The 144,179-nt window shown below is 39.3% G+C and overlaps 2 protein-coding genes and 1 pseudogene across 7 annotated transcripts; 2 read left to right on the forward strand and 1 right to left on the reverse strand.

The window, feature by feature from the left end:
• Nucleotides 1-8,545: 8,545 nt before the first annotated feature.
• LOC123827413 lies at nucleotides 8,546-8,939 on the reverse strand (annotated as a pseudogene).
• A 39,156-nt stretch (nucleotides 8,940-48,095) lies between these two features.
• On the forward strand, nucleotides 48,096-67,666 carry CEP97 (centrosomal protein 97). Its single transcript, XM_045851822.1, has 11 exons — nucleotides 48,096-48,196; nucleotides 50,151-50,293; nucleotides 50,994-51,152; nucleotides 52,643-52,744; nucleotides 54,008-54,121; nucleotides 54,661-54,827; nucleotides 58,664-58,828; nucleotides 59,452-59,576; nucleotides 60,161-60,908; nucleotides 64,336-64,411; nucleotides 65,825-67,666. Exons 1-11 carry the CDS (start codon nucleotides 48,154-48,156, stop codon nucleotides 66,527-66,529), a joined length of 2,547 nt encoding a protein of 848 aa, XP_045707778.1. The 5' UTR covers nucleotides 48,096-48,153; the 3' UTR covers nucleotides 66,530-67,666.
• Nucleotides 67,667-79,271: 11,605 nt separating this feature from the next.
• Nucleotides 79,272-118,184, forward strand: NXPE3 (neurexophilin and PC-esterase domain family member 3). Of its 6 annotated transcripts, none has more exons than XM_045851569.1 (7): nucleotides 79,272-79,362; nucleotides 79,712-79,868; nucleotides 87,478-87,766; nucleotides 99,560-100,314; nucleotides 106,088-106,161; nucleotides 114,828-115,034; nucleotides 116,769-118,184. In XM_045851569.1, exons 3-7 carry the CDS (start codon nucleotides 87,671-87,673, stop codon nucleotides 117,317-117,319), a joined length of 1,683 nt encoding a protein of 560 aa, XP_045707525.1. In that variant the 5' UTR covers nucleotides 79,272-79,362; nucleotides 79,712-79,868; nucleotides 87,478-87,670; the 3' UTR covers nucleotides 117,320-118,184. The 6 variants fall into 6 exon arrangements, with proteins under 6 accessions (XP_045707525.1, XP_045707527.1, XP_045707526.1 ...); XM_045851570.1 differs by having other exon boundaries at nucleotides 79,289-79,362; nucleotides 79,715-79,868; XM_045851571.1 differs by lacking the exon at nucleotides 79,712-79,868.
• Nucleotides 118,185-144,179: the final 25,995 nt, after the last annotated feature.

Genomic DNA, 144,179 nt, shown 5'->3' on the forward strand with positions numbered 1-144,179 from the left:
TGTGATCCCAGAGGAACTGTTTTGCCCTTGTTTAATGCTGCAAACCTTTGGAATGTTAAAACAGGGCAAAATAACCTTTGGACTGACCCTAAAGCAATGGTGTACCCCAGAGGACTGTTTACCTAAAAAAGAAAAAGAAAACAGATATTAAGACTATGGGACTGATGACTACCATACTAAAAATTAAAAACATTGTTTAGAATAAGCATCACTATGTGAGCTTATCTGCACTGAAAGAAATGCCTTCCTTCTATTGATATAATTGGTCCCCTTTCCTTTCTCATAATTACTCCTTGCCAAGCCCTGTCTGGCATAGGTCAGTGGATTGAGTGTGGGCTGCGAACCAAAGTGTCGCAGGTTCGATTCACAGTCAGGGCATATGTCTGGGTTGCAGGCCACGGCCCCCAGCAACCACACATTGATGTTTCTCTCTCTCTCTCTTTCTCCCTCCCTTCCCTCTCTAAAAATAAATAAGTAAAATCTTAAAAAAAAAGGAATACAAGGACTTCCAGCAAGATGGAGGCATAGGTGGACACACCGTGCCTCCATGCACAACCAAGATTAGAACAACAACAATTTAGGGGCAGAATAACACCTAGAACTGATAGAGAATTTATCTAAATGGAAGTTGGACAGCCAAGAAGTTGAAGTAGGCCTGTTCCTCCAGACTGGTAGGAGGGGTGGAGAGGAGCAGCCGGGCGTGGGTCGTGGCTCAAGGAGAACAGGAAGAACTGGGCACATAGGGCAACCGGGAGCGCGTAAGGCATTTGGGGCATGCAGGATCGCAGCAGGTGGACCCTGAGTTTGCAAGCAGCAGCTGGCGGACCCAGTGAGGCGGCGATTGTGGACCAGGGCAGGGCTCGCAGCCCAGGATCCAAGGGAAGGGACTGAGGTCCCAGGAGAGTGGAGCTACCGCCATTGTTCCCTCCTGCCCCCACACCCGCCCCTGTGCCCGCCCCCACCTACAACGTCAAAATCTAGCGACTGGGGTGCCCAGCCCCAGCGAACACCTAAGGCTCTGCCCCTCACTGTAACTAAAGTGACCAGAAAAAAAAAAAGAGAGAGAGAGAGAGAGAGACACATGTCTCAAAAAGAAAAACAGATCAATGCCACAGGGCTCATTCTTTTGAGCGACCAAAAGATAGCTAACCTATCAGATGCACAGTTCAAAACACTGGTAATCAGGAAGCTTACAGAATTGGTTGATTTTGGGTTCAAATTAGATGAAAAAATGCAGGTTACCATAAAAGAGATGAAGGAAGATGCACAGAGAACCAATAGTGATGGGAAGGAAACTGGGACTCAAAACAATAGAGTGGACTAGAAGGAAGAAAAAAACAACCAAACAGGAAAGAATGAAGAAATAAGAATTCAAAAAAAATGAGGAGAAGCTGAGGAACCTCCAGGACATCTTTAAATATTCCAACATCTGAATTATAGGGGGTAAAAAGAAGGGGGAAGAGGAAAAGCAACAGATTGAGCACGTATTGGAACAAATAATAAAGGAGAACTTCCCCATTCTGGCAAAGGAAATAGACTTCCAGGAAATCCAGGAAGCTCAGAGAGTCCCAAAGAAGTTGGACCCAAGAAGAAACACACCAAGGCACATCATAATTACATTAGCCAAGGTAAAAATGAAGGAGAGAATCCTAGAAGCAGCAAGAGGTAAGGGGACAGTCACCTACAAAGGAGTTCCCATCAGACTGTCAGCTGATTTCTCAAAAGAGACCTCACAGTCAAGAAGGGGCTGGAAAGAAGTATTCCAAGTCATGAAAGACAAGGACCTACATCCATGATTACTCTATCCAGCAAAGCTTTCTTTTAGAATGGAAGGGCAGATCAAGTGCTTCTCAGATAAGGTCAAGTTAAAGGAGTTCATTATCAGCAAGCCCTTATTATATGAAATGTTAAAGGGACTTATCTAAGAAAAAAAGATAAAGAAAAAACATGTATAGTAAAAGGACAGCAAACTCACAATTATTAACAGCCACACCTAAAGCAAAACCAAAAGAAACTAAGCAAACAACTAGAACAGGAACAGAACCACAGAACTGGAGATCACATGGAGGGTTATCAACAGGGGAGTGGGAGGAGGAGAGAGGGGGAAAAGGTACAGAGAATAAGTAGCATAGATTGTAGGTTGAAAATAGATAGGGGGAGGGTAAGAATAGTATGGGAAATGTAGAAGCTAAAGAACTTATAAGTATGACACATGGACATGACTAAAGGGAGGGATATAGGTGGGAAAGGGTGTACAGATTGGAGGGGAGTGAAGGTGGGAAAATGGGACAACTATAATAGCATAATCAATAAAATATATTAAAAAAGAATACAAGAAATTAAAAGAAAAAGAAATGTCAGACTTAATTATAATTAAAAAAAATATTCCTTGCCCTTATCTCCTAATAGGAACACTATTTGGGCTTCTACCTAAATCAGTGCTTCCCAATAGCTATGATTTTTTAAAAAATCTCAAATCAATGCTTGTTGCCTCCCACATTGAAAGGGCTTTTATTTATTTATTTTTTGGTTGTCTTATTTTCCTTCATAATGGGCAAATTTGTGTCTATATAGTGAGCTATACTTAATGATGAAACCTGTGAAAAAAAAATGAGACAGATTTCTTTTCTTAAATGTACAACTCCACAGTGTCAGTATATTTATAGAGTTGTACAGCCATCACCACAATCTAATTTTAGAAAATTTTCATCTTCCCCCCAAAACCTCACACCTATAAACTGTCAAGACCCCCTCCTGCCTCACTCAGTCACAGTCAACCATTTACCTACTTCCTGTCTCTACAGATTTGCTCATTCTGGGCATTTCATAAATAGTATCACATAATGTGTGGTTTTACTGACTTCTTTCATTAGCATAAGGTTTTAAAGGTCTATTTGTATTGTCACATGTAACAGTACTTTATTCCTTTACATTGCTGAATAATATTTCATTGTATGGCTACACCACATTTCTTTATTTGTTCATCAGCTGATGGACATGGGTTGTTTACACATTTTTGTGCTTATGAATGAATCATGCTACTAAAACATTCATGTAAATGTTTTGTTTAGTTATGTTTTCATTTCTATTAATGCTATTACACAGATTTTTTTCTTAATTTTAATTGCTAGTATATAGAAATACAAGTGATTTGTGTAATGATTTTGTATTCTGTAACAGTGCTGAATTCCTTTGTAAATTCTATTTGTTCTTTATTAGATTTTTTAGAATGCTCTATATAACAGATTATGCCATCTGCAAATAGACTTTTATTTCTGTCTTTTCAATCTTGATGAATTTTATTTCTCTAGCTTGCATAATTCTAGAGTTATATATATTTTAGTTTTCTTGTGATGTGTTTGCTTTTGTTATCAGGATAATAATAGTTGTCATAATTGGTTTACATTGTTGTAACAAATACCATAGATTGGGTGAATTATAAACAACAGAAATTTAGTTCTTACATTTTTGAGAAGTCTAAGATCAAGGTACCAACACAGTTAAATTCTGATGAGAGCCCTCCTTTGGGTTTCAGACTTCCGACTTCTAGTTGTATCCTCACACAGTGAAGAGCAGAGAGGGGAATCAAGCTCTCCTGTGACTCTTAGAGGTACTAATCCCATTCATGAGGACTCCAGCTTCATAACCTAATAAATTCCCAATTACTTCCCAAATGCCCTATTTCCAAATAGTATCACCTTAGAGATTTGATTTCAGCACATGAATTTTGAGGGACAGAAATATTCAGTCTATAGTGGTGGCCCTAACAAATGAATTGAGAAATGTTCCCATGTCTTCTACAATAATCTTAGAAGACTTTGTGGGAATTTATATTGATTCTTCTTTAACTCTATGGTAGAATTCACCAGTGAAGCCACCTGAGTCAAGGCTTTTCTTTATACAAAGTTTTTAGGACTTCTGGCCAAGATGGAGGCATAGATAGACACACATAGGAGACACCATGTCTCCTCACACAACCAAAAGAAGGGCAACAACAAATTTAAAAACAAAAAAACAACCAGAACTGACAGAAAATCGAACTGTGTGTAAGTCCAACAATCAAGGAGTTAAAGGAGAAACACTCACCTAGACTGGTAGGAGGGGCGGAGATGGGCTGCCGGGTATACGGGACTCATGGCAAGGTACCTGGCTGGAGGGCTGGGGTAGGTAAGGAGGTGACTGGCAGACTGGGAAGTTCCACATCCATGTGCAGAAAAACCAGGAGGAACAACTGGGGAGCAAGAAAGACCCCACAATCCAGGGTTCTAGCAGGGGATATAAAGCTTCAAAACTTCTGACTGTAAAAACTTGTAGAGGGTTATGATGGTGGGAGAAACTCCCAGCCTCACAGGAGAGTTCATTAGAGAGACCCACAGGGTCCTAGAATGTACACAAGCGACCCACCCTGGAATCAGCACCAGAAGGGCCCAGTTTGCTTGTGGGTAGTGGAGGAAGTAACTGAAAACTGGTGGGGAGTGAAGCAAGCGGCACTATTCCCTCTCTGATGCCTCCCCAACATACAGCATCACAACACAGAAACATGGGTTGCCCTGCCCTGGTGAATACCTAAGGCTCCTGCCTCTTACTAGGTAACAGGTCTGCTGAGACAAAAAAAAAAAAAAATGACCCAAATGAAAGAACAGTTCAAAGCTCCAGAAAAAATACAACTAAACAATGACAAGATAGCCAACCTATGAGATGCACAGTTCAAAACACTGATAATCAGGATTCTCACAGAATTGATTGAATATGGTCACAAATTAGAGGAAAAAATGAAGGCTATGAAAAGTGAAATAAAGGAAAATGTATAGGGAACCACAGTGACAGGAAGGAAACCAGGATTCAAATCAATGGTTTGGAGCAAAAGGAAGAAATAAACATTCAACCAGAGCAGAATGAAGAAAAAGAATTCAAAAAAATGAGAAGAGGCTTAGGAACCTCCAGGACAACTTTAAACATTCCAATATCTGAATCATAGGGGTTCCAGAAGAAGAACAACAGCAAGAAATTGAAAACTTACATGAACAAATAATGAAGGAGAACTTCCCCAATCTGACATACAAAATAGACTTTCAGGAAGTCCAGGAAGCTCAGAGAGTCCCAAAGAAGTTGGACCCAAAGAAGCACACACCAAGGTACATCATAATTAAATTACCCAAGATAAGGAGAGAATCTTAAAAGCAGCAAGAGAAAAGGAGACAGTTATCTACAAAGGAGTTCCCATAAGACTGCCAACTGATTTCTCAAAAGAAACCTTGTCAGCCAGAAGGGGCTGGAAAGAAGTATTCCAAGTCATGAAAGGTAAGGACCTACATCCATGATTATTCTATCCAGAAAAGCTATCATTTAGAATGGAAGGACAAATAAAGTGCTTCCCAGATAAGATCAAGTTAAAGGAGTTCATCATCACCCAGCCCTTATTACATGAAATGTTAAAGAAACTTATCTAAGAAAAAGAAGATTAAAAATATGAACAGTAAAATGACAACAAACTCACACTTATTAACCAAACCTAAAAATAAACAAAAACAAAAACTAACTAAGCAAACAATTACAACAGGAACAATCACAGACATGGAGATCACATGGAGGGTTATCAGGAGGGAGTGGGAGGGGGACACAGGGTGGGTAGGTACAGGGAATAAAGAGCATAAATGGTAGGTAGAAAATAGACAATGGCAGGTTAAGAATAGTATAGGAAATGTAGAAGCCAAAGAACTTATATGTATGATCCTTGGACATGAACTAAAGGGAGGGAAAGAGGGTGGGAGGGAGTGTGCAGGGTGGAAGGGAATAAAGGGGGAAAAATGGGACAACTATAATAGCATAATCAAGAAAATATATTTAACAAAAGAAAACAAAGTTTTAAAGTTACCAATTCATTATTTTGTTATAGATTTATTCAGACTTTATTTTTCCTGGAGCTGGTTTTGGTATTTTGTTTCTTCCTAGGACTTTATCCAGTTCCTCTAAATTATTTAATTTATTGGTATATTGTTGTTCAAATTATTTTCCTATAATTCTTTTAATTTTTGTATAATGAACAGTAATGTCTCCTCCTTGCTTTCTGATTTTAGTTATTATAATTTGTCCTTAATTCTTAGTCTTACTAAAGGAAATTTTGGGGGCTGGTATTCTCCATTGTTTTTTCTAGTCTCTGTTTCATTAATGCTTGCTCTTCTCTCTGTTATATCTCTCCTTACACTTGCTTTGGATTTAGTTTGTTTTATTTTATTTTTTTATATTAGGTTGGCCCAAAAGTTCATTCAGTATTTAAATAAAAATAAAAAACACATTTTTCATTTTCACCAATAACTTTTTTGAACAACAAATTCACCATTTTATTCCACTGCCTTCTGCCATCTTTTGAACAACTTGATAATTCCGTCTTCCCAAAACTTTTTCTTTTTGAGCAAAAAACTGTTCCAAGTGCCTTTTACAGTCTTCAAGGGGATTGAAATTTTTTCCATTAAGAGGGCTTTATAAAGACTGAATTAAATGGGAATCCGCAGGTGTAATGTCTGGTGGATACAGCAGATGAATCAGAACTATCAGCCCAGCTGTAACAGTTTTTGCTCAGTCATCAAGGAAACATGTGGTCTCATGTTATCCTGATGGAAGATGATGCCTTTTCTGTTAATTAATTTCAGATGCTTTTTGCAGAGTGCTGCTGCTTTCAGTTAGTCTAATTGGGAGCAGTACTTGTTGGAATTAATCATCTGGTTTTCCAGAAGGAGCTTGTAATAGAGGACTCCCTTCCAATCCCACATACAGAACATAACTTTCTTTGGATGAAGACTGGCCTTTGGTGTGGTTGATGGTGGTTCATTTTACTTGCCCCACAATCTCTTCCATTCCACATTATTGTAAAGTATCCACTTTTCATCACCATTCACAATTTATTTTAAAAATGGAACATTTTCATTACATTTAAGTAGAGAATCACATGCAGAAATATAGTCAAGGTTGTTTTTTTTTCATTTAATTTATGTGGAACCTAAACATCAAAGCAATGAACATAACTGAGCTGGTACAAATGGTTTTCGACGCCTAACTTGGATATTTTTTAGTATGTCAGCTATTATTGTGTAGTATAACATTGATTGTTCTCAATTAATGTCTAATTTGATCACTATCAATTCCAACTGGTCTACTTGACCGTGGAGCATGGTTCTGCAAGAAATCTCCAGCATGAAACTTGGCAAACCACTTTAACACATTCGATCAGTCATATTACCTTCTCCATACACTGCACAAATCTTTTTTTTTTTGCATTTTAGTTGCATTTTTACCTTTCTTGAAATAAATCATAATACAAAAATGTTGCTCATTTTCTTCCACCTTCGATATTAAAATAGCTACGCAAAAATTTACCAATTTTGATTTTTTAATTCATGCTGATGTGACAGCTGTCGCAATACAATCTAATAAAATGGTTTTGAGTGAAGTTAAAGACAACTAAACGCTACCAGAGCCATCTTACGGGAAAAAAAAACAAATGAACTTTTTGGCCAACCCAATCATTTCTGAAGGTGGAAGCTTAGGCTGTTTATTTCAGATCTTTTTTTGTCTTTGATAAATTTCTCTTTAAGTACTGCTTTAGTTTTGTTGTGTTTCCCAGTAATCTCAAAGTATTTTTTAATCTACCTCTTGCCTTGAAGTCTATTTTGTCTGATGTTAGTATAGCCACTCCAGCTTTCTCACTGTTGATGTTTATATGGCATAAATGTTTCCATTTAGTGGAACAAAAGCCATTTGTATATTTGAATATAAAGTGTGTCTCCTGTAATCAGCATATGGTTGTATCTTATTTTATGATGATGATGATGTATGAAAATCTTTGCCTTTTGATCAGATTATTTAATCATATATATTTAATGTTATTGTTGATATAATTAGATTTACTTCTGTCATTTGCTTTTTGTTGTCTATGTCTCATCTTCTTTTTTCATTCTTTGTTGCCTTTTTTGATATTAAATAGATGCTTTCAGTGTGTATCATCTTAACACATTTAATGATTTTAAATGTGTTTTGAGTTATTTTCTTAGTGGTTGTTCTAGGGCTTATAATATCCATCTTTTATCATAATCTACTTCAGGTTTATCCTAACTGAAGAGCAGCAAGATATGTAAGGCTTATGCTGTTACATCTGTATGTGTTACAGACCCATTGTTTCAGTGGTTGCTTAATATAACCTAATGGTACTTACATTCGCTGAGAGATAAAAAAGAGAAAAAATATATTTATAGAATTTGTTATATTAACTTTTTAATTGCCATTTAATTACTATATGGTGTAATTTCTTTATTCTAATATAGCTTTTCACCCACATGCATCCTTTAGGCTCTTATTGTAAAATATATTATTAGATGTTTCTATATCAATATGCCAATAATTCACTTTTATATGTATATTTTGTGCAATTGCTTTTAAAAATTTTTTAAAGCTCTTACTTAGTTTATTAATCCTCATGAAAAATCTGCACAACCCCCTCCAGATAAAGTCACTGATGAATCTTTACTCTTTCTGTTGCCCCATCTCCAGCTCACTTTTTGCCAGCACCCACATGGGCATTTGCAGGCCCCCTGACTTTCTTTGCTCTGTTCTTGAGTTCCTTTCTCTGCTTTCCCAAGGTCTTCTCTTCTCACATGGGCCAGGTCTTGCAAGTCTATGTTTGGGTTCATTTTTGTTTGTGGAATCCAAGGAATCATAAGTCATGTCAAAGCCAGTTTTCTTGCCACCACCAAAATGGTTTCTGATCCACACACAAAGATGACATTTGGTGTAGTAGTATACATTTTGGCTAGATTTTCCAGAATGTCTGTCTTAGTTACTGTTGCCTTCCCAGGATTAAGGACATCAATGACTATTTGTTTCTGCTGAAGTAGTCTGATGAACATGAACTTTTTGACCCAGGCAGTTACTGTGCCATTTTGCATTTCTACCACCAGTGCACTAGGGTTCCCTTTTCTCCACAACCTCACCAGCACTTGTTTGTTGATTTGTTTATGATGGCTATAATCACTGGTGTGAAGTGGTATATCATTGTGGTTTTAATTTGCATCTCTCCGATGGGTAGTGATACTGAACATTTTTTCATATGTCTCTGGACCCTCTGTATGTCCTCCTTGGAGAAGTGCCTGTTCAAGTCCTTTGCCTATTTTTTTAATAGGGTTTCTTGTCTTCTTAGAGTGGAGTCGTGTAAGTTCTTTGTATATTTTGGAGATCAAACCCTTGTCTGAGGTATCATTGGTAAATATGTTTTCCCATACAGTTGGTTCTCTTTTCATTTTAATGCTGTTTTCTTTAGGTGTGAAGAAGCTTTTATTTTGATGAGATCCCATTTATTTATTCTTTATGTCCCTTGCTCTAGGGGACATATCAGCGAAAATATTGCTGCATGGAATATCTGAGATTTTCCTGTCTATGTTCTCCTCTAGGACTTTAATGGTGTCATGCCTTATATTTAAATCTTTTATCCACCTTGAATTTATTTTTGTGTATGGAGTAAGTTGTTGCTCAAGTTTCATTTTTTGCATGTAGCTATCTAAGCTCTCCCAACACCATTTGTTGAAGAGGCTATTGTTATCCCATTTTATGTTCTGCCCCCTTTGTCAAATATTAATTGACCATAGGGACTTGGGTTGATTTCTGGACTCTCTATTCTGTTTCATTGATCTATGTGTTCTAATTCCAGTACCTGACTGTTTTGATTAGAGTTGCCTTGATATATGGTGTGATATCAGGTATTGTGATCCCTCCTACTTTGTTCTTCTTTCTCAAAATTGCCAAGGCTACTTGGTGTCATTTATGGCTTCATATTAATTTTTCAAATAATTGTTTTATATCTGTGAAATATGTCATTGGTATTTTTTTTATTTTTTAATTTTTTAAAATATTTTATTTATTTATTTTTAGAGAGGGAAAGGAGGGAGATAGAGAGAGAGAGAAACATCAATGTGCAGTTGCGGGGGGTTATGGCCTGCAACCCAGGAATGTACCCTGGCTGGGAATCGAACCTGGGACACTTTGGTTCCCAGCCCGCGCTCAATCCGCTGAGCTACGCCAGCCAGGGCGTCATTGGTATTTTAATAGGGATTGCTTTGAATCTATAAATTGCTTTGGGTAGTATGGACATTTTAATGATGTTAATTCTTCCAATCCATGAACACAGCATATGCTTCTATTTATTTGTGTCTTCCTTAATTTCTTTCTTCAGTGTTCTGTTATCATAACTAATTTTTATAAGATAAGCTGGCTGGATATAGGAGTCTTGACTGATAGGGTATTTTCTTAGCACCTTGAATATTTCATCCTACACATTCTGGTCCCCATTGTTTCTGATGAGTAGTCAGCTATTAATTTTATTGTCATTCTCTTGTACACGATGAGGTATTTTTCTCTTACTAGTTTAAATGTTTTCATTTAATCTATGGCCTTCAACACCTTGATAATGATGTGTCTAGAGTTGAATCTCTGCATTTATTTTACTTGGAATTTGTTGAGTTTCCTGGTTATGTATGTTGATGTTTTCTATCAAATTTGGAAATTGTGCCAGGCTTTAAGACTTTCTTCCACATCCTGAAGGCAGAATCTCTGTAGTATGGAACTGAAACTAGAATAGGGTAGGATAGAGAAGTCACTCTTCGCCAGTTTTTACTCATATTCTCCCTGCAGAGAGGGAATTGTAAGGGTTTGGATGGGGTGGCAAGAACTGTTGCTGACAGTCAGCTGCCACCAGGGCCCCATATGATCTTCTGGAGCACAGAGCTGGGGCAGATGGAATCTTCCAACATTTTCTGGATGCCAGATCCCCTTAGAATAGCTCCATGGGTCTGGGAGAAATGGAAGTTGCCACTCAGCTGCTGTGCCTGCTGGAAAAGCTCTTCTGCAGCATATACCTGAATGCAAGAATGGATGCAGTACCTAGCTCGTGTTATGGCCTCCCAGAGTGCTTACCAAATTTCCATGTATTTTGTTAAATAAATACTTCTTACTTTATTGTAAGTCATTTGGTTATCTCCAGAGATTTTGAATGATTGTCCTGCTAATTTAACCAAGTTATTCACATTATTCTAGAAGTCTCACTCCAAGAAAAAACATTTTTATCATACACATCACAACACATAGATATAGGAATTAAGCATTTTCCCAATTTAACTGACATGAAATAATGTTTTTATTCCTTGTAGCCATGTGAGTAAAAACTTAGCTGAAACCGCTATGATCTACAAATTCTCTGGAATTTAATGTGTATCTTCATCTAAGACTCAGGAAAAAATAAAAACACCAGATTTTACAACTTAAATCTGTTATTCTTTCTACTACAGCATGCTGCCTTATCTATGTGTAGAATAAATACAAGATGCCTTCCCTTATTTTGAAGACTGATTAATTGATCAATTTAAGTTCCACTTAATATTATTTAAATATGATTTAAGGAATAAATATTCATGTTTTAAGTTATCCTCAGGACTGCTTAAATAATTTATAGTAGAGTATTTCTCAAAGCATTGTCAAAAGCCTATGAGAGTCATAATCACTTGGACATTTATTACAATATATAACCTCTGACCCTATCAAATATCTGATGAATCAAATATTATGAGCATGTGCATACTCATGAGTACAAAAACTGCAGGTGAATAAACTATCATTGGCATTTTCCCTTAAGTGGATGGTTTCTAGTGTTACATAAAATAATTGTGAATGTTACATAGGTGTATACAGGCAGAGTAGATATTAGGCACATTTTAAGAGCTCATTTGATACTCAATGAATTAATTATATTGTACTGTAATGCACACAAAAATGGACAACTATCTAACATAAATGAAAACACCTACTATAGTATCAACTCTGAGAAGGCGTAACAAGTAATCATTCCAGAAAGAACTATACTCACTTTATATGAGTAATCTGTGATTATCAATGATTGTTGAACAGAAGTTTTCAGCCTTTTTTACGGATGTGTCACCAGTTTGTGTAAATTTTCTCTGTCAACAACCATTTGAAGATTTTTACCTCTTCTCAGATAAATGAATATTCTAGATTTTGTTAGTTATAAAAATGCAGAACAATAAGAAGAAGAGATACCATATAGGAACTTAAATAAACTCTAAGTGAAATTCCAATTTTAGGTAGCACCACTTTGGTCATCAAACAGGAAATGTTCTGACTTAATCACCTCATCTTCAACAGGTGGTCTGTTAAACTTTAAGATAATTATTGTCAAGAACTGGGGTTAGCCTGCTACAGCTTTGTGGGGCTGCCAGAAAATATGACAAATTTTACAGGGTCAGAAACAAAGGGCTTTATTACTCACAGCAGTAGCAGTATCCAAATTGTTAGCCTTTGCACCAGTTCCTCCAGACTCAGTTCTCATGAGGTGATGTTAGGTGGCCCAGGTACATCTGTACCTAGAGTATGTTGTAATGTAGGAGAGAAATTCTGTGTTTAAGGAAACTGAATTCTTTTTTAAGAGAAACAAGGGGAAAGGGAAGGAATAAGATAGGGAGAGAAACATTAACGTGCAAGAGAAGCACTGGTTGGTTGCCTCTCACACACCCCCAACTAGGGACCTGGCTCACAAGCCAGGCATGTCCCATGACTGGGAATTGAACCAGCAAACCTTTCAGTTTGCAGGATGATGCCTTACCAGTCAGGGTAAGTCTACTTCTTTTTAGTGCCCTGGGGTTCATAATTTCTGAGGGAGAGAGCTTAAATTGATGGGAATCAGCAGACCCTAAAAAAATATTTACTGAGGATTTCTGGATTAGTAAATGGAACAGGAAGCCATTGTGATCGTATATGCTACTTGAAGAAATTTAACATTAATGTGAAGTACAAAGAAAAGTAACATGTGTAGAATGATGTTCATCTGAATGGAAAAAATTGCAAAATGTTGTATAAAGGCTAAAATTTTACAAAAAGAAAAAAGAAAGAACATTATAGAAAACAAAAAAAAATAGATTGGCAAATGAAAGGATTAAGACAGCAATATTTATGTGGAATGGTAGGAAGCCACTAGAAGATAATAAGGAGAATTTTATGGCAGAATAAATTAGACAAACATCTCTGGAGGCAGGAGGGTGGATGTAGGTCCTTTATGAAGGAAACGACATAACTATTCAGCTAAACAGGAGGTAAGAAGTTTGGGGAATAAATATTTTGCCTTTTCCTTAGGCATATATGGGAGTTATATGAACTGAAAGTAATAGAGAACAAGCAATATATAGAGAGCAAAGAAGATCAAATAAAACAACACTGCATGGATTGTTGTTAATGTACAACAGTCTAGAATGTGTGATATATTTTATTGTTGTTTTATCACCTTAGTTCTCATTGAAAGTTGCAGAAATTAAGATAAACACATTACAATAATTTCTCCCTGAACCTGACAGACCAAACCATAGCTATATCCATTTTATTTTAATTTTATTAATTGTTGTTCAAGCACAGTTGTCTCCATTTTTACCCCACCTTAGCCACCTGCCCTACCCACCCCCGAACCTACCCCCTTTGGCTTTGTCCATGTGTTCTGTATAAATGTTCTTGATGGACCTTCCCCTACTTCCCCCCTTGTCCCTCTCCCCCTTCCCCTCTGGTAACTGTCAGTTTGTTCTTTAATTCAATGTTTCTGGTTATGTTTTGCATGCTTTTTTTGTTTTGCTGTTTAAACATAGTCTTGCTTTCTTACTTCCAAAGTTAACTTCTGAAGAGGTTCATTTCAAAACTTTAGAGGAAGTTATACTGATGGTTTAAAGGACTGAGAAAGTTTCTGAAGTCAATAACAAGAATTCAATAATATGTATATGTACAGATTGAAAACTGGTCTTTTCCAAATATATTTTAGAAGTTAGTCAACTACTTTCCTCAATTCATAGCATAATTGAATTGCAAAGACCCAGAGATCCTGACAATGATAGAGTTCAAGAAGGAATAAATAAATGAGAATCCCCAGCTGACAAAAACCTGATTTAAATCAGGATTAATAAGGGTTGCAATTAATAAGTGTTCTATTAATAAACACCCTATATAATTTGAATCTTGACTTAAAGTCTCTCATTATCAGCCCAGAATTCATTTAGAGATGTTTTGGGGACTGATGGAAATAGCAACTAATAATGCTCATATGAGAATTGGAAAGTTACTTAGTGAAACTATTATCTACTATTCTGCACCAAACTTTTACGAATTTCCCTTGGGTAGTTTCTCATTATGTCAAATGATTATCATTCTCATGGCACCTTGTTAATTTTTTTTTCCATAAGAGTAAAGATGATCACTCTCAAGCTGGTATAACGGGCTTGAATACAATCTGTATTTCAGTCATTGCAGTTGGTTTCATCCTTGGTCTCTAACAGTCCTGCATGAATTAAGATGGCAAAAAATAGCACCTCAATGCCAACACCTCCGCAAGTCAAGAACCAAGTGACTTTTTCCTGGGCTAGTCTCTTCTCACTCAATTATCCACCTGGTTATTGACCTAATAAGCCTTCATCTTCATCAGGAGCTAACTATCCCAAAAGGCTTGCACCAACATTTCTGAGACATTTAAAAATATGCTTAAAAATTCAGCTTTGTAGCTCACCAAACTAGGAGACAGAAGGTTTTTAACTTTTAAAATTTTTCCCAGTTTACTTTGATTCCCTTTATTGGGTACATGATAATTTATAATCTTCAATGCTTGAAAAATGTATTGATAAAAATAAAAATACATACACTATTGACCACTGAACTATGGTAACTATGGTAACTAAGGTAACTATGAAATCCATAGTAATTTGCCCTAAGGAAGTGTTTACTTTGCAAACTTTCAAATGTTTTATCTGTCTTCCCTGACTTTGTTTAACACCCTCTTCAGGTTATCCTATGTAGGATGCTAGTTTATTCTTTTATGTTGACCAGCCCTCTGGTTGCCAAGTGATAATCAACATAAACAGGTTGGCAGGCTAGTGATATCTTTGTGTTGTTCAGTGTAAATAAATATTTATAGAATGTATATAGATAACATAGATTAACCTTTCTGTAGAATCCAAGCATTACATTGTATAAAGATTCAACTTTTATTGTCATAGAGAAAATTATCTAGTTCTACTTCTTAGGCCTTAGCTTAAACTTTAATATTATATTGACACCAGGTTTGGTTGATTTACCTTTACCCACTCTAATAAGAGCTTGATCACATATTGATTTATTTCTCTGATTTTTTGTTAACAGTGCCTGAGGTATTACACACTATTATACTATCTAAGTGTAATTTCTGTAAAATTTAAAGATAGATTCACAAATAGTTGAGAAATGTATAGAATTCTCTAAAGATAGCAGCAAATTTTAACATCTTCTTAATCCAGCTTCCAATAATGAAAAGTCCTATAAAGATTAGACTAAATGTTCAGATGCTATAGCCTAACCACTACCTTCACTAATAGTATATCACATCTGGCCCAGTTGCAAGAAATTATAAACATAATTTTGTTCCAATAATCAAGCATGTAGGGAGACCCTTATATTGCAATAAAGGATATTTATTAAAATATAGAGGTATATGAAGTTCACAATGTCCCAAATATTATCTTTAAGAGGAATATAGTAGCTTCTATCTTCCACCCTTAAAATGCATCTGACTTACCTCTAATAGAGGTAAGATATAAGATATATAAGATAGAAGGTACTATATATATATGTACACACACATATATGCAAATACACATATACATAAACTGACAAATGAACAAAGAGAACAAAAATATCCATGAAACACACTTTAGTATAAGATATAGTGAATACACAGTATGAAGTTTAATTTACAGATAAGCAATAAATTATAGCCAAATACCCACTCTGAAGACTGCACCAGACTAATGACTAGATGGAGACTCTACTAAAAAAGAGAGAAGAAGGAGGAAGAGAAAAAAGAGGAGGAGGAGGAAGACAGAGAAATGAAGAATAAAAAAGAAGAACTAAGGCCTCAGAGTAGCAGAACATGAATAACATCAATCCTCTGGGATTGTTCCATCAAGAAAGTTCCATCCAGAGTAGGGAGATACTGAGATCCAGCCTGAAATTTGATAGGTAAGAGCAAAGGCTATAAGGATTCAAAAGGAAGGGACCTTAACTACAGAATTAAAGAAACCACATCCATCCAGACTGGTAAAAGAGGCAGAAATGCAGAACAGTCTGGTCCTGAATCCATGTGTGGTGGATAAAAATTCAGGAGGAATATCTCAGGAGCAAGGAGTACCAGCACCACATCAGGCTCCCCAGACCAGGGTACTGCCAGGAAGATAAGTGCCCATAATTTCTGGAACTAGCAGGGATTAAGTTGAGAATGAAACTGTTAGACTCCAAGCAGTTTTCCTTAAAGAACCTACACAAGGACTTACTCAGACTCACTTTCTCTGAGTACTGGGGTAGCAACTTGAAAGGCATCAGTGGTGTACAGGGAGAAACAAGTGTCTGGCATTAAGGTGAGAGATAGGGGACAGGATTCTTCGAGACAGAAAGGTAGGCAGAGGCCACTGTCCTGCTTGTGAACCCTCCCCACACAAAGCCACAGAGCTACAGGTGGGTGCCATGTTTGATACTCCATCAACCTGGCTAACACTGTTTACCCTACCCTAGAGATTCCCTAATTTACTGGCCCACCTGAGCTGTTAACTGTGACTTTTCCATATGAATGGCTAGTCTTGACTCATGCTTCACAACCTCATAAATCCTCTCAAGCCACACCAGCCTCAGAAAGGCCCCTGGTCCCCACACCTATGCTAAGTGGCCCCAGGCATGGCACTAGCAGCAATCAGCCTAGAGTCACAGCTTAGTTTCCCCTGGGAATCTCCAAATCCAGCACAAGGAGCAACCATCTCAGATTGCTTTATAGCTCATACAGGGTGGCCCTGGGAAGGACACAGGTGGGGACTAACCTTGGCCTACATCTGGGAGACCCAAGAGCCTGTGCACCCAGTGGGCAGCTATAGACCATGTCAGAGCACCTATACCTGATCCTCCATGGATGGCATAGGTTGGAGGTCAGTGGTCATAGGTTGGAGGTCAGTGATTGCAGCTGTCTGGCCTGGGTAAATCCCTCCCATTGACCTCCCAACAGCAAGCAAGGTGTAACTAAAGAGGAGGGTGTACTCAGCTTTCATGGAGGGCAAACCTACAGTATCCAGCTTGTGTGACAGAGGAGGCTTTACTGCTGGACCCTACAGAACACCTACTACATTAGGCCACACTACCAAGACAGGGAGTCACAGCAGCTCTACTTAATACATAGAAACAAATGCACAGAGGCTGCCAAAATGAGGAGACAAGGAAATATGACCCAAATGAAAGAACAGAACAAAACACAAGGGGAAAAAAATTGAACAAAAGGGGGACACATGGAAGGTATAAACAGCCTCTGGGACAACTTCAAGCATTCCACCATTCACATCATAGGGGAGCCAGAAGGAGAAGAGAAAGAGCAATTGGAATTGGAGAAAAAAAATTGGAAAACTATTTGAAAAAATAATGAAACAGCACTGACCGGTGTGGCTCAGTGGACTGAGTGCTGACTTGCAAACTGAAAGGTTGTCGTTTCGATTCTCAGTCAGGGCACATGTCTGGGTTTCAGGCCAGATCTACAGTAGGGGGTGTATGAGAGGCAACTGATTAATGCATCTCTTGCACATCAATATTTCTCTCCCTCTATTTCTCTCTCCCTTCATCTCTTTAAAGATGAATAAATAAATTTTTTAATAAAAAATAATAATGAAAGAAAACTTCCCTAGTTTGGTGAAAAAAATAGACATGCAAATCTGGGAAATACAGAGAGTCCCAAACAAGATGAACACAAAGAGTCCCACTCTAAGATACGTCATAATTTCAATTAAAATGCCAAAGTTTAAATGTAAAGAGAGAATCTTAAAACCAGCAAGAGAAAAGAAGTTAATTACCTACAGGGGAGTTCCCATAAGACTGTCAGCTGATTTTTCAAAAGAGACTTTGTAGGCTAGAAGGGACTGTCTAGAAATATTCAAAGTCATGAAAAGTATGAAAATATTCAAAGTCTACAGCCAAGATTGCTTTACCCAGCATAGATACATACCATTTAGAATGAAGGGCAGATGAAGAGCTTCCCAGACAATAAAAAACTAAAGGAGTTCATCATCACCAAATCATCATTATATGAAATGTTAAGGGTACTTATTTAAGAAAAAGATCAAAACTATGAGCATTTAAATGATAATAAATACATATCTATCAACAATTGAATCTAAAAAAAACTAAGCAAACAATAAGAACAGAGACAGAATCATGGATATGGAGAGCATTTGGATGGTTGCCAGATGGGAAGGAGGGTGTCAGAGAATGGATGAAGAGGTGAGGGGATTAAGAAGTACAAATAGGTAGTTACAGAATAGCCATGGGTATGTAAAGTACAGTATAGGAAATGGTGTAACCAAAGAACTTACAAACATGACCCATGGGCATGAACAATGGCAGGGAGATTGCCTGAGGGAGTGGAGGGTGCTGGGTGGAGGGGACCAAAAGGGTAAAAATTGGGACAACTGTAATAGCATAATCAATAAAATATAATTTAAAAAAGAAAAACACTAGGCAGAAGATACTGAAAATGAAAAAATAAAAAGATATTAGAAAATGATCAGAGAAAAAATGATTAGTGTACCTAATAGGCAAATAAAATCCCATATGTATATAATAAACCCCCAAAGAAAAATAATCAATGAATTAGAATTTTTTAAATTATAGCCTGACAAAATTTTCCAAAAATAAAATAATATCTGAATATGTATATTAATAAATCCACTATATACCTTGGAAATTTTAGAGAAATAATCAACTTGGGACACAGCACATTAAAACTATGAAATTTTTTAAAAATTATTTTTTGTCACAATACAATGATATTACAATTTATTTTCTATTTCCCTTTGCTGTACATTATATGTCTGTGACTTTTTTATAACTGGAAGTTTGTGCCTCTCATTCATCTTCATCTTTTTATCCCATCTCCCTACCACCTCCTCTCTGGCTGTCATCAGTTATTCTCTCATTCTGTTTTCTTTTGTTTGCTCATTTTTTAAAATATCCTCATATAAATGAAATCACTCATTTTACTCACCACCAACCCCCAGCTCTGGCAATCACCAATCTATTTTCTGTATCTGTAGAGTTTCTTTTAAAAAAAAAGATACGGAGAGCATATAGTATTTGTCTTTCTATTTCTGACCTTTATCATTTAGTGTAATACCCTCTTAGTTCATCTTCTTTGTCCAGTCATCAATTGATGGACACCCATGTTGCTTCCATATCTTAGCTATTACAAATAATGCTGCAATGAACATAGAGGTACATGTACCTTTTGAATTATTGTTTTGTTTTGTTTTCTTCAGGTAAATGCCCAGAATGGAATTTCTGGGCCACAGAGTAGTTCTGTTCTTTAATTTTTTTTGAGGAATCCCATCAATAACACACAATGTTGCTCTTTTCTACACCTCCTTGACAACATTTGTTATTTGTTCACTTTTAGATAATAATCATTCTTACAATTATGAAGAGATACTTTATTTTGATCTGCATTTTCCTGATGATTAAGCCAATGTTTCCTTGCTGATTTTCTGTCTAGAATCTACCCATTGGTGTAAGTGAAGTGTTAAAGTTTCCTACAATTATTGCATTACTGTCACTCTCTCCTGTTATGCCTGTTAATATGTGCTTCATGTATTTAGGTGCTTCTATGTTGGGTATATAGATTTTTACAAGTGCCTTGTCCTCTTGTTGGATTGATCTTCTTATAATTATAAGAAATGCCCTTTTGACTCTTCTTACAGTCCTTGTTTCAAAGTCTATTTTGTCTGATGTAGGTATTACTATCAGTTTTTCTGTTTTCATTTGCAAGAAATACATTTTTCCATCCCTTCAGTTTCAGTCTGTATTTTTATCTATGAAGAAAGGCTTGTAGGAGGTGTATATGTATGGGTCTTGTTTATTTTTTTATCCTTTCATCCATCCCATGTCTTTTGATTGGTAAATTTACTCCATTTACATTTAAAGTAATTATTGATAGATATGTATTGCCATTTTATTTACTGTTTTCTGGTTGTTTTGGTAGTGTTTTCTATTTCTTTTTTCTCTTTCTCATATTTTGATGACTTTCTTTAGTGTTACATTTTGATTATTTTCTCTTTATTTTTGTGTATCTGTTACTATAAGTTTTTGATTTGTGGTTACCATCAGCTTCATGTATAACAACCTATATTCATAGCAGTATATTTTAAGTTGATGGTCACTTAAGTATGAATGCATTCTAAAAGCACTAAACTTTTAACTCACCCCCACCATGTTTATGTTTCTGATACCATATCTTACATCATAAAGCTGTGTGTGATTATTCTAAATACAGGTGATTTTTAAAATTTAATCTTTATTGTATTTTTTCCATTACCATTTACTTCCCTTATATCCTCTCCACCAGCAATCACCACACTATAGTCCATGTCCACGGGTTCCTTTTCCTTTTTTGCTCAATTCCTCCATCCCATCACCTCCACAACCCAACCAGCTTTCATCCTGCTCTCTATCTATGAGTCTGTACCAATTTTCCTTGTTAATTCAGTTTGTTCATTAGATTCCACAGATGAGTGAAATTATATGGTATTTTTTCTTTCTCTGACTAGCTTTATTCACTTAGCATAATTTTCTCCAAGTCCATCCATGCTGTCACAAAGAGTAAAATTTTCTTTTTTATGGCTGAGTACTATTCCATTGTGCAAACATCCCAAGTTGTTTTATCCACTCATCTACTGATGGACACTTGGACTGCTCCCATATCTTGAAGATTATAAATGACACTGCAATGAACATAGGGGTGCTAATGTTCTTTTGAATTAAGTGTTTGTGGTTCCTTTGGATAATTCTGAGAATATATCTAAAAGCATATCCATTTTTAATTTTTTGAGGTATCTCCATACTGCTTTGCACAGTGGCTGCACTAGTCTACATTTCTACCAATGGTACAAAAGGATTCCCCTTTCCCTACATACTTGCCAGCACTTGTTTGTTGATTTATTGATGATAGCCATTCCAACAGGTGTGAAGTGATAGCTCATTGTGGATTTAATTTGCATTTCTCTGATAATTAGTGACATTGAGCGCCTTTTCATATGTCTATTGACGATATGTATGACCTCTTTGGAGAGTGTCCATTGAGGCTCTGTGTCCATTCTTTAATTGGGTTGTTTTTGGGGATTTTTTTTTAGTGTTGAGTTTTGTAAGTTCTTTATAAAGTTTGGATATTAACTCCTTATCAGATGTATTGGCAAATATGTTCTCCCATTCTGTGGGTTATATTTTTATTTTGTTGATGGTTTCCTTTGCTGTGCAAAACTTTTTGTTTGATGTAGTCCCATTTGTTTATTTTTTTGTTGTTGTTCCCCTTGCCTGGGAGATATATCTGATAAAATATTGCTGCAAGCAATGTCTGATATTTTGCCGCCTGTGTTTTCTTACAGGATTTTTATGGTTTCAAGTCAAATATTTAAGTATTTGATGAGTTTTGAATTTATTCTTGTGTGTGGTATAAGAAGGTGGCCTAGTTTCATTTTTCTGCATGTATTTGTCTAATTTTCCCAACACTATTTACTGAATAAACTATCTGCAGCACATCATATGTGCTTGCTTCCTCTGTCGAATATTGATTGACTATAAATGTGTGGGTTTATTTTGAGGTTCTCTATTCTATTCCATTGATCTATGCATCTGTTTTATGCTAGTACCATGCTATTTTGATTATGATGGCATTATAGTGTAGTTTGATTGGCAGTGTTATTCCTCCAATTATGTTCTTTTTTTTCCCTCAGGATCACTGTTGCTATGTGGGGCCTTTTGTGGTTCCACATAAAATTTTGAAATATTTTCTCTGTTCTAGTTCTGTGAAATACATCATTGGAATCTGGATAGGAATTGCATTGAGTCTGTAGATTGCTTTGGGTAAGACAGACATTTTAAAGATGTTAATTCTTCCTATCCATGAACATGGCATGTGCTTCCACTTATTTGTATCTTCTTCAATTTCTTTCTTCAGTCACTTATAAATTTCCAAGTACAGGTCCTTTACATCCTTGGTTAGATTTACTCCTAGGTATTTTATTCTTTTTGAAGCAATAGTAAATGGGATTGTTTTCTTAATTTCCCTCTTTGTGAGTTCATTATTGGCATATAAAAATGCAATTGATTTCTGTATATCAATTTTGTATTCTGCTACTTTACTGAATTCAGTGAAGTAGTAGTATCAGTTCTAGGAGTTTCTTGGTGGAATTTTTAGGGTTCTTTATGTATAGTATCATGTCATCTTCAAATAAAGACAGTTATACTTTTCCCTTTCCAGTTTGGATGTCTTTTATTTCTTCTTGTCTGATTGCTGTGGCTAGGTCTTCCAGGACTATGTTGAATAAGAGAGGTGAAGGCAGACATCACTGTCTTATTTCCAATTTTTAAGGGAATGCGTGTAATTTTTTTCCCCATTGAGTATGATGCTTAGAGTGGATTTGTCATGTATGGCCCTTACTATGTTCAGATATGTTCCCTTTATTCCCATCTTGCTGAGACTTTTTATCATAAATGGGTGCTGCATTTTATCAAATGCTTTTTCTGCATTTATTGATATGATCATGTGGTTTTTTAAACCTTATGTTGTTTATGAAGTGAATCACAATTTTCAATTTACAAATGTTGTACCAACCTTGCATTCTCAGAATAAATCCCACTTGATCATGGTGTATTATCTTTTTGATGCATCACTGTATTCCATTTGCTAATATTCTGTTGAAGATTTTAGTGTCTATATTCATCAGGGATGTTGGCCTTTAATTTTCTTTTTTTTTTTTTTTGTAGTGTCTTTCTCTGGTTTGGGGATTAGGATAATGCTGGACTCATAAGTTGAGTTTCAGAGCCTTCCCTCCTCTTGAATTATATGAATTAGTTTAAGAGGGAGAGGTGTTCTCAGAATGTTTGGTAAAAATCACCTGTGAAGCCATCTATTCCAGGACTTTTGCTCCTTGGGAGTTTTTTGATTACTGCTTCAGTTTCATTAGGTGTATTCATTAGTTTATTCAGATTCTCTGGTTCTTCCTGATTTGATTTTGGAAGACTGTATGTTTCTAGGAATTTATCCATTTTGTCCAGTTCATTGTTATATAATTGTTCATAATATTTTCTTACAATCCTTTGTATTTCTTTGGTGTCAGTTGTTATTTCTCCTCTTTCATTTCTGATTTTATTTATTTGGATACTTTCTTTTTTGGAATGAATCTGGCTAGAGGTTTGTCAATCTTGTTTATCTTTTCAAAGAACAAGCTTTCGGATTCATGAATCGTTTGTATCATTTTTTTTTAGACTCTATTTCACTCATTTCTGCTCTGATCTTTATTATTTTCTTCCTTCTACTCACTTTGGGCTTTGCTTGTTATTCTTTTTCAAGTTTCTTTAAGTGTGAAGTTAAATTGTTTATTCGAGCTTTTTCTTGTTGTTTTTTTTTGTTTGTTTGTTTTTTGAGATAGGCCTGTAATGCTATGAATTTCCTTCTTAGGATTGCTTTCCTAGTGTCCCAGAGATTTTGGATTATTGCATCCTAATTTTCACTTGTTTCAAGGTATCTTTTGATTTCTTCCTTGATTTCCTTCTTGACCCATTCATTGTTTTATAATATGTTACTTAGCTTCCATGTCTTTGCATTTTTTCATTGTTCTTGTGATTGATTTCTAGTTTTATAACATTGTGGTCAGAGAAGATCTTTGATATAATTTAAATCTTCTTAAATTTATTGAGACTTCTCTTGTGTTCTAAAATGTGGTCTCTCCAAGAAAACATTCCATGTGCACATGAAAAGCATGTATATTCTGCGACTTTTGGATGAAATGCTCTGAAGATATCAATTAAATCCATTTGATCTAGTGTGTCCGTTAAGGCTACTGTCTCCTTGTTTTTCTGTTTGGAAGATCTATCCATTGAAGTCAATGGGGTGTTAAAGTCCCCTACTATGATTGTGTTTCTTCCCATCTCTCCCTTTATGTCCAACAAGATTTGCCTTAGGTGCTCCTATGTTGGGTGTGTAATTGTTTACTAGGGTTACATTCTCTTCTTGGATTGTTCCCTTTATCATTATGTAGTGTCCTTCTTTGTTACTACAGACGTGGTTTTAATGTCTGTTTTGTTGGATATAAGTATTGCTAGCCCAGCTTATTTTTCCTTTCTATTTGCATGAAATATCTTTTTCCATCCCTTTACTTTTAGTCTGTGTGTATCTTTAGATCTAAGATGGGTCTCTTAGAGGCAGCATATATACAGGTCTTGTTTTCTTACCCATTCAGCTCCAGCTTCAGTTTCTTGGAGCATTTAAGCCATTCATATTTAAAGTGATTATTGATATATATATATATTTAATGTCACTTTATTCTTAGACTATTTTCCTCATTTTTTCTTTCTCTTTTTCTTCTTCTCCTCCTCCTCCTTCCTCTTCTTCTTAAATCAAGGTCTTTAACATTTGTTGCAGTACTCTTTTGGTGTTAACAAAATCCTTTAGCTTTTTCTCATTTGGGAAGCTCTTTATTTGTCTTTCAATTTTAGATGATAGCCTTGTTGGGTAAAGTAACCTTGGTTTATGTCTTTGCTTTTCATCACCTTGAATATTTCATGCCACTCCCTTCTGGCCTGAAATGTTTCTGTTGAGAAATCAGATGACAATCTAATTAGTGCTCCCTAATATACAACTACCTACTTTTCTCTTGCAGCTTTTAGGATTCTCTCCTTGTCTTTAAGCTTTGTCATTTTAATTATGATGTGTCTCAGTGTAGGCCTCTTTGGGTCCAACTTGTTTGGCACTCTCTGAGTTACCTAAACTTACATGTCTTTTTCCTTCACCAGATTAGGAAAGTTTTTGGTCATTATTTCTTCGAATATATTATTTGTCCCTTGCTCTCTCTCCTCTCCTTCTGGTATTTCCATGATGAGGATGTTGTTATGCTTCATGTTATCCAAACTGTTTCTTAAGCTCTCCTCATTATTTTTTTTAATTAATTTTTTTTCTGCTCTTCCTGGTGATTTTTTTTCTACCTGATCTTCCAAATCACTGATTAGATCCTCTGCTTCATCTATTCCTTCCAGTGTATTATTTATTTCAGATATTTCATTCTTTATTTCTGACTGGTCCTTTTTTGTTATTTCTATGTCTTTTTTTCATGCTGTTGAACATCTTTATAATCATTACTCTAAACTCTCTATCTGATAAATTGCTTGTCTCCATTTCATCTAGTTCTTCTTCTAGAGAATTCTCTTGTTCTTTCATTAGGATTTTGTTTCTTCGTACCCCCACTTTGGCTGTTTCTTTTTATTTTCTTCCTTAGTTGTTAAACAAATCAATGACATAGCCTCAAGTTGTAGTCAGCAGCCCAGCTCAAGCTCCAAAGGGTGGGATGGAGTAATTCCTGTGGGTGGGGCTATTGCTTCCTCTCAGGCTGATTATACTTGGAGAGAGTGCTCTGCCTAAGAAAGATGGCTTCTACAGTATGGGGAATGACTCAGCACAGGGATCCTGGTGGCTGTTCCTTCAGTTTTCTCCCCAGAGCCACCAACCTCAGACTGTCCTCAATTGTCTCTAGTCCATTCTGCCCTCCCTCTGCCAGAACCCAGGGTAAGTGGCTGCAAATAAAAGTTTGTGCATTGACCTTTTAAAAGGCTCTTTGCATCTCCAGCTGTCCCTCCCTGGCAGAAATTCTGCTGCTTTTCTCAGCTGGATGTTATCCAGGTACTTTTCTGGCTCTGGTTCTGTAGGCTTGGGAGGCCAGCTTGGGGTTTAGACACCACACTTCTCAGGGGGAACCCCCTGACCACTGAAATTTTCCTCCAGAACTTCTGCTGCCACCTGTGGAAGCCCAGCCAGCTCTCTTGTGCCTCTTCCACACTCCCTACCAGTCTCATTGTGGTGAAGAGATTTCTTCTTTCTGTCCGTGGTTATAGCGCTTCTCTCCAGCTAGTGTTCAGTTGTTTATTCAGGATGATTTCTCTATTATTTAGTTGAAATTCCACAATAGTCCTGGAAAGAGGTTAGTGTAGCTCCCACTTATTCCTCTGCCATCTCAAAGACTGACCTTTTCCCCACATGATTTTACTAAGAACAAGATCTCCCCTTGGATGCCCTGGTCCATCAAGGGAGTGTAAGACTTCCACTATCTGACATTCAGGATGCCACAAACATGCACACTTGGAACTGAGCACCAAAGTGTTCCTTTATGTTCCCCGAGTAGTCTCCTGCCTGAAGTTGTCAGGTGAGATGGTGGAGAGGGTACTATCTGGTTGAGGAAAAATATTTAATACTCACCCTCCTTCATTCCATCACCAAAGTGTCCACCATAGATGTTACCTCAGAAGGTATAGGGAGTGAAAAGAATGGCATCACAAATATTCCAGTGCTTCCTAGCAGCCTTGGCCCCCATGATGTTCCTGATTCCCAGATGGTGCCCAGCCTGAAGACCTTTGGTTTGGGAGGAACTTCAGCCTCATTTCCTGGTGGCATATCACTTAGAGGGCCCTTTTCATGTGGGGAGATCCATGGTCTAGTGGGAGTTTTGATAAGTACCTGGCCTCTCTGGACATGCCATGTGTTGAAGTGGAAGACTGGCAGGAAGATCCTAAGAAAACCCTGGACCTGAACACAGACAAGTCCCTGACTGAGCTCCTCCAAGCTAAGGACAGGCACTGGGCCCTAGGGTGGGAGGTAGAGTCATTCCAACCACAGGCCCAGCAGTGGTGTGGGCAGCAAGCTGAGGTCCATTCTCCTGAGAGCTTCTAAAGTGAAGTGCAAGGGCTTCTGGAAACTTCTGCCTTTCAGACAACATGCCAAAGTAGGTAGAGGTAAGGACTCTGCCTACACCTACCCCAGAGCTTGCACAGTATGGTAGTTGGGGTATAATGTTGGTCACATCTTGGGGTAGAGGTGACATGATGTTTGTTGTATATATGAGGAGTTTTAAATAATAAATTGTGTTGGAAATCTGAAGAAGTGTCCCCATGTAGGTGTGCTGTACAGCACAGGGTGGCATTCACTGCACCCCACCATGTGAGTCATGGTACTCTCGAGCTGGTTGAATTTCCACAGTGCTGCAGTCTAATTTGACCCTTGGAACAGTGCTGTGAGGTAGGTAGTGGTCTCCACAGCTATAAGAAAGTGGTGGTGAACTACAAAGAGCTGACAATAAGTACCACCTGCACATCCCCATTAACATTTTATGGGACACCCTGGCCTAACCACGCTGACAATTCTCAGTGAGAGGGAAAGGAGCATTTCCTCTCATCCCTAAGAGTACACTGTGACCCTCATGAGCACTAGGCAATGGAGAGTGAGTGGTACCTTGCAACGGGTTAAAAGTGGGTTACAAGCACCAAGTCCAGACAGGTCTGAGTCCTGTGGCCTAACAGGTTTGCTCCATGCCTACTGACCAGACCTCAGCATGTGGAGTATGGGAGCCCACCGGGAAGGCTCCAGGATGGCTGGACTTCCCTCTCTGTGGGGTGAGGGCATTGAATCCTCCTGGTTGGGTCCAGTGCACCCTTGGCCCTGGGAATGTCTAGACCCCACTGGCCCACCTGGTCCACTCTCCATGCCGGGACCGTCTGTGCCCACTGCAAACTCCAGCACATACTGGACTGGCTCTGGCAGTGGAATGGCACAGGGCCAGTGGGCAGTCATGTTGAACTCCTTGGGTTCTCTGACCTTGGTCTTCATCTTTGATAGAAGGAGTTGATTGGACAGTAGTTCTGTAGCTGGTTGATCAGCTCATGAACCTCCAGCTGCAATCTTGAAGGCGGAGGTGGTGGAGGCTACTGAGAGTCAGTGAAAATGGTAACAATCTTAATGTCAGCAATGGGGAACTATTGGGTCAATATACTGTCCATGCTGTGGGCATGATGTAGCCATTAAAATGATGTTTCTGGAAAACAACTCACAATGAGAGGACAAAATAGTGATATAGTTTAAAATGGGAATGTAGACCAGGATCCCAACAGATATAAAACACATCAAAATAAACTCACCAGCAGTAACATTTAAAAAATGTTTTTTCTTTTTTTGCCAATCAGATAAATTTTGAAATTTTATTGTTTTATTTTGAAATTTTTATTATCATTGTAATTTTTATGTTTCCTGGACATTTATTTGTAGCTCCCTTCTATGAATTATCAATGTATATTCTTGGCCAACTTCTTAAATTGGGACAAACTTTTTCTTAATTATTTTTATGAGTTCTTTGTATATTAAGGCAATTAACCGGGTTAGTAATGGGATTTGTCACGAGTATGTAATATGCATTTCAGCCTTGTGTAAAATGCTTTTTAGCATATAGGAGCTTTACTTTTTGAGGTCAAATCTACCTTTGCTTTTGTGATTTCTCCCTTGTTTTTGACCTAAGAATACAGTGGACCAATGAGATCACCTGAGGGATCCTGGCCAAGTCACAGGACCTGGGAGACCATTGGGAATGTATTCTCTTTCAATTCTGGAGGCCAGAGGTCTGAAATCAGTATCACTGGACTAAAACCCAGGTCTCTGGGCTCCCTCCAGAGGCTCTGGGGCAGAACGTGTTCCTCGCTCTTCCAGTTTTCACCCAGACAAACCCTCTTGATTTCCGAACCCATAGAACCTGTGAGATCATAAATCTCACAGGTTCTATGTTTATTGTTTTAAACAACTATGGTTTGGGAATAATTTGTTAACAAAATAATGGATAATACAGGAGGTACAGCATCTGTGAAAATCAGGGCTTAGTGAATAGTAGTATGATTTATCTAAAGAGGATAGATACGGGGAAGGAACATGGTTGTGGGGGACAGGGTCGGTTTTAGAAAGATTCAGTTTAACATGCCATAGGTGTAACTATGTAGTGGGAAGTTAAACAAGATCAGAGGAGTGTGTGGAATAGGATATATTTTTGGAGTCATGTACCTATAGTAGCAGATAATAGAATATGCAGTATAATATCACCTAGTGTCACAGGCTGGCTTCTCAGGAAATAGCTACTGAGACCAAACTTAGGGTGCAGGATATTTATTAGGGATTGACGAGTCTTGTGAAAGAAGCAGGAGAAAGCAGTATTAAGCAGAAGTTAAATAAATTGTTGGCCTAACTGAACCTCAGCCCTGCCTGGTGCTCTGGAACAAATACTGCCTGTCGTAGTGTCCTACTTTGGGCCAAATGATCAAGGCTCTTTGCACCCCCATGTTGCTTAGTCACCAGATGTGTGTTAAGAGTCATGACTTAGGGGAGGTGGTTCCTAGCAACTGAGCCAGACCCTGCTGACAGCTGAGGGTGCTGCTGGCCACGAAGCCCCGTGCTGGGTAGCAAGCTCTTGCTCAAAGAGGGATCTGGATAGTTCATCTCCATGTTTACCACCCCTGGAAACCAAGTAAGTGCATTCTGAGGGTGTTCTTTCAATAACTTGGTTTTCTCAGGTGTAGGAGGGACTGTTCCTTTATTACAACCTACCACCATAGTTCCCAGCAGGCTGGTCAATCCCAAGACTCTGAGGCATTGCCTTCAAGAAGGGCTTTGAAAGCAATGCCTAGCCACTAGGTTAGAAAATTACTAGGTTTAATAATTATAGAGCATTAAAAATTATGAAGCTTTCTTTAAAAATATGAAATATTAAAATTAAAAACCATAAAGCATTTTTAAAATTAAAAATTATAAAGCATTCTTTTAAAAAATATACATCTAATCAAGTCTTCATATCTAACTACCAATTACAGTGGAACCTTGGTTCTCAAACTTGATTTGTTCTGGAAGGCTGTTCGAGATGGGAGATGTTGAGAACCAAGGTTTATATTTGAAATATAGGGGACAGAAGGGTATGTGAAATGACTCCACAGGGTGCAACTGGCATCTGCAGGGTAACTTAATTTCTTCAATGGCATGTAAATGGAAAGAAGACATCCGGGTGGGGGCAGGGGGACCAAGAAAGCAAGAACTAGAACCTATGGATAGGGTCCAGTGTCATTTTCAGGACCCCCAGTGTGGGTGGGGTCCTTCTTGCCAAGAGCAGGAAAAAGATGCTGTGTAAGGTACTAAAATATTAAACTAGTCTGTCTCTCCACCTTTCACATTATTTTGTTCACTTGCTAGCAGGGGCCGGGGAGTGGGGTCAGCCATCTCCTTCCAGCGCCCTCCTGGCCCAGCCTGCAGCAAACCAGCAATACCGTGGGTGGGCATCTAGCCGCTGGCAGACTATGCGGTGGTGCTGCCAGCTTTGGAGAGAGGGGACAGAGAGGCAGAGGCTGGCATCCGCTGACCAGGACACAGAGCCCGCAACTCTCTAGGACCGGGTTGTACAAAGTGTGGAGGCCCCAGGACGTGGGCCTGTTGTGGAAAATCCACCCACACGCACCCGGGGGCCCAGAGTGGGTGGTTAACATCCAAATCCTCTGAGCACCGATCCTCACTCTCCCGGGGTTTAAATAGTCCTGGGCTTCCTACCTATGTGGCAAAGCAAGGTTACAGAAGCTGAATGTGGAAGTTAGGTCTAGCTACCTTATATGGGAGACAAGGAGAAAATGCAGGAGGAATTTGCAGAAGCTACAGAGCACAGGAGCTTATCATGGGAATTAGTGTATGACCTTGAGTAACTGGCTGTTGCTTTGGTTACGACTGGTCAGCTTCTACAGTCCTGTGTGAAATTTTGCAAGTGTTACAGTTACAGAGCATAAGAAACTTTTGGAGTTTTCTTTTCCTGCCACAGGCCCATGTGGGAGCTGAGGCTCCAAGCCCCTACCTAGTATGTGCTGTATTGTCCCACTATACTTCACTCACAAAACAAATTCAAAGATACAATTACTGACTTTCAAACAGCGACTGCACAACTTGAAGTTGGCTCTGCCTGTGGATTAGAAGAAATTTGAGAGCCTCCTCAACCAATTGCAACGTGTGGATCTTATCTGAGGGCCAATTTGAGCAAACAAGCTGGACAGGCTATGAGATATTTTGAATAGTGATTGGAATTTTGACAATATTATGTCAATCCTTTAGGTGTTATCATCAAACTGCCATTATGTTTAATTTTTAATAGTTTACCCTTCCAGATACATACTGACTATTTACAGATGAAATAGCAGGATGGCTGGGACTTGTCTTAAAACAATGTGAGAGAGGGCCCAGTGGGTAAGGACATGGATGAAAAAGTGATTGCCCAGGAGTGGTTAATAGTTGAAGCTGGGTGTTGAGCAGGGGAATAAATTGTGATGTGCTCTTTTAAATACTTTTCCATGGTAAAAAGTTTCAAATAATGATAGCCTGTTCTGGACAAAAACACTTAAGCCCCACAATTCATTCCTGAAAAATAGGAAAAGTAAGCATCACCTGTATTATTTTGTAATTTTAAAAAAAGTAAAGCAAAAAAACCTTTGTACAGGAAACTTTATAGCATCTTTATTCATAATCCCCACAGGAAACAGTCTAGGTGCCCCATCAATAGGTGAATATGTAAGCAAACTATAATACATACACTCAAGCAATGTACTACTGCTCAGAAATAAATTGGGATGAACTATCGATTTTAGAGATCAACACAACTTCCGGAAACATTATACTAAGTGAAAGAAGCCTTACAAAGAAAGTATGTACTGTATGACTCCGTAGGTATCAAATTCTACACCACGCAAAAGTACTCTGTGGAGAAAGAAAGGAAAATCAGAACAGTGGTTGCTTCTGTGGGGGGGAGAGTGGTTGAATGGGGAGGCCCGTAGGGGAACTTGGTGTGTTAGTGGTAATGATCTATATCTTTATGGGCTTAGGGATAATCACACAGCTTGTCAAAATTTAGGAAGCATTCATGTAAGACTCAGAGCATTTCACTGTATGTAGATTTTACTTTAAAAGAAAGGAAATTGTGAGTAAATACTGAGCACTAGTTAATGAAACACTTGCTTAAGTATATGGGGGACCGTGAACTGATACACTGAAAAGCAAGATTGGTGGAGGGATAGATAGATGAATAGATAGGAGCTAAAGCAAGCATAACAAAATGTTGATAAGAGAATCAAAGTGGTGAGTTTACGTGTTCACTGTAATAATATTTCAAATTCTCTGTACGTTTGAAATTTTTTTCAAAACAAAATTTTGGGAAAGTAAAGGGAGCCATCTTCTGGAAGAAACTGGTATTACTGATTGGCTCAAAAAGGTAAGAAGGCAGCGTGTTTGTATGATTTGGTATTGATAGCTTTACTATTTTTCACATGCTATATTGGTTCTTACTCATATGCCCAAACTGTCTTCTTTGGCTGGAAGTATTTCTTCCCTCCCACTGACTAACTCCCCACTCAGACTTTACTTCCTCTAGAACAGAGGTCTACAAATAGTAAATATTTTAGGTTTTATGTGCTAAGAAACAGAATTGAAGATATTATATAGGTATTTATAAAAAGAGAGAGAACTTCCCTGCCCAGTGTGGGTCAGTTGGCTGGGCATTGTCTTGCAGACCGAAAGGTCGCTGGTTTGATTCCTAGTCAGAGCACATGCTTGGGTTGAGGGTTTGGTCCCCAGTCAGGGCACTCCAGGTGCATACCAGAGGCAGCCGATAGATGTTTCTCTCTCTCATGTGGGTGTTTCTCCCTCTTTCCCTCTGTCTCTCTTCTCCTCTCTCTAAATATAAATAAATACAGTCTTTTAAAATATAAGATAAAATAAAAAGAGAAAACTGATTTCCAAATATTCATTGATGAAATTGAAAACATAATAATAACATTGAGTGCAAGGTTTTGGAAAACATGTTTACTAAGAAGATGAAATTCATTTTTGCAAAGATGGGTAAAATTTCTTTTAATTAGGGTTCAAAGTTATTTTCTATCATTAAAACTGATTACGAATGTTCATCTGTTAATTCGGATCTGTAATGTGATTTTACACATTTAATCTTTTACCCAACTTTAGTCTTTTCACCAAGATAAGCACTGTCCAGGGCTCAGATCCAGCCAGGGGCATGTGACTTCAACTGTGCATAGTAATCTCTTGGAAGGCAATTATAGATTATATTATTCTCTAGGTGTTTTCTAGTTAACATGTGAGATGCATTTGAGAATGCTGCTCAATGGCACAACTAAATGGGTCTTGAAATATGAACATTTCCTTTGTATTTACATTAAGGTCTCTGTAAAATACTGCTAAAACTGTAGTTTGAGCTAAAAAAAATATAACCAGGACTTCCGGCAAGATGGAGGAATAGGTGGACGCACCGTACCTCCTCGCACAACCAAGGTTACAACAACAATAATTTACAGATAGAATAACACTCAGAACTGATAGAGGATTTATCTGAATGGAAGTCGGACAGCCAAGAAGTTGAAGTAGACCCGTACATCCAGACTGGTAGGAGATGACGAGCCGGGTGGGCGCGGGGCTGGTGCGGGTTGGTGGCGCACGGAGGTCGGGGAAAATTTGGCTCGAAATCGGCGCGACAGCCATCCGGGGCGCAAGAATGCAGCAGTGATCCCTGAGTATGCAAGCTGCAGCTGGCGGACCCAGTGAGGCGGCGATTGTGGACCGGGGCAGAGCTCGCAATCCAGGATCCCAGAGAAGGGTCTGAGCCCAGGAGAACGGAACTACTGCCATTGTTCCCGCCCCCGCCCCCACATATAACGTCACAATCTAGCGACTGGGGTGCCCAGTCCCGGTGAACACCTAAGGCTCCGTCCCCTACCGTAACAAGAGCAACCAGACCGAAAAAAAAAAAAAAAAGGAGAGACAGGGAAAGACATAAGACATGTTTCCAACAGAACAGATCAGTCCCCCAGGACTCATCCTTTTGAGCAACCAAGAAATAGCCAATCTATCAGATGCACAGTTCAAAACACTGGTGATCAGAAAGCTCACAGAATTGGTTGATTTTGGGAGCAATTTAGATGAAAGGATGCAGGTTACCATAAAAGAGATGCAGGAAGATACGCGGAGGAGAGCCAATAGTGAAAAGAAGGAATCTGAGTCTCAAAACAATACAGTGGACCAGAAGGAAGATAGAATCAACCAAGCAGGAAAGCACGATGAAATAAGAATTCAAAAAATCGAGGAAAAGCTTAAGAGCATCCAGGACACCTTTAAACATTCCAACATCCGAATTATAGGGGTACCAGAATGGGAAGGGGAAAAGCAACAAATTGAGCACGTATTTGAACAAATAATAAAGGAGAATTTCCCCAGTCTGGCAAAGGGAACAGTCTTCCAAGAAATCCAAGAAGCTCAGAGAGCCCCAAAGAAGTTGGACCCAAGAAGAAACACACCAAGGCACATCATAATTACATTAGCCAAGGTAAAAATGAAGGAGAGAATCCTAGAAGCAGCAAGAGATAAGGGGACAGTCACCTACAAAGGAGTTCCCATCAGACTGTCAGCTGATTTCTCCAAAGAGACCTTACAGGCAAGAAGGGGCTGGAAAGAAATATTCCAAGTCATGAAAGACAAGGACCTACATCCCAGATTGCTCTATCCAGCAAAGCTCTCATTTAGAATGGAAGGGAAGATAAAGTGCTTTTCAGATAAGGTCAAGTTAAAAGAGTTCATCATCACCAAGCCCTTATTTTATGAAACGCTAAAGGGACTTATCTAAGAAAAGAAGATAAAGAGAAGACATGTATAGTAAAAGGACAGCAAACTCACAATTATTAACAACCACACCTAAAGCAAAACCAAAAGAATCTAAGTAAACAACTAGAACAGGAACAGAACCACAGAAATGGAAGGCATATGGAGGGCTAGCAGCAGGGGGCTGGGAGGAGGAGAGAGGGGGAAAAGGTATAGAGAATAAGTAGCATAGAATGTAGGTTGAAAATAGATAGGGGAGGGCAAGAATAGTACGGGAAATGTAGAAGCTAAAGAACTCATAAGTATGACACATGGACATGAACTAAAGGGGGGGAACGTGGGTGGGAGAGGGGGGTACAGGGTGGAGGGGAGAGAAGGGGGGAAATGGGACAACTGTAATAGCATAATCAATAAAATATATTTAAAAATATATATAACCAATACAAATTTGTGTGAGGATGAAGATCTTTTATTGTCAAAATGACTTTACCGCAGGGTAAGTTTTGCATGTAAGTGCTGTGTTGTCTTGTAAGTTTAGGTTGACTTCCTTAAGAAATATCATTGAATAACCACAATTAGCAAATTAGCAAAAAAATGGATTCTAAAGTCCTCCAGTAGTGTTCCATAATAGTGGTCAAGGCAGGTTCTTCTCACTTAGAACAAACTTTCAACCTTGGCCCTGAGCTAAAAAACAAAGCTCGCAATAAAGCATTACCACTGGTAAGTCATCAAACGCTGTGTGTGAAGGCAAGTTAGGATATTTAGCAGCTCCTTCGACGAAAGTATGTGGAGTGCGTTGTTGACACTGCTGGTCCAGTGACACCTGGTCCTTCAAGTGCTTTCCACCGAGCTGATTGATAATACGGTACAACGATGTTATGGCCATGGGATTCAAACACCTTACATTTTCACAGATGGCAATCTGTCAAAGTAAGCCTGTTTCTACTGACATAAGTTGTAACACATCATAGCTGATTCCACCTCAGGTAGAGTTTTTTTTTAACTTCTTTAAACATGTTCTCACCTGTTGCATGCAGCTGGTTCACAGAAGCTAATTCTTTAGTCACTGCAAACATTGATTCCCTGAACAAACAGGCACAAATGAGCAGTATCCATAACACCTGCCAACTTAAGAGCCAAGGAAAACCACTCAATTTGCCTTCCCTGAATAATTTAAATGGGCTATTGATGTTGTTCCCTGTGGCCAAAACACTTTAAAGTAGTTGTTCTCACCCAAAGGCTAATGGTCTTAAACAGGTTTATTTTTTCTGATTATATTTCTTCAGCTGCTGCAATGCATCATCACTTAATCCACACACAATAAGTAAATAACTTCCTTGCATGGCTAACAAAAGCCACTTGGAAACTTACATTGAAAGCAGCCCCATTTCCTTCCTTCCTCCCTTCCCTCCTTCCTTTTACCCTTCCTTCATTCCTCCCTCCCTTCTTCCTTTTCTTTCTTTATTTTTTGTGAAGAAATTTTACTATGATGAGATATTCCATTTAATTTTTATAACTTTTCTGACTGTTTTCAGTGATTTGGGGGTACTGCAAAAAATCTGATCTGGTAATGTTGACATATGCTGTATTCTTGGAGCACAGATATAGGCTCATGGCCTAATAAACATAATGCTTTGCTATCAGATTTGATTGCAAAACAACCCACACTTAATTGTACCTCAAAGAAGGAATATTTTAAGTCCACATTTTTCCAGTTTGTTTTGACACGGCAGTGTCTGCTGGTAATAAAAATAATGAAGTGTCATGGAGGGCGATATGTATGGCATGGGATGCTGTCGAGCAAAAACACGTTACTGTGACTTGTGGCGCGTGGCAGCAGCATGAAGTGGTGTGAACGCCACGTGTGGTCTCAGTCGTGAGCACTCTGCTGTGTAGTGTAAGAGCAGCCATAGACAGTAGGTGAATAATAAGTATGGCTGTATTCCAACAGAATTTCATTTAGGCACACTCAAATTCCATATCACTTTTATGTCAAGAAATAGTATTATTATTTTGATTTTTTTTCCTGTCACTTAAAATGTGAAAACCATGGTTAGCTGCAGGCTGGACAAAAGCAGGCGCCAGGCTGGTCTGGGCCCACAGGCTCTGGTTTGCCAGCTCCTGCCACAGAGAATGTCTGCAAAGTAGCCTTTGAGTTTATTATTTCATTTGAGGGCATGGCAGGGAATTTGTATTTTAGCTTAAAGAGGTTGTTCTTTATATTCCTTCTGTATTGTAGGCTTGGTGTTGTATTTAAATATGAAAACTTTAGTGGTTTCAAAGTTTTGAAAATACAATTTCAGAAAAGGTTAACACATAATTTGCATTCCTCTGCATATTTCTGTTGGATGTTAACATCTCTAAACTGGAAAGGAAGAAAATGTAAACATTTTTTAAAGGTAAGAGACCACCAAAAATAGGTCACAGGGAAATGTTCAGAAATATTACTTTAAAATAGGTGAAATCTGTGTACACTATACACCCATTTTTGTTTTTAAAAAGTATACAGAGGCAGGGGCTCTAAATATATTCCCAATGCCCATCAATAAAAGGTCAGAGGGAAACACACCAACATGTTAAAAGTGACTGACTTTTGGTGGGGGGAACAGGTTATGTAAGATTTTTTTCTTTTTGCTTGTCTGTATTTTCTAAGATTTTTACAATAACATATTTTTTAAAATAAATTGATACATGCTACATTATTTTAAAATAGAAAATATATCTTGAAAGACAAAGAAAACATCTAAAGATATATTTAGACTCCTTTAGAGATTATTCCTTGCAAATGAAATTGTGTTTGAAAACTTGTCTAATATTGTATGCACAAGCAAACTATGTAGCAATGCTGTTCCAACAATTACTGTAGTTAGATAACTGTAGTTAGATAACTTGTATCAGCTACACTGGTCTAGGAGGGGGACACAAAAACAACCCAAATTATCTTCTGGAGGGTGGGCCCCTTGCAATACAGGACACCACTGCTAAGTGAGTGTTCTGGAAACCCATCTGTGTCAGTGTACCCACTGGTGTTGTGAGAGTTTGACGTCAGCAAATTTTTTTTTGAAGACTCAGCGCATTTGCCCATTTCATGGTGGGTGATCTATTTACTAGTGCACCTGACCACACAGCGCTGAGTGTTCAGCAGTTTTTGACCAAACCCCATGAACCCCATGCCCATCTTCCCTATTCACCCAATCTCACCCCAAACTACTTTTTTTTTGTTTCCCCAGATGAAAAAAGTCCTCAAAGGGAAACATTTTGCTGATGTGGAACAGGTGGAACAAAGACGGCAGAAGCACTAAAAGGCATCAAAATCAAGGAGTTCAAAAGCTGTTTTGAGCAGTGGGAAAATGCCTCAGTAGGTGCACTGCATCAAATGGGGGGTACTTTGAAGGTGACTTTGAAGTTTAAACATGTAAGAATAAATACAACATGTTTTTATAAATAAATTCAATTTTTGGGTTCCCTACCCTGTATATGTCATATATGAGAGGCACATAATTCATCCATTCTATGAATTTTATTTCTCTCCAGGGAAATTCTCTTCAGTATCAACCAAATTTTTCATCTCTCTAACTGATGTTAATAGAGTACCGAATGAGGTAAACCAGCGCATATAATAACAGAATAAAGATTTCAGTATTTAAAAGCTGCCTGGAAGTGGCTTACTCCTCTCCCCCACCCTGAACCCCAGGAATCTCCGCCAAAGAAGAACAAAAAGGAATGGCGTGTGCCTGATACATGGAAAAAGACATTTTAAAGAATTTAAAAGATACTTTATTCTTTAAAAGATATTTTAAAGAATTGGCTCATATTGTTATGGGGGCTGGCAAGTCCAAAATATGCTGGTTGCTGGCAGGCTGGAAACTCAGCAAGGAGCCAATGTGGTAGTTCAAGTCCAAAGGCTGTCTGCTGGGGGCTTCAATTCTGTTTGAGGGTGGTCAGCCTTTTGTTCTATCCAGGTCTTCTGCTGATTGGATGAAGCCAACCCACTTTATGGAGGGTAATCTGCTCTATTCAAATATACTAATTTAAAAATAATCTTAAATTTCACCAAGCATTCCAAGAAGAACTAACACTTCTACTTCTCAAACTATTCAAAAAAATTCAAGAGCAGGTGAAGGGTAAGTAGAGGCAGCCTGGCTTCCTCACTCAGGTGTCTGGGTAACTAAGGGAAGCAGTGTTCCCATAGCCTTGGGGGGGCCTGATAACCAGTGTTCTCATGGCCTTGAGACTGGATGAGATAAACTCTTCCTGTCATGTGAAGTGGGCTTGCATGCACAGAATTGTTATGTTATGTTATGTTATGTTATGTTCTGCCATTTTTCCAGCTTTGTTCCCCTCTAGTACTTAGACAGGTAGGGACTCCCTGCTGGGGGTGATGGTGATGGGAGACACACGCAAGAGGACAGGTGCCATGATGGGGGCCACACTGGGGAGCAGGGGCCACTACATGAGACATGCAGATAGACACATAGCTTGCAGCGTGCGTGGCTTGCCCACCTATGAATAAAGGCATGCCAGACACCCTACGGCTCTGTGAATATTATTCTGTCAGTGTGAATACCATGGACCTGCCCGGCCTCGAAGGTTTGTAACAGAATTGGTGTAGCCATCAGGCTTCCTGGAAGAACATTTGGAGCCCCTGGAGAGGGGCTTGGAGTGGCCAATCACTGGCAGGTAGTATTTGGTGGCCAGGCTCCTAGCAGCTTGGCGTCCTACCCCCTAACTGCCCTATGTCAGTGGCACACGGGGCACCATGGAGAAAGCCCTGTGGGTGGTGGGGAAGTCCCTAGAAAGCCCAGTGCCCAGTGGCTGTGGGCACCATGGGCTGGGTGTTTCTTTTAGCTTTGCTTTGCGAGCTGAGAGAGATTGTGCTTTGAGACAGCAAAGTTTCAAGAGCCCTGAGAGGGAGCAGAAGCCCTGAAGGCTGAAGAAGAGGAGACTGCACTTCCCGATGCTGCAAAGTTACGTGAACGCAGAGGCAGAGAAAAGAAGCCTTGAAGGCTTGAGTCTGTGCCCTGGTAAAAGCCTCAGAGCTGCCCAGCTGCTGCAATCCTCCTCCCCTCTCATAGTGAGGGATTCAGGGGAAAAGGGTCTGGGGGAAAAGAAGTGTGTTCCCTGAGGGCAGCAGCCTATTGCTCCTGGGGGAAGTTTGGGTCTGGGAATCCCCATCCCTCCCCTGCCCCACACAGATCTGGAACACAGTTTCTGAGAGTGACCCACTGGAAGGCCAGCCTGGGTGGGTGCTCTGGCATTGCTGCCAGTACCCAGAAAGCTCTGCTCCCCGCCTGCTGAACAGAAGAGGTCGGGAGCCCTGCTGGCAAGCAGTGAGGGCTGCTGTGCCTGTGGGTCAAGGCTGAGCGATTCTCAGAGCCAAGCTTTGCAGCCCTGCTCCAGGAGGTGGGGGGTGGGGGTGGCTGTGGGAGCTGTTAGAGCTGGCAATGCAACCCAGGAGGCTGCGAGAAAGCAGGCTGGAGTGGCCCTGTCAGAAACGCCCCAGAAGATGACAGCGGCACTTGGAAGCACACAGACAGTAGTCGTCGAAGTCACAGAAACAGTGGCCCAGAGACCAGAGGGGATGCAGTGGTGGTGCCAACAACTGGCACCCACCTGGGTGGCCTGCATTGGTGCTGCGCAAGTGAAGCTGCTGGTACCTGCATACTGGTGGCCAGTGCAGCCCTAAATTGTCCAAACCCTGGGAGTGTGACCCAAAAAGGCCTGCCCTGTGTGTCTAAAGGACCATTTGGCTGTGCCAACCTCCCACAACTACTGTTGTGGGTTATGGGTGCAGGGCTCTGCCCTCCTTGCCAAGGGAACCTCGAGGAAGACATTCTCATGGAGATTATAAGGTGAGGAACCCAGAAGCGGTTGATCATAGGATAAGTGGAGGCAGTCTGGCTCCCTCACCCAGGTGTCTGGGTAACGAAGGGAAGCAGTGTTCCCATAGCCTTGGAGGGGCCTGATAACCAGTGTTCTCATGGCCTTGAGACTAGATGAGATAAACTCTTCCCATCATGTGAAGTGGGCTTGCATGCACAGAATTATGTTATGTTATGTTTGTTATGTTATGTTATGTTATGTTATGTTCTGCCGTTTTTCCAGCTTTGTTCTCCTCTAGTACTTAAACAGGTAGGGACTCCCTGCGGGGGGCGATGATGATGGGAGACACATGCAAGGAGACAGGTGCCACAATGGGTGCCACACTGGGGAGCAGGGGCCACGACATGAGACATGCAAATAGACACACAGCTTGTAGCATGTGTGGCTCACCCAGCCATGAATAGAGGCATGCCAGACATCCCAATGGCTCCATGAATGTTATTCCATCTGTGTGAATACCATGGACCTGCCCAGCCTTGAAGGGTTGCAGCACAGGAGGGAAGACTCATTTTACAAGGCCAGCTTTATCCTAATTCCAAAACCAGATAAAGACACTACAAAAAAAAAGGAAAGAAAATTACAGGCCAACATTTCTGATGAACATGCATGCTAAAATCCTCAACAGAATATCAACAAATGGAATACACCAATGCATCAAAAAGATCATACTCCATGGGATTTATTCTGAGAATGCAGGGTTGGTACAATATTCACAAATCAATAAATGTGACTCACCATGTAAACAAAATGAAGTATAAAACCATATGATCATATCAATAAATGCAGAAAAACATTTGTTTAAATCCAGCACCCACTTATGATAAAAAGTCTCAGCAAGGTGGGAATAAAGGGAACATATCTGAACATAATAAAGGCCATATATGACAAATCCACTCTAAGCATCATACTCAATGGGAAAATTGCAAGCATTCCCATTAAGATCAGGAACAAGACAGTGATGTCTGCCTTCACCTCTCTTATTCAACATAGTCCTGGAAGTCCTAGCCACAGCAATCAGACAAGAAGAAGAAATAAAAGGCATCCAAATTGCAAAGGGAGAAGTAAAACTGTCTTTATTTGCAGATGACATGATACTGTACATAGAGAACCCTAAAGATTCTACCAAGAAACTACTAGAACTGATAAATGAATTCAGTAAAGTAGCAGGCTACAAAATTGATATTCAGAAATCAGTTGCATTTTATATGACAATAATGAACTTACAAAAAGGGAAATTAAGAAAACAATCCTGTTTACAACTACTTCAAAAAGAATAAAATACCTAGAAATAAATCTAACCAAGGATGTAAAAGACCTATAGTTGGAAAATTATAAGACACTGAAGAAAGAAATTGAAGAAGATATAAATAAGTGTAAGCACATACTATGTTCATGAATAGGAAGAATTAACATTATTAAATGTCCATACTACCCGAAGCAATCTATAGATTCAACATAATTCCTGTCAAGATTCCAATGATATATTTCTCAGAGCTAGAAAAAATATTTCAAAATTTTATATGGAATTTTATGCAAAAAAGGCATCACATTGCAACAGTGATTCTGAGAAAGAAGAACATAATTGGAGGAATCAATCTACCTAATATCAAACTATACCATAAGGCCATCATAACCAAAACAGCATGGTACTGGCATAAAAACAGACACAGATCAATAGAATAGAATAGAGATCCCCAAAATAAACCCATGCCATTATAGTCAATTAATATTTGATAGAGGAAGCAAGCACATACAATGAGCTAAGATAGTTTATTCAGTTAATAGTGTTGGGAAAATTTGACAGATAGATACATACAGAAGAATGAAACTAGGCCACTTACTGTCTTCTGCCACACACAAGAATAAATTCAAAATGGATTAAAGACTTAAATGTTAAAACTGAAACCATTAAATTCCTAGAAGAAAACATAGGCAGTAAAATCTTGGTCATTGCTCATAGCAATATTTTATCTAATATATCTCCTCAGGCAAGGAAAACAAAAGAAAAAGTAAACAAATGGGACTACATCAAACTAAAAAGTTTTGCACAGAAAAGGAAATCATCAACAAAATAGAAAGATAGGCCATAGAATGAGAGAACATATTCGCTGATACATCTGATAAGGGGTTAGTATCCAAAATTTATAAAGAACTTATAAAACTCAACCCCTCTAAAACAAACAATCCGATTACAAAATGGGCAAAGGACCTGAATAGACACTTTTCCAAAGAGGACATACAGATGGCCAGTAGACATATTAAAATATACTCAATGTCACTCATCCTCAGAGAAACGCAAATTAAAACCAGAATGAGATATCACACCACACCTGTCAGAATCACTATCATCAATAAATCAATAAGCAACAAGTGCTGGCAAGGTTGTGGAGAAACTTTTGCACTGTTGGTGGGAATGCACTTTGGTATAGCCACCATGCAAAAGAGTATGGACATACCTCAAAAATTACAAATGAAATTGCCTTATGACCCAGTAATTCCACTTCTGAGAATTTATCTGAAAAAACCTGAAATTTTTCAAAATCTAATCTGAAAGAACATAAGCACCCCTATGCTCATTGCAGCATTATTTGCAATCACCAAGATATGGAAGAAGTCCAAGTGTCTATCAGTAGATGAGAGGATAAAACAACTATGGGACATTCGCACAATGGAATACTACTTGGCCATAAAAAGAACATTTTACCTTTTGTGACAGTATGTATGGACCTGGAGAACTTTATGGGAAGTGAAATAAGCCAGTCAGAGAAAGACAATACCATATGATCTCACTCACATGTGGAGTCCAGTGAACAAACCAAACTAACCAACAAAATAGAGACACAGACACAGACAGCAGGACTGACAGCTCTGGGAAGGTGGTCAGGAAGACGGGGGATTGAGCAAAAGGAAAAAGGACTCATGAACATGGGCAACAGTGTGGTGATTGTGTGTGGGGAGGGGGTATAATGGGGATAAATGATAATGGAAAAAATACAATAAAAATAAACTTAAAAAATAAACCAAATAAATCTAATGTTAGCCCAAAACACCCTCACAGACACATCCAAAACAATGTTTGACTACATATCTGGGAGCTGGGGCCCAGGCAAGTTGACACTTGAAATTAATCATCACACCTCCTCATTTAAAAAAAACATGAACCAGGAATGGGGGGAAGTGGAGAGTAAAACTCCCACTCTTATAAGTGAACTTTTTAAATTTTAACCACTCAAAAGTCTTCCAAGTATAAGTTAAAATGAGAACTTGTAAACATTCACTTAACTTTTAATCACTTTTATAGGTTTCATTGCTTTTTAGAAACACCTGACAGAAGATAAGATAAAATAAAAATGTCGAGGATTCCTTTATTACGTTCTTAAAGAAAAGACAACTTCTTTCCAGTTAATTCAGTAAACATATCTGTAAAATATCTCACAGTGGCTTAATTCCTGAAATTTATTTTTATTTCTACCTCTTTATTTCAGATATTAGCTGATATATGAGGAAAAATAAAAATTTTAGCATCTCATCTGGAGATGGCTAACTCTTCCATATTCATTATTTCGCCTTGACACTGCATGGTATTTAGGATTGATGCTGTGAGGCTCCTCTGTCCACCTTCCTGAAACCTCGTTGTCTGGAGAACGGTAGGCTGGCAGTTTGCACCAGGTGGGGTGGTGGCAGCCGGCACTCACGGTTCCCCACCGTGTTTCCCTTTCCTCTCCCGAGGGGCCCTCCTATTTGTCAGCACTAATCCCTGCTCAGGAGCCCAGCTAGACCCTCCTTAAAACAGGAAGGCAGGATGCTCAGCCCCTCCACCCAAATATTGTGGTAAAATTTTATTACTGCAAGTCTTTAACTTTGCTCTTAACCTTCTTTTTCATTTCTAGACTACTTTCATGATCTGAAAGAACTGCAACCCCTCTTGTGCACAAGTGCACAAAAACAACAAATGAAACTCTCAGTGAATAACCTTTTGCACTATTGGCTTTTATTATCACGTGTGTGACACCTATTAAAAACAATACATAATAAAGAGGAAAGTTAAAGTTCATTTGGGGCTCTTAATAACCAATGAATAGGTATTTCATATTAGCAGTGTCTCTTTCAATGTCACAGATCATAGATAAGGGAGAACCAAAGAGAATACCAATGAGAAAACACTTAATTTTATGCAGCACCTTCACATAAAGATTTTTATTATAAAAAAGAAAAAGTGGTCCATTTTCAAAATCTTTAGGGTGAAGATTCTTTGTTAATAAATTCTGTTCTAAAACTTTAAAGTTATTATATTTACTTCTTTCAAATATAAGTTGTCAGCCTAATTAAAAACGTCCTTTGTTTTGTTGAGAGAAGTTGCTGTCCACAAATGCTGTTCAAGTTTCCTTTCTACCTACTCTCTTAACTTCCTGTTATCTAAACTTGTATATAACTCTCTGCTGAAACTGCTCTGTTAAAGGTAACCATCCACTAGTACAATAGTCTCTTTCCTGCCACTGTTCTGTTTGTCAATTCATCCTTGTTATAGGAGCAGCTTAATCTTTCTAAAACACGTTTTATTTGTCAATTCCTAATTTAGAAACACCAAGTGGAAACTAGTGGGATGAATGGTAACTATGGTGGCCCTTGAAAGCTCAAATTTCAGGTGTTTTTGAGGAGGTTTTGAGGAGGAAGTTTTTGAGGAGGTGATTAACACCATAAAAGGTGTTGTTTTACATAGATCCTGCCAGTAGTAATGGGCAGGTGAATAGGAGATGGGGGGAGATGAGTCAGGGTGATCAGCTGTCACATAGAGCAGGTATACGATGCTGATAGGAAGGAGTCTTTCTTGTGAAGCTTGGGCCTGCCAAAAAATGTTACCTTGTTGAGTGGTTCATAATGTTGGTTAGTAGCATCCTCCAAACTGAGTGGAGCTTGCAGGGTTTAACATATACAGGTATACAATATGAGGCAATTTAAAGTGTAGCAATTTGATTTTAGATGCAAAAGCCATACTATAGGATTTTAAAGAGCTGCTGGTTCACCTGGATATGTGGAAGTGTGCCAGGAACATCGGTCACTCTCTAAGAGCCATGACTATACTTATTTAAGCCCACAAAAGAAATCCTTTGGCCCTTTCCCCAGGATCCCAGGTCTGATGAACCAGACAAAACTCTGGTCCTGCTATTGCTATAAATTTGTTGGAACTTGTGCTCAAGAGCTCCCAGGACCCCTCTGGGCTTCCAGGATCCCTCTCCCAGATCGTTCATTACCCTGCTCAATTGGAGAAAAGTATAAACCCTTTCTTCCTCCCTGAGCCAAGCAGTCTCCTTAATCCTTACCAGCTAGCTATTCCAGGGAACAAAGGTGAGTAGGAGACAGCATTCGGGCCTGCTTTGTTCTTACACCTACATAGTCAGACTGCTTTCTAGGTAAGGGGTTTCTTGTTTAGAAGAAAAAAAAACCCTAGTCTTAATTCCCCCTTTGGAATTGAGAAATTTGTCTTCAGACTACAACAAGGGGAGAAAAGAAGAGGGAAAGAGTTAAGCAGGTGTCAGAGTGATTGGAGGAGAACCCAGGAAGGAGGGAAGCTCACAGAATCAAGCATCTGGAAATCTAGAAGCATGAGTTACTGAATTTTCCCAAAATGATCAGGGATTTTGAACATTGCTGTTTCAGAACGGGAAAGTCAGAAGCTAAAGTTGCAAGAGGCAATGGATAAATGAGTAGTAGAAATTGGAAGCTCCCAGTGTACATTCTGTGATGCTATCAGGTCAGTTTCTCACCTCCTGGGAGCACAGCTTCACTACCACCTGCCCCCACCAGCCATCTTTGCCAGTGCTTTTTATCTTCAGTATAACTGTTTAGAGTCTACCCATCTTTCAAGTCATAGCTGTTTCAGTTCCTCCTTCAAGTCTTCTCTGAAGATTATACTTTCCATTTCATTCCACATTTCCTGGAATTTTACTGACTTCATAGTTACAACTGTTAGCAGTAAGACCCAAGTTAGGGGGCTCCCCCTCCTCAATTCTTGTTTGGCTTGGCAGAGATGAATTTGAAACCAAAAAAGTTGGCATTCCTGCTACTTGTCACTACCAGATAAGTGGAGACAAGGATTGAATCATTATGGGCATTTTATTCACACGGCTGGCAATCTGAGAAGATGGCAAGTTATGTACTCTAAAGGCCATCTTACATTTTATTTCAAGCTGATCTTTTTTTATAAGGAGGAAAAAAGTGTAGGTAAGGGCTTTGGAATTTAAGGAAAAGGTTAATCCGATAAAAGCTGCAGTCTGGCAATTTCCCTAGCATCATGATTGTTTATCTGTGTCCCACTGGTGGGATAGATCTCTCTCTGGAGCACAATGGATCAGATACCATCTTGATTGCTTGCAGTCCCACTGGCACACAAAGGTCTAATCCCTTGTGGTTTTCTAGAGTCAGGGTGGGTCATACCTTCAGTTCCTAAAACAAAAGTTTTTTGCATACATTAATTACTAAGCTTATTAACTATTACTTAAAACTAAAAATTTCCAACTCTTGAGTTCCCGCATCAAATTGATGCAAGAAACAATATGTATAGTGGAAATGAGATAGCAAGTTTATTTATGAAATACACTTAAGCACAAAGCTCAAGGAGACCCCCAGCTAGACTGAGTGCCCCGACAACTGGGATTTCAGGGGTTTTATGCTTATAGACAACTTCTAGGTTCCCTATTCTCCTCCCTTCTCCAAACCTTGGATTTAACATACAATTTCAAAGACTTTCTTTCCCAGACAGTGGAAATGACATATACAGAATTTTAAAGACTCTCTCCTCCTCCTGCTCTATCATATTTCTTCTTGTGACTTTCGGAATACCTCGCAGTCTATACTGACCGCCTCAGGACTACTGAATTAATGGGTGAGACATGTCTCCCTCCTCCTCCCTGCCTTCCTTTGCTATCTATTCTGGCTAACACAATCACATTAGTGATCACTGTAATAGTTGTATCCAAAGTGTGATACTACTCCCCTTCAATTAGGCAGTGTAATTCTTTAGTCTGGAGACTACCCATATATTGTGAACTTGTTTTGTATATTCCCTGGAAAAATTGTAGATTTATAGTTATCAAATATACTCCCAGGTCTGAAATTATGTTAAATATTGAAGAACAACCACTTTAAGACACTATAGAAGCTTCTACTCAGCATGCTTTCACTAAATTTTCAAATAAAATGTATTCATTTTGACTGGTCTCAACAAGATTGCCCAACTCATTTCTAGAGCAGAATTGAAAACTTACAATTTATGCAGAATTGTCTAAAGAAAGGGCAGCCCCTACAAAAAGACTCCAGGCAATGAGTTCTCAAACTTGGTCTGCTTTAAGTAGAGATCACATAATCAGCCCGGTGGTAAAAGTGTCAAATTTCGTAAACACCTAGAAAAGGGAATGAAACGATCACCTAATAATATAGTTTGCTAACCTCTCCAGGAAGGGGGTTGACGAGAGTCCTAAACTCACTGCTGTTCGGATTCTAATCCGGGTTTTTCAGTAATAGCCATGGGCAACCAATTGGGCCGTCGAGTGCCGTGCATTCTGGGAGTTGTAGTTTCTTGCCCCTCATCTCGACTACAAGTTCCACGGAGCAGCTGGAGGACGGTTGCTTAGTATTATTAACAAGCGGGAAGTATGGCGGTGGCGCGCGTGGATGCGGCTTTGCCTCCTGGAGAAGGTAAGGCTATCCTCACTGTTGGGTCCCAACTCTTACTCTATGGAACTGAATTAAATAATTACTTGGTGGAGAAAATAAGGCTGGGTTTAGGGATGTAGTTCTGGATCAGTTCTCTCGCTGGGGCGGGGGGGGGGGGTCTGTGGGTGTCTTGGAGGCGCTCTACCTTTTGGGAGTTGTAGTCCGTGGGTTCTGCAAAGCTCTCTGGCATCCCGGCGGGGGCCGGCCGGGGGACTACAGCCCCCAGGGCCCTTCGCACAGCCGGGCGCCCTGGCTCCCGCGCTCCTTAGACTACTTGGATGGTGGCTTTCGGACTGCCTTGACCTTTATAGGATGTTTACTTTGAGTTCTGGGTACCCAAGTGGAAACTGCAGGATCTCCCTCCGTTGCTTTACTGTACCCCTTTCCTCTCGATTCCTAGAACGTTCAGGACATCCTTTGTCACACACAGCTCTCTAGACGTTGAACCCTATCTTGGAGGTGTTCGGTGGCTGTGCTAAAATCTGGGGGTGATCTAGAGCCCATAGTTCGGGATACTGGTGTTGGGTTTAGTCTTGCCCAGAGGAGCGCCGAGCGAGGGTGCTTCTGTGACTCGGAACCGCCGGGCGTGAGCAGAGCTCCTTTGTTTTGGTTGCAGCTCCGAGGCTCCGCTTCAGAGATCTGGGTCCAGGGGCCAGGCTGAGGGTCGAGGCCCTTCTCCACGGCTTAGATGAGGGGCTCATTTAATTTTGGGGCGATGGGGAAGTGGATAGTTCTAAGAGGACTGTCAGCTCTTCGGTATTGTGTGCAAAGGCTATGCGTTTTCCTGGGACACAGAACACAGCTTTATCAGATTCTCAGAGAATCGCATGACCCAACCCTTTCACCCTCCGCCCCCAACCTGAAATGCCAGAAGCCATTAGACAGTGGGAAAACGTTGAATCTTTTCAGGAGAGCATTCTCGAATAACTATTTCCCGCAGTGGGCTTAATTGGGCTATAAATTTGAAACTTGCAGCTTCTCTGGCCTCGCCTTCTGATACCAGCTGCTTTTAAGCTCCACCTTCTCGACCCACCAAGGCAATTGACAGTAGCAGTAATTACATTTATAGAGCACATTTTGTATGAGCTAGACGATATTTTGAGTGCTTTTTTTTTAGCTTTTTACATCATCTCATTTTCTCTATAGAACTACGTGATAAGCAGATATTATCAAATTCATCTTACAGAGGAGAAAAGTGAGCCCCAAAGAGATTGGTCATGCTCTGTGGTGAACTGATGGAGCCAGGATTTTAATGTCTGTTGCACTAAATTATTGGGTTGACCAAAAGGCTGTTCACCAGTTTTGATAAGTTTTTTTTTTTTAAATGTGCGCTAATACAACAGCTGTCACAATACAGTCTAACAAAATTGTGTCAAATGAAGTTAAAGACAACTAAGCACTAGTAGGACCAAAAAACCTAAACAAACTGTTTGGCCAACCCAGTACTTTTTGAGTGCTGTGAACCACTGATGGGGCTAAGTGCTATTCATATGATTTCTCTTTTCATCCCCACATCAATTTAGTGTATTAGGTGCATTTTTCCCATTTTGTATATAAATTAACTGAAGTATATACTTTGATTTTGGGCACTTGAGGATATAGTGGTAGTAAGGTTGTAAGCAGGTTAATCTCTATCAAAAGATGAGTTACTTAAAAGGTGAGTACTTAAAAAATATTATCATTACTTAGGCATGAAATATGCAACTATTAGTTTGCGCTTAAATGTGAAGAATTCCAAACTATTTAATCATATTTCTAGGGCAAGTAAATAATTTCAACCTGTGGTCCTTTAGAATTTGATTGCTTTCATTTTAAAAATCTTTATATTGTGCTCTAGTGTTTTCTAACTTTGAATGGGGCTTTCTTAAATATAATTCTGTTCCTATGCTCGGCAGTTATATTTGTGTTTTTTAACAATTTCCCTTCTCTTTTCAAGGATCTGTGGTCAATTGGACAGGGCAGGGCCTTCAGAAATTAAGTGCAAACTTACCTTGTGATGCAGATATTCATACTTTGATTCTGGATAAAAATCAGATTATTAAATTGGAAAATCTTGAGAAATGCAGACAATTAATACAGGTAGGTATTTTATCTGGGGAAATAGTTATATAGAACCAGTTTATTATATCTAATTAAACAATAAAATAACCTAAGAAAAGGTAACTGCAGGCCTGGAAAGTAATAAATGTTGGAAATCTTTACATGACTGTTTCTCCTGAAGATGAACAGATATGTGCTATATTTAGAATGGACGATAAAAAGAAGCATTTGTTTAAAAAAAAGCCAGTGTTATATGTTGGCAAAATACTGTGTTAAGAAAACCTTTTATCTCATGATGGGGGTAAAGAGTTCCTCCCTCCTTCCCTCCCTCCCTCCTTTCCTTTCTCCCTCCCTCCTTCCATAAATGTTTATTGGGCTCCTCCTTATGTGTCTGGCACTGTTCTAGATTTTTACTGAGACAGTTTAAGGGTCTCACTCTGTAGAGCTTACATTTTCTAGTAGTTGCTGTGTTAATGATGTTTTCTCTTTGGTAATTGGAGGAGATGTGATTGCTGGGGTTAATGTTTAATGTGTATTTCCCTTTGTTTAGGAGTAGCAGCAGCTGCAGCAACATACTATAGTTACTCTGTGGAATATGTAGACAATATATGTAAAAATCACAAATTGGGTTTATATATTTGGGCATGTTTGGCCATATAAGCAAATCTTTTTAAGTACCCTAACATGAATGTAATCTGTATATTTTATTCCCAAGAGTAATGATGTTTCCTTTTCACAGTTGTCAGTGGCTAACAATCGGCTGGTACGGATGATGGGTGTAGCCAAACTGACCCAACTCCGGGTGTTAAATTTGCCTCACAATAGCATTGGATATGTGGAGGGGCTAAAGGAACTAGTACATTTGGAGTGGCTGAATTTGGCAGGAAATAATCTCAAGGTGAACTGGGTTTGTTTTTTTCAATTTATGAAACCATTTATTATAAAAAAGAAATGCAACCAGGTTAGAAATGGGTAGAATAAAAAATGAAAGTACCTACTAATTTTAGTTAACCTTAACAAACAAAAAAATCTCCTTTTTAATCATGTAATGTGGTACAATATTTTAAATGTGAACAAAGAACCTATATTGTACTTAGAAGACTGGATCAAATAGAATGAAATGTTAGGAGGGAGACTATCACACTGTATTAAGCTTTAAGTAAATGTTTAATGTTATAATAGAGAATATACTGTTTTAAAACTAAGAAAATCTGGATTCTAGTCTGCTTCCACCATTCAGTAGCTCTGTAATTTTGGGTAAGTTAATAAATATCTCTATATCTTACTTTTCAATATGCTATATGAGGGGAGTGGATTAAATGAGATTATTAGTAGCCGACTTTTATTGAACAGTTAATTTAGGCTAGATAGGCATTTTCTAGGTATTTCTGCTTCATTGGATTTTATTCTAAGCATTTTAACTGTATTAATTCAACCTTATGACAGCCTATAACGTATTGCATTAGCCAAAAAGTTCATTTAGTTTTTTTCTGTATGATGGCTGTAGTAGTACTTAGTTGTTTTTAACTTCATTGGAGACAATTTTGTTACATTGTATTGAAAAAACTTATCAAAACTAGTGAATTTTTGTGCAACCACTTTAATATTGAAGATAGAAGAAGATATTCAACATTTTCAGCATATTATGATTTCTTTATTACTTCAAGGAAGGTAAAAATGCTACTAAAAAGCAAAAAGAGATGTGTGCAGTGTATGGAGAAGGTGCTGTGACTGACCAAATATGGTTTGTGGAGTTTCTTAGTACTGTTGACATTTTGGCCAAATACTTCTTTGCTGTGGGGCTGGCTGTCTTATGCATTGGCCTCTACCCACTGGAATCCAATAGAAGGAGATGGCTGACATACTTAAAGTACCCAATTCAATAAAGTTATTGGTGAAAATGAAAAATGTGTCTTTTACTTTATGGAAAAAACCATACAGACTTTTTGGGCAACCCAAAAGGCAGTGTTACTATGCTCATTATATAGAAGAAGAAACTGTAGTGTAGAGAGGTTAAGTAATTGACCTGAAGTCATACTGACAGGGAGTTGCAGAGTCAGCATTTGAATCCAGGCAGTTTGGCTCTACTCTTAACTTGTAAAGTCTGTGCCCCCCAACTGTCATGTGTCATCACTAAGTTTTCTTCAGGCTGTAAATACAAGGATGACAGGGTCCTCTACTCACAGAGTAATAATGAAGGTGGAAGCTTGCTACAGAACATTTTATCAAATTCTGTCAGCACCGCTTTCACTTTTTCTTGCTAAACGCCTCTCCTCTGCTTCCAAAAATAAGCAGAGGAGGCAGGACACTCAGTTTTGAGGAACTCGGGAAGAGTTTCTGTTTTTGGTTTTGTTTACATAAACTGACACGATAATTTTCTCGTGCTAGGCCATGGACCAAATCAATACCTGCGCAGCCCTACAGCACCTCGATTTGTCAGACAATAACTTATCCCAGATAGGTGATCTGTCTAAATTGATGTCACTTAAGGTAAGCATGTGTTCTGTGTCATTTCTGAAATTTTACACTAAAACACTAGCAGAAAGTGATCTGATTGGCTTAAGCAGCCTGCTGTATATGAAGAACAGATTGTGTTCATTACAATAAAAATTCTGTTAGAGTAGCAGAAACTAAGTATGAAACTTTGTTTTTAGTATATATACTGACTTAAATAAAACTGGTCATTGTAGTTAATGTTAGTTCTTATTTACCATCCTTCAAACATGAATTCCTTTCCTGCCCAACTACCCATGCTGGCAATTTAGTAGAAGGTGCATAACATGTTGGTAAGATTCAGCATAATTATTCCTGAACTCGAGCCTATTTTTTTCGACACTCAGAATTGTTGTCTTTTTAGTCATAGGTATTACTAAGTTATCAAAGTTAACTTCACTTTAACTTTTAAAAGCCTGTAGCATATAGCACTTTTTATGGAGGTGAATGTATATGCAATTAAGTAAGTAGTAGTTGGATTCAACAGCATCAAAAAAACATATGTAGGCATTTTTTTTTTCATATTTTTGCTTCATTGGATATTTTTAGGATCAGATGAACTCATTAAGCTTTAGGAGTGTTATTAGCTCAATTTTCCCCATCTTTAGCAGAAGATGCAAGTTATTCTAGTTATTCTAAATAATTTCATTTAGTCAGATACTAAGAGATTCAGATGAGCTAAAGATGGTTGAACTTTTTTTTTCCCCGTAGGTAGAGGCATAATTATGTTACTAGAATCTGGTGTTCAGAGTTTTTGGTTTCTCATTGTTGCTGACCTTGAGTCAGCTTCGTCTGCAAGTAGCATTTTCTACCTTCATTAAGCTTTTAGTTTCCAAGAGAATACAGTTGTAAATTATGGAATGCGGGCCCTCCCTCCCTCCTCTTTTGGGAAATTTGGTTTATACATGATAGTTTCAATTAATGTTTTCTTTCAGTTTTCTCACTTTCGACGTTTTAAAAGGAAATGAACCAGTATATTGGAAATTGTTCAAATTTTAGTAAACTAAATCTCACAAAATGCTAGTTACTACACGAAGCATGTGTTCTTAGACAAGTCTCTAAACTTTCCTGGGCTTAGAATATGAGCAAGAAAAGAGAGAGTGGACTGAAGGGGACCTGGCATTAAGCCTTTGATTTGCATGCTGAGACGGATAATAAAAAAGGTCCCCATATTTTCACACATACCATTTGGTTTTGTCAAAATAGACCCCTTTACTTGTAATCTTTTTATTTGTAATTCATCTTGTTTTTACTTTTAAGACCCTGCTTTTACATGGAAACATCATCACCTCTCTTAGAATGGCACCGGCTTATCTACCCAGAAGTCTCGCCATCCTTTCTTTGGCAGAAAATGAAATTAGGGATTTAAATGAGGTAAAATTTGAGGGTATTTGGTGGGATATAGGGAGCTGAAAAGTTGTGAGAAAAGAGGAGAAACACAGGAGAAAGTTGTGAACTCACTTCTGGACTGGGAGCACCTTGGGAGAAACTGCCATCAAGATCAAACACTTGGCTGTAGCTGATCACTTTTTTTCCATGGTTTCGTCTGTCAGTGGATCATTAAGGCTTAATTTAATATGTAATGCTGCAGTTACTCCATTTGGAAGTGATTGGTGGTAGAGGGACATCGACGTGAAAGGTGTTAATAAGGCACACTGCACTTTTCAAAATAGGGTTCTCTCGGCTGGGAAACAGTGCTGATGCTTTCTAAGGGACTTTGTACAGCAAAGACAGATGGCTATACTGCTGGAATTTTGGAAGTCCGTGGATAATGTAAGAGTGTTACTTGTCGCCTTTCAGAACAAGAGGGGAATTGTTACATTTTCAAATTGCCAAAGATGTGTAATCAGTGGAAGCTCTGTGCTTGACACCGGATAGTCCACTTTGTTCAACAAAGATATCCTTTGTTCCAGATCTCTTTTTTGGCGTCTTTAACGGAATTGGAACAGTTGTCGATCATGAGCAATCCTTGTGTGATGGCAACACCTTCCATCCCAGGGTTTGACTATCGGCCATACATCGTCAGCTGGTGCTTAAACCTCAGAGTCCTAGATGGATATGTGATTTCTCAGAAGGAAAGGTGAACCTGACTTCTTTAACATCACATTTGTCATGGAAGTTATTGAAAAGACCATTTCTAACTTTCTACAGATTAATAAACTGAGTATTCATTAAAATGTACATTTAAAATGAAGACCATTGGTGAGATCATATAGCAGACTCATTTAGGATTTTCTATTCTTTCTAAGGGGTAAGAAATAAATATCAGTTCCAGATGTTGGGTGAGGCTAATGAGTTATCTTAGTGCCCAATGTACAACACTTTGATTTCTAAAAATTCTAATGTTACTGGTGGTTTAGGGCTTAGAGCACTTCTATATAGAAACCATGTTGTGGATGCTGTATAGGCAGGATCTCAGATCAATTCTACAAAAGCTTGTAATTCACCAGATATGTAAGGGCAGTATTAATCATACCTTCCGACTCAATTATCCTTTATAACAGTAGCTCTGTGAGAAAATGCACGCAGAGTTCCAATTTGGAACTGGTAGAGACATGCTGATTGGGCTATCCCTTTTCCTACCTGTGAAGCAGCAGAAATGAGGATTTTCCCATCTCTAGATCTTTGATGGTTTCTATATCTTGGAGTTGGGACCCCTGCCTGATGGGGTCTTCTGGAGGTCGGCACATATTGGAGCTTTAGAGGAGGTAAGGAACTAGGATGTGGACAAAAGGTGGAGTTAGAGGGGACTGGGAGAATTGAGGTGACTTTATTCTCATCACTGTGCCTGATTTCACTTCCTCCTCTCAGTGCATACACACAAGCATTCATGGACTCAACACATACATTCTTCCTCACCGCTTTTCTTGTGTGCTGGAGATGCTAGCAGCTCCTTGAGGGGTTTCCTGATGAGAGAATGAGTAGTAGATTTCAGACAGGGTTTTCCTTTTCCTTCTCCCTGCTCTTTCCTCTAGTTGCTGAATAGGACATGGGGTAGTTGAGGAACGGCAGCCAGGAGCTACATAGCAATGGTGCTAGTATAGGGTGAGGGGCATCTGTCAAGTCTGGTTTGCCTACCATAAAGTGTGGCTTTTCCTTTTTTCTGCAGTAAGTGTTGCTGTGTACTCAGGAACCTTATTTTGTTTCAAACTGTGTATAGTTCTAAAGCCTGATTCACTTGGATTACCTTCTCCAGATCTTTAAGTGAAAGGGGTACGTGGTTGTGTTTTCCTGTGGGGGTAGGACTGCAGCTCCTTTACCTGTGGGGGGCAGCCTGGAGAGATGGGCAGAAATGAGGGTCTGGTGTAGAGAGAGACCTGGGAAGAGAGGTGGGATCTAGTCAGGAGAGATAAGAGAAGGCTTCACACCTTTCCCTGCCACCCATTAGTTGTGTGGCCTGGGCAGGATTCTTGGCTTCTGCGAGCCTTAGTCTCTCATCTGTAAAATCTGGGAAATACTACCTCATTTTCAAGGATGCTGTGAGCGTGAAGGATGTATGTAGCATAATTCTGGTCATATAATGGTGCTTAGTAAATAATAATTGTCATTAATACTTAAGGATAAGGAATACAGATTAAAGCATTTTGAGGAAACTAAAGCAAAGGTTAAAAAACATATTTTTTGAGTAGACAAATAATAATACAAAGGCTATGTTTCTACATTGTAGGAATGGTTTTAATCCAAGTGACTTTCAGGTGATTTGTATTTCTTTGACCTATCAGGGATTTCAGGAGGTGGGGAACAGGGCGCTTGTCCCTTGGGGCAGCCACCCTGTCTGTGGGCGTCCTGCACTGAAGAAGCCTGGGAGTGGCGGGGCTGTGAGGGTGACATAGTAACAACCCTTTCTCAGATGGATTCTTTTCCCTCCAGTTTAAAAAAAAATTGTAAAGTGTCATGTAATTCAGGTATAGTTAAAAAATAGTATTTACAGATACCCATATAATCACTGAAAATAAGAATAGAACATAATCGGTGCTCTAGCGATCTCCATTGCCCCACTCCCATCACAAAACCTCCCTCTCTACTAGAGATAACCTCTGTATTCTTTTTAAAAAAATATTTAATTAATTAATTAATTAATTTATTTATTTATTTATTTTTAGAGAGAGGGGAAGGGAGGAGAAAGAGAGGGATAGAAACATCAATGTGTGGTTGCCTCTCACACGCCCCCGCACTGGGGACCTGGCCCACAACCCAGGCATGTGACTGAGAATCAAACTGGTGACCATTTGGTTCTCAGGCCAGCGTTCAACCACTGAGCTACACCAGCCAGGGCTGTATTGACTTTTTGATAAACAAGAAAGATTATTATTTTTCTTGGTTATTATGGAGCCTTTAAACCAATCAGCTCTCACCAGAGTATTAATATCAGCTCTCACCAGCTGATATTAAAAGGATGGAAAATACTAAGTGCTGGTGAGTATGTGAGGCAATTGAAAGTCTCATACACTTCTAGGAATATAAATGGTGCAATCATTTTGAAAAACTGGCAGTGTTTACAGAAACGAAACATACAAATACATTCCCTGTGGCCCAGTAACTTGACTTCTGGTTTATACCCTAAAGGATAGATGCTTATATCTACCTAAAGACACAAGCGTGTTCATAGCAGCCTTACTCATGCCAGCCCCAAACATTGGGAACTATTTGTGACATTTGGGAAACTACCAAAATGTCAGTCCATGGAAGGATGGGCAAAGTTATATTCAAACTAAGGAACCTAGATTGTTACTGAGGCCACAGTGGTAAGGAAAATGCTGTTGCAGTTGATGTCTGGGACAGCGCTGTAGTCTACACTGTGCTCACAGGTTTCAGAACATCTCTGGAAGTATTCTGTTCACATGGAAGGAATTATTCTAAGGGAGAGTTATTGTCTAAAAAATCAATGGGTACCCTTGAGCAATGTTCAAAACATTCTCCTGGTCAACCTTGGGTGTTGTCCTTGGGATAGGAAGGAATTACAAGTTTTTGTATCTACCCAGCCTTACCGTTTGCTAAAAACATCCAGGTTAAAATTGTTCTCTCTTACGAAAAGTGTCCTGGGTTCTTCGATGACTTCTGGTAGCCAGGTCTGAAGTGTGCCTATGATGGAAAAGAGTCCCTTGGGCAGTCACCTACTGCTGAGGTACTTTGTCTGGAGCTTTCTCAGGAGTGCACCTGTGGGGAGACCAGCACCTTTGTGTAGCACCTGAGTGTTTGGAATACTCTCTGAATTTGTTTCACTTTGTTTACTATTTATGGGACCAAACTACACCTCTGTTGCCTAGTTAGAAATCAGAACTTATTTAAGAAGCAGAGCTTTGGAGATGATCTTTCTTTTTTGAAAGGATACTAAAAATATACAGAAGTAGAGAGAGAAACATATGAACACCTAAATACTAACCATACAGCTTCTCGAGTTACCAACATTTTGCCCATCTTGTTTAATCTGTTCCCCACTTTTTGGTTGGAGTATTTTAAAAGCAAATACCAGATATTTTATTCAATACTACTTTTTTTTTAGGAGAAAGAGCAGGTCAGTTTCAATTTTCTGTGTTAATAGCTCTTCTGTTACATTATGTAAACTATTTCTTTAATTTTACCTGTGATGTATTGAGGTACTTGAATTTGATAGTGAATGGAGGGACTACTTATTGCTTCTTTGAAAGTAATTTTAAAATACTTGGAGCTACTAGTGTAACTTTCTGGAAGTGCCAAGCAAGTAAGCAAGTGTAAGCAAGAAAAAAAAAAGGTTTAAGTCATGTTAAGAGTAAGGGGAGTGAATCAGAAGGATAGAGTTTTTTGAACTTGAGTGAGTTTTGTTTATGAAAAATGTCAGTGATGCTATAAAGATAAATTAAGAAGGGAGATCATTGTTGTTTAAAAATGCATCTGGTCTACCTGCCATCATCTTCTCCCTATGTCTCCCAATTGCAGTTTGAAAGCTGAGTGGCTCTATAGTCAAGGCAAGGGGAGAGCCTATCGGCCTGGCCAGCACATCCAGCTCGTCCAGTATCTAGCCACAGTCTGTCCTCTCACTTCCACACTGGGTCTTCAAACTGCGGAGGATGCTAAGCTTGAGAAGATTCTGAGCAAGCAGAGGTAAGCCCATTTATTTCTAGTGGCTGATGAGTTCATAAGTGGAAGCACCTCTGAGTCTCTTCTGCAGGTCAGTAGTAGGACTGCAGCAGGTGCTACAGCCCACGTTTCTGGGCGTTGGGCCATTGTCACTGCAGCTGGCAGTGTGGCCCCGTGGCTCCACACCCAGCAGCTGCACTGACAGCCCTCTCTGGTGTGGGCCAAGCAGTGTGAGAGAATGGAATTTTTTAAAAAATGGATCTCTCTTCACAACATAGGCATTCCATATGGGTTTTTAAATACTTACATCAAGAAGTATGGCTAGAACATGTGATTGCTACTTTTTTTAAATCAGAGATCCTGTCTTAAATGTTTGTACAAGTATGAAGGTGTCTGTCTATGTGATTTAAAAATAAGTTCCTTAACTTTTTCTATCCAATGCTTTCAAGTGAGACTTTGTAATTTAGTGATCAGATCTATCTACTTTGAAGAATTGTAAACTTCTACCTTTCTGATAGTGTTACCTAAGGAATCAGAAAAACTCTGTGTGTGTGTGTGTGTGTGTGTGTGTGTGTGAGAGAGAGAGAGAGAGAGAGAGAGAGAGAGAGAGAGAGAGAGAAATTACATCAGGTATTACTAATTTTTAGGTTTCACCAGAGGCAGTTGATGAACCAAAGCCAAAATGAGGAGCTCTCTTGTCTTCCTCCTGTTGAAACAAGGGTACCAGAGCGTTCAAGCCCCATTCAAGATTGCCAGATAGTCCAGGAAAGTGGTAAGAAATTAATTGATCTGTTTTCCCAAGTTGTTTGATTTCTTGGTCATCATAAAGCAGAAAAAGTGTGTATTTTCATAATTTTTATTAGTTTTTAAATTAAGTGTTCACTTGGGCCTTTTATATATATGTATATATATATAATAACTATTTTCTTTCTGATTTTTAAAAATTCAGAGCAATGCTTCCTTTTGTATTGATCCAGTACTTTGATTGTTCTTAAGATTATTCAAAGTTCATTTTCTTAAAAATATTTGGTTTGATGTAACTTATTGGAGGAATCAACGAAGGCATTTTATTGCATTTTACTCTATTTCAGGGACTAGATGTTATTAAAAAGATCTAACTGAACATATGTCTTGATTCACCAAAAAATAAAAATAAACATGGGAGGTGATGGATGTGTTAATTAATCAGATGGCTGGAACCCTTTCACAATGTGTATATATACCAAACCACCACAATGTATACTTCCAATGTGTTACAGTTTTGTATGCCAATTATACCTGATAGAGCTGAAATTTTTTTTAAAAATCCTCTTTAGATATTTAGTGGTTTAAATGATACTTTGTTGATTCTTCTAGACCCTGTCATCCAAGTCAATTCTTGGGTTGGGATAAGCAGTAATGATGAACAGTTATATGCCGTTAGGAGCAACTTTTCAGCCTCTGTGCACACGACAAGATATTCTCGAAATGACCTGCACCTGGAAGACATACAGACAGATGAGGACAAGTTGAACTGTAGTCTTCTCTCTTCAGAATCTACTTTTATGCCAGTTGCATCTGGACTCTCGCCAGTGTCACCTACAGTCGAGCTGAAGCTTCAAGGCCTAGCAGATGAATCGGTGAAAGAGCAGGAAGACCAGGACTTGGATAAGGAAGAGGAAAAAGATTTTTGGACTGCAAATGGGAATTCCGTTCAGATGACGAAAAGTGTAGTCAGTGCAGAGGTAAATGAGGAGGATGGGCTGTTACCTTGTCCTGAGCCAACAGTAACCAGTGCTGTCTTGAAAGGTGACACCTGGAGTCTTACATCTTTTTCTGATTCAGTTGGACACAGTGTCTTTCATACACAGCCAGACAGAGAAGAAATTATGCCTAAAACTGCTTCCGAGGAACTTCCCTGCACGACTTTAACCCAGAAATCTGTTGCTTTGGGACAAGATAAAGCTGCCCTTCAGAAATTGAATGAAGCAGCAACTACACTGCAGGCCTGTTGGCGGGGCTTTTATGCCAGGAACTACAACCCACAAGTTAAAGACGTGCGTTATGAAATTCGGCTGCGTAGAATGCAGGAGCACATAGTCTGCCTCACTGATGAGATAAGGAGGTGGGTCCTGTTCAGGTGCAGCTCTGTTGGTTTGGGGGCACCAGATTCTTAGAGTTGATTTGGAATGCTGAATCATTGATGTGGTCAGGGTGTGTCACATACCATGTTGCCACTCTTGGTTTACTTGTCTCCTATGATAGACTGAAAGTATCTTGAGGGCAGAGATGATCATATGCATCTCCATGTCTAGCACAGCAGTTGGTACAGTGATGCAGTATAACAATAAATGTTGAATGAATACATGCCTTATACACATCTGTAAACCTAAATACAGGAAGGTACAGAAAATGTAGAAAAACTGAGTAAGAAAAACTGAATAAGTAGAAAATGAGAAAGTCTACTTAGAACCAAGTAGGTGACCTCAGAATTAAAGAAAAAAGTAGGGATTTAAAAGGGCTAAAATTCTGGGGTAACAGTAGGATTTACGCCTTGATTTCATGGCTCATGTGTTTCCCTGATTGCCAGCCAGTGGAGGAGGCAGAACCAGAGAGTGAGAAGGAGCAGCCCGAGTGTAAGAAAACTAGGAGAGTGTGTGTTCCAGCCTCAGCAGGGAAATGCTTTGGTAGGGAAGGGACATGCTGTAGCGGGGACAGAGGCATACATTAGATTGAAAAGCTGAGGATTATTGGTGGCTCTGTTGGGGGTCCTCAAGACTATCCTCAGGTTTGAAGATTTGCTAAAAGGACTGGGGAAAGCTTTTCTGTTCATGACTGTGATTTATTGTAATGCAAGGATACACATTAAATTCAGCATGGAAAAAAGGCGGATAGGGCAGAGTCCAGGAGAGACCAGGCACATCTCCTAGTTGTCCTTTCCTGGTGGAGTTGTACAGACGGGGTTTGATTCTCCCAGCAACAAAGTGTGACAACATCTGTGAGGTGTTGCTAACCAGGGAAGTTGACCCAAACCTTGACATCCAGGGTTTTTATTGAGGGTCAGTCACAAAATATGTATTCATCGAAAAACATAAACTGTCTGGTTTAGCCCGAGGCCCCATATATTACAGATGTTCTTACCAGGCGGGGCATTCCAGAGGCTTACAGGTTATCTCCCAGGAGCCAGTCAAGTCCATTTCTATCTTTAGAATGCGTCTGAACACAGGAGTCGTAATGAGTTAATGCTTTCCTGCCTAGTGAGGTTCATAAGAGCAGCTTCAGACTCGTAGGATGAAGGCAGTTTGGAATAGGTTGAATAGTGAATGAGAGGTTAGGAGTGAGTGTAGCCAACTCTTTTGGGACATGCTGCTGTGAGGAAGAGAAGAGCTGGAGGAGAATCTGGAGTTAAGGAAAACTCTTTTTTAAGGATGGGAGACAAAGAACATGTTTATGTCAATGCATAAAACCTAAAAAGAAAAGATGTGATAGAAATGATGCAATAAAGAGGGAAAAACTGATGGCGCAGAGGAAGGGAAGAAGTGCAGGGTTGAAGTTCCCGAGAAGGTAGGAGAGGAAGGGATCCAGTGCATGAGCAGAGGAAGTCGCCTGAGGCCGGAGCGGCAAGAGGCACCCTGATAGGTTTGATGGTGGGGAAGTTCTGTGATGGACATTTCTTCTTTTTTAATAATATGTAAGATGTGGCCAACATTTGAAAATGAAGGGATGAGGGTGTTGGGGGATTTAAGGAGAGAGATGTGAGGTACTCGTTTTAAAAGTGAACTTACAAGGGGAGTGGAGGAGGATTGCAGGACAGTGTGAGGAAAACTTTAAGTGCAAAACAATAGGTGAGCTATTACGATTTACATCAGCAGTTTTCAGCTGTTCTGTTCTGATTCAGGGGTAGATAATTTGGTTCAGCCAGGAATCATTTTTTTCCAGGTAGGGGAGAGAGGGAAGGGCAAGGGAGTCGAAGATACGTGGAGGGGGTGATTATAATGATGGATCTTGGAAGCTAAAAGAGGTAAGAGAAAAGACAAGAGGAAAGGACCATTAGTTCCGAGGTCCAGACTGTTGCAGTGGGGTCCAAGAGTCGGCAAACTGGGAAGCTAGGAGGTAGAGGTTTGTGTGGGTGCTTGAAATAATTTTTGAAAATGGTCTAGTCAAAATAAATGACTGGGTCTAGAGCGAGACAATGAGAATGAGTGACAGGAGTGGATTATTCCTAGGGCGAGCATCCATGGGAATGTCAAATCTCAGAAATGACAACGGGAAAGGGGTGGCGAGAAAGGCTGGTGCTGACTCTTCGGTAAATGGGGCAGATTGTGGGAAGTCAGTACATTTTTAAAGAGAGTTTGGGGAGATTTAGTTGTTCAAGGAGGAAGGTAAAGAATGGTTTCTACACAGCAGTGAGAAGCAATCTTCTGACCCTAATGGATGATTGAAAAAGATAGCTTCCACTGGGCAGGACTATAGTGCCCTCAGAAGTGTGTCTGATTTGGTCAAGGAAAAGGTCACGTAAGAACGTGACTCTTCAGGGTGGGGCAAAAGGAGGTTTACAGTTGTGAGTACACAAAACAGTTTATTCTTGTATTACTTATTAATTATTGTATTTCCATACGAACAACTGTAAACCTTCTTAAACTTCCTTTTGCCCTACCCTCTATAAGGGAGTTTGCTGATTACAATTCAGGAGTCTCAGATGGCACCGGAGAAGGGCTTGGGGTCCTAGAGTCTGGAGAATTGAGTCTAAGGTTCAGAACAAGATGGCGGTGACAGTCTGGGAGATGCCAGACAACTAGGGGAGCCCAGGTCTGTGATAGGTGTAAGTATGGGGAGTGAGCCCAGAGTAAGACTTGAATAAATGAGGGGAAGTGATGGGATCAGGTGGGGGCGGGGGTGAGGGTGTCTATTGATAACGTAACAAAACGTTTGTCAGAAACTGGAGCAAACAGGTAGTGAGGTGTGATGGGATTATCCTGCTAGTCTCTTAGTAGGTGGTTCTTGCTATGACCCTAATCCTTAACTCCTTTCTGCAGCTGCTGCCCCTTTGATTTGTTTGTCTGGGAAATTAAGGTCAGCTAAGGAGCCATTTAATATTTTATTTTATTTTATTTTTCATCATTGGCAATATTTTGTGCAACCAGTATAATCTTAATTTCACTCATATCTCATTTGGCTTTGTTGAGTCATGGTTTAAAACTGGTTTCAGCTGAGATATTTTAAAAGTGGAAAGGGCTGTTATTATTATTTTTTTAATTTAATTTTAGTCAGAGAAAGGAGGGAGAAAGAAAGGGAGAGAAACATCAATGTGTGGTTGCCTGTCATGCGCCCCCACCGGGGACCTGGTCTGCAGCCCAGGCATGTGCCCTGACTGGGAATCAAACCAGCGACCCTTTGGTTCTCAGGCCAGTGCTCAATCCACTGAACCCTACCAGCCAGGGCTGTTACTTGTTTTTTAATCTCTCTACAATGCATGTGTTTATTAGTTGTCACAAGAAGTGCAAGTCAAAGCATCTGTCCTTGTGTCAATAATGGATTTTGAATTATTATAGATTAAGAAAAGAAAGAGATGAAGAACGTATTAAAAATTTTGTACAAGAAGAGGCTGTCAGATTCCTTTGGAACCAGGTAAACCCCCTTCCCACTAATTTCCTAATATGTGAACAAAGAAAAATTTGAGAGTTATTGAGATAATCACAGATAGTTAGGCATACTGAGCACCCTCTCCCAAGATGTAATTTGTACCCTTTGCCAGTAACTTGGAACTAGTACAGTGAACTTTGTTATATTTTATTTAATCTGAAAAGAAGTAATTTTATAATTTTGACCAGAAAGATAAAAAAGTATAAAGATGAGGGAAAGTGACTAAATTAAAGAATGTTGTTACAACTTTTCCAATACATACATATAAAACACCCAATTTGAAGTTTTATTGTAACTACCTATCTTGTTTATCTTTTGGGAATATTTGAATGAAAGGTGCCAAACATGGTGTATGGTGGTTACAATATGCATGTCCTAAAAAGTGTGCATGACTTCTTGGGAGATGAGTATGCACACTATAGAGATAGTTCAGACAATTGGGTTTTATTGTAATTGTATCTCATCAAATGTTTTTTGATAATTCCTTGGAAATATTTTTTAAAAAGAATTTCTTGTAACAGGATTTTAACTATAAAATTCAAAAAAACTCTAAGTTTTTATGATTACTAGTAGGGGAGTGCGTAGATGATTTATAGAAATAACAGCATGATGGGATGCTGTGGAACAGTTAGGAAGAAGGGAGTAGCATGGTCTCATGTGGAAAGACCTCCGAAATAACACTGTCAGTGAAAAACAGCAAACTGCAGAACCTAATGCTCCACTAGATTGTAAAAACTCCCTTTGTATTTGAAAACACATAGTAAAAGGTCTGAAAGGACACATATCAGACTGCTATCAGTGGTTGCCTTGAAGGGTAGTCAAAGGGAAAGGAAGAAATTCTATATATTGCTATTTTGTTGCAGAGGTTACAGTAAAATTTTGAGATCTTCATTGTACTTTAGAATTGTAAAGGTCCTGTTACCAAGAACTCAGGGTATTATTAGGTATTTTAGAGTTGTATATACTATACTGTTAGATATTATTTGGATCTTTATCTCAAATGGATATCTAAAATGAGACTCTACTTATATTAGAGAATTTGCTTGTATTAATAGGCTCTAACCTGTCTTGTTGTAGGGAACTCAGTGTATCCTGAGTACATTATTGACCCCTTAGTCAGCTAGACATGTGCTGTTGTACGTACTTCTGAGAGTTTCCTTAGTAGAAGCAAGAGAATTGCTTTGGCCTGTCCCTGCTCCTCAGGTGAGGGCCTTTTATGGCCACGGTTTGGGCTGGAAGTGCTGTGGAAAGGGTGAGGAAAGTCAGGCTGTTGCTAACTCCAAGTTTGCTGTCTGCCACTTACCAACTTCATGTGTGTTGGGAAAAAAGCTCAAAAGACGATTATAAAGCAGGCATGATTTTTATTTTATAATAAAAACTACCTCCTTTGGTTTATAGGTAAGGTCTCTACAAGTTTGGCAACAGGCTGTAGACCAGCGTCTAAGTTCCTGGCACACCGACGTTCCTCCCGTATCAAGTACTGCGATGCCAACTGAACCTCCATTATTCACCCAAAGCCAGGAGCCATCTTCTGATCAAAGTTCTGAGGGGTTCATTGTTCCTGATGAAGCTCCTCAAGAGAAATACTCACCAGAATTTCCAGACTCTGGTTTTCATTCCTCCCTCATAGAACAAGTTCACTGTTTGCATGATTCTTTGGATTTTGAAAAAAGTTCCACAGAAAGCAGTGTTAGTTCTATAATGGGGAATTCCATTGACACAGTCAAATATTGCAAAGAGTCAGGTGTAGTGGATGTTAGCGAAGAACATAGTGAGCAGAGTAAGGAAAGCTCAAACAATGAGCTGGATAATAATCTACTTGAACAGTATTTAACTTCAGTTCAAGAGCTAGAAGATTCAGAGGAGAGGACAAATTTTGCTGAAGGGGCAGGGGATAGTATGCTTCACATAGCTCATTCCCCTGAAAAGCTAGATGCCTTGTCTGACAGTGCTTCTGTCTGTGATAGTCATGGCTTATCTCCTACTTTGCAAGATGAAACCAGCCAGGCACCAGAGGATTGTAAATTGAATACAGAAGTTCAAGGGCAGCAGTCAGAATGTGATTGTGCATTTCAGGTATTGCATGTTGGTATTACTGTGTAGCATGTCTGATTGCTTCAGAAGCAGAAATCCACTTAAGAATATTTCAGTTGCCTTTTCTTTTTTTCCAAAGGGTAATGGGAATATTCCCCCCAACTTTGTTACTATTTATATAAAATGGTGTTCTTATCTCATATTTTCCATATTCTAGATTCCGAAGTCAATCTTCATTTTGATCAGTTAGCCTTTTTACTTAGCTGTAATGTATCAAACTATTTATATTGGAAGCTGTAAGCACTTTATTTCTTAACTGAATTTCATCATCATTGTTCCTGTTTTTCTATGCATTCATTTCCTTTAAAAAGTAAACTTAGAGTATGTTAAAGATAGAAAAAATTACCCTAAAGATACGAATAAGACAATTTGACTCCTCTGTGTAAAGAAACTGTGTAGTGAAGAATGCAGTTGTGAAAGTGAATATACATGTAACATATGAGGATTGTGAACTATTGAAATTCGCCAGTCTTCTTGGAGGAAGAACTTGTGTTTTTAAGCTTTTTTTTCTCCCTTGAGTCACGGAAAGCCTTCTTACAAGCAAATTGGGAGAGAAGGTAAGATTATAGGATTTTTCTGTGGGATTGATTACGTTGTCTCATGCAAAACTTTATCATTTATCAGTTTTAACATATGAAGCCAAGTGATTCCATCCAGAATTAAAATCAAGCTTATTTAAAGAGGCAACATAAGAATATTTCTCTGGGATAAGAAAGCAAACACCAAGCTGCATGCATTTGGAATACTGTCATGGCAAACATTTATTATCTTTTCATTTTCTTTTTTGCCTCACAGATAAGCATTTGTGTGCCAATATATTGCCAGAAATTAATGTATGTTCATCTTACATTCCTGCTTTATATTTGCGAAGGTCCATGGTCATTTACTTCACTTTTGACCTCAGCCTCATAATGAAGAAGAATATTTAAAACAATACTAAGTGGTAGAATATGTTGACTTTTTTTTAAAAGGACAATTTTCTATCTAAATCTCTGAAAAAAAGTGCCACATTTGGAACACAATTTAATGGTGATTAAGAAAAAATAAACCTCACTTATCTTTATCTGTTAAAAAGAATATGTATCTGTAACTCCGGAAAAAAATAATAATACTGTGCTTGAATATTAAAGGTAGATGTATTTGCAAGTAATTTTGGAAGCTTGATATTTTAATCTTTGAGAATATTCTAATATAACTGAACAATACATATCTAATTTTTCCCAATCTGTGAATATACAACTATTTAAAACTATGGCAATACTTATGTATTCTCTAAATTTAGGTGCTAAATACCATTTGTTATTCTGTTACAGTCACTAGGTCCCCTTCTTTGAAGTTATATAAAATAAAAACTTTAGATCTTCAAGAGTAAGATCAGGGATCACATGTAATACTGTGTTGATAGAAACATTTCTCCAGTGTGGGTAAGATGTAGTTTTCTCAGTTTAAAACTATGTAGCACTCAGGTTAAGAAGACTTGAATTTCATCCTTAGAAATTCAAAATCTCTTGGGAAGGAAGTATTTTCTGTCTCATAAACTGAACAGCAGTCTTATGTTCAAAAATATTTTTCTTAGTGAAACTTGGTAATGTTGAAAGCATGTTAAATAGAAACAGAATTTCTTGCTTTTTGAATAATGCTAATTATCTTTTCTGAATTTTTTTAAATTTCTTCTTAAATATACCCTATTTTTCTAGTTTACAGTTAAGTGCCTCATTTGCTGCCCATTGTTAGACACAGAAAAATCAGCGTGCATTGCACTAGTACCAAAAGTGCTGCTCCCTGCTGTATTCCTTTCTCATTAAAGCCTCTAAAATGTCCTGCTTCAGTATTATCTAAGTAGGTTTCTGCTGACTTCTTTTCTCTCTTCTTCTTTTTTTTTTTTTTTTCAAAAAATAGCAAAACAACTAAACTCAGCCCTGGCTGGCTGGCTCAGTTGGTTGGAGTGTGGTCCCCTACACCAAAAGGATGTGGGTTCCATCCGTGGCTGGGGCTTGTATGGGAGGCAGCTGATTCATGTTTCTTTGTCTCTCCCTCTCTCTCTCTCAAATCAATAAACATATGTTCTTGAGTGAGGATTTTAAAAAAAACTAAATTCATTTGACTATGAGCATTTGTCAGTAAGATTTCCTTTTTTACCTTTGCCTTGATTTTCTAGTGTATAAATAGTACTTAGTGTACTTTTATTTTAAAATTGGCAGAATATGATAATGATTAATATTCTGCCCTTCATTCTATTTAATTTTACTAGTGTGTTGAAGTATGAGAATGATAAGTAGCCCCCTACCTTCACTGTACAGGTTATCTTGAATGTAGATAAAATGAAAATAATGTAAATTAGAATGCAGGGAAACTATGGCATAGATTTTTAATATATTTTAATAGGTTTACAATGTAATTTAAAATAATTTATGTAACTAGGATACTTGGTTTTTAACTATGGGTTAGTCATAAGTCTAGCTAAAGAAGAAATAGGTCTACTAAGGTTTGGGAAGTTGAGCTTTAACACAGTCTGTGTTTTTTCTTAGAAGACAGATTTAGTTCAGCTGTGCTGTTTTAGTTCATATTTTGATTTCTTGAAAATTCATTGTATTAAGTGGATATTTCTGCAGAAGCAGAGAATCATACAATGTGAGAATTGGAAGAAAACTTAGAGGTTATTCATTCTAAGTTTTCTTATGTCTTAAAGATGAAAGTAAGTCATAGGTTAAATAACTTGACCAATGTTATAGCTGGTAAGTAGTAAATAAACTGAAACTTAAAATTTATTGTGTTCCAAAAGTTTATTGTACACTTTCTATTAATCTTTACATTTAGCGAGTCAGTAAGAACATCTCACATGTTTTCCATTCTCTTTGAAAGAGAACAAGAATTTCTGAGAGCTAGAACTCCACCCCTCCAGGCAAAGTTGCTTGTAAAAAAAACAATTCATTCAGAACCCTGAGTGAATTTTCTCTAAGAAATGTGATTTGATTGAAGTGTTTTTTAAAGAGCGGTAATAGAAACAAAACATTTAATAACTGCATTTTGGAGTCCAATAAATGGATGACAAGTATAACAGGTTAATAAGATCTATAAAGTTTCATAGTAAGATGCTGAGTTTGATTATATTTCATCTCCAGTTTCACAGAACAAGAGATGTTAAAGTTTTAACCCTTCTGTGCAGAAAGCTCTAATTTTGACAGTTGATATATAAATAATATAGTTTGGTTTTATAAGTTTAATTACAAAAGGCTCAGAATGTACATGTTTTAGGAAAACCTCACAAGTATTTGTGTATATACAGTTATATTCTTGAATGATGTGGATTCCATTCTTGAGTGGATTTTTCTTTTGTGTTACTTTAAATATACAAACACATTATAATACTGTATTTTTTCATTATCTACCTAAGGCAAGTCTATTTCCACTTTTTGTAAACATCTTTAAAAACAACATGGCCTGAAGAAATTATACTATCTCCCTTGGTACCTTTTTGGTGCAAATTCTTAGAATTGGATTTATAACAATAATTTAAAATTTTGGGGTTTTTTTTTCTGGGGAATTAATACCTAGTAAAAAGGGAAAATATAAAATGAGTCTGATCAATTTTCCATTCATAAGTGAAAAAAAAGAGACTTTATTTTCTAATGTATATGTTTATTTTGCCATGTACCTTAGTAAGGGATATCTATTATATTGTAATGTTTTAACTTTTAAATATATGACCCCTTTCATGAAGTAAAGCAGAAAGTATTTGTAAGGAACATTGTAAACATTTTTAGTGATACTGCTTTTACTGATCAAATCTATTGTGCCAAATTAAAATTGAAAGTCGTAAACAAAGTAGTCCTTACAGCCTGGAGAGAAACAAAAAATTGTCTTTTTAAAATGAGGTGCTTTTTATTTGTGAATTAATGGAACTCATACTGTTTTGATTCCATATTGATTTTAGTGAATAGCTAGCAGAAGTCCCTCTGCAGTGGCTGTGTTCATTTTCTAATTAAATTTCTTTGAGTATTTTGTGGTAATTTTCATGTTGACAACAAACATTTAAAAATAATTTGATTTGGGATTCTTTTAGGCTTTTCTTTAATTTTTGTTGTAGAAATAGATGATTTCAAGTGGTTATGGTCTATTTTATGAAGGTTTCGTATTTTATATTGTACTTTGTATTTGAGTCTCTAATCCTAAATAAAAAGTTTGTACATTTGTTTTAGTGATTATTGGTTTATTATAATTAGTAGTAATGGTTGTTATTTGATGCGGACACCAGCCCACAGTGTCTGTGGCATTATGGCCAGCGTGGCCACTCTCTCAAGAGGAGAATGCCCCGACCCTGGCCTTGACAGACTTTTATTGGATTTCTAATAGCATATATCAAAGAAGGTTTTCATTCATTATACTTAGGTTTGCTTTAGGTAATTACTTTTTACAGATAGCAAGGGAAGGGATATTACTGATCACTTCTTACGGATTAACAAGGAAAAAATGTTGCAAATGCAAGGGAATGATAAGTGTAACAGGTCTGGTTACACTTCAGTCCTTGGGAGAATTAGCAGACTTCAGGAAGTCACTTTGAAGATATGCAGTAAGCATTTGCTGCCTGAACTCAGGGTGGGGGAGTTTTAGCAAGAGCAAGTCACAAAGCAGCCTAGGTATAATGCAGGCCTCATTTCCCAAAGGAGAACTCTGAGGGTGTGGTCCTGCATGCGACTTGCTCTCTGCTGGTTTTCCATGTGCGTGCTGAGCTACATTTCTACGCCTTGCAAAGTGGTTCCCTGCAGTTATTCATTGTGCTTGTCAATTAATGGGTAATTATAATTCAGAACAAACTGCAGACAGAAGTCTACCAAAGAAAGTTCTGAGTATTATTGTTATATAAGTGAATTTGCAATAAAACAGTCCTAGCCTTAAGAAAATGTATATGAAATGCGAGGAATGCTCATTTAATTTCATTTGGTATGGATTTAATTACTTTGAAGATAGTCACTGAAATTCTCTGGATAGAGAAAAGCAGCTGTTATCCCTCCAAGAGCACAGGTGACACTGCTGGATGCTGTTAAAACAGTGGGTGCTCAAAGTGTTACAGGTAAGTAGAGTAGGTGCCCTCTGATTTGACACAATGAGGACGTGTAGTTGGTCTTGTGGACTGAATTGTACTCCCTTCTAAATTCATGAGTTCAAGCTCTAACCGCCAGTGTGACTATTTGGAGATGAGGGCTTGAAGGAGGTAATTAACGTTAAATAAGGTCATAAGGGTAGGGCCCTCTCCCAATATGTCTGGTGTTCCCATAAGATACAAGAGATCTTTTTTCTCCATGCACACCCAGAGGAAAGGCCATTTGAGGACAGTGAGAAAGTAGCCCTCTGCAGGCCAGGGAGAGAGTTCTTGCCAGGAATCAACCCTGCTGGTACCTTGATCTTGGACTTCAGCTTCTGAAAATATGAGAAGATATATTTGTATTTAAGCCACTCAATCTGCCATTTTGTTATGGCAGCCTGAGCAGACTAATATAGTTGATTAATCAAAAGATTGGTTAAAATAGGAAATCACAAAAATTACATGTGCCTTAAACTTTATGAAATAAAATTGACATACTGTGAACTGCACTTATTTAAAGTGGACATTTTGATCAGTTGTGACACATATACAGTCATAGGCTGTATAATGACACTGATCAACGTCAGACTGCATATGCAACATGTCCCACGAGATGACAATGGAGATGAACAGTTCCTGTTGCCTAGAGACGCAACTGTTGGAAAGGCATTATATGTATGTGGTGATGTTGGTGTGAACTTACTGTCTTGCCAGTCTTATGAAAGTATAGCACATACAGTTGTGCACAGTACATAATACTTGATAATAAATGGCTACGTGGTTTATGTATTATATTTACTATACTTGTCATGTACTCTTTCTACTTAAATAGAACTAGTTTGTACCCTGGCTGGCGTGGCTCTGTGGATTGAGTGCCGGCCTGTGAATCAAAGGATGTCCGATTCGATTCCCAGTCAGGGTACATGCTGGGTTGTGGGCCAGGTCCCCAGTGCAGGGTGCATGAGAGGCAACCACATGTTGATGTTTCTCTCTCTCCCTTCCCCTCTCTAAATAAATAAAATCTTTAAAAAACCAAGAATAGTTTGCTGTGGTAAAATATGCCATGTTATGCTGGCAGCATCTCATACATCTCCTGTTTACCATGGGACTTAAGATTGAGTCATATTCTCTTGTGCTTGATTTAATCTTGTGTCATTTTAGAAATTCAGTGCAGCCTAAGTGTGCAATTGTAAAGTCTCCAGTAGTGTACAGTAAGCCCTGGGCCTTCACATTCACTCTCCACTCACTCACCCAGAGTAACTTATGCTCCTGAAAGGTCATTTATAGTAAGTACCCTATACAGTTGTACCATATTTTTAATCTTTTATGCCTTTTTTTATTGTACCTTTTCTATGTTTTGATATGTTTAGATACACAAATACCATTGTGTTAGAACTGCCTATAGTATTCAGTACAGAAACATAGTGTACAGGTTTGTAGCCTAGGGCCAGTAGGCTGTATCATGTAACCTAGGTGTGTTGGAGGCCGTGCTGCCATGTAGGTTTGTGTAAGGGCACTCTGAGGTTGGCACGATGACAAAATTGCTTCACACTCTTCCAGAATATGTGCCCTTTGTTAAGCAGTATATGACTGCATGTGTCCTTGAGATCACAACAATTGAGATAATGAACTTATTTATCACCCCCAAAAGATTCCTCATCTCCTTCATAACCGTCTTATTTTATGTGGCTTCTTTTGCTCAGCATAATTTTAAGAGATTCATCTGATAGTTCATTCCTTTTTTATAGCTGAGTAGTATTCCACTGAATATATTAACTGCAATTTGTGTTTTGAGTTTTTTCTTCAATTTTATTGAAATATTTTCCAGCTTTATTGAGAAACAATTGACATAGTGTAAGTTTAAGGCATACAATATGATGGTTTGATATATCGTGTTTCTTATAAAATGTTTACAACAGTAAAGTTAACATGTACTCATCACTTGACATAGTTATAACTTTATGTGTGAGTTAAAAAATTTTAAGACCTATGCACAACTTTCAAAGAATTTTATGGTATCAGGTCTTACGTGTAAGTCTTTACTCCATTTTGAGTTAATTTTTGTGAGTGGTGTAATTTAGGGGTCCAATTTCATTCTTTGGCACATAAATATCCAGTTTCCCAATACCATTCACTGAAGAGAGTATCCTTTCCCTTCTGAGCATTTCTGGCTTGCTTGTCAAATAGTAGTTGAATGTATATATATAAATTATATCTTGATTATGTTCCATTGGTCTGTGTGTTATGCCAACACCATGTATTTTGATTCCTATAGCTTTGTAGTATAGTTTGACCTCCAATGCTTCCCACTTTTTCTTTCTGTCTTAGCTTTGGATATTCAGAGTCTTTGGTGGTTTCATAGGAATTTTAGGATTTTTTTTTCTATTTTTAAAAAAATATGCCACTGGTTCTTGCTGGTGCTGGAGGCTGGGCTCTATCCACAGCTGCCTGGGTTCTCTGATCAGGCTTCTTGGATGGTGGAACCTGAGGCTGTTCTCAGCAGTTGGCAGGCTGTGAATTTGCTTTTCTGCTTGGGCAGGGTAGTAAAATGGTTCTCACAGCCAGCACTCTTGACCCAGGACTCAAATCAGGCAGAACTGCCACTGAGTTCCCTGTCCAGACAGGGCGACTGATTCAGATCAGCAACTGGGCAAATCCACTGGCTGAGATCTTTCCTTGGGGTGCCACTGCAAACAAGAATGTATCTGCCCAAATCTGGGATCTGTTTGCTATAAGCTCTGCCCCTCTTCTCCAATGCTATCTGATTTCCAGTGGTCAAGCTCCCCAAATTTCCCTGGTGATTCCCAGGAAGTGCGACCTTCATTGGCCTCCCTGCAAGTGTCCTGAAATATTGGGGCAACTTGGTGTCCACCTTGGGCTCTCTTTTCCACTAAAGAGATGTAGGCTCTGTGTCCCCTCCCGTGTTGCTGTGTTGGCCTGGGGGAGGGGTGATGTGGTCAGAGTATAGTGGCTCCTTTATCTTTCCAATGTGGTCCAGGATTGTGCTTTCAGCCTCACCACCCCCAGATTCTTGGATTTTCAATGGTACCTTGTCTATGGGTAGTTGTTAGTCGTCTTTTGAAGCAGACTGGGATTTTGAATAACTTATGTTGCCATCTTGATGACATTACCCTACAATTTGTTTATCCATTCATCTGTTGTTGGGTATTTGTGTTGTTTCCAGTTATTGCCTATTAGAAATTAACTGCTGTGAACATTTTGTGTATAGGTCTTTGTATGGACATATACTTAATTTCTCTTGGGTGAATACCCAGCAGTGGAATGGCTGGGTCATAGAGTAGGTATATGTCTAACTTTTTAAGAATCTGCCAAACCAATTTTATTTTCCAAATTGATCATAACATTTTGCATTCCCACCAGAAGTGTAGGATGGTTCCATTTTTTAGACATACTAAATATTTGGTATGGTCAATCTTTTTAACTTTAGCCATTCAAATGTGTATATATAGTAGTATCTCCTTGTGGTTTTTAATCTACATTATCCTAATGACTAATGATGTTGAACATTTTAAAATTTATTTGTCATCTGTGTGTTTTCTTTGGATGTGTCACAAAGTTTGGTGAAGTTTTCCAAAAACTTGCCCATTAAAAAATATTTTTTTACTATTAATTTTAGGGGTGTGTGTGTGTGTGCGAGAGAGAGAGACAGAGAGACAGAGAGAGAGAGAGGGAGATTGAGATCTGTTGTCCTACCCATCCATGCATTCACTGGTTGATTCCTGTAGGTATCCTGACTGGAGATGGAATCTACAACCTTGTCATTTCGGGACAACATTCCAACCAACTGAGCTACCAGCCAGGGCAAAACTTGCCCATTTTTAAACTGGGGCTGTTTGTCTCATCTTGACTTTTAAGAGTTCTTTATATTATCTAGATAAAAATCCTTCAATAAATATCAAATATTTTTTTCAGTCTGTGGGTTGTTTTTTTATGTTCATAATTATATTTTTTGAAAGGGAACTATTTTAGATTTTGAGGAAGCCCAATGTATTGATATTTTTAATAGTTTATGCTTTTGTTTGTGTTGTATTTAATAAATCTTTGTAATACCTGAAGCCTCTAAGATTTTCTCCTGTCTTTCCTTCTAGAAGTTTTATAGTTTTAGCTTTTACATTGAAGGCTATGATCCATGTTGAGTTATTTTTTACGTGACTTGAGGTTTATTTTTGCATGTGATTATTCAGTAGTGTAGTACCAGCTGTTGAAAAGATTGGCCTTTCCCCTTTTAACTACCTTGGTAAGTAGTTGACCAAATATGCAGGTGTCTGTTTCTGGATTCTATTCTGTTCCAATAGTTTGTTTATATCTTAGTACTACACACTCTCAATGACTGTAACTTTCCACTCAGTCTTGAAACTAGGTAATGTAAGTCTTTGAACTGTGTTGTTTTTTCAATGCTGTTTTCTTTGAGTACTGATGCTCTGAGTTCTGTGGCTTTTGTAAATTTTACCTGCCATGCACCATTTTAAATTTTAGTTCCTTAAAGAAGTGAGAACTTAAAGGCACTCATAAACCCATCTGAATACAGAATACATCTAGATTTTTATAATTTCTCCCCGATTGTTGGTAATTTCTTTGTGCATACTTAACTCAATACCAGATTTTTGCTTTACTATTTTGAGCAATTCACTTTGGAGTCTTTCCAAAGCACTCAACATTGTTTTCCGAGAATATTCTCTCTTGTTTACATTTGATTTCAAAGGTTCATATAATAGATTATGTAATTATATAATAACATAACTAACATAAACTGGTTTGGAAACAAACAGAACTCAACTTGGTAAAAATGGGAGTACTCTAGAAAGGGAATAAAAGTCATCAGAATAACAAAGATTTTCTTGTTATATTTCATTTGTCTTTAAAGTAAAGGAATGTTTTTGCACCTCAAACAAGATTCTTTCAAAGTTAGATAATCTAATATAAAAAGCTGAGAGAATATGACCTTTTAAAACAGATTAGTAGTTGCCAGGAATTAAGAAAGTAGCTGCACATTGGAATTTTAAGGTGATGAAACCACTGTATACAGTACTGTGGTTGTAGATACATGATCCTATGTATTTGTCAAAACCCATAGGACTGTAAACAAAGACCAAAGTTTTACTCGATGCACATTTAATCCCCCCAAATCTCAAGTAAGATGTCAGGGGATCTGAAGGTGGAATGTGGACTATGATGAATTTAACTGTATTATAAATGTACGGCATGAACACACCGAAGAGGGTAGAAAAAGGGAGATGACCTAAGTAACTTTGGCACACTGTTTATGACTGGATAGTATAAGTGCCATGGTCCATTTGAGCTTCTAGAACAGAATGCCATAGACTTGGTGGCTTATAAACAGCAGAAATTTATTTCTCATAGTTCTGGATGTTGGGAAATCCAAGCTCAAGACACCAGCAGATTCAGTGTCTGCTGAGGGCTATCTTCCTGATTCACTACCATCTTCTGACTAGGTCCTTACATGGTAGAAGGGGTGAGGGAACTCTCTGGGGCCCCTTAAGCAGAACAAACAATATGCATTAACTCTGAAAGATGTTATCTTTTTACAGGGAAAGATATTCCCATACAAAGCAATAAACCCAAAGCAAAGCACAAGCTGTGAGGACTCATTTCTTGGTAAGGAAATGCTCCTGGTCAAGGCTGAGTGCATGAAAGACTGTATGCAAGAGACTGCCTTTCCACACAAGAGGCAATTAAGGTTAAATGAGGTCATAAGGGTAAATCCCTAATCTGATGAGATTGATGTCCTTCTAAGAGGGCAAACAGACACTCAAGAGTTCTCATTCTCCCCCTGCCATGTAAGGACACAGTGAGAAGGTGTTTACAAGCCAGGAAGAGAGCTCTCACCAGGACCTGAATCCACTGGCCTCTTGATCAGTGACTTCTAGTGCCAGACCTGTGAAAATAAAGTTCTGTCGTTTAAGTCACCCAGTGTGCGGTACTTTATTATGGCAGCCTGAGCAGACCAATAGAGGCACCAAACACTTCTTCCTTCTAGTCTCCTACTCTAGGTTGGTTCATGGTGTTTTTGGACAAGGGTGGTTGGTACCTAATGTGACAGCAGTCACTTATTTTGAACAATGGGACACTGTGCTAGGCACTTTTCATTTGTCGTCTCATTTATTCCTAAGTGCAGGTAGTGTTACCCCTAACTTACAGTTGAGGAAAGGAGCTCAAAGAAGTAATTTGCCTGAGATAGCACTGCTAGGAAGAGGCTAAACTGTGGATCAGACCCAGGCAGCCAAGGATCCCAAAGTGCATATTCTTTGTATGGTAGCATTCTGCAATAGGGATGTGGTGGCTTTCCAGTCAGGGATCTTTGAAGAATCTAGTAGTAATGGACAGGCCTCTCTCGTCCAGCCACACTTTTTTGTGGCTATAGTGACTGTAAAATATATGTAAGAGCACTCAAATTCCTCAGTGTGATGACTGTGTAAATGAGGTTAATAATATCACTAATGCAGTCCAAAAACATGATTTTAGAAGTCAGCATCTCCCATTTAGTATTTTCCACTTGCCCGACAGCCAAACTGTGAAAGACAGGAGGCTGGGAGTCCACCTACAGGGAGACAAGACTTGATGGAACAAAAGTCTATCATATAGGGCTCTTTACCATTAGGCACAAAGGCAATGGAACACTTTTTATGATTACAAAAGGCCCTTCAAGGCTAAATTTCCTTGAGGAATGAGGAGAATGAAATGCTTACGCCAGAAGAGACTGCCCAATACAGAACCTCCTTTTGCTCCATTCATTAGTCTGGTCATTCATTCATGCATGTAGTACTGCCATGAAAACATCGAAATAGGCAAGTTGAGTCCACTGTGGTCAATACATTTAAGAACGATTAATGTTAGTGGTAATTTATATGAATTCTTCTTCTTCTTTAACCTAGAGGTAATAGGAACAGGTCTACTTCTAGAGCCTGTGCTCTGCTTGGATAAATTCGGCTTAAATCCTCCATGCTCCCAGCGCTGTGATCCCTTCCTGCTTCCTGAGCAAGGGCTTGTCTTTTAAGGACTCCTGTCAGCTCCTGAATTTCACAAGGCTGCTACGGACGTTATACCGGTTAGAAGACTGTCCAAAATAGGAGAGCTCAGAATTTGGGGGGTGAGGGAGGACGTTCAGGCGTTTTGCCAGAAGACCCACGTCTTGTAAACGGCTAGTAAAAGAAACAGGGCTGTTTCAACGCAACGAGAATAGCCAACTACTAACAAGTAGGTAAAGATTCAAGGACCAGTTGTCAAAGTGCTGGTGCTTGGCAAACTATGTTTCTCTGATACAGGGAACAATACATTCTGCCACTCAGGTGAAAGACGGCCCACGTAGCGGCATCTCCGGTTTGGTCACTTCACGGACAAGAAAAGACTTGAAAGGGATGCACCCTGACGTCCGAAGAGGACGAGCAGCTAGGTCCCGAGACCGCCCCGAGTCAGGCCACAGGACGACAGCTGCAGGACGCCCTTGTGCGAAGGAGCCGGGATAAGAGGGGTGGCCGAAAGCACTGGAGGTCTCAGGTCCGCGGCTGGGACTCCGGCGCTCTCCTCCGGTCCGTCTGCGCCCGCGATTGTCCCTCGGCATCTTCAGCCCGCCCCTTCCGGAGCTCAACCAATCGTAGCCCGGGGTCGGGGAGGAGACGGCGTAGCGGGGTCCGGAAGCAGGGGCTCGGCTGCTCAGCTCAGCTGCGACCGGTCCTGCCGGCACTGCGCGCAGCCGCACGGCTGCAGGCGGGACCTGGAGGTGAGTGCGGACCTGGGGGTGTGTGCTGGCCCTGGCCAGGGCCCTGCCGCCCAAAGGAGCCTTTGCACGGCTCCTTTGCACACCTCTCGGCTTCCAAGCTCCTTCCTAGTCGCGCGCCGGCTCCCGAGTCCGTGTCCTTGTGTGGCCTGGTGCTGACGAAGTTCAGCATGCCTGGGGCATTTGAACCTAGAAGGAGAGGCTCCAACCCAAGTCCGGAGCAGAATTTGAGTCCCAGGCTGCTGCAGCCTTGGACTCTGTCGTTGGAGCCGCTGCGAGTCCCGGCAGGGAGGGGGCGGGGCTGGGCGTGTGCATTTCCACCCGCAGCGTTTTCAACTTGCTGCAACGCCAGCAGGTGCAGCCGCAGGCGCAGCACTGCGGAGCCAGACCTCAGGACAGCGGGTCAGCAGCTGAGACACCTTCCATCCCTTCAGCCCCATTTCGAGTCTCATCGCTACTTTGGGCACCAACGTGTTGGACTGTTCTGGCCTCACTGCCATCACATTCAGGTCGTGTGAGGGGAAAAGTGTGACTTTACAAGGTGTGATACGAGACCCTGGCCTGTTGCCCATCTCCGTTTGATCAGAGGCCACTAGGGTGATAAAAGGGATTCTCTGCCAGGATTTATTTAATTTAATTTATTTTTAGAGAGAAGAGAAAGGAGGGAGAAAGAGCGAGAGAAACATCGATTGGTTGCCTCTCACACGCCCCAGTGGGGGGCCTGGCCCACAACCCAGGCACTTGCCCTGGCTGGAATCTAACTGGCGGGAGGATACTCAGGCTACTGAGCCACACCAGTCAGGGTAGCAGGGTTTAGTTTTTTAAAAATTGTGTGTAATTGACTGTTCGTAAACTTTTTCTTATTTTTTACTATTTACTGTAAAGGAGAATTGTTGTCTCACTTCCGGAAGGTAAAGAGTCACACTGCTCTGATAGGCCTCCCCTCCTCCTTGCAGTAGTTAATTATCATTTGGAACATCATGGTTTGTGTGCTTGAAGCTGGCAGGACCCCTGGTCTCATTCCACCCTGGAGGCGCTAGTGCAGTATTTTTCCACAGTGCTTGGTTCTTGGTTCCTTTGACTGTTGAGTAATTTCCTCTCCATATCTATTGTCCTCACAATCTGTCTGGATCTGGTAAAGTGCTGTTGATTTTTTCTGAGAAAGGAAACAAAGGAATAGATCGCTCAAGTGCTGTTGGCTGTCGCCTTTGCTCGCAATTGGAGTATAATGTAAGTTACAATTTAAACATTTCAGAAAGGCCATTCTTGAAGTAACACTTCCTGACTACATTGTAGTAGTGGTTCTGCTACTTGGCTCTCCATTAAAATCATATGGAGAACTTTTTAAAAAGCTGTTTCTTGCACCTTACCCCACAGATTCTGTCTGATTCATTTGGTGGGGTGTCTTTTAGGCACTAGTATTTTTAAAGGTTCCAAGATGATAATGTGCATGTAAGGTTGAAGACCATTGTCTATCAGTGTCCCCTGTTTTTTCTTATAACAGTTACTACTCTGTGACTTACTTAACTGATTTGTTTATTTCTCTACCTCCTTCCTCCACCATCAGTGAAGGAATAGGCAGGCACCCGGGCCTGTGAGTGGAGAGGTATGAAGGAGAAATGGGATCTGGGAAAACAAGTCCTGCAGACCAGTCACCCTGCTTCATCTTTGCCCAAGTACTGACCTTATTTGGTTGACCCATCATTGTCATTGTCTTACATGAGTCTCTTTCTCTCTCCTTAGACCCTACCCTGTTAATAAGTTTAAGGTCTTACTCAGCACCCTGTGAAAAATACAGCCGCTCTTTGTAAAGTTTAGATATAAACATTTAAGTTTGGATCTATTCCATGTAAATCTGTGCTTTGGACTTTTATGTGGCACAGTTCATGTATTCTGAATTAAAATTGCAGACACTTGCTCTGACAAGTACAATTACAGGTCTTAGTATGTAGGATGGGGACCGTCTCCCCAAAACTGGGCACATAATTGTCCTCTAAAATATTTGTGGAATGTTTGTTTAAGAACATTAACTCCCTAGAGGATGGGGTTGCTGCCTAATTTTCTGTTTAGTACTGAACTCAAGTGTTTCATTTGTGTTACCGACAATTGTAATTCCAAGCGATGTAAGCAATCACTTTGTAATTCTCTTGTGAGATAATGGATAGGAAGGCAGTTGCCTAATGGCAGTCTAGGGTTATTGCCACAGGCCATAAAAAATTAGATTGGCTGGTAAGTAGTCTTAATCAACATTTGGCAAAACAGACCATGCATTTTACTTTTTGCTTGTCTCTTAATATGAAGCATGAGTAAGTGGTGGACTGACCCTTCAGAAAGATTTGAAAATAGGACTGGTCAAGTTTAGATTCCCTGTGGAGCAATTACAACTTTTAGATTTGTCTGGATGCCTCTTGTTTTCTGTAGGGGTATGATGAATTTTTGAACCACTTGATTATTATAGTCTTTAAGAAAAGTAACACAGGGAGCTTTATAGTTTTGTTTATTTTCAGCCATATTGCTGTTTATAAAATTTTGACACTCGGCTCAGATCTGAGAGTGGTTTGCCATATTTATGTATAGATAACCAGTAGTACTGGTTTTTATTGGTAGGAAAGGAAATGTTCCTACCTCTACCCCTTCCACTATTTTGTACTGAAGTCTATGTACACCTTTGCTGTAAAGTTGTACTCTTTATTTCAGGTATTTTTTTCTTTACTTAATTTTCAGTATCTTTAACTTGTACATTGTGCTTATCTTTGTTGCAGCAAGAGTAATGGTATAAAAATGAAAAAAACTCAACATGTGCTTTCAATGTGGCAAGAAAAGAATAAGGGCTGGTCTCAGGATTGCTTGAGGTCAGGACTTTACACTGGAAGAAAGGTAGATGTAATCTTAAATTTCTTAGTTCTAATAAGCTTCTCTTCTTGGGAACTGGAAATTTCCCAGAAAAGAAGGTAAATTACATTTATTCTTTTATTGTTTTGGTTGATCTAGGAAACTTTTTTCCAGAGTCATTTCCGTCTAGCGCTTTTATTACTCAGTTCTAAGTACAATCTGAGCTATTAAAGGATATTTTCCTGCTTTCTTTGTAAATGGTTTTTTGTTATACTTCCTTTTTTTAACATTTGTAGGAGAATCACAGAAACCTGTTACATATTTCTTTTTTTACCTTGAAACCTTTTGTTTTACTTATTAACTTAAATTTTATTTTTCCATTACAGTTTACGTTCAGTATTATTTTGTACTAGTTTCAGGTGTATAGTATAGTGGTTAAACAACCATATACTTTACAGGTATTTCTAATACCCATTTGTCTATAATGGGTATTACACCCATTATAATACCCATTCTGTCATGATTTCCCCTCATAAAGGCAAAATAAAAATCATCAACACAAGATTGCCTTTTGGCCGTACTTTCACAAAAGGAAGCACTATAATTGCAACCTGCTATGCCATTGCAGTGTTACTGCCTATATTTCCTACTCTGTACTCTACATTCCCCCGACTCTTTTGTAACTACAAATTTGTACTTCTTAATCTCTTCACCTCTTTCACCGAGTCCCTCTGGCAATCATCAGTCTGTTCTCTGCATCTATTTGTCCATTTCTATTTTGTTTGTTAATGTTGTTCTTTAAAATCCACATACAAGTGAAATCATATGATATTTGTCTTTCTCTGACTGTCTTATTTCACTAAGCTTAACACCCTTTAGGTCTGTCCATGCTATTTCAAATGGTAAGATTTCATTTTTTATGACTGAGTAATATTCCATCGCATATGTGTACCACAGCATTTTTGTTCACTTGATCATGGTGTATGATCTTTTTATTGTATAGCTGAACTTGGATGGCTAATATTTTGTTGAGGATTGTTGCATCTGTGTCTATCAGGGTATGGGCCTGTAATTTTCTTTCTTTGTAGTGTCTTTATTTGATTTTGGAATCAGATAATGCTGGTGTTATAAAATGAGCTTGGGAGTTTTACCTCCTCTTGAACTTTTTGAAATAGTTTGAGGAGGCTAGGTATTTTTTGTTCTTTGAATGTTTGGTAGAATTCACCTGTGCTAGTTGGGAGTTTTTAAAAATTTATTTTATTATTATAAATTGATATAATTATATCAATTTATATAATTATATAATTGATTAAATTTATATTTATTTTATAAATTGAAATTTATTTTTCAATTGTAGTCACTTTCAGTATTATTTGTATTGGTTTCAGGTGTATAGCATAGTGACTAGACAATCATATACAAAGTGTCCTGCTATTTCCAGTATCCACCTGGCACGATACATAGTTACCATCATCTTATTGACTATATTTTTATGATGTACTTTACCTCCCTGTGACTGCTCTGAAACTACTAATTTGAACTTCTTAATCTCTTCACCTCTTTTACCCAGTCCCCCAATCACCCTTCCCTCTGGTAATCACCAGTCTGGTCTCTATGTCTATGAGTCTGTTTTAATTTTGTTTATTTGTTTACTTTGTTCTTTGGATTCCACCTGAGTGAAATCACATGGTATTTGTCTATCTCTGACTGGTTTATTTCACTGAGCATAATGTCCTCTAGGTTCATCCATGCTGTCGCAAATGATGAGATTTTATTTTTTAAGACCGAGTAATATTCCATTGTGTAAATGTACCATAGCTATTTTATCCTCTCATCTGGTGATGGGCACTTGGGCTGCTTCCATGTCTTAGTCATTCTAAATAATGCTGTAGTGCACATAGGGGTGCATATAATTTTTTGACTTAGTGTTTCGGGATTCTTTGCATAAATATGTTGGGAGTTTTATGATTACTGCTTCAGTTTTGTGGATTGTTATCCTTCTGTTCCATTTTTCTGTTTTCTGGTTTCAGTCTTGGAACAGTGTATGTTTCTAGGAATGTATGCATTTTTTTCCAGATTGTCTAATTTGTTTTCATATAATTGTTCATAGTATTTTCTTATAATCCTTTGCATTTCTATGGTGACAGTTGTTACTGCTCCTGTTGAATTTCTGATTTTATATTTGGGTCATCTTTTATTATTGATGTGTCTGGTTAAAGGTTTATCAATTTTGTTTGTCTTGTCAAAGGACCGATTCTTCGTTTCATTGATCTTTTGTATTGTTTTTTTGAGAGTCTGTTTTGATAATTTCCACTGTGATTTTTATTATTTTCTTTCTTCTACTTACTTTGGGCTTTGTTTTTTTGTTGTTTTCTAATTCCTTTAGGTGTCAGGTTAGATTGTTTATAGAGTGTTCTTGTTTCTTGAGGTGGGCCTGTATTGCTATGAATTTTCCTTCTTAGGACTGATTTTGGATTGTTGTGTTTTCATTTTCATTTGTCTTAAGGCATCTTTTAATTTTTTTCCTTGATCTCTTTGTTAACCCAGTCATTGTTTAGTAACATGTTATTTAGCCTCCATATGTTTGTGTATTTTTTCATTGTGGTCAGAAAAGATGTTTGATATGATTTCAATCTTCTGAAATTTATTGAGACTTGTTTTGTGTCTTAACATGTGATTTATTCTGGAAAATGTTCCATGTGCACTTGAAAAGAAGGTATATTCTGCTGCTTTGGGGTGAAATGCTCTGAACATGTCAATTAAATTCATCTGGTCCAGTACGTAACTTGAGGCTACTGTTTCCTTATTTTCTGTCTAGATGATCTATCCATTGATGTAAATCAGATATTAAATTTTCCTACTTTGACTGTATTACTGTCAATTTTTTCCTTTATGTCCATCAATATTCGCTTTATATATTTAGGTGTTCCTATGTCAGGTGCATACATGTTTACAAGGGTTGTAGCCTCTTGTGCATTGTTCTCTTTATCATTGTAGTGTCCTTTTTTGTCTCTTATTATAGGCTTTGTTTTAAAGTCTTAAATTTTTCATTTTAAATTAATTTTGTTTTCCTATATTAGATTTAAAGCCTTGTTTCTCCTTCTGTCATATCCTTAGTTACTACTTTTAGAAACCAGCTTTATTTGTAATAGTTGGGATTTTTATGTCCTGGTATACAATCAGGACATAAAGATAAAGGCGAAGGAGGTCTCCCCTCTTTGCAGGAGTACTTTGAAGAAAACTGGCCAAGGGTGACAAATGTCAATATTTTAGTATATGTATTTTCAAAGAGAGCTCCGTTTGGTACTCTTCAGGCTCCACCTAATTAGATATACAAACGGCCTCTCAAATCTTAATGCTCTACTGCTCATAGCAGGAAGTCTGGTCTTTTCTCATCATGGTCCTCCATAATGATTTTCAGTAGAAGCCCCTGGCCATGAGAGGCTTTTTGCATGTTTGCATTGCTGTATATGGCCCTACCGTTTCTTTAGCTCTGGGATCTGCTGCCCTTGCCATCCTTCTGCACCACTGACCGCTGCTGTGCTGCTGCTGACTTGCTCTGGACCACACTGACGTCTAAACTGACGGTGTTCACCAAGTACACAGGCTATGCCTGCTATGGTGCAGCTAAATTCCTGTGGAGTCTCACCTCTGGGCTTCTCCCTCTCTAGCCATCAGGGAAACCTGATTCTTATGGCCAACTCCTCGAGAAGAATTTCTACAGAGGAGCAGTTGTGGTCCTGATGACAGCATCACTGCCTCTATTTCACAGCCTTTTCTTCCGAGACTATCCGGGCATTTCAGCATGGGGGTGGGAGGGTGAATGTTGGAGAGGGGCAGTGTTGGGGGCTGGGAAATGGTTCAGTGTGTGCAGCCTTTCGCAGTGCCTGGCATCTCTATGGAGGTGGCCAGGGGTAGTGGATTTATTCTTCTTTAATTTAGGAGAGCAACTGCCTTTTGCCTAATATGAGTATACATAAGCTTTTCCAGGGGGATGCCTGACATGGAGTACAGTGTGCAGTATAGACTAGGCCTCCATAACTATTTGTTATGTGGGATGTTGAATCTACTGATACCATGTAAAGAGCTAAGTACTGTGAGAGGGTCAAAAATATGATACATTATCATCATTAAGTTGTGTTTTTTGTGATATGTGGTTTCTGTTTCTCTTCTTAATATGGCCATAAATGGTATAGTCTAGGTGGGAGATAAATACATACAAATATAGAGATCATCTAAGAAGTGAAAATCTTAAGTGCTATGGGAATTTTGAGGATGGAGAGTATGTTGCAATAGCTTAGCCTTGCCTTCTTTATGAAGCTGGGAAGAGGAAGGGTTGCCATCGTCCTGGTGGTACGGAAATGAATTAGGCAGGGGGAGTAGGTGAGCGAGGGAAGAGAGGGCTTACCAGTCCAACACAAAGCTGCAGGGAGCGGTGGTGCAGCTGAGGTGTTCGAGGTCTGCACCATGGCTATCCTCGCTTTTCACCTTTCCCTGTCCCCTGTGTCTTTCATCGAAAGCCTCCGTGGAAATAAAATACTAGCACTTTCTCTGCTTACCTATATCAAAACAGCAACTGGAGAGAGCATTTTGAATTCATTACATGGGAGAACAGGAGCAGCAGACTCTGAAGTCCTCTACCTCTAGCAGATGTGATGAAGGGTTTGGGTGGCCTGTTACTCCTTAAGCTTAGCTTTCATCTCCTACATCTTCAGGACAGTTGTCTTTCCTCCTGTGACTTGTCACTTAGTGGAGGGAGCATTGGGAACACTTATGTGTTGGTGGGGCGGGAGACTCAAAGGGGAATGTTTCCCGTCTTCTGCCATACAGAGGAACTGTGCCTTCTGTTTTCCAGAGTATGTCAGAAGTCCTCATAAAATCACAATGTTTCCTCTTAATGCTCTTTAAATAAAGTTACTCCAATAATGTTACATAACTTGCACTATAATGGAATTGATTTTATTTACTTAGACTTCTGTAGAAATTTAACAGTTACTTTAACTTTAAAGTTTCTGAGAATTTAAAGACATTGTTTTTTTGCTTTGTTAAAAATGTAAAACCTAAATAGGTAGTATGATCAATATAATTGTATTTACACAGAAGCCTGGGGTTGGGTTTCAGTCAGCTGTCTGGATATGGACTAGATGTTACTCCGCTCTGGCTCTTGGCTTTCTCAGCTTGACTGGGCTTTTGAGGTTAAAGAAGAGGAAATGTGGTATTTTTCCTCTTACTCCATCCCAGGCTATTACAGTTTGTGATGTGTTTTCTGATTTCTCCTCTTTGCAGGAGTCCTTTGAAGAAAAATGTGCTTCTTAAATCAATCCCAGCTTCTCCTTTACACGAAGAACTCTTAAAGATGCTAGTAGAAAAAAAAAAAATTAAGCTGAAAACTCACCTGCAACTCAGGAAAACAAAGACATGGAGTTTTAAGGAGTGAAGGTAGCATGGTGTCAGTCATGGGTGACCACGACACAGCCAGATGATGGGGATCAGTTTCTTAAAACTACGGCCTTTGTGCTGTGTGCTTGCAGTGCTGATGGTGGTGGTGCTGGTCATCAATGTCACTCAGGTGGAGGTGAGTATTCAGTGTGCTGTTTCACATAGATACCCTGGGAAATGTTTATCATCAGGAAACTTATCCTGGTCACAGTTCTTGTTTAAATTAATTCATTAAGTATTTGAGTGCCTGTGATGGTTATAAACTGTGCTAGTCAGCAAGGGTACAGTGGTGAAGACAGCAGACAAGATTTCTTCATCTGTGGAACTTCTATTCTAAATGTGCATGAGAGAAAATATTAACATAAGTAATTATAATCAATAATAAAGGATAATTAGAGATTGTGAAAGGTACTATACAGGGAAGTGGGCTACTACTCCAGACTAGCTTCTGGGTGATGAAGGAAAGCCTTTTCAAGAGGGGTCCTTTTGACTGACTCCTGGCAAAAAACTAAAGGAGTATTTCAGCAAGGGAGTTGATGATGAGTCTGTTTTGAAGACCACTATAAGGCACTCAAGGGCATAGATCATGTCTTACTGGATCCTCAGTAGTGCCTGGCACCAAGAGGTACTCAGTATTTGCCTCCCCGCATACCTGCCAGCCCCTGCGTTAACTAGCACGAAAATTTTTGGAGTAGTTTCTATATGAAATGGTGCTGTCCCCTTTAATTTTGTTGGCTTGTAGTCCTTCTCAGGTTTCAGGTTCAACCTAATTATGGTATTTCTTTGTTTATTGGGTTTTGCTGTGTACTGCCTATTTGGTTCCCCCAAACATCCCAACCTTTTGGGAGCTCAGGTTATTGTTCTCTTTTAGGCTTTTAGGTGTTTTTTTCCCCAGCTTCTAGTGGTTGCATTGCACACATACGTTCTTAAGTATGCTGCCGAATATTGGAGTGGTATACCCGCTGGATATCTCCCAAGTTCTCTCTCTGCGTAGCTCTTTGCTCCTGTTACTCTGTCCTGTGGATTCTGATCACTTTTGTCCTTTGAGACTCTCAGCTCCATCACCTCACCTGGAGTAGTTCACCAGGCTCCACCTGGGTTCCTCTCCCTGTGCTGCAGCTTGGAAATTCCTTCAAGGCTGTAAGCAAAGTGAAGTTACAGCTACCACCTCTTTAGTTTCTGGTCTTTCAGGGATCATTATCTTTTGTTGTCTGATGTCCAGTGTCCGAAAAACCATGTTTTATGTATAGTTTGATTCTTTTTTTGTTTTTAAAGTTGTTTCAGGTGGAGAGGTAAATCTCACTGTTTCTCTACCTTGGGTGGAAGTGGAAGTCTGAGGGACTTGAGTTTCAGGGGAAGGAGATAATAGAGAAGCCCGAGAGAAAGTGAGGATGATACCGGCCAGCAGTATCCATCTCTACTATGGATGCTTGTCGAAACGTGAGAAAGACATACATAGAGACAACCAGGTCCTGTGGGGAGATAGGGACAGAATGGCGACTCTCTCTAGTGGAGAACTTCCAGTCTCCATTTCCAACCAGATTTTTATTGAGAATCCAGACTTAGTTTGTGGATTCACAGTCTGGCAGAAAAGATCAAAAGAAGTAGGTGACTTACAAAGGTGCAGACAGAACCCCTGCTGTGATTCTGGGCAGAGATTGGAGTTTTAACATTTGAAAGGAGTAACAGGGCTCAAAGGGCAGTTTTGGTTTCCTGTCTATGCCTTTAAATTCTAATCTAATAACATCCTCCAGCAAAAAGATCTCACAGGATCTTGCATATTCTATGTCCCAGGTCTGATTACCCCGGGGGTCCACTGTCTCTGGTCCGGGCTGCACTGCCCCTGTTATTTCCGCAGGCCTGAGTTAACAGAGAAGACAAAGGCAGCCAGGAGACTCGGATTACTCACTTCTAAGAACAAGGACTCAGGCTTTGACAAAGCCGAGGGGGCAGGGGTTGATGTCCATCACCCCTTCATTTCCACAGCCCGAGTCTCTTCCCTTAGGGCATTCCCACTTGATCGCGTCTGTCTTAGTTTCATTCTTTTTCCGGGAGAATTGTTACCCGTCATTGACTGCCGATCATGCAAAGGGAAGCCAGGCATTAGAACAGGCAGCGTTCATGCCAGGGAAATAAGTTTTGTCTCCTTAGTGGTTCCTGGTCCGGAGGTCTTTCGCTTAGCCTAAGTCACGGGGGGTTACAGCTTCCTGAGACCAGGCAGAGTGGTCCCCAACAAGAAGGATTAATGGGCTGAGGGGAGGAGGAGAGGATGGGATCTAGAGCACAAATGGGTCATACAGCTTCATATAGGATGAGGGACATGGTACATTGTGAGTGTCATTATTGTTTTACTGTTTATTGTGTAGGAGGAGTCATGCTCCTTCCTCTGACGTAACAAGGAAAGATGTGATTTTTGGCAATGTGGATACATGTGCTGCTGGAAGGTATGACATTGAGGGAGTTCTTGCCTGTGCAGGAAGTAGAAGCTGGAAGGATGGTGGAGCCCATGAGGTTTCTGTATAGGGACTTGAAAGAATAAGGTTGGGAGATGGAGCTGATCCTCCAGCTCCAGGACAACAGAGGGGCAATACGTTTTAAGACCATAAGTGTGTATGGCACCCATCTTCATTAGTTCTGTGAATGTGTGTTTTTCTTTCACCACATTCAATAGCCTGGGTGTAAGAGTAGAGAAATAGGATAGTTGTGTAGGTGTAGGATAGGTGAAGAGGTAGGAAAAAGGCAAAAGAAAGACTTCAGACAGCAGGCCAGAGTTCCACATCATTAATGTTAGAGTCAGGAAGGAATGTTATCAAATTCCCCCAATAGTCCTGCACTATTTCTTGGAAACTGCTGGCCTGCATGTCAGCCAACACCATCAGCTCAGTTATTTGCACAAACACAAGACTGAACAGTAATGGAGAAGATGGAATGACTGTAAATAAATGATTAAGACAATTCTGACACTGAAAATAAAAAGTAGCTCTTTTAGTGGATTGTGGTAAAACATTTTCCCTTGTCTAACAGGTCATCTTGTCCAGGATAAGAATGTTGTCATGGTTTTTAAAGTGTTCAGTTTATTACTGAGATGATAAATGACCAAAAAAAAAAAAAAGCCTTGGTGGAGGGGTGTGGTAACGGCTGTGAACTTGGCAGCCTCCCCTCCATTAATCCCCTTTCTAGTCTATATTTCTGATCTGATTATATGCTTTTTGTGATTGAAGTATGTGAGCATTTTCTAAAAGCCAGACTCAATTTTAATTAGAAATGTCACATAAGATGAGAAGGAGGTGTATGTAGCAATACCCAGCAAAGGGTTGGAGGGAAAATTGTTGTCTAATAGTATTTCAGTAATTTCTCCTTGATCATGGCCTGTATTTATTTGTTTTTTCCTTGCTCATTGATATTTTAAGCATATATATTTTTCTGCTTATAGAAACAGTACCAGTGTAATATTGAGAGACATTACTCATTTAGGGTAGAAATTAGGAAGTAGGCATAGTCTAGGCTCTGTTTCTCTATAAGTCTCTCAGCTGTGCCCTCCTTTGTATGTTAGGTTTTATCTGTGGCTTTTATCTCATTTGAGGTTGGATTGCATGATGCTGCTGCAGGAAAAGATGGTTGCTTCTGTGTACATCTCCAGCTTAAAAGAAAATTTATTTCCTCAAAACCCTTCTCAAGAGACTACTTGCATCTTTTCATTTGCAGAGTACGGGTGGAATCTGGATTGGCTGCATGTATACGTGAGAAACTTTGAGCAACCTCTTCATAGTCCCAAATTGGGTCACATGCCCACTCCACATTCAGTCACTTGGGTTTATCACTTGATCAGCCAGAACCACCCTGAGCTGACAGTTCAGAAGTTGCAGTGCTGTTTTCAGCTGGCAGGGACATGAAACCAATGTGGGCTAGGCAACCTCCCGTCCACAGCTTACAGCGGCTGCAGGATGACCCCTGGTGTTTCCTCTTGGCTCTGAATCTAAGAGTTGCCCTTATCACTGGCCTGGGAATGAGTTGTCATTTAGGAAAATTGAGCAAATTGACATTTTAAAATTCCTTTTCATTTGTGAATAATATTCAAGTGGCTTAGCACCAAGTGTCTGGAAATTCTTGGATTGGGCTGTCTGGGTCAAACTGCTGTTCTTGAGTAGTTGGTGGGGCTGCCCAGAGAACATGAGTGAGAGTGGGAAAGGAAGAGAGGAGGAGGGTAGGAAGGAGAGGGGGTATGTTGTGAGCACGCTGTGCATGACTTGGTCCTTAATGTTCAGCTCACACCCATCCTAAGCCGTCCCGAATGTGATAGCCAATGAAGATCAGAAAAGAGTTAGTGTGATGTGTAACTAGACTGTAGTAAGTTCAAAATTAAAGGGGAGACCGTTAGCCCTAGTCCCCAGAGTCAAAGTTCCCAGGTTCACACAGGATGCCTGTCCCATTCATTGTTCCCGGAGAGGCTGAAGGGAGCACGGCCCAAGGCATTCCTTCTCTGCTGCATATGGGCAGCAATCCACAGGCCCAGCCATCACATTGGTTGTGTATTTCTGCTTAAGTGGCAGCCCTGCGGAGGAAGGCGTTCCCCGACATTCTCCCAGGAAGAGCAAATTAAGGGCAATAAGACAAATGTTTAGCAGGCATTTGGTTGGGGTGGCCCTCCCCTGCAATTATGACAACAGTAGTAGTTTCACCTTTTTTAGTCAAAATGAATGTAGCCTGTGGATTCTGGACAGGTGGTGCATACCAGGCATGTAGCACAAGGGGCAAGGGTGCTGGGATCTTCTGCAATTTGACTGCAGTGGCAAAAGATCATGCTAAGAGGCCAATTAGAGTGCCCTTTAGTGCTGGCTTTTGTCTATTGTAGTCATACACAGAGGTCTAAGCTCAGATTCCAAGAGGATCAATGGGAACTACTTTAGCTCGCCAGACAGTCCTCTCTTTTTGATAAGAAGTATCATATCCAGCCTGGAGGAACTTGCCGGCCAACCCCCATTAATGTCTCCCCAACCTTCCCTGGTTCACTGTCTAGAGCAGCTCTGAACAGTAGTGGATATTGGCCCTTTTTCAGCTATGATATCAGGGCATCAGGCCGTAGCTTTCCAGGAGATATGGTCAGTGGAATGTCCTATGTAGCAGTTCCCAAGCGTTCGTAGTAAGACAACTCCAGGCTGGCACTGGCGAAATTTATTTTCCTAACTACATTGGCAATAATCTTTCCCCACCTGTGTGTGGTGGGAGATTGCAAATGGGCATGCAGCTGTGGTTTTCAAATACCATGCTTAGGACTCCCAGTCAAGATGGCAGCATAGGTAAACATGGCTTGCCTCTTGCACAGCCACATGAAAATTAAAACTAAAATATAGAACAGCCATCACTCAGAATCATCAAAAATCCAGTTGAATGGAAGACTGCCAACTGTAGAATTAAAGAAACCACATCTATCCAGACTGGTAGGAGGGGCAGAGACGTGGAACAGACTGGTCCACATTCATATGTGGTGGATAAAAATTCAGGAAGAATATCTTGGGAGCAAGGAGTCCCAAACCTATACCAGGCCCCTCCAGCCCAGGGTTCCAGTGCCAGGAAGATGAGTCCCCATGACTTGTGGCTGAAAACACCAATAGGGATTGAGTCAGTGAACAAAACCTCCGGAGTCCCAAGCAGTTCTTTTCAAAGATCCCACATATGTACTTACTCAACTCACTCCCTCTGATCTCCACCACTAGGGTAGTAGCTTGAAAGGCATGAGCAGCATACAGGGAGGAACTGAAATGTCTGGCATCAAGGCAAGAGCTGGGGGACAGCTTTCTCCTAGACAGAATGATGGGAAGAGGACACTGCCTCTTTTCTGAACCCTATGCCCAGAGAGCCACAGAGTAGCAGGTGGGTACCACAGCTGAGACTTCATCAACCTGGCTAACACTGTTTGCCCTGCCCTGGAGATCACCTGAGACCATCCCACCCAACATCTTATGGGTCCACCCAAGATGTTAACTGTGACTTTTCCATATGGATGGCTAGTCTTGGCTCCTGCTTAACAACTTCCTAAATTCTCTAAAACAAACAACAGCCAGCCTCAGTGAATCCCCAGTCCCCATACCTCTTGCTAAGTGTCCCAAGGCATGGCAGTAGTAGCAGCCAATGTAGATTCAGAACTTGGCTTCCCCATTGAATCTCCAAGCCAAGAACAGTTGATAGCCATCTCAGATTGCTTTGTAGCTCATATGGGAGGAATGGGCAGAACTTAGGTGGGGTCTGACCTTGGCTTGCACCACCTGGGAAACAAAGCCTGAACACCCAGTAGAGAGCTACAGACCACGTCAGAGCACCACCACCCTGCTCCTGTATGGCTGACCCTCCACAGAGGGCAGAGGTTAATGGTTAGTGGTCACAGCCAGTCCTTGCAACTGACTGGCCTGGGTAAATGCCTTCCATTCACCTGCCAAGAGAAATCAAGGCTCAACTACAAGAGGAAGGTGTACTCAGCCCACACAGAAGGCGTACTTCAAGCACCCAGCTTGGGTAATAGGGGAGGCTGTGCCACTGGACCCTATAGGATGCCTGTTACATTAGGCCATGCTGCCAAGACAGGGACTCATAGCAACTCTACCTAACGCAAAGAAACACACACAGGGAGGCTGCCCAAATGAAGAGACAAAAACATGGTCCAAATGAAGGAACAGAACAAAACTCCAGAAAAAGAACTAAACCAAATGTAGATAAACAATCTGTCAGATGCAGAGTTCAAAACACTGGTTATGAGGATGCTCAAGGAACTTAGGACCTCAACAGCACAAAAAAGATCCAGTCAGAAATGAAGGATACACTAATTGAAATAGAGAAAAAATTATAGGGAATCAACAGTAGAATGGATGAAGTTGAGAATCAGATCAATGATTGGGAAAATAAGGAAGCAAAAAACAACCAATCAGAATAGGAAGAAATAAAAAGAACCAAGAAAAATAAGGACAGTGTCAAACATGCCAACATTCACATCATAGGGGTAGAAGAGAAAGAGCAAGAAATTTGAAATCTATTTGAAAAAAGAATGAAAGAAAACTTCCCTAACTTGGTGAAGGAAATAGACATGCAAGTTCAGGAAACACACAGAGTCCCAAGCAAGATGGACACAAAGAAGCTCACTCCAAGACACATCATAATTAAAATGCCAAAGGTTAAAGATAAAAAGAGTCTTACAAGCAGCAAGAGAAAAGCAGTTAGTTACCTATAGGGGAGTTTCCATAAGACTGTCAGCTGATTCTCAAAAGAGACTTTGTGGGTTTGAAGGGACTAGCAAGACATATTCAAAGTCAAAAAGCAGAGACCTACAGCCAAGGTTGCTCTACCCAGTAAAGCTATCATTTAGAATTAAAGGGCAGATAAAGAGCTTCCCAGCTAAGAAAAAGCTAAAGGAGTCCATCACCACTAAACTGTTATTATATGAAATATTAAAGGGACTTGTTTAACATAGAGAAGATCAAAACTGTGAACAACAAAATCACAATCAATACTATCAACAACTGAATCTTAACAAACTAAGAAGAACAGAGACAGAACTGTGGATACACAGAGTGTTTTGATGGAGGGGTTTATTGGGGGATGGGTGAAGAGGTGAGGGGGATTAAGAAGTACAAATAGGGAGTTACAGAATAGTCATGAGGATGTAAAGTGCCATATAGGAAATGGAGCATCCAAAGAACTTACACACATGACCCATGGACAATGGTGTGGGTGTTGCCTGAGAGAGTGGGTGGTGCTGCGTGTAGGGAGGCAGAGGGGGAAAATTGGGAGAACTGTAATATCACAATAAAATATAATTTAAAAAAATACCATGCTTTTTGGGGAGTGGGGTTATACCTTCTTTTGCTGGTGAGGACATCTCTTTGGGGTGCACTGCAGTAGGAGCTGTAGTAGTGTTGTAATATATTGGCCCTAGAACAGCATGTAACTCATTGCCCGAGGGACCTGTGGAGAAAGCACTGTCCTGTTGTACATATGCGTGCCATTTCTGCAAGTGGAGGCTTGGGTAACAGCTGAAGTGGGTCTTATACATAATCCTTCTGCCTACCCTTTTTGGGATGGATATTCTTACTGTAACTGACTGCTCTATGAAGCTTTATCTGATGATCTCTGCCCCCTGATATACTTGGTACCAAAAGCTAAAGGCCATTTGCTCCTTTTGCTGTTTGTGCCAGCCCATGCCTTTGGGGTTACTGAAACATCCGACTCAGTTGGCAAGCTGCATGTGAGATTCCCAACAGCTTTAGTCTGTTTGACCAGCTCTTGGTTTCATTAATCTTTTGTATTTTTCTTTTTTAAGACTATTTTGTTTATTTCTACTCTCATCTTTATTTTTTCCTTCCTTTTACTCACTTTGGGCTTAGTTTGTTGTTCTTTTTCTAGTTTCTTTGTAGGTAAGGTTAGATTATTCATTTGAGACTTTTCCTGTTTCTTGAGTTAGGCCTATATTGTTATGAATTTTTTTCTTAGGACTGCTTTGGCTGTGTTTTATAGATTTTGGGTTTTGTGTTCTCATTTTCATCTGTTTCAAGGTATCTTTTGATTTTTTCTTGATCTCATTGTTAACCCATTCATTATTTAGTAGCATGTTATTTAGCTTTCATGTGTTTGTTGTTTTTCAGTTTTCTTATAATTGATTTCTAGTTTTAGACTCATGCTTAGAGACAATGCTTGATATGATTTTAGTCTTCTAAAATATATTGAGACTTGTTTTGTGGCCTAACATATGGTCTGTTCTGGAAAATGTTTCATGTGCACTTGAATGGTATGTATATTCTGCTGCTTTGAAGTGAAATGCTCTAAAAATGTCAATTAAATTCATCTGTTTAATGTGTAATTTAAGAGCACTGTTTTCTTGTTTATTTTCTCTCTAGAAAATCTACCCATTGATAGCAATGGGGTGTTAAAGTACCTCACTATGATTGTATTACCATCTATCATAATTTGCTTTATATATTTAGGTACATTTATGTTGGGTACAAAGGTGTTTATAAGGCTTATATCCTCTTGTTGGACTGATCTCTTTATCATTGTGAAATGTCTTTTTTCTCTTATTATAGCCTTTGTTTTAAAGTCTGTTTTGTCTGACATAAGTATTGGTACTACAGCTTTTTTTTCTTCATTCTAATGGCATGAAGTAATAAAACTTTCAATTGAAGATATCTGCATGTAAGTGTAAAATGTGGCCTATCACCTGTTTTGGTATAGCCCAAGAAGTAAGAATGGTGTATAAAGATGAACATTTGCAATAGAAAGGGAACATTAACTTTAATATATTCCCCCCATTCTTCTTGTTATTAGATCTGTATTTAAAAATTGTATTCAGTTATTATTATATTTTGAATTTCATAAGTAAAAGTTTTGTGGAAGAACATGAGAGTTAAAACAATACAGATTCTGAGAAGATCATTGCAAATTCCTGTATTTGGGGAGTATTTTTACCTTGTATGGGATCATTTTAATCTTGTGTAGTATTTTGCAGTGTTTTTGGCACAGATGGTGAACCTGGGCCTTATTTTAGTGGTTTGTAGTAGGTTATATTAGCTATGGAGGAGAGTAATTTTTGGTTTTGCTTTGTTGTTACTGTTTATTTGTCTTTTCCCCCCTTGCAGTTTAACTCATTGCATAATACATGATTCAGTGTCCTGGGTTAGGTACTAAGAAGCTTATGCAACAATTTCTAGTGTGTGTAGGTATGTGGGATTTGTCCCACAGCTCATGTACACTGGGTTCCCCCTTTTTCTCTTTGCTTTTTAGTTTTGGAAGTTTTTGTGGACATAGCCTCAAGCTCAGAGATTCTTTCTTCAGCTGAGCCCTTCAAAGGCATTCTTCATTTCTTTTACAGTGTTTTTGATCTCTGACATTTCTCTTAGTTTTTTAGTTTCTATTTTAAAGACTTTATTATGAGAAGTTTTGTGTTTCTGACAAAATTGAGAGAAGTGTTTTCTGTGAGTTTCAGTCTCTGATAACCGGAATTGTGTCTGGACTGGCCCTTGTGGTTCTCGTGATTACAGGGCACACTGAGCAATAACCATCTGGAAACTTTGAAAAAAAAAAAAAAGGACAAGATTTGTCACTCAGAGGTCCCAGCGGGTATACTGCACACTTGGGGCTACACTGTGAGGTTGTAGGTAGAGAAAGAGAGGGACTGTGGACCTGGGGTTCTATTTTTGGGGGGTCAAGTGTGGGGGCTTGTGGTTTCACAGGTTTACTTTTTATTGGTGAATTTAAAACAGGAGTGAGAATTTAAAACATGGGAAGAGAAAAAGAAGTGGCCCAAAGAGTTATCTAACTCAAAGGCCCTTGAAACAAAGGCTCCTGGTGAGGAAGGGAACTGCCTGGCTCTTTATTTAGTTGTATGGCTTGGCAATATGTGTGTGTGTGTGTGTGTGTGTGTGTGTGTGTGTGTGTGTGTTTACATTTTATTTTCATTTATTTATTTTAAAGATTTATTTACTTTTAAAGAGAGGGGAAGTAAAGGAGAAAGAGAGGAAGAGAAATATCAATGTGTGGTTACCTCTCATGCACCCCCTCCTGGGGACCTGGCCCACAGCCAAGGCCACAAGCCCTGACTAGGAATTGAACTGGTGACCCTTTGGTTTGCAGGCTGGCATTCAGTCCAGTGAGCCACATAGCCAGGGCTGTTCTTTTTATCCTTTTCTTTCTTTTTCCTTTTTTTTTTTTTTTTAAATACTATCTTTGAAGTAGATGCCTCTTTGAAATGGATGCCTGGGCAATTGAAGTCAGGCACTTTCATGACAAAAAAGAAAAAGTAATTGGCAGTGTTTATACTACAGAAGGATTACAGATATTTTCCATATGCTCCCTGCCACAATAAATGTATACCTCTTCCATTATTATTGTCATTTTTTTTCCAAGGATGAACCTACATTGATGCGTCATAATCACCCGAAGTCTATTGTTTACTGTAGAGTTTACTCTTGGTTGTATATTCTGTGGGTTTGGACAAATGATAGTGATATCTGTCCATCATTAGAATATCATACAGAGTATTTCCCCTGCTCTAAAAATTCTCTCTGCTCTGTGTAGCATTTCTTTTTTATTCTTTCTTGGAATTTCCCTCTCTCTTCTTATGTTGCCCATCTGTTTTTGCATGTTGTCTGATTTTTCCATTAAAGCCCGTAGCATATTAATCGTCATTGTTTTAAATTCCTGATCTGATTATTCCAACATCCTTTCTATAACTGAGTCTATTTCTAATATTTGTTTTGTGTTTTCATACTATGGTTTTTGTTTTGTTTTTGCCCTTTGGTGTGTTCTGTAATTTTTTGTTGAAAACTACACATGATGTGCTGGGTAAAAGGAACTACTATAAATAGGCTTCTAGTGGTGTGGTGGTAAGGTGTGGGGGAGGTGAAACTTTTTATAGTCCTGTGATTAAAGCCTCAGTCCTTTAGTGAGCTGTGTTCCTGGGCTGTGACCTTCAAATGTGCATCTTAGACCTCCCCCTACCCCTGAAGTTGGACAGAATGGTTAGAATAGGCTGGAGTTGGGTATGTCCCTTATCCCAGTTTGTTTAGGCTTTGATAAAACCTCAGTGGGTTAGCCTCTGGTAAAATACTTTCTCTTGAGGTCAGGCATTGTTAAGAAGAACAGGATGCTCAGGTACATTTTGGAATGATACCTTTTCACTTCTAATGGAAGCACAGGGAGATTTTTCTCCAGTATTTACTATGGGAAACTGATCAAATTCCTGGAGGTAAATTTCATAAAAGTGTGGGGATCCCTCTATGACTATTCTTTTACATTATGGCCTTGTAACATTAATAAGCTTTGGTTTTTGAAACAATGTCATCCCCAGTAGTTACATTAAAATTTAAACTGAAGCAGAGATTTATGTGGTTGAATATAAGGAGATTTATTGTAGTTATGGTTTCTGCTTTTGTGTTTTTCTCTTCAGTACTTGGACCATGAGACTGTCTCAGCCACATTCATCGACAGTAGTGGACAGTTTGCTTCATCCCAGGTGATAGGAGGTAGCCGGAGCCCCTACTGTGGCTATGAGCACCAGACTCTGTCCAGCCAGGAGCACATGGAGGAGGACTCCTTGCTGGCTGCCTTACAGTGGCAAGTGCCTGATGTGGGCCCTGTTCCCTTTTTGAAGAGCAGTGACCCGTCTTCCAGCTACTTTGTCATCTTGAACTCTGCAGCCTTCTTCAAGGTGGGAAGCCAGCTAGAAGTGCTGGTTCACATACAGGATTTTCAAAGAAAGCCCAAGAAGTATGGTGGAGACTACCTGCAGGCCAGAATTCACTCCCCTGAGTTGCAGGCAGGGGCTGCAGGTAGAGTGGTAGACTACCAGAATGGGTTTTACAAGGTCTTTTTTACTTTGCTCTGGCCTGGCAAAGTTAAAGTGTCCATATCTCTGGTCCACCCCAGTGAAGGGATCAGAGTTCTTCAGCACTTACAGGAAGAAAAACCAGACAGGGTCTATTTCAAGAGTGTCTTTCGTTCAGGAAGAATTTCTGAAACTACTGAGTGCAACCTGTGTCTTCCTACGAGTCTTCCCCTATGTAACTTTACAGATCTCTACACTGGAGAACCCTGGTTCTGCTTCAAACCAAAGAAGCTCCCTTGTAGCAGCAGAATTAACCATTTCAAAGGTGGATACCTGAAGGGCCTCCTCACAACTGCAGAGAATGCTTTCTTTCAGAGGTGCGTGCTCCTGGTTCTTGCGGGTAATTTAAGCATTCCCTTTCACTGCCTTTGTCCTATTTAGGAGACATTTTCATAGTTAGGAGACTTTCTTGTTTTTGTTTTGTGCTACTTATAGCTCTCTGAACTTGAACCAATTCAGGAAAAGTGGTGAATAAGAAAATACAGATTTACGTTTTGTGACTAGTTGTTTAAAAGTGAAGCTTCGTGCTTATTTCAGTTCAAATTAAAGACCTTTCCCCTTGAATTGTCACTTTTTTACCCTCATTACCTGTTTTATTTCAGAACTGTGTAGTACATCTCATCGATAGCTGTATAAGCAAGATCATTTATTCACAGAACAGATAAAAAACCATCTAAGAACAGGGCTGATAAGTTGTAGTCAGTGTTTTAGCTTCATGTCTAATAAACTGAAATAATTTTAAGTAATGTAGTTGTTAAAAAGTCACATATACGTTTATTGAGGGAAAACGATGAAGAATGTAGCAATATTGCAGGCTTAATTTCATGATAAGCATGGGAAGCCAGGAATACCACAGCAAACTATATATTTTAAGTTAATAGTTTTCTATTCTTGAACATAAATATAAAACTTTGTCAGCATAATGATCAATATATTTATTAATGTGTACAGTGGAATGCATGGAAATCAGTATGAATTAAAATTTTTGTTTTCAACATTCCATATAGTTCTACATTAAAATAATATTCCTAATATATAAAAAGTTATAAAAGCTACATGGTCAAAAGTACAATTATTTGAAAGAATGTAAACTTTAAAATTTTTTAAATGAATATATATACTTTTTAAACACTCTTTGGTAGAGAGATATTTTTGTTGAGTACTAATGTGCACCCTGAACATTTTTATATTTTATGTCCAATCATCACTTGGTAGGGGAAAACTTCCTACCACAAGGTATGTGGTCCAAAGGAACTTCTAAAATAAACCCTCTGATTTTCCAGTTCTAGAGTCAGCTTTGTTCCCAGCAGTTTACCTACACCTAAACTGTTTGTTGATGGACTCATGCTATGCTTTTAGAAGGCCAGCAGGGGGAGCACTGCTCAATGTATTTTCTGCACTGTCTTTCAGAAGACGGCCTAGTTTTTTGTATGGATTATTACAAAAAGACTTTAGATTTAGTTTTAATGCTGTGTTCAATCTCAGGCATGCTATTATTGATGACTATGAGCGAATGATTTTATTTCTGTGCACTTTTTGTCTATGTATAAAGACTGCTTACGGGTTCTGTTGTCAGTTTACTTAGTGGCCTAGCAAAGAGCAAGAAACATAACTTGTAATTTACTCAGAGTCCATGTGGGATAAAGTTTAGAGAACGAAATTAGTGTAAAATTTAAAAATATGTCTAACACCAGTCCTACTACTAAAACCAAAAACACCTGTGAATCTAGAAGGATAAAGTAATGCCTGTCCCTGCCCTTACTTGCATATCCTGGGTGAGGCTGGCTGATGATACTTTGTAGTAGAAACATTCAGAAATTACTTATCTGGCACTCCCCTGGCAATACAGTGTGTGAGGTGGAATAAATTTTTGGAACAAACACTCGACACAGTTCTGGTGCTGATTTTATTTTTTTGCATTTGTTTACTCTTAAAATTCTGAAATTTTGCATCAGGCTAACTGAAAAGAAAAAGAGAGAGATTGAATTTGAGCATTAGAAGGATCTTTAGGTATACTCTTTTGATCTTATGGCCTGAATATATTAAGCTGATACCCATTTTTACCTCTTTTCTTGGTGGTTCACAGTGTTGCTTAATTCAGAAAGGATTAAGAAGCTTAGTCTTGGTCTTTGGGTCCCTAAATGATGGGTAAATAAGGTGATTTAGTCTTTTTTTTTTACTCTTAAGGAAAAAAGTTTTGGTTTTGGAAAGAACAGCAGTACTTTGCATTAAAGATCTTGCTAATACAAAGGAGGACCTTTTGAAAGAATGAGCTTATCGCATAAAAAGGCTCCCTTTATTTTAGCATGATTTATACTTTTTAATTTTCTTTTTATAAAATATATTTTATTGATTATGCTATCACAGTTGTCCCAATTTTCCCCTGTTGCCCCCCTCCACCAGTAACCCCCATTCCCTCCAGTAGTCCCCGTCTTATTTCATGTCCATGTATCATGCATTTAAATTCTTTGGCTACTGCATTTCCTGTACTGCTCTTAACCTCCCCCTGTCTATTTTGTACCTACCAATTGTATTTCTTAATCCCTTCATCTTTTCCCCCATTCTCTTCCTTCCCTCTCCTAGCTAATAACTTTCCGAATGATCTCCATATCTATGATTCTGTTCCTGTTCTGCTTGTTTTTGCTTAGTTTGTTTTTTAGATTCAGTTCATAATTGTGAATTTATTGCCATTTTAATGTTCATAGTTTGATCTTCTTTTTCTTAAATAAGTCCTTTTAACAATTTCATATAATAACAGCTTGGTAATGAAGAACTCCTTTAGCTTAACCTTGTTTGGGAAGCAGTTTATCTGCTCTTCCGTTCTTAATGATAGCTTTGCTGGATAGAGTAATCTAGGTTGTAGGTCCTTGCTTTTTATCACTTTCAACTTCTTACCATTCCCTTCCAGATTGCAAAGTTTCTTTTGAGAAATCAGCTGACAGTCTTACGGGAATTCCTTTGTAGGTAACTATCTGCATTTCTCGTGCTGCTTTTAAGATTCTCTCTTTATTTAACCTTTTGCATTTTAATTATGATGTGTCTTATTATGGTCTTCTTTGTGTCCATCTTGTTTGAGACCCTCTGTGTTTCCTGTACTTGTATGTCTATTTCCTTCACCAAGTTAGGGAAGTTTTCTTTCATTATTTTGTCAAATAGATGTGCAGATTCTTGCTTTTTCTCTTCTCCTTCAGACACCCCTATGATGTGAAAGTTGGAGTGTTTGAAGATGTTTCATAGGGCCCTTAGCCTATCCTCATTTTTTTTTGGATTCTTTTTTCTTCTTGCTGTTCTGATTGAATGTTTTTTTTTTTTCCTTCCTTATATTTCAAATCATTGATCTGATTCTCAGCTTCATCTACTCCACTGTTGGTCCCCTGTAGAGTTTTCTTTATTTCGCTTAGTGTAAGTTTCATTTCTGCCTGGGTCTTTTTTTTATGCTGTTGAAGTACCCAAAGAGTTCCTCAAGCATCCTAATAACCAATGTTTTGAACTCTACATCTGATAGAGTGCTTACCTGCATTTCATTTGATTCTTTTAATGGAGTTTTGTTCTCTTCTTTCATTTGGGCCATATTTCTTTGTCTTCTCATTTTGGCAGCAGCCCTGGGTTTGTTTTTGTGTTGTTAGGTAGAGCTTCTTTGACTTCCTGTCTTAATAGCATGGTCTATTGTAGAAAAGTGCACCAGTAAGTTGGATGGGGTGGAGCCTTAGGTCATCACCTGGGTGAGAAAACCTGTTCTGTAATCTGTGGCTCTCATTGGTAGAGTTCAGAGAGGGGACAGTGCTGCTGCCTGGCCTCTGGAGTTTTATCTGGGAGAAAGTGGTCTCTTGACACTCAACCCTAATACCAGACACTTCAGTTTCTTTGCATATGCTGAGCCCTTCCAGCTTGTTTCCCTGGTGCTGAAGTCCAGAGGGAGTGAGTCTGCATAAGTCTTAAGCCCATTGCATGCCCTTTAAGAGGAGACTCCTGAGAATCCTTGCAGTTTCTTCCTTTGCCCCAACCCACACTGGTTTTTACAGCCAGAAGTTATGGGGATTTATCTTTCTGGTACTGGAACCCTGGGCTGGGTGGTCTGGTGTGGGGCTGGGATCCCTCGCTCCAGAGGTATTTTTATTCACCGCATGTGAATGTGGGACTTCCCCTTCCTTGTCTCTGCATCTCCACTCCTCTGTGCATCTCCACGCGTCTCAGCATCTCTGCCATTTCTACCCATCTGGATGAATGTGGCTTCTTTAATTCCTTGGTTGTCGCACTTCCATACAGCTCGATTTTTCTGACAATTCTGGGTGTTATTTGTTTTGTAGTCTAGTTGTAATTTTTGCTGTCATTGTGCAAGGAGGTGAGCTGTGTTTACCTACGCTTCCATCTTCTATACTTTTTTCTTTCTAACTTTGTATTGAAAACACTTCAAATCTTTAGAAATTCTACACAAGTAATAATAATGAGCATACATGTCTTTAACTTAGAGTCATCATGGTTAATGGTTTGCCACATTTGCTTTCTCTCCGTATGTGGGTATATATGTGTGTCTATGTATAGTTTCCAGCCCCCCTCCCAGACCATTTGAAAGTAAGTCATAGACATCATGGCACTGGGCCCCATGAATATGCATCTCCTAGGAGCATGGGCTTTCTCCAACATATAACCGTAACACAATTACCATACTTTGGACATTTTATTATTGATGCAATAATATTAATATGAAGTCCATATTCAAGTTTCTCCAGTGGTCCCAATAATGTCCTTTTTGATTACTTTTTTTAACTAATTGACTCTGTATTCATACACAGTGTATTTAGTTATCTCTTTAATCTCCTTTAATCCAGAAGAGGTCTCTATCTTATTTTGTCTTTCATGGTCTTAAGAATTTTGATGTCATGATTTTGTAGAATGTCCCTTAATTTGGAATTGCTGCTTTGTTGTTTCTGCATGACTAGAGTGAGTGAGTGAGATTAAACATTTTCACAGGCAAATTGCAGAGGTGAAATTTTCTTTGTTTCCTTACCTTAATGCCCCAAACCCATGAAAGCAGTTTACATGTGCTCTTTTAAAAGTTTACATGCGCACTCTTCAATGTCACTTTTTTAACTATGACATTTTGTTAGTCTCTAATGTCGCCCCATATACTTCCTTCCTTAATATTTTTGTCTCTGTCCCCCGTTATAATGTCAGTTCCATAAAGAAGGAGATGCTGTCATGTTTTGTTTACTATTATATCCTGGCATCTAAGAGTGTCTAGCATACAATGAAGTCCAAGAATTATGTAAGGACAAATATTTCTTGAATTGACTTCTCGATGAGACAGAAAATCATGACTGCAAGTTCCCATATCAAGAGTTTGGAAAGTTAGCATTATATTTATTTATTTTTATTTGTTTATGGTCTAAGTGTAAGAGACCTAATTATTATGACCCAGTTTCTGGAGTAGTTCACAGAGGTTTCACTATTCTTCTCTGGGGTTCCAGTCTCACCCACTTTTTCACATGGCCCTCCATCCACTACTTTCCAAGCACAAGCTCTAGGCCAGGGCTTGTGCTGGTAAGTAAAGAAAACAGAAGTTGAATGGGATACAATCTGTGTCTTCAAGGAGCATGTGTTTTAGTAAAGAGGACGGACACTAAAGAGCCATAGTAATGATGAACAAAGTGCTGCATGAGCTCATATCTGGGGACAAGTGTCTATGATAGGACGCATGTTAGTTCTGGGAAAGGCCTAAGGAATCTAATGTGTGACTTAATGTTGCATAGACTTGCAGTGTGAATACTAGGTAGGGACAAAATAGATACTGTCATCAGCACGAACCATTTTCCCAGTCCAGGGGGAGTAAGCAGTTCAAACCAGAATTTGTCATTTTGGAGTTTGGGTTGAGGGCTAAGCAGTGAGAAATTAACCTGTATAATCCCTATTCAGATTATATGGCCTGCTTATTCTGAGAGAGTTAGTTATTAATTATTGTGTTGATTAGTATTTGTGAGACTATTTCTCTTAATGAGGATCTATGAAATCATATCCATTTTTATTTGTAAAGATACATATTAAATAAGCATCCCTGAATCTAAGCCTGTACTCTTTTTATTCCTCTTAAAGTGGTGTCAATATCAAAATGCCAATCAACTCCAGTGGACCTGACTGGGTGACTGTAATTCCCAGGAGAATAAAAGGTAAAAAGGAATGAGTTCTATGGTTTGTTGTTTTTCTTGGCAAGTGGGTGGAAGCTCGATAGTTTCACTGATGTTACAAAACTCTGTCTCCCCTGTAATAGGTCGTGGTTACTTCTGAGCACGACTGAAGATACTGAAGAGCTGTTCAATTAAAGTAAATCAGTAGACCTATGTGAGTGAGGGTTTGGCTGTTTATGCTCGTGTAAAAGCTGTCTTCTTCTCCCACTCCCCTCTCTCTTTGGCCCTTTAAGAGCCTTCACAGCTATTCTGTCCTTTAGAGTAGCTATTAGTCATATGTGGCTATTTAAAATAAAACTAATTAAAATTAAATACAATTAAAAATTCAGCTCTTTAGTCACACATGTGCAAATAGTCAACATGTAGCTAGTGGCTGCCATATTGGATAACATTTTATAAAGAATGTGCATATCATCACTGAAAGTTCTCTTGGATATCACTGCTCTAGCTGTGTTCAGGAAATGAGTAAAATTGTGGAAGTGAGTATAAAATTGTAGAAATGAGTGGAAATTTTTTAAATCAAAAGCACTGGGTTAGTGAAAGGAAGTTGTTCTCCAACTGGAGTCTCTAGGCTGGCAGCATCAGCACTCCCAGGGGACTTGATACGACCACAGACTCTTGGGTCCTGCCTCGGACCACTGGATCGGAAACTCTGGGGGGGTGGGCACAGCAGTCTGTTTTAACAAACCTTCCAGGTGGCTCCGATCCATTGGTATAGGATATTACTTAAAAGAATGAAATTCAGAAGAGTTAATGTATGTATTGTGTTTTTGCAAAATAGATATAATTAGCTATAGTGACTTTTTAGTAGAAAGGAAGGATGCACATTGTTACGGAGGCTTATGCAGGTGGCAGGCAGTTGCTTCTTGGCCTTCTGGTTAAGATCAAGTGCAGATGGAAGCAATGTCCTTTTAATGTTAAAAATATATATATTATCACACACAGTACGTACTGCAAACACTAATGCCACAGGGACTAGGTATATAACGCACGTGAATCCAGCAGGGTGGGTATTAGTCATATGCATGTCTCGTGTCAGTGGTGGAGATGGAACTCAAGAGCAAGGACCATCTAAAGCAGGGGGAGCAGCCTCTTCTCAGTTCCTGCTGCATCATTTCCATGAAGAAATGTAGACCCAGTTTCACAAGATCTATAGATTTTTTTTCCCATTAAAACCCAGACATTTTAAAATATGATATCTCCAGATTTCCAAACATTGACATCCAGTTTAGAACTTTTAAAATACTGTGTGGGCTAAATAAAACCTGTCAGTGCCCCTGGTGCAGGCAGAACACTGCCAGTCTATATCTCTGGTGCCCACGATCGTGTACCACAAGAAATCCTAATCTTTTCCTAACAAAGAGATGTATTTGATTTACTTGAACCCAGTGAATTACTAATATTAGAAGATACACATGTGAAACATAATTAATGGCATTACATATCTTTCCCTGCCTGGCCCACAACCCCGCAGCCGAGATGTTAGTCGACCTGTTATGCCCAGTAATACTGCACTCCTCACACCTCCTCCTCTTTGATACCTCGGGAGCCTTGTCCCACCGCTTCGTCTGTCCTTCTCTCCCACAGACCCTGTTGTTTGGATTGCCCTCCTCGAGGTGTCTCTGGGTGTCCAGTGGGATGGTCAGTGGGAGGAGTTTGGATAGTTTACTTGCATCTGATAGGTCTTTAATTTCATCCAGGAAGTGACTGTGGGTTTGTGACATATGATTGTGTTTAGAAAGAAGGCAGATTCAGTAATTAGTGAGACTTTTGATGGATTTTTAGAGAAAGAAAGCAACCATGAATCAGAGGGAGCTGAATAACCTGGCTTTAAGAAAACCATCTTGGAGCAGGTACCATACATAATTGGAAAGAAAAGGGCAGTAGTTATACAAGGGTGGGCAAAAGTAGGTTAAATTACCAGTCATCATTATGTAAAAGAAAAATCAGAAGTAAGGATATACAGTAATAATAGCAACATTAATAAGACAAATAATACAAATAAATAATATAATAATAAATGATAAATTAAGAATAAACTGTTTCATGTACTCACAACGGTAAGCCTACTTTTGCTCAGCCCTGTATATGACATGGAAGTCCAGCTTGGCAGAACTTCACTGAAGTTCACCTTATTGCTGTGAGTGCCTCCAGCAGGGGCTACCCAAAGATACTAAATGAAGGACTCATACTGTCCCCGCTTCCCTCCCTTCATTCCTTCATTCTCTTAAGAATTTTTTTGTTGTTTTCAGAGAATTTTAGGTTTAAGAGTTACAGAAAGACTAGAGTTGCCATATAGCCTTTACCCAGCTTCACCTACGCTAACATCTTAAGAACACTTACCAAAACTAAGAATTTAACATCAGTACAATATTATTAACTAAGCTATAGAATTTGTTTGGATTTCATTAGCTTTCCTACTAATTTCCTGTTTCTGTTCCAGAATCTGGTGCAGGACCCCACATTGCATTTCTTTGCCATGTTTCCTTGGTCTTCCCTTTGTGAGAGTTCCTCAGTCTTTCAGTATTTTTCATGACCTTGACCCTTTCACAGGACATTGGTTAGATATTTTTTCGCATATTTCTAACTTGGGGTTTGTCTAATGTCTTCCTCTGGTCAGAATGTGCTTATGCATTTTTGTAAGGAAAAGCACAGAAATGATGTCATATCCTTTCAGGGGCGACCTGATGTCAGTGTGCGTTGCTAACACTGTGAACCTCGGTGCCCTTTAAAGGGCATACACGATATTGACATGTATGGCTAATGTTATTAGCCGTGACCACTTGACTAAGGTGGTGTTTGCCAGGGTTCTTCACTGTAGACTTATTTTTATTTATTTCTTTACTTTTAAAACATATTATTTGTATCTTTGTATGTACTCAGTATTCTTGAGAGCTACTCTGAGAATGTATAGGCTGAATAATGTCTCCCCCAGATCCTAATCCATCAAATTTGTAAATGTTACCTTATATGGCAAAATAAATGTTGCATATGTGATTAAGATAAGGGTCTTGAGTTGAGAAGGGATTATCTGGATTACCTGAGTGGGCCCTAAATGCAGTGACAAGTGTCCTTTTAAGTGGGAGGCAGAGGGAGATTTCTCAGAGAAGGTAGAAGGCATTGTGAAGATAGAAGCAGAGAGAGATTAGAAGCTGCCCTGCTACTGGCTTTAAAAACGGGGAAGGGGCGGGAGCTAAGAAATACAGCTCTAGCAGAGGCGAGGACATAAATTCTCCCCTGCATCCTCCAGAGAGTGTGTGGCTCTGCAGATGCCTTGGGGTTGGCCCAGTGATACTGATGTAAAGTTTCTGGCCTCCAGAACTGTAAGAGAATAAATTTATGTTATTTTAAGCCACTGAATTTGTAGTAATTTGTTACAGCAGCCACAGGAAACTAATACAGAGACTACATATTCTGTTTCTGCTTAAACTTTCACCCACTAATTTTAGTGTTTGTCAGTAAGTCTCGTAGCACTTATTTCTATGGTTTTCTAATGATGACTTGGTGTACTATCATTCTTAATACATTTGTTAATTGGAATTTTTCTGTAAGGATAAGTTGTCCCTTCTTTCCCATGTATTGTCAGTATAGACTCATGATTATCGATTTCAATTTTTGGGCTATAATTCAATTCGGCCATTTTTTTGTTGTTCAAAATATTTTTTGGCAATTGGGAACTTTTTCAGTCTGGCTCCTATGCCCTTTTGACATGCTCTCATCATTTTTTGCTTCAAGTTTGTTCGTTTGTTGAGTGCTTCCTTCCTGGTACCACAAGGTATTTCAAGGCCATGTTGAATTTTATTTTTTTGTCCTGACCTAGGAAAGGTTCAAAGTCTTTCTCCTTTTATTATTTCACTTATGAATCCTATATTTTGGAAGGTTTTTTCCCTTATGAAATTCTGTTATTTATGTAGTAGTTAAATGATTTTTCTATAAGGTAAAATTATCCTAAGATACATATGTAGAGGCTGCTGAATTGCTTGAGATTTGCCAGGGCTACCCCCATACAAGGGTGTATTCCAGTCAAAAGTAAAGCAGCACAACTTTTAACTCAACGAGACTTCCTTACCCAGGACAAGGGCTGGTTTCTGACAGGCTTTCTCAGTGTCACAGTTGCTGTTGAATTTCTGTGAGCACTGCACTGAGGTCCCCAGAGTATCATAACCTCACGGCTTAGGGACCTTGATGGTTTCTAACTTCATCCAAAACTAAGTGGAGCTCATATTTCAGGGGGAGCTTACTGAGAGTTTAGGATAGGGCTAGATCTAATAGTAACAAAATAAATATGAACATCTTTGTAGTTCTTTACTGTGTTTATCTGTTGAAATATATCTGATACATAATGGAGCACACAGGTCATAAGCATATAGTACACAGAGTTTTACATTTGTACATGCCTTGGTAAATGTGGTAGGCTAGATTCTGACGTGACTCCCATTGATCCATGCCCTTATTAATCCCTTCCCTTCCATTATATGCAAAATCTGACTTAAAAAAAAAGAGGTTATCCTGGGTAGATCTGATCTAATCAGACAAGCCCTAAACAGGGACCAGTTTCTTGCTGAAGAAAGATTGAAAAATGTGAGAAGGATTCCATGTGAGGGAGATTCTGAGTTGCTGGCTTTAACAATGAAGGAAGCCATGTGGCAAGGAATCTATAGGCAGCTTCTATGAGCTGAAGGATATTTCCTGGCTGACAAGGAAATGAGAGACTCTGTCACAAGGAGAGTAAAGGCAAGTAAATTCCTTATAACCACAAAGAACAGAATGAGGCCAACTTGAATGAGTTGTGAGGTGGATTCTTCTCCAGAGGCTTCAGAAAGAAAGGAACGTGGTCTGCTGATGTCCTGACTTCAACTCATGAGACCTGAGCAGAGCACCCAGCTGTGTTGCACCCTGCGCTTCTGACCTCCAGAGCTGTGGGGAATAAATGAACCTTGTTTTAAAGCACTAAATTTGTGGTGCTGTGTTACACAGCAATAGAAAACTAACTAATAAGTTACCACCTAGATTAAGGTATAGAATGTTTAGAATATAGAGAATATTTCCTGCACTCCAGTATAACCCTTTACTATTAAAAAATGTGCTTTCACACTTGTACAGCACTGAATTTTCACAGCCCTTTGCAATAACTAGGAGCTTACTTTATAGGTAGTGAAACCAAGATGTAGGTCCAATTATCTTAGAAAATCAAAAGGCTCATATCCTACATAAAAATTCCAGCTAACATTCCATTTGGGGGAAGGAAACCCGCTTCCACAACTGTGTCGGTAATGTAATGTACGTCTTTGAAAACAGTGCCGACCTCACCTGCTGCCTGCCTCCACAACCGTCTGAGGAGCTTTGGCAGGTCACTCTTCACCATTTGGACTAGCTATTCTCTGAGGTCCCTTTCAGCATTCTCTGAATCTGCAGGTATTTCTACTTATACAGCATTGTTAGCTTTCCTCTCTAAAGTGCTTAGCTGTTAGGGCACAAAAATATAAAGAAAAAAACAAATTCCCAACGTTTTGTAGGGGGTTTCAAGAGTAAATTCAAATTCAAGCTGTTATGACTGCGTAGCTAGCACCCTCTCATATCCCCTGCATGTGACTGAGTGTGCCTCAACAGCTGGACTCATTGTCCTCACTCCTTGTCTCCCTGAGGTGGCCTCCAGGTACCCTGTGCCCACAGTGTTCCCTGGTCACGGAATTATTTGGCTCTGCTCCTTCTCTGTCTTGTCTTTCTTTCCTGTCATAACCATGCACTCCCCTTCAGCCTGGCCTTTACTGTTCTTTTTGTGAGTAAAATGGGCCATAAAATTAAGGGACTGTGTACACATATACCCTATCCTTAATTGTCCTGTATCTCTCTCCAGCTCTTTCTAGATAACTTAGGAAAATTTATCTCTGTTCTCTAATTTTGTCCCATTTGTGGCTCAAATGGCCCTCATTATGGCTAATGAATTAGATGTCAGCGTTTGGAGGAAAATTTAAGCCATGGGCTGTAAAGAGAAGCCACGATATTTTAGAAAAGCAGGGACCTTACCTGTGAATAATTAAAACTACCCCCTTAGTTTTACATAAAGGCATTTATATCTGCCTTTACAGCCACCTCTGTGTAAACTTCACCATCATTCAAGATAACCATAAAATTGCGTAGTAACTCATTATTCATTTTTAAAATTACTTTTATTCCACATGTATAGTAACTAGGGGTCATATTACTGATTTAAGGAGCTTTCATATCTCAGTTATGTTATGTGAAAATGCATTCTGAGTTCTAAGAAATGCTGACTTTTGGCTGTTTAAAATCCTGAGTCAGGAAATGTTTTTGTCCCAGATGACCAGAAGAGGGCAATGTAGGTACATGCATTTTAATACGTTCTGTTACCTAGAGCTGCAAGTTTAAAGAATTAATGTCAGGTTCAGTAATTGATTTGCTTTGCTTGTCTTAAGTCAGGTAGTAAATATAATTACCATTTGAATAGAAATGGTAATTGTTTCCTGTGTGATACACACCTTTCTTTATAACATGTATTTGACAGAGAATACCCAAATCTCCTGAATTAACTGTGATAAAAATTGTAACTTCAAAATCACTTAATTTCCATCCTAGTAAATGTTTTGGAGCTCTCTGGCCTGTGCAGCTTGATGTTCCAATATAACTGAGTGAGCTTTGGGTGAAATGTGCTAACATGATAAAGCCACACTTAGTTCATGTTGAGAAGTTGTTTTTGAATAAACCAAATAAATATTTGAAGGAAGAGAATGAAGGGGTGTTTCTTCTTTAGCCAGCAGCCCAATTTATCTTTATCCCTTCATTCTTGTCATTCATTCATCTATCTTCTCATTCAATAAATGTTTAAGTACCTAACAAGGTCTGGCAATTGCTATACTTTGTCTTTCATTCAAAGTTTGAAAGAATCTTAGGGCAACACATGGGTTAGGGAATTATAGATATCTGGATGGAGCCCCGTCCAAGATGTGTCTGGTCACTGTCCCTCGGCAGCCCCTCCTACAGTGCCTGTGTTGATGTGGATCATTCTGAATGAGAACTCAACTCTGATGCGTAAACTTCTGCAGCACATGATTCACAGACCTCTCTAGCACATTGGCAGTTTTGATCCCCTAATTCTTGTAACAACAACAACAGCGAGAACAAAATAATATAACCTATCCCCCTTTTTTTGATAATTACATTTGCCAAATGAAACTTTCAGAAGTGATGTTTATTTTTCAATTTAGTCTTTGAACCTGCAGAAAATCAGCAACTGCCTTAGAAAAAAGATTAAATGTGTATATCTGTCAGATAGGGTATCTTTCTTGAAGGGAATAAAACCAAAACAATTTTGAGTAATAGGGATAATGTCAAGAAATCAAATTAGGTGAAAATAGTCACAAATAGAGGACTAAAACTTGGGACTCATAAACACTTGGATTTTGAATTGTGGTTTAACAGGTCAGACTATAGAATTACTGGATTATGATCGAGGTTTGAACCTTGGGTTGTGTAAGTAAGTGATATAAAATGATTGGTAGTTTTCTGAAGATGGTGGATTTGAATCAGTGTTAGAAATGAGTAAGTGCACACCTTCAGGAAAAAGCCAAAATCTAATGGCTGGCATTCACAAGCATCTGTTTTTGAGAGGCAGTGTGGCACAGTGGTTAAGAGCAGGGGCTTTGGGGGTCACCTGCTTGGATCTTCAACTCCTGGCTTCTCTGCTTACCAGCTCTGGGGCCTAGGTCATGTTGTGTAACTGTTCTGAAAGGTAGGGGGGTAATTATGGGACCTACCTTAAAGGGTTACTGTGAGCATCTCAGGAAATAATACATTTAATTGCTTACAACAGTGTCTGGTGCAAAGTAAACTTTCAAGAAATACTAACAGTTCCTGTCTTGGTGCCTGTAAAGCATATTGTTTCCACAGTGGCATTTTCCAAGGGAGGTGTTCGGGCAGAAGGATGTTGACTTTTCCTCTGAAAGGTGTCTGGGCACTGTGCTCTCACATGAAGTTAGGCTACAGCCATGAATACATACTGCTGATGTACTGTTAATATTGCTCATTAAGCATAACAGTCTTCTGAACCTTTTTTATGGGGGAAATAATTATTTAGACTGCATGTCATTGGTTTGGTTCTCTGATAGTTTCCTGAATTAATATTTGATTGTAGGACCCATGGGTTAAAACTTTCCTTTTAATGGACTGAGAAACAGTGGATTATTACTATGCATATGAGAACTATGAATTTAAGTTGTTAACTTGCCCCACAGGCATTTTGATGAGAAACTTCTATTCTGAGATAATGCTGGACAGTGCTTATATCTACACGTTTCCTCAGTTTTTGTCTGCCTTCATTTTTGGCTTTGATAAAAACATGCTTAATCAGAGGGAATGCTCAAAAAAAAAAAGATAAAGTCCTCTTGTTCCCTTCTGTTTACCAACACCCTCACACTCGTTTCAGATCTTCCCATTTTTGTGTAAAGGAGAACTTTTTGAAATAAGAGGAAAGTCTGGGATTTCTTTGAGATGTGACAGCAGGAAGTGTAAGCCAGATGCTGTCAGGCAAACAAATATTGGGTCATAATTGTGTTTCTCGGGACATTTTTCATGTGTGGTTTGTTGGAGGAGAATTTCAAAATATTTCATGTTTTTCTTTTTCTTTTCAGAAACTAACAACCTAGATCTAGCTCAAGGCTCAGGAACCTTTCCTTCCGGGCATTATTACAGAGATCAGTGGAGGCCTAGAAACTTTAAGATACGCCAGTTTAATGACCCCGACAACATTACAGAATGCTTACAAAAAAAAGTGGTGTATTTATTTGGTGACTCAACAATCAGGCAATGGTTTGAATACCTAACTGCGTTTGTTCCAGGTTGGTACTTTGCTTTTTGTTTCATAACTCTTTTCAAATACACACAAAATCAGCTCTGAAATAATCAGACTCACTTGGGTGCCTGAAGAAAGGCATCAAGTGAACAAGCAGGTATTTCTCTGTAGGGCCAAAGAGGTATCCTAACCCTGGAAGGATGTGTGATAGTTTTGAACAGTAGTGAGGTTGTGCCGTATTGATGGAAGTACTGGGTCCTTGCTGAAGTTTCTACCACTGAGTAGCCGTGTGACCCAGGACAGGACATTTGCTTCTCAAAGGGGCTTCACATTTAATTTTCGGAAGGAAAGGAGGAAGTATATGACTCTAAAAGGTGAAAAATTAATTCCTGTTTCTGTTCTTTTTTTTTAATTGAAACAGACATAGGTGAGTTCTTTTGACTATTTATAGTCAATAAAGCATAAATTACAAATCAGAAGAAAGGAAATCATTTGTATGGCATGATGTGAGGCACTGCTTGATGTCGACCAGCCAGCTGGGCCTTCCAGGAGTTGCTTGGTTCTTAATTTTAATGACGTAGTTTGGTATTTCCTTTGAGAGTAGTGATCACATTGTCTTGATTATTTTCCACCATACCCTTTACTGATAAAGGTTTGTGTCAGTGTTTGATCTTGATCAAAAAAAAAGAATGGTAGATTGAGCTTTTAGTCAGTTTAAATAGGGTTAAATGCTAAGTGGTAGTAGTTTAAGTAAGACAGTCTAGAAGAGGAGTCTGGGACTGAAGGGGAGTGAACCCTTCACTTTAACCCTCAGAGTAATATAGTACAATTATAGTTTGGTGTTACTTCTTCAGAATTGACTAGAAACACCTTGAGGGCAAGGACTGTGGATTCTTCCTCTGAGCATTGCTGGCTTATAGCACTGTAGTGGCTGGCATTGAATGGGTGCTTGGGAAATGTTCATTGACTTGAGTTGCCAAAAATTACTTAGTCTGTTTTCTGTAAGGCATTCATAGGAATATTTTGGAATATAAGACAGGCCTCTTTCCTTGTGGAACATATTAAGTGCTGAGTTATATAGTTTTCTTGGATCTTCAGAAGATCTCAAAGGAGCTGGACTTTGAAACACAACTTACATAAAGGGGAGGGAGAGAAGGGAATTCTAACTTGTGCTGCTATCTTTGTTATTTTTATGACAGAGCTAGACGTTCTCTAAGATATTAACATGATTTTCCATCCATAGGGTGAAATTGAAAGTCAAAAGAACAGAGTTGCTCCTTTCTTTGGCTTATAGCAAAAAGAGGTATTTAGTTATACAATAGCAAAAAGAGGTATTTGATTGCTATATGTGTTCCTTAAAAAGCAGAAATTATAGCCCTTGCCCTGGAAGAAATATTTATCTGTTGCAACAATAATGTGTAAATGTTAAGTTGGTTTTTAGATACTCAAGAATCAGTGCAAACAGGAAGATTTCTTGCCCTAACAGAGATAAACAGATTATTTTGCTTCTAAGGCATAGACATAGGTGTAGAATCTATCACTAATGTTATTACTTGTAATGTTTATGGAGTGATTTAAGTAATAACTATGTTAGAATCAAGGCCCATTGAGGCAAAATGGGCCAAAGTGCAGTGAACCTATGTATTCCCTTTACATTTGTATTGCATCTTTTTGTTGTACTTTTATTTAAAAAACTTTTTGAAGCCACCAAGTAAAGAATAATCAAAATATATGTGCTCAATTTGAACAGTTTTATTAATTTGAGTCTTCCTTATTTCAGATATAATGGAGTTTAACTTGGGTAGTCCCAAGAACGTGGGTCCCTTCCTTGCGGTAGACCAGAAGCACAACATCCTGCTCAAGTACCGCTGCCATGGCCCACCCATCCGCTTCACAACTGTCTTCAGTAGCGAGCTCCATTATGTGGCGAATGAGCTGAATGGTATCGTGGGAGGGAAGAACACTGTGGTTGCCATTGCTGTGTGGTCGCATTTCAGCACCTTCCCCTTGGAAGTGTATATCCGGCGGCTCAGGAACATCCGTCGAGCAGTGGTCCAGCTCTTGGATCGAAGCCCTAAGACTGTAGTAGTTATCCGGACAGCCAACGCCCAAGAGCTGGGGCCTGAGGTGAGCCTTTTCAACAGTGACTGGTACAACTTTCAGCTGGACACCGTCCTTCGGAAGATGTTCTCAGGGGTTGGAGTATATCTCGTTGATGCCTGGGAGATGACTCTGGCCCATTATCTACCCCACAAGCTCCATCCGGATGAAGTTATTGTGAAGAACCAACTAGACATGTTCTTGTCCTTTGTGTGCCCCTTGGAGACCTAGCCTGCCCTGAAGGGGGCTGGAGGAAGCACGTTCAGTGACCTTTGCCATCACCTGCATTACAGAAGGTTTATGGACAGCCCTGTGGAGAGATGGCCACCATGGGTATATAAAGTTTCAGAAAGGGCTGGATTTTATATAATGACTTGTAAGGAGCTTAGAAAATGCAGGTTACATTATGTCTGCCTATAGGATATTTTCCAGTCTGGACTTAGCCATTAACAACATTCATACAGTGTATTGTCCTTGCAACCAAAGATGCAAATAAGTGTGTTTGAACTGACTTCTCCTGGGAGGCGAGATTACTGTGCTAACAAATGTGAAAAATGCTCTGACCTAAATGGAAGGGACAAATTTGGCTGGCAGTGGAGCGTTTGTAGCTTCTCTGACAAAGGAAATTGAGCCCTTCTGTATGAACAGCACAGTCGGTCCCTCTTCAGCCAGGCGAACTAACGAGGCTTCTAATCAGTGATTCCTGTAACACTCCGAAGACTGCCATGTCTGTTTCCCTTGATAATCCACTTTTTCTGAATTACTTGAAAAGACCAGTGTCCTTGCTCAGAATTTTTAGTGAGAAAATTTACAATGCCCTGCTTTTATCTAGAAAAGCAAAAGGGAGATAGGAAAACAGTGTGTAGGAAATCTCAGTAGTCAATTGACATTTGCATTGGTTTATTTTACTTATTTATTTAGTTCAGCTAAATTTCGCATTGTGAATACTCACTCAAAACATCACTTTGGAACTGGAAGAGTAAAATCTATACACGGAAATTTATTTTTGTGCTTTGAAGTTGGAGGGTTTTAAAAATTGACTTTTATGTAAAGAGTGTTACTGTGACTATAAATTTGTAAAAATTATTTCCCTCTATTTCAGTTGTTTCTTTTTTGATTGTTAGTTTTGTTAATGGTGAAATAGCACCAGATGTGAGACCTCGGTCCTTGAGTTTGGCTGAGAAAAGAATTCAGAGCCAAGGAACTCAAATATAGGTGAAAGTTTATTTAGAAAGTCACAGAGGCAGAAGAAATGAGTCAAGGAAGAAGCAAGCCAGCTGGGTTGCGTTGACTCAGAAAACAAGTTACAGAGGCAGAAGAAGGGCCCTTGGAGCTTAGGAGGAAGAAAGGCAAAGAAAATGCACCTGGGGGAAAGGGAGAAGGAAAGGCATGGGTGTGCTTCTGAGAGATAGGGAGCGAGTGAGCACCTTACTTGGTTGTTGTCTTGAGGGTTTTTATCTGGAGGTCTCAAATGAGGATCTCAGAATATTCACCAGCTTTCCAGGTATGTCTTTTCAGGATCAAGGTCTTTACCAATTGGCCAGGGCAGGGGGTCTTAAGTATTGCAGTTGGTCCTGAGGTCCTCGAGGGCATCACCTGACCTTGCTGCTTTTCTGTGCCTGGAGCAGAAACATAACTGAGGCCTAGATGTTACCTGTAGTTTGACCAAAACTCTGTCTCTGTGGTCAAGAGACCTGAGGCTTTGTTCCTAAGATCACCTGATGGGGGTCAGAACCTCAGTCTTGAGGGCTTAACGCTTAGGGGAGTGTTCATGCAAGGGCTTGTATAGGAGCTGAGTGAGACTATTCTCTGGCCTCCTTGTTCCTCCTCTAAGGGGGTCTACCACATGACTAAAGGCATGCCAGGGGAGGAAAAGTCAGGGAGAGTCCTAACGGCAATATGAAAGGTCAGAGGGTCTAAACCACATGACCAGACATATGCTAGAGGAGGAGAGGCTCACTGCAGGCAAAGTTTCACCCTTCATTACTTGTCCTCCCAGTTTTGTCCTGGTGAACTTCTATGCCTGGACTGTTATTCCTACTCTGCTCATGCCTGTCTAACTGCCTACTATGTCATTTTCAACAGCATACCAAAATTAGAAATTAAGATCTCATTAGAAATTAAAGTTAGATATTGAACTCTATGACGAGTATTTCTTGATTTGGGCATAAGGTACATACAATTCTCTCCTGCTTGGGAGTCAAAAGCTGCTATTCCTATTGGCTATTTTCAAATAAATTGTACTTGAGTAAATTTAAATGAGTTGAAGTTAATTTGGGGCCATTTGGTAAATCCTCTTCTTTTCGAGCCTCAATAGATTGTAGTCTAGTTTTAGTTATCCTAAATGGACATGTGAAAACTGGGGAGGCTTTAGAGATGAAGACAGATGCTTAAAGCATGCCATCTCTTATTTTAGGGACTTTACCTGTAGCAATTAATTCTGATCATGATCTAATAGTGTAGGTAATATTTAACTTCATTTTATAGATAAGGAACTTGAGTTGGGATTTGAACTAAGTACGGTGTGTGAGAGCCCGTAGCACTTTTCACAACTTGTTGGACTTTTGTAAAGAAGTTTTCTTGTTTTGGAAGACGGTTTGAGCATTTCCTCAAGGATTGCTGGAAGAGGCTGAGTTGTCCTCTTCCCTGGAGAATTTCAAGGAGAGAGAGGACACTGCTTCTCTAGGGCTTTGGAGTGATGCTGCTTGTTTGTGCAAATGATTACTTGTGGTCTTGTCCAGTTTCTGTTATTTTTTTTTTTAATTTAGTGACATAAGGTCCTAAAGATTGGATGACACAGTTTCTTGAAGTATTCTCAGTCATCTGTCCCTCTTCTCATTTGTCTTTTTTACTTTCTGGTGTGGACATTAAAAAAAATGCGTAAGTGTAGAATTTGAAATATTATCTAAGTCTTCCTCAGAATAATTAAAATATATTTTAATTTCTTCTGAAAAGTTTATTTTAGGCCAGTACCATATGGTTGTGAATATTAGCATGCCAGCCAAATAATATAGTTTTAAATATGTATTTTCCATTATAAACTGAAACAATTAAACTTCTTAATCTTTCCATTACAGTTGACATACAATATTATATTAGTTTTAGGGTAACAGCCTAGTGATTAGACATTTCTATAACTTATGAGTGATTACCCCATAAGTCTAGTACCCACCTGACTCTTTATGTAGTTATTGCAATATTACTGACTATGTTTCCTATGCTGCACTTTACATCCCCATGATGGTTTTCATCATGATTTTTAAAAACTGTACAATCTAGAATCCATACTTCTATGGTCTGAACTCAATGACCATTACCATATTGGTATATTTTCTTACAGGTTTTTTTAACCACATAGCTATAATCACAGAATATGTAATTTGTATCTGTGTTTTCTTAACACAGAGAATTTTTCTGTGTTAAATAGTCTCCATAACTTAATTATAAAAGTTGGCCCTAAAGTTCATCTAGTGATGTTATTATTTATATAAGTTGGCCATTATAGTTGGACATTTAGGTCTATCATAAAATATTAAAACTGTTTTATATACAATTTAGTTGTGTTAAAATATGGATTTTATTTTGGAACCTGATAGCATGCATTTCATCTAGTGGATCTGCTCAGATTCTAGAACTCAAATGACTGATTTGATTCAACTTGTGAGAGGGAAAATTCCTAAGGCCCTTCTATGCAAATTAGATTTTAAAAGACGTCATCCTGTTACCAGTAACCTTTCTTTAGCAAATACAAAAAAAGACCTTTGGTGTTCTCATATGATCATTTAGCATTCTGAACAGCCATCATTTTCTTAAAAACCGTTGACTGACAGTTCCTGGCTTCAGGTACTGAGTTTCAGATTGATATATTTGGGTTCTTGATGAGACTATATATGGTGAGCCTTCACATCTCCATGTGTCATACCAGAGGTGAGTCTGTTTCTGGCCTTATTGAAGGAAATAGCAATTACTGAGACAGGTACAGGAAAATAAACATCCAAGGGAAACAACAAAACACCCCTCTCTCCCCCCGAAACAAATGCTCAGCATTATCTTTGTGGGTCTAGGAAAGTCAGCTTCTCAATATTACCTAGTCACTTAGGCCAGAAATTCCGTTATTTATTCTCTTGCGTTAAACGTGTCCTCCCAAGTGTTTATGACCACAGTACATTCTCTGTGTACTTAGGATGCCTGACTCCTCAGTGTGCAATAACTAGGATTGCCAAGGTGCTCTTTCCCTCTTTGAAAACGAGACCACAGTCCAAGGGTCCAAGGGCAGGACTTTGTAGGATACAGAAAGTAGAAGGGCACAGAACGCCCCTCACCAATTTCAGCCTGACTTTTCCTTCAAAGTGCACTTACATTTTAACTTTTTGAAAATGTGAACTTAAGTGTATTATATTTTGCTTTTTAATATTATGCATTAAATGAGAGGGATGTTAGGCTTCTTATAAGAAGGACCTTCCAATATTCAGCTCTAGTTGCCCATTCCTACTGAGGACCTGGCGGTTCCTGTCTTAATTACAAGGCTGGACTGGAGGACTGCTGGGGCGGGGTCGGGGAGAGTTCGGGGGAAGCAGTGCAGAGATTGCAGTAGAATGTCCCAGGAGAAAAGCCACAGGGAAACCAAATGTCATAGGAAAAATCCTTTCAGATTGTGCAGTGGTTCATTCTCTTTAAATTCACCCACTCTGCCTGTCCCCTGGCATCCTGAATCTGTGTGATCTTCAGGTTATAGGGCCACTGCTTTGTTTGTCGCAGATTCTATGACCTGTAATTTGTCAACAAAGGCACATGATAGCTATACTTGCTGATTGCAAAAGCTGTGTGCGTGCGCGCGCGCGCACACACACACACACAAACGCACGCGCCATACAGAAAAATTGACATAAGAGAAGGTGAATCTAATGAGGCAACGCTAATGCCTGGGCATGGATTTATTGAGACATTTTAAAAAGGCATCCCTAAGAAAAATGTTTTGTTGATTTGTTTCTGATTCCTCAGTGTGGTTCCAGTCCGGGTCTTGGAGCCCACCCTCGAGGGGAATGTCCGAGACTCGAGTAGTACCTTTTCGGCCTGGGAATTTCCAGTGTGCAGAAAAAAATCCACAAAACTTAGTCCTGGCTGCCCCCTCCCTGCCTCCTCTGCCCCGCCTCTGTGCCCACGCAGCTCTTTTAGGGAGAGTTTGACCGTACTCTGCGTACTCTGCGTTTTAGAGAACAGTTCCTTAGCTTCCCCCGCCCCCACTCCTACCCCAGCACCCCTCCACCCCACCCCCGCCTCTGTAGAGGGGTGAACTGAAAGCGAGCAGTATAAAGGGGGCCAGGAGAGGGGCTGGCCTCCTCTTACCACGAGGTCAGACGCCGAGTTCTTAGAGAAAAAGGCTGCTTAACTGCTGCTGCTTATCATGTAACCTCAAAAGGAAACTGACCGGTCGTCTTTTCTCATGCTCTCACGTACTTGGGGCATTATCGCTGATTACAGCTGGAAGCCATTGACTTGCCTTTACATATTTGAATGACTTGACTCTTCAAACACAGAGGTATATTTTTATATTTGATATTTAGTATGAAAAAGGATCTTAAATGCTAAGCTTCTCCCCCCCCTCCCCTCGCCGTTTCGCCATATACAGAGTTTTTCCTTTGGAGTCACTTTCTGATATTTGGATCATCATCTTTGTTTGGGGGCAAAATACTGGGGGGCAGCTTTTTGGGGAAAGAAAATCCAGGATGTTTTTATAGTTTGGTAATGTCTATGAGTGATTTCTGTTTGCCTGGAAGGCCCAGGGCGGACTAAGATGGTGATGGAGAGGATGGATGGGTTAAGTGATGGAAAATAGCATAAATATAATGTAACAATTTATCTTTAGTCAGTGATACCTCAAGGCAGAAATCTCCCAGGAGGTTTGAGTGTGGGTTTAGAGGTATACTTTCTCACCAAGGGTGGGCATAAAATTACTTCTTTATGAAAAAGTATACCTTAGTAGATGGAAATGTTTTACATCATGACCTCATTAATTCTTATATTACCTCTGTTAACAGTAGAGACAAATATTATAAGACCATTGTGTGAACAAGAAAGATCTGAAATGTAATAACTTTGTGGGACTCCTCCCCCCAGATATACAATTGTATAAAGTATTTTAAGGGATTTTGTGCAAGTAAAAGGACATTTCTAGGTAGGATGCATTCAGGAGTCTCTCCACTAGGATAAGTGAACGGGCTTTTGTGGGGTGGAGGTGTCCTGAAGAGGATGACATTTAGTATGTAAATTTTAAGCTCTTGGTAATATATATTCCCCCACTTTAAATCTGGCATCTGAAAAAATATATCATCTGATCAAGAGGAGTGTTTTTTTGGTTCTCTTACAGTACGTTTTTAGACAACAAAAGGAGAAAAATTTCCAAAACTTACTCACTGCCCTCAATAATGCCTGATAGAGGGGGAGGGATCAGCCACACAGATCATGTGAACAGGCAGATGACCCTGACATCTTTTTATGTGGCTTCAGAACACAGTGTATGGTCTACTGTCTCTCTCCATTATAACATCTTACATAGGCTAAAGACACAGTTGGGCAGGGTCCAGGCGAGTAGCCCTGGGCCAATAGAAGAGCCAGTCTGGTATGAGTTAGCACAAGAAATCAGAGTATGCCACACATAATGGTAAGCATCTGGTAGCATCCTTCCCACCATGGAAGAGATGACCATGGTCAGCCTCATTTAGTTGTCTAGATACAGACTTTTCCTCACTGAGAAAATGGAGGCAAACATTTCTCGTTCTATTTTGTCCTGAAAGCTGTCCCACTCTCAGAAAGCAAAAGAAACCCTCTCAGAAGTTGAAGAGCCATGGACAGCACTATCAAGTGAAAAGATTTTATAATCATTGAGACCCACACTGAATTGCTCTGAAGAAAACCATTTCCTTTTGGCTGACAGCTGACACTGACTTGGCTGTCTCTCAATCCCCCACTCAGGTTAACAGAAGATCAGGAGACAGAACGTCACCTTTTGGCTTTCTTGGCCTGATGCTGAACTCTCAAGGGTGAGCAAGGTGGATATTTCCAGATGTTACTTGGGCCTGGGCTGATGTAGCATGTGGGATGGTTTCTAAAATTTCTAAGATTCTTAGATCTCTTCAATCATTCAATTTTTGAAGTTGCCTCAAAGTTACTATGAAGTTTGCTTATAGGCATTGTACTGTGATTTCTTGTGAACTAAGATTTTTTGCAGTGATTTAGCATCTTTTTAATCTATTTGAATTTCCACTATTTTCCGTGAGAGGAGGACACATAAATAACACATTTCAGAGGGGAATTCGGCTCTCTGCTAACTGACAGTTTCGGGGTTATGTAATCTTGAGCAGACTCAGAGAACATCATGCCCTCTACAGTTTTCTTGAAGGTGCTCAACAGAGCTAGCATGTGTGGTTTCTGAGTAAAGCACTTCCTGTTCCTTTCATTTGGGACCATCTGTGACATAAAACACTTTCCTTCCAAACTTAGTGGATGAAAATATTTTATGTTCCTTGGGGAAGTCAGAATATAGGGAATGAACATTTATTGAGCACTTATTTGGGGAGCTGACCAGCAAGATCCCATTTAGCCCTTGTAATAGTATCTGAAGTAGTCATAATTAGCCTCTTTTATAGGTGAGGAATTCGAGACATAGAGGGTTTGGGCAGTAGGTTCAAGGTCCCCTGGATAGTAAGTGGCAGAGCTTGGATTTGACTCTGAGAGGGCTTGTCTCTGTAGCGAGTGCCTTTGCCACCAGGCCACTGGGCTATTATTAGAGGTACAATGGAGAGAGGTAAATGTTTATCCAGGGCTCTGAATTCCCTAGGGTCCTTCCCTTTGCCTAGCTCACAACTGGCTACAACCTACCCACCCCTACCCTGTTCAGATTTAACCCATAAAGTTTTAGGTGATAACCACCTAACCCTTGACATTTTAAGGAGGCTGCAGGAAAATCTTTCATTCCTCGGAGTGAAGCTGTATGGTGGAATTGATGGCAGTGGTTAGGCTCATGTTTGGGGAGAGGCAGCCTCTTACTTATTAAGCCATTTTTGGACACAACAGCTGGGGTCATAAAAAGGGGGATCCTGCTGCTGGGTCACCTTGCTCCTCTCAGGAAATCTCTTGTTGCACTTGAAGAGCATTCCTTGTCACACCCCAGGGGAAGGGCCCACAGCTGCTGCTTCTGGAGAGAGGAGCTGTGGGCACTTGGCAGACCCATTCACTCACCTGTCCTCTACCTTCCCTGCTGTTGCAGAGTGAGTTAACTTCTTTCAGAGGTAGACCTGGGTAGAAATTTTTATGTTTTTTATCTTGTGTGGGCTTTTTTGTTGCTGTTTTTAATTTCACATGATTCTTTTCTAGTTTGCATTTTTTCATGGGCTCTTTAGTGTAAGGTGAGTGAAGTAATACATGTACTTGCATGGTTAAAAAGTAGAATTCTCTGATGAATTAAGGAACAATTTCAATATTTGTCTTTTAAGGTAATGCTTCTCAAATTTAACTGTGCATAAGAATTACTTGTAGATCTTTTGAACTACAGATGTTTCAGTAGGTCTCGGGTAGAACCTGTAATTCTGCATTGTTAGCAAGTTCCCACATGATGCTGTTGTTGCTGGCCCAAGTCCACCCTTTGAAATGCAAAATTATAAGGCTCCTTAAGTTCCAGGTCATGAGAAAAATTATGGAGTTTTTCTATAAAATCTGCATATGTCATTTTACCCTATAGGACAGTGATTTTCAACTAGTGTGCCACAAAATTTTTAGGGACACTGACTTTTTTAAAAAATTATATTTTATTGTTTATGCTATTATAGTTGTCCCAAATGTTCTCCCCTTTCCTCCTCCATGCAGCCTCCCCACCCCACAACTCCCTCAGGTAATCCCCACACCATTGTCTTTGTTCATGGGTCCTGCATATATGTTCTTTGGCTACTCTATTCCCTATACTGTACTGTACATCCCCATGTCTGGTTACAGTCTATAACTACCAATATGTACTTCTTAATCCCTTCACCTTTTTCAGCCATCCCCCTGATCCATCTGACAACCATCAAAACATTCTCTATATATATGATTCTGTTTCTGTTCTGCTTATTTGTTTGTCTTTTAGAATCAATCATTATAGATATGGATTTATTGACATTTTATTGTTTGTATTTTTTATCTCATTCTTAAAAAAGACCCTTTAGCCCTGGCTGGAGTAGCTCAGTGGATTGAGTGCCAGCTGCGAACCGAAGGGTCGCCAGTTCGATTCCCAGTCAGGCACATGCCTGGGTTGTGGGCCAGATCCCCAGTATGGGACACATGAGAGGCAACCACACATTGATATTTCTCTCCCTCTCTTTCTCCTTCTCTTCCCCTCTCTCTAAAAATGAATAAATAAAAATAAAAAAAAAACACTTTAGCATTTCATATGATACTGTTTTGGTGGTAATGAACTCCTTTAGCTTTTTCTTGTCTGGGAAGCTCTTTATCTGCCCTTTGATTCTAAACAATAGTTTTGCTAGGTAGAGTAATTTTGGTTGTAGGTCCTTGCTTTTTGTCACTTTGCATATTTCTTGCCAACTACTTCCAGCCTGCAAAGTTTCTCTTGAGAAATCAGCTGATAGTATGGGGAATCCCTTGTAGGTAACTAGCTGCTTTTCTTTTGCTGCTTTTAAGATTCCCTCTTTGTCTTTAACTGTTGCATTTTAATTATGTTGTGCCTTGGAGTGGGCCTCTTTGCATCTATCTTGTTTGGACTCTCTGTGATTCCTAGACTTGCCTATTTCCTTCATCAAATTAGGGAAGCATTAGCTACAAAGTGATCTGCAGATGGCTGCTACTTGTGCTGGGCTTGGTGGTGCCCAGGCAGGGCCAAGCTGTGAACCAAGGCTGACTGCTGCTAGTGCTGGGCCTGGGGCAACTTAGCAAGAGGTAAGGGGCCAGCTGAAACCAGATGCTGCTTGTTTGAGAGAAGTTAGGAAAATTTGAAGCATGGGTCAGGACAAGCCATTCATATGGAAAAGCCACTGGAAACAGCTTAGGTGGATTTGAAAGTTCGGTGGGGTAGGACCTCGAGGAATTATCAGGGTGGGGCAACCAGTGTGAGGCAGATTGATGGAGACTTAGATATGGCGCCCACCTCCCAGCTCTGTGGCTCTGTTGGGGGAGGGCTCAAGAAAGGGAACAGTGGCCTCTGCCAACACTTCTGCCTGGGAGAAACCTGCCCCCCAGGTTTTGTCCTGATGCCAGACAATTCAGTTCCTCCTCATATGTCTCTGATGACTTTCAATCTGCTGGCCCCATGCTGGAGCTCAGAGGGAGTGAGTCCAAGTGAGTCTGTACATAGACCCCTTAAGAGCAAATACCTGAGACTCTAACAGTTTCTGTCTTCCACAGCCTCAATCCCCACTGCTTTTTACAGCCAGAAGTTATGGGAACTTAATATTCCTGGCACTGGAACCCTAGGCTGGGGGGCCTGCTGTGGGGCTGGGACCCCTTGCCTCTGAGATATCCCTCCCTATTTTTGTCCACCACACGTAGGTGTGGGACCAACCCATTCCACAACACTGCACCTCCTACCAATCTCATTGTGGCTTCTTCTTTAATTCTGTAGTTGTAGGGCTTCCATTCAGCTCAGAGGTTTTGAATGAATGATGATTGTTCTGTAGTTTAGTTGTAATTTTCATGTGGTTGTGCAAGATGGTGAGCTGTATTTTCCTACCCCCCATTTGACTGGAAGTCTGGTACTGACTTCCTTTCCCTTAGATTGTCAAATTAAAAAAATGACAACAGACAACATAACAATAGCCATTCAGTGTGAATGAGTCGAAACTATGCCTATTTTTTTGGTCAGATTGGCAAAAAATATATTTTTGATGTGCCACAGAATTTCAGTAATTGGTTTATGTGTGCCATGAGATAAAAAAGGTTGAAAATGGCTGATGTAGGAAAATAAATTGTGCCATGGTTTTGTTCAACAATAGTGGTAATGTGATATTTTCTATACGTGAACCCAAATATCTAAATCAAACTTTTCAAAATTTTGTTAATCACCTAGATACTATATTCATACAATGACAATTTCCAGATATTTGAAGACATTAAAATTAACTTTTCACTTTTTTAGATGTTTAGCAGAGTGCAAACATTTAATATTGGCACAAGACTTTTAAATACATGTTAGCATTGGTTAATATGTGTGCATCCCAAGTCCTCTGATTATTTCAGTCAAATTGACTGTTTGTTGTGTCACCCGTTTTTTCAGAGTGCCTAATCCCGTACATCATGCCTTGTCAAAGAGGGCCATATTGTCCCCAAGGGGAAAATTGGTTCTTGGGGTGAAGTCCCTTAGAGGTTACAATGGTCTGTGGCCATCTGAAGGCCACAGCACATTAACGGTTGTATATAGTATCTGTGGTTTTAAACTTTTATCTGGGGACAATGTGGAAAAATTCTGAAACGTCTTCTTAGGGGGTGAGATAGTGAAGCAAGGTTGAGACACAGCTGTAAGTGCTCTGCACATACTTATTCGATGGAGGTCGAAAAGGTTTTTCTCTGGCCTACATGTCTTAGTGTCTTGCCTATTTTTGCATCATCATGGGTTTTTGAAATACTCGCTTCCAGAAGAGGGATTTTTTTTTCATGTATTTTTTCAGAAGTATTTTCTTCTATTATATCCTTAACAATGTTTAATGTTTTAAGAACTTGTGGTAAAATATAGTTAACAAAATTGATCATCTTAACCGTTTATAAGTGTGCAGTTCACTGGCATTAAGTACAGTCACATTGTTGAGCAACCGTAATCGCTAGTCATCTTCAGACATTTTTCGTCTCAACCTGAAACTCCATTCCGTTAAAAACTGAGTCCCCACCCCTCGCTCCCCAAGCCCTTGGCAACCACCACTCTGCCTTCCATCTCTATGAGTTTGATGACTCTAGATACTTCATAGAAGTGGAATCCTACACTATTTGTCTTTTTGTGACTGGCTTATTTCAGTTGGCATAATGTCCTCAAGGTTCACCTGTGCAGTAGCACCTATCAGAAATTTCCTCCTTTCTAAGGGTGAGTAATTCCCCATTGTATGTGTACATGCCCATTTCGTGTGTCCTTTCATCCCTTGAAGAACACTTACTTGGGCTGCTTTCACCTTCAGCTGCTGTGAGCAGTGCCACCACAAGCACGGGTGCCTGGGGGTCTGAGGCCCCGCTTTCAGTTCTTTCAGGTCTGTGCCTAGACGTGGAATTGCTAGATCAGAGAGTAGTTCCTCGTTTAATATTTTGAGGAACTGCCATATCATTTTCTATAGCAGCTACACCATGTTTTTTCTTTTTAATTTCATTTTGTGTAATGTTTGGCAGAGTGCAGTGAAAAAATGTGTACACCATGAAACATGATAGGGAGGGGGTTTGAAGTTAAGAGTAAATAGTCTGCTGCGTGTTCAGCACCACGACTATTAAAACAAATTAACCTCCCCTACACACTTACCCTTGTGTGTCCTCAAACTACCACATGTTCACTTACAGGTAAGTGCATCACTGGAAATAACTCCTCGGAGAATCATTGAGGTAATGAACTTACAGTATATGGGTCAGATTTTTTTTAAAATGTGGACCATCTGCCATGCAATACCACATTTAGAAGAAACCTAGAGAGGCTTGTGGGAGGTTTCAAAAGGGCAGAGCTGCAAAGGTGGGCCACAGGTATGAATGAAGAGGAACTAAACCAAGAACACTTGGAGGATAGGATCTGTGTAAGTTCGGATTGATGCCCTTCTTTTCCTCTCCTCTATCCCTTTCCTCATCTTTGGAGGGTAAGCACGCGGTCATTATGCAAGTTTTGGTTGAACAAGTAGCTGAGAAGGGGAAAACAAGTGAAAGAATTATTTATATTCTAATCTGTGAAAAGCTATTTTGAAAACTGCAAGAACTTTCTATTGTATGCCTCTATTAGGGGTAAAGGAGGTGGGTTTAATCAGGGGTGGAAGACAAGGCTGCCGGATTTACCCTTGGCATCTCCAGCATCATCATGGAGGACTCAAACTGTCTGAAAGGTGGCACATGCTGATACATCATGGACCTTCTTAGCTCTGCTGTTCTCTGCTGATGTTTCATATGTTTTAAACAGCCAAAGAAAACAGTTTTGTTTGTTTGCCTGTGGTGTTGAACAGTATTCAGTATGAGCATGGGAAGAGGTTCTTTAAAATAGTACTAATGTCTAAGTGTAAGGGTGGTGCCACATTGCAGCCAGTCAGGAAGTTTGCAGCAGACCGGAGCGGGGGTGTGTGGTGATGACATTAAAGGACAGGCTCTCTCCACCCTGTACTTCACTTAGGCTCGCCAGTTATCCAGATTTCATGGTTGTTCATTTTGGGCAGCCTCTCTTAAAATGCAAGCCTTTGGGAAAGGTTACTGTTTATGTCTTGATTAATTTAGTGAACTAAATTAATCTGTGAATTCATTTTGAAGTGCCTTCTTGAAGTTTTACTGGACGAGAAGGGCAGGGAGACTGCCCTGCTCAGACCGCAGGTGACAGGGTGACACACAGTGGCAGGAGCAGCCCTGGGAGTGGGATGTGAAGGTTAAAACCCAACCCAGTGCCTCCCCACTCTCCTTCACCTGGAGTTTGTATTTCTGTGCATGGTGTTACCAGGCTATCAATCTCAAGGCCTTGGACTTACCTCTGACTCTCTTCTCTTTCTGTGCTCAGTTGTAGCCAGTCTTATAGATTATAGTATATCTGTAATATTTCTCTAAACAATATCCCCTTTCTCTTCCCATAAGGCACCACTGTAGTTCATTCCTTCATGACCTGTCTGTCACCTTGACTATTGAAGATCACCTGTATACAGCTGCCACTTTATCCTTCCTACAGCATGGCTTTCGTCATGCTTTTACTCAGCTCAAAAAGCCTGAGTGGTTTCCCATGGCTTATTACATTAACTCCAGCATTCTAAGGTGTCATTAAGGCCAGGTAGGGTTGGGCTGCAAACTTGACTCCATGATTCTCCTCTTCTGTATTCTCTCCAAGTGGGGTTGATGGTCCAAAGAGGCTAAAGTGCTTAACAATCAAGTACTAAACAGCACTTTGAAAAATGGATAGTAATTATAACTGTCATCATTGTGTGCCAGGACTTGTTTGAGGCATATTATATATTCCACCTCCTTTAGCCCACATTCTTTCTGAATGAGTTAATACACCCATTCTCTAAGACTGAGAAAACAGTCTTAGAGAAGTTTTCTCAGTCTTAGAGAAGTTAATGAAAATTATATGGCTTTTAAGTGACTGGAGCTAGGATTTGAACCTGGGTTTATTGGACTTCAGAGCCCTCTGCTTTTAAGCAAAGGATGAAGGCTATATATATTACAGGCAAGAAATCTATAATATCTTGGGTAAAAGTTTGGGGCATGAATTATTGTGCTGTTTTCCAGAGTTCATGAGGACTTCATATTGAGTGGGAGGTGAAGGTATGATGTGATATGGCATTAATTTGCTAGGATTGCCATAACACAGTGCTGCAGGCTAGGTGGCCTAAATAACAGACATTTATTTTATGACAGTTCTGGAAGGTGGAAGTCCAAGATCAAAGCGCCAGCAGGGTTGGTTTCTCCTGAAACCTCTCTCCTAGGCTTGCAGATAGCTGCCTTCTTGCATGTCCACACATGGCCTTTGCTCTGCACATGCATCCCTGGTGTCTCTCTTCTAATAAGGACACCAGTCTGATTGCTTTACAGCACATCCTAATGGTCTCATCTCAACTTAATTACCTCTTTAAAGGCCCTGTCTGCCAATACAGTTACATTCTGAGGTACTAAAGACTAGGGCTTTAACATGAATTTTGGGGGAGGGACACAATTCACTGGATACCTGACAGATTTCATGCAGATAGATTTTAGAGGATGTGAAAATCAGGCATGGGAATTTAATTTTGATGTAGGGTCCAGTTGTGGTCAAGCAGAGGAAAAGATGGATATCATGGCTCTCCCAAACAAACTTCCAGATGCTCCTAAATGTGATGGTGTAGTGGGAATGAGGACTACAGGGAGGTAGGAAGCATTTTGGAGAAGAAACAATTAGGTCTTTTCTACAGTGGAATAAAGGAGCAGGAAGAGTCAAATCTTTAAGTCCTCTAGAAACTTCTAGAAATATGAAGATAGTATGTTGGTGAGGATAGAGGGGCAAAGGGAGAATGTGGCAAGTTTGGTTTTCAACCTGTAGAATATACTCCTGGCAATGTGGAATTAGAACTTAGAGTCAAGGTCAGAGCTGGAGATAGGGATCTGGAGTCTATACAGGGCAGAGTTGTACCTGTGGGAACAGGGAAGCTGGCTCAGAGTTCAAATAAGACGGGAGACAAGAATTCTCAGGTCTCAAACTGCTTTGCTGTCATATAGATTTGGAAGATAGTGTGGAGGTGTCTCAGGATGTTTCTATCTAAAATAGCACCTCGGGCTGTCTCCCTTTGCCTTGCTTTTTGTTTCCTCATAGCACATTATCACCACTTGACATTACATTATATAACTATTTGATTATTGTCTATCTTTCCAGTGGAATGTAAGCTTCATGAGGGCACAGACTGTCTTTGTCTAGTGCTGTATTCCTAATACCTGGAAGAGAGTGAAGAACATTGTAGCTGATCAATATTTGATGAGTGAATCTATGAATAGGTTAATTTTTATGATCAATAGACTTTAAGTTGATGATTGCTGGATATCGCCTTTTTATCTTTTCTGAAAGTTTTGTTCTTTAACAAATACCTTTAGATAAGTGAACACACAGACTTATATATTTGAGAATCTTGAAATATACAACCTAAAAACTTAGGTTTGCTTCTATTTGTTTTCCCTTAAATTGTACTTTCCCAAAATTGGGGTCACCTCATCCCTTCTCTGCAACAGTGTTTCTTTATGAGAAAGTAAGTGTGACTTTCTTTAAAAATCCAGGCTTTTCAGCAGTCTGGTTACTCATACCAGATTATCTGTTTGCATATACTTTTTTTTTTGTCATTTTCCTAGGAACTTACTTTTGAGGTCTTTGATTTCTGTCAGATTTCTTTTTCTGTTGCTCACGATAACCTGTATTTAAAGATTCTCATCTCAGTGTATGTGTGTGTCCAACAGTCCATACAAACATAAGTCTGTCCCCTTTCTCTATAATGTTCTCCATGAAGACTGTTGGGTATGGTATGACAGCTTATAAAATATAGTTATAGGTAGAATAGGCATTTAAACTAAGTCCACTCCTTCTTCTTTATTCTAAGGAATCATAATCAAAAGTAAATCTGAATATGTTTGTATTTCATACAGATAAAGACTTATGAAATCTAGCCTCTCTTTTTCAAATAGTTTGAGTGGCATAAATGGTACTAGAATTATTGGATAAAGTAATTTAAAGCAATGGTTCTCCAACAGATGGGGAATTACTCCCTAAAGGATTATTGGAATCACTAGGGAAGTGTTTTCAAGGACCACACAGCACCATTCTGAAGATCATACTAGTCAGAGGGCACCTTACTGATGGGAGTGTGTTATTCCTCTCAGCTGTGCTGGAGGAAGAGAAGGGTTGAGAATCATGGTCACACATTCTGAAGGTTCAAGTGAACACAGCACATGAAACTAAAAGATGCCTCTGTTTCTGTCTGTCCTCCACTGTTTGGCAGTATTGCATTTTGTTCCCCCAGACAGTTTTCTAGAATTTTTTTTGGAACTTTAAAACTGTATAAGATGCAGGCTGATAGGAAGAGGACACTCTGCAGGGAAAAAGGACAAGTCTCTAAAATCCAGAATGAGGTTAAGATGTGAAATTTGAGCATGCTCATTGGAAATAGAGAAAAATGGAAGGATATCAATAGGAGAACCTGCTTACAGAATCTCATGGCCACTTTAGTGCTTCTTTAGGAATTGTACATTATAATAGTTTTCTGACTTACAAATTCTACAATTATGATTTTTTTGCTGTATTTTTATTGTTGACACTCTTACAGATGTCCCCATAAGATTATGACTTTAAAAATACATTGGGCTCCTTCTTAACCAGTTCGCATAAATGTGATAGTGCTCTGGGGGAAATGCTGTGCAGACAATGAGGTGTGACTCTCTTGGGACAGGAACCGGGCCAAGGATAAACCCAGAACCAAGGATAAATCTATTGGACATATTGGACAAAAACCTGTCTAGGCATGAGGCAGGAGAGGAAGAAGCTGGGAGACTTCCTCGGCAAGTGGAATGAGGAAACTGAGACAGATGACTGAACAAACAGGCCAAGCAATTTACAGCCAGGTAGTAAATCACAAGGTCTTATCTTCTGATATCAAGGGCACTAGAAGCAGCTGGTTTACACATTCCAGACCGCACCAGGGCAGACCTGCCTTGGTCCTGGTCCCTCTTCAGTGACATTCTTTGAAACTAACCAGAGAACAACCCTGCCCCCTCATTTTGATGAATCAGCATTTTGAAGGCCACACCTGGAAAGCTGATGAATATTCTATTGGGATCCTCCCCAAAGACCTCCCCTAAAATTCCTACCCCTAGAAAACAGACAAAAACCCTCAAGATAAAGGAAGCCAGTAAGCAAGCTCACCTTGGAGCACACCCGTGCCCCTTCTTCTCTCGGGCATGTAATTTTGCTCTCTTTCTCCTAAACTCTAAGGGTCCCCAGAAGACTTGCAGCCAGAGCCAGGCTAATCCCTAGAACCTGTCTCCATGGCTCCACTTTCCTGACTTTTCAGTGAGCTAAAAACAGCCCTGCCTCGGCTCACTTCTGTCACTGTGACTTTCCCTTTCCAGAGAGGCCATGCGGCCCCACACGTGGCTCGCTCCTTTCCTATAACTTTTCTGGGGAGCTGGAGCAGCCCCACCTAGGTTCTCTCCTGTTGCTTCTTGTGTCTTAAGCCCTTCCTTGTTTCACTGTCTCTAGCTTTAATAAATGTACTCTCAAAACCCCCTGGCCTCATGTTGTGAAATCTTTCCTGCATGAAGTCAAGAACCCACGCACTACAGGCCAGCCTGAGGCAGACCTGCTTCTCCCAGACACACACACACACACACACACACACACAGTGGAGATTTACTCAATGATCATCATAATTTATGGGCATGGGAAGGGAACTAACATTAAGCACCTGAGACATGTCAAATACTTTACATGCCTTGTATATTATCTCATGTGACTTTAGCGACTTGATTTAGATGGTAGAGTCACAGTTTTTATGTGTGTAAACTGAGGCTCAGAGGTGAAGGGGCTTGCCCAAGCTCACACAGCTGGTACGTCTGGAGCCGAGTCTGCAGGCTGCGAAGCCACGACACTACAGCGCCTCTGAGCACTGCTGTTGGGAGTGGGGCCAGCAGACTTTTTCTGAAATGGGCCAAATTGAGACATTTTAGGTTTTGTGGGCTAAGACAAGATGGAGGATATTATGTAGGCACTTAAATAACCATTTAAAATATAACTACTTAAAAATGTAAAAATGTCAATCTTAGATTGAGTTTTGGCTTGTGCAATAGGCTAGATTTGGCCTATAGGCTAACTTCTGGCCGAAAGTATTCAGCAAATGTAATCAAAAGCAATTTGGAGGGAGGTGAGGTGATTGTTTTAGCTAATCATTGTCATTAATATATGAAATTTATAGTCTTTGAGTAAATGAGAGTTGAGATTTTCCCATTAGTTCCAATATTGTCCTTTCAATTGCAAAATTCTTTTTATAGATATACATGTTTGTTGTATTTTGTCTGCTGGTGTGGGTTGTGGTCGGCAAGATTTCATAACCGTTGTTCCACCCCCGTCTTTGCCCGTTCTCCCAGGCATCAGTCACATCGCAGAGAAAGTGCATGTGAAGCCGGTAACACAACGTAACTCAGCACGTGGCGAACATTCAGTGGCAGGGGTTATTATCAGCCTTATCAGTATATCAAAGTATTATTATACTGTGGGTCTGTAACAGTTTGTTATTTTGGGGGGTAATGGTGTCTGTTCTGAACATGATCTAAGCTAATTTCTCCTCAGCTCTTTCTATCTGGCATACACCACTGGCCTTGTTTGTAGAAATTTAAAATAAATGCCTGTAGACTGTTTCCCCCACAAACCCCCGCTAGAGCTCCCAATCCTCAAGTTTAAAAATCTGAATTAAAGGCTCTAGAAGCAAAATTCTTCTTGATAAAATGCAGCATGTAAGGTATTCATGTCTTCATATAGGGTATGAAATCATATTCTAATCCCCAATCTAATGTGGCAAACTATGTTCTCTATCTTTTAAAAAGGGAAGGGCAAAGGAGATTACGAATATAAAACTTCTAAGAAAAAATAAGTCAACATATAAATCAGTCTGGTCAACATGTTTATTAATAAAAGCAACTATGTACTGAGCATTAACAAGTATAGTATCTTATTTCTATATTAAAAAGGTGTTATGCTCAAATTAACCAACCTTTCAAATTTAACCTTTTCTTCTAGGAATAAAAAAGGTTTAAATCAGGAATGTCCAACTTACAGCCAGCAGGCCGGCCATATGTAGCCCAGGATGGCTGCGAATATGGTCTAACACAAAATTGTAAATTTATTTAAAACATTATGAGATATTTTTTGTTATTATGTGTTGCAATATTTTTAATGTGTGACCCAAGACAACTCTTCTTATTCCAGTGTGGCACAAACATGCCAAAAGTTTGGACACCCTTGGTTAAAATCATTACCTGAAGGAAAGTAGAATAATACTTGGAAGTCTTTTAGCTTTATGCTTTTGCCATTCATGTAAGCCAATGTCTAACACAAAGGAAGAGCAAAGGATCTTTCTGTCAAAAATCTTTTGCACCCTGGCTGGTATGGCTCAGTGGACTGAGTGCCAACCTGCGCACCAAAGGTTTGCTGGTTCAATTCTCAGTTGGGCCACATGCCTGTGTTTCAAGCTAGGCCTCCAGTGGGGGCCATGTGAAAGGCAACCTCACACTGATGTTTCTCTCCCTCTCTTTCCCCTCCCTTCCCCTCTCTAAAAATAAATAAATAAATAAAATCTTAAAAAAAAATCTTCTTTTGCTTAATTACCTCACATCTCCAAATTCAACTATGAAACATTCAGTCCTTTGGACTTAATTTATTGCCTTCAATTTTTTTTCTCCTTAAAAAGTAAATATTCTGCCTGGCTGGCATAGCTCAGTGGATTGAGCACAGTCTGTGAACCAAAGTGTTGCAGGTTCGATTCCCAGCCAGAGTACATGCCTGGGTTGCAGGCCATAACCCCCAGCAACCGCACATTGATGTTTCTCTTTCTCTCTCTCTCGCTCTCCCCCTCCCTTTCCTCTCTAAAAATAAATAAATAAAATCTTAAAAAAAGTAAATATTCCCATGAAAGGTAACAAAGTTATTTATTTACATTACAGTGTGAATCAGCTTATCAGAGTATTCTTTCTGAAAGCTGAGCTAACTTTCCAGAGGGTGGGAGTTTTTTATTGAGGGATCTATAAGGAAGAATAATTTTGGACTATGTTTTACTATCTAGAATCTGCAGATTTGTGTGGGAAAGAGGGAAGAAAAAAGATAATGGAGTAGGAAAAGGGAGGAAAAGGGGAGTTGAGAGAGGATACTTTTCTTTCTTCACCATTCTGTTTAATGCAGTTCAGATGTAGTATCCTTTAAAGGAGGTGAGAGTTGACAATATTCCCCCACTCACTGTTTATGATGATGGTTTCATTCATATATATGGAAATGAAATCTTTCGATTGTCAATGAGGCAGAGAAAGCAGAAGCAGCCACGGAATGTGTAATGCTCTGCCCTTTGGACAAATATCACCTATATCGTTTATATTTCTCTCTGTGTCTTTTATGGATAAAGTTCAACATTATGTAGAAACCAGGGCACACCCTCAAGAGCTAAGAACAATTTAAGGGTAAATTTTGGGGAAGCGCATGAGCTTCATGTGGATGTTTTGTGTGAGTTTTGATCATTACTTAGAGAGTGCACAGTGGGTGGCCCTTAAGACCAATATCGAACTTTACTCCATCTCATCATTTGATTGGGTATAAATCATATACACATTTTTAATATGTGAATATTTTCTCATGTCCAATGGAACAACTCCTTTCTTCATAAATGAAGTGTTAAAGAGGAAGACAAATTTGTATTATTTTCCAATTCACAGACTTTGATTTCAGCCTGCTGCTGGGCTGGAAGGTGTGCTGGGCTACTGTGGTGCCACCATGATTCAGCCTCTGTTCAAAGGGCATTTAAATGGTCAAGTTGTTTAGCTGTGTGACCTAGCCTTATACAGTACAAGGAGCATCTTCCACCCATCCATCAGAAGACAGGCCGTGTGTACCTACTAGAAAGCAGTGCGGCTACTTCACATAATGGACAACTCACCTGGCACATTATAGCTGCTAAAAAAATATTTGTGGGATGAAGTGGTTCATGGCACTTCTATGTAGATATACTTTCAGCAAGAGAAAGATCCAGAGAGATCAGAGAGATGTCTCTAGGGACACTCCAGCATTAACTTTGCCTTGACACAACCAGTCCATAATATGCAAGGTTGTACATACTGTACATACTGTACTTAGAAGTGTTTCAAGTTCATCCTGTCATCACTGAGGAAAGTGTTCCAAGATGTGGAAACCCTTTGCTAATTCATCTGTATGATGATTAGCTTACTAGACAGGTCAGGTATATTTACCTGCTTTGAGAAATTTTCTCAATAGAAATATAAGGGTAGACTGTGCTTTGATATCAGATGTTAATGATTTGCTGTAAATAGTACCTATTTCCAAAGACAAGGTTTTGGACTTTTCAGGCTAAAATACACAAAATAATGTGTCATGCATTTGTAACAAAGCAGGTTACAAATCTTTCTAGCTGAAGCTGTCTGTGCCATAGCCTGGGAAACCAGATGTTATAGGTATTTTCGGGAAGTATGTTAGCCCTGATGGTACTGAGTATACAAGGTCTCTCTGGAAGGTATCCAGCCACATAATATGAAAAAAAGACATTTATTGAAGAAGATACAAGATACAAGAAACATTGTGTATAGGACAATGACACCTCAATCCGCTTCAAAGTAGGTACCTGGGGACTTCACAGAGTTCTCCCAGTCGCCATCAGCTGACCCATTTTCCTGAATCTTATCAACAGTCTGAAATCTATTCCCTTTCAAAGGTGATTTTAATTTTGGGAAAAGCCAGAAGTTTTAGGGCACCAAATCTGGGCTGTAGGCAAGCTGAGTCACCTGGGTGATTTGAAGGTTCACCAAAAAACTCTGCATGTTGTAGTGATGAAGCTGCCAATCACCTGCTGCCTATAGCTGTGTCCTTCTGAATGATCTAAATAGTTTCTGCAGAGGAATGTTCAAGTTTAATGCAAAATTTGATGCAGATTAATTGCTCGTTGAGTCATTTTGAATGAGATGGCCACACAGTACACATGCTCACTCAACAGTGTCTACCATCCCCACTGACTAGGACAGTGAAGTAGTTATTCTTCATGCATGTGCATTCCAGCCCAGCTTCCTTGCCTGCCAGGTTACATCAATGTCATGATGTCACCAAACTGTTTTCTTTATATTAATAATGGCTGGAATTTTTCTGGACAGGCCTCGTATGTATCTCAGTGATAGTAATAGGATCTGAGTAGATGATCAGAATGATCATACCTCTGGATATAAGCTTCACAAAACAGGGATTTTTGTCTGGTATACTGCTATGTCCCAGTGCCCAGAAAACTACCTGCCATTTCAAAGTTACTAGTGTATTGAAGAATAAATGAATTTGAAAATATATGGTCTAAAAAAAAATATGGTCTAATTTGTTCCTCTGCATTGAAAAAATCTCAGAAGTTTAAATGTTTCTTGAGAGGTTAAAAATGTTTTAAATTGCTATGGAGATAACAAATTATTATTTTTTAGGGAAAGTACCTAACGAATACATTATATAACATAACTGTTTTCAAAACTGAAAACATTTTACATTATTTACAAAGTTGATATTAACCAAAGACTCCTGGGCAAAAGGCAGCTAGGTTTTTATATTTACAAAATATACAGAAATAGTTGTGTAGTAACCCAGATAGATGAGATGAAGGGATTCCTTCTAATTCGGGGGGCCCGAGGGTCTATTTTGATGTTTCTGTAGTATTGCATATAGAACAAGTTTGGGAGCATCGTTGTATATAGAACAAGTTTGGGAGCATCGTTGTTCGTTTCCATCATTCCATTAAATATGTACTAAATAACAAGTAGTTGGCTACCTCACAGGGGATACATGTCCTGGAGGACTATAGTGTAGTCCAGACAGACTCATAAATGGATACTTTCAACACGATTTAAGAGCCACAATGGAAGTCTGTGTGGAGACACAGAAAAGGGGCCCTGCAGCCCAAACTGGGCGTAAGAGTGAGGGTTGGGAGGAGGCAGGTTCAGGGAAGCTTTCAGGGCCTAATCTGAGTCTCAGTGAAGAGAAGCACGAGTTGGCCAGGTGAGGGAGGGGAGCGTGTTCTATGCAGGGGCAGCAGCAGAAGTCCCAGAGTTTTGGGAGCCATATATTCAGCTTGGTGTTCCTATAGATCATGAGAAAGATGAGGCTTGTGATGAAGGCAGGGCTTGGACACCTGCCATCCTGAGGAGATTGAACTCAATGCTAAAGATGATAGGGAGCCGTGGAAGGATCCTTAAATAGAGGAATTTTTAGATTTGGTTGTAGCTACAGCATGCTGATGGCAATCTGGGGGGTGGTTTTAGGTGGGCAAGGCTGGATGGACAATCATTGGGCCAAGTGAGAGATGAAAGCCTGTCTTGAAAGGTTGTGACAGAGAGGAGAAGAAGGTTCCAAGAACCTGTGCTCAACAATTATCAGTCCAATCTGGAATTATTACTTTGAATGATATATACATTCTAGCAATAACATTTAAAAAATCTTTACTAGTGTATTTTTAAAACTATATTTTCCAAACTGGAAATAAACATTTATTGAGAACAGTATTGTTTTACATTTTTTTGCAAATCTCAGAATGTCTGGCTTTATGGAAGACACATTCTCAACTGTTTCTGCGTTTAATTTGTTGCAATATGTTATTTTGGTTGAAACATATGAAGACAATTTGGCATTACACAGATGTGTAGTTGGAAAAGGAAGAGATATTTTAATGTTGTTTTCAGATGGTTGTGAATATTATTCTTTTATATGCCAAAATAAGTGGTAGTTTCTTAAGGATGAATACAATGTGGAATCTGAAATCGTATCAATGATTTTTTTTTTTACTCTGACATAGTAATATCCATTGCACCTTGAATGCAATGTGTGATTTTGTAAAATTTTGCATTATTCATTTGGAAAATATTAGTTAATTGAGTTATACACATTTTCTTTTTTAAAAAATTATTGAATTATTGGAGTGACATTGGTTAATATGATTACATAGAACTCAAGTGTACAATTCTATAATGCATCATCTGTATATTGAATTGTGTGCTCCCCACCCAAAGGAAGCCTCCTTCCATCACCATTTATCCCCCCTTTACGCTCTTCTACCTCCCCCCACCCTCTTTTCCTCTGGTCATCGCCATACTGTTGTCTGTGAGAGTTTTTTTTTCTTTTTGCTTGAAATCTCTTCACCTTTTTCATCCAGCCCTGTAACCCGCCTCCTCTCTGACAGCTGTCAGTCTGTCCTATGTATTTATGAGTCTGTTTATATTTTGTATGTTTGTTTATTTTTTCATTAGATTCCACATATGAGAGAGATCATATGGTATTTGTCTTTCTTTGACTAGCTTATTTCACTTAGCATAATACTCTCCAGGTTCATCCATGCTGTCCCAGAATGTAAGATTTCTGTCTTCTTTTTCTTTTTATGGTTAAGTAGTATCCTATTCTGTAAATGTACCACAGCTTTTATATCTACTCACTTACTGATGAGTAATTGGGTTACTTCCAAATCTTGGCTATTGTAAATAATGCTGCAATCAACATAGGGGTGCATATATACTTTCAAATTAGTCTTTCAAGTTTCTTCTAATAAATCCCCAGAAGTGGAATTGCTGTGTATTAAGGCAGTTCCATTTTTAATTTTTTGAGGTAACTCCATAGTGTTTTGTACAGTGGCTGCACCAATCTGTACTCCCACCAACAGTGCATGAGTTCCCTTTTCTCCACATGCTCGCCAGTACTTGTGTGTTGCTTTATTGACTATGGCCATTCTTACAGGTGTGAGGTGACATGTCATTGTGGTTTTGATTTTCATTTCTCTGATGATTAGTGACATTGAGAATCTTTTCCTACATCTATGAACCATCTGTATGTCCTCTTTGGAGAAGTGTCTATTAAGGTCCTTTGCCTATTTTTAAATTGGATTGTTGTCTTTGGGGGGAGGGGTGTTAAGTTCTATAAGTTGTTTGTAAATTTTGGGTATTAACCCCTTATCACATGTATTACTGGGAAATATCTTCTCCCATTCAGTGGGTTGTTTTTTTTTTTATTTTGTTGATAGTATCCTTTGCTGTGAAAAAGTTTTTAATTTGATATAGTCCCGTTTGTTTATTTTTTTCTTTTGTTTCCCTCATCTGAGGAGATATATTAGAAAAAATATCACTGTGAGAAATGTCTGAGATTTTACTACCTATGTATTTTTATAGATTTTTTATGGTTTCAAGTCATACATTCAAGTCTTTAATCCATTTTGAGTTTGTTCTTGTGTATAGTGTAAGAAGTTGGTCTAGTTTCACTTTTTGCATGTGTGTGTATCTATCCAATTTTCCTAACACCATTTATTGAATATACTGTCTTTACCCTATTGTATATTTTTACTTCCTTTGTCAAATATTAATTGACTATAAAGGCATGGGTTTATTTCCTGGCTCTTTATTCTGTTCCCCTGATTTATATGTCTATTTTTATGCCAATACCATGCTGTTTTGATTATTAAAGCCTCATAATATTGTTACATATCAGCCAGTGTATTTCTTCCAACTTTGTTGTTTCTCAAGATGGTTGTGGCAATTCAGTGTCTTTTGTGGTTCCATAGACATTTTGGAATATTTGTTTTAGTTCTGTGAAATACGCACCATTGGTATCTTGACAGGAATTACATTGAATCTATAGATTTATTTGGGTAGTATGGACATTTTAATGCTGTTAGTTCTTCCTATCCATGAACACAGTATATGCTTTACTTATTTGTATCTTCTTCAGTTTCTTTCTTCAGTGTCATATAATTTTCTGAATAGTTTTTTTACATCCTTGGTTAAATTTTATTACTAGGTATTTTACTTATTTTTAGGTACAATTGTAAATGGGATTGTTTCTTAGTTCCTCTTTCTGATAATTCATTATTGGTTTATAACAGTGCAACCAATTTCTGAATATAACTTTGTATCCTGCTGCTTTACTGAATTCATTTATCAGTTCTAATAGTTGTTTTTGGTGGAATCTTTAATATCATTTCACCTATAAACACTGACAGTTTAACTTTTTTTAATTTCCAATTTGGATACCTTTTAATTCTTTTTCTTGTCTGATTGCTGTGGCAGGGACTTCCAATACTTTGCTGAATAAAAATAGGGAAAGTGGACATCCTTGCCTTATTATTGATCTTAAGGAAAATGCTTTTAGCTTTTCCTTGTTGAGAATGATGTTAGCTGTGGGTTTGTCATATATGACCTTTGTTATGTTGAGGTATGTTTCCTCTATTCCCATTTTGCTAAGAGTTTTTTTTTTTTATCATAAATGGATGCTGGATTTTATAAAATGCTTTTTCTGTACCTATGATCCTATTATTTTTATCCTTCATTTTATTTATGTAGAGTAACACATTTATTGATTTGTGAATATTGAACCGATCTTTCACCCCAGGAATAAGTCCCACTGGATCATGTTGCATGATCTTTTTAATATACTGCTGGATCTGGTTTGCTAATATTTTGTTGAGGGTTTCAGCAGCTATGTTCATCAGGGATATTGGCCTATAATTTTCTTTCTTTGTAATGTCTTTATCTAGTTTTGGAATTAGGATAATGCTGGCTTTGTCAAATGAGCTAGGAATTTTCCCTCCTCTTAATTTTTTGAATAGTTTGAGAAGTGTTAGTTGTTTGAATGTTTTGTAAAATTCACTTATGAAGCTATTGGATT

This window comes from Phyllostomus hastatus, unplaced genomic scaffold (assembly GCF_019186645.2).
Source record: "Phyllostomus hastatus isolate PE091 unplaced genomic scaffold, TTU_PhHast_1.1 phas_contig_86, whole genome shotgun sequence".
Taxonomy (NCBI): domain Eukaryota; kingdom Metazoa; phylum Chordata; class Mammalia; order Chiroptera; family Phyllostomidae; genus Phyllostomus; species Phyllostomus hastatus.

Bases quoted from the DNA above. Each gene is read 5' to 3' on its own strand.
- CEP97 (XM_045851822.1), top strand. From the start codon at position 48,154: ATGGCGGTGGCGCGCGTGGATGCGGCTTTGCCTCCTGGAGAAG. The intron at 48,197-50,150 runs GTAAGGCTATCC...TCTCTTTTCAAG, and splicing joins GGCTTTGCCTCCTGGAGAAG to GATCTGTGGTCAATTGGACA. The intron at 60,909-64,335 runs GTGGGTCCTGTT...GAATTATTATAG, and splicing joins CTCACTGATGAGATAAGGAG to ATTAAGAAAAGAAAGAGATG.
- NXPE3 (XM_045851569.1), top strand. From the start codon at position 87,671: ATGATGGGGATCAGTTTCTTAAAACTACGGCCTTTGTGCTGTGTGCTT. The intron at 106,162-114,827 runs GTAAAAAGGAAT...TTTTCTTTTCAG, and splicing joins AATTCCCAGGAGAATAAAAG to AAACTAACAACCTAGATCTA. The intron at 115,035-116,768 runs GTTGGTACTTTG...TCCTTATTTCAG, and splicing joins CCTAACTGCGTTTGTTCCAG to ATATAATGGAGTTTAACTTG.